The sequence below is a fragment of the Nyctibius grandis genome, chromosome Z (assembly GCF_013368605.1).
Source record: "Nyctibius grandis isolate bNycGra1 chromosome Z, bNycGra1.pri, whole genome shotgun sequence".
In the NCBI taxonomy this organism is placed as follows: Eukaryota; Metazoa; Chordata; class Aves; order Nyctibiiformes; family Nyctibiidae; genus Nyctibius; species Nyctibius grandis.
In genome coordinates, this window is record NC_090695.1 from 50758791 (window position 1) to 50902969 (window position 144179).

General features: G+C 39.9%; 2 protein-coding genes across 2 annotated transcripts; one reads left to right on the forward strand and one right to left on the reverse strand.

Moving 5' to 3' along the window:
• Window positions 1–5399: 5399 nt before the first annotated feature.
• Window positions 5400–104944, forward strand: SNX24 (sorting nexin 24). The gene is made up of 7 exons (XM_068422830.1): window positions 5400–5563; window positions 54164–54247; window positions 61825–61929; window positions 96953–97047; window positions 98195–98227; window positions 99158–99222; window positions 103900–104944. Exons 1-7 carry the CDS (start codon window positions 5504–5506, stop codon window positions 103968–103970), a joined length of 513 nt encoding a protein of 170 aa, XP_068278931.1. The 5' UTR covers window positions 5400–5503; the 3' UTR covers window positions 103971–104944.
• A 1659-nt stretch (window positions 104945–106603) lies between these two features.
• On the reverse strand, window positions 106604–115194 carry PPIC (peptidylprolyl isomerase C). The gene is given in 6 exon segments (XM_068422298.1): window positions 106604–107119; window positions 108544–108728; window positions 110382–110475; window positions 110958–111071; window positions 115034–115147; window positions 115150–115194. Coding segments are annotated over 6 exon segments (681 nt in total). The 3' UTR covers window positions 106604–106990.
• Between the last annotated feature and the right edge of the window lie 28985 nt (window positions 115195–144179).

The following is a 144179-nucleotide window of genomic DNA, read 5'->3' on the forward strand; positions in this document are numbered from 1 at the left end:
ACAGAAGACCCACATCAGCTGTCACTTTTGGCTAGCATAAAACTCTTGTTGTTTGAAGAATCTGTCAATTTATTTTGCATCTGTTCCCCTGCATTATGGAGATTGAAGGTTGGCTTATCATCCTTCTTAGTACAATTAACACCTGTATTAACAGATGTTTCTCAAGTGTTTCAAAAAAGTGAATGGAGGTGTGGCTGAACTATTTTCTCTGTGGAGCTCACTACAGGATCTTGTACTAAATTTAAGTGGTGTTTCCCTGAAACTCCAAGCCAGTGTACCACTGAAGAATCACTAGCATGAACAAAATGAATGCTTGCAAAATGGTGAACTACATTTGGAATGCTGTATAAAAGACAGGGTGCTACTAAAGTCTAGTTTACTTTTTAGGTTAAAATAAACTCTGTAGATGTTTACAACAATTTTAAATCACCCCGATTCTTGTATCCATCATGTCCGTGGTGCTTTTTGAATTAAAAATATATGATGTGATGTGGCTCAAAATGAAGACTGTATCTCTTTCTTAAACCGACGTTCAGTCTATAGTAAGTCTGATTCTTTAGTCACTGTCTGATTTAAAATTGAATATTCTGCTTCTCTATCAATTATTCCTTCTTATACCTCTCCTAAGTTCTTTCTGAAGGCCTCATATGGGAGTTTGTGTTTCAGCATGTCTGGAGTTCATGCCCCAAATATGTCAGTTTCTTTCAAATTCTGATGGAGATGACCTGCTGGCTAGTATATCCTGTGCATTTAAGTGAACAGCCAACATACTCTAAAATTATGTGTACAGTGAAATGATTGTCTTAAAGAAAAGCAAAAAGGAAAAAAAAAAAAAAAAAGAAAAGAAAACTTACTTATTTTTTTTTCTGTCCTTCCACTTCAGAGTAGAACAGGCTGTGTAATAATTTGAATCTGGTAAAATAGAATCCATTACAACCATGTGAGAAAAAAAAGTTCAATATTAAAACATGTAAGGAGCTGAAGTTTCAGGTTGTTCAAAATGTTACTTATCTGCTAAGGGGATTCTTCCTTTTTTTAGAATTCTTGTCTTCCATAGCTGAATGGGGGGGTGAGCTTGCTAATCAGTAAAATAACTTTAGACTTCACTGCTAAAACACTACTTTTTTTTTTCCAGATCAGTGAGGAAATTACTAACATAGGGAAGGGATATAAAATAATCCAAATCTGTTTTCTGTCATTAAGAAGATCTGTCATTAATAAAGAAGGTCTCAGAAGAGTATGCAAGGCAGCTTAGGCAGAATCCTTATAGCAGAATATTTGTATGAAAACTAAAGTAGAAGAAATATGCAATGAAAATGGAAGGGCAAGAAAAGAATTGAGATAAACCATGTATCTGTCGTTTAGAGAGATCAAGATAAGAAGAGCGCAAGGAAGGAAGATACCACAAATCATGAGAAAGGCAATGATTTATCTTAGCCTCACATCCGATGTGGAACTTCCAGGGGAGGTCTCAGCAGGGTATAGGAGCGCTGCACCAAATGAAAACCTACAGTTACCTTAGGTTGTACTAATACATTGAGTTTCCTCCCTTGCCCCACCCACCCATGTGCACACACACTCCAGCTGTTCAGAAAACTACCTACTTACCAGCTCCAAATATTGTGGCTGTTAGAAGTACTGAGGTTTTTATTTGATTCTGTGACCTCAGGTAGGAAACTGACCTTTCCAGAGTTACGATTCTGCCTGTCTTCTTTCCAAGTGGTCTTGTTTGTACTCACTGGCTGATGAAAGTGCTTTGTGATGTTTTAGAAACAACTACACCACTTCAAAAAAAAAAAAGCAGCTCAATCTTTAGAGGAGTGAGAAAGACGTGAACCCCTTAGAAAGCAAATGCTGTTTTACTCAAAATTTTATGAGGTATGTTGAATTTTGCTACTATTTACTTAGGAGACCAGTATCTGTAGGAGTATGGTGAGGTGCAAGTTTACTTAAAACCAGTCTTCCTGGTAGCAATTGAAAAATCAGCAAACTGAGGTTGTGATCTTAAGGACTATCTTTTTTTAAACTGGCCTCTTGTTTCGATATGTACTTTACTTATCACTTTGATTAGAAGTCATGTATGCATTTCCTTGCCTACTTCTGTTCTGGAAACCATTCAGAACGTCCTTGAATCGTGAGGATTAGTGGACACTGATCTTTCAGATGTGCCTGCATTCATTCCTTTTTCTCTCCTGTGAATCATTCTAGCATGATGAATCATGCTAGATCATGAATCTCCCTATGGGGGGAATCGCACAGTGACAGATTTGGAAAAAAGGAAAACAGAAGTGGCCAGCAAAGAGGAGTTTTGTCTTGTTTTCAAACATACATTTTATTTTTAGGTAGTCTGAAAGTTGGATTGTGAAAATGCCACCGTCCAGTTATTTAAGTGTGGCATACTTCACTGACTGGACCTGATTCTTAAGAGTGATGATTCATAGTTTCTGTAATCATCGAAGGTTAAGCTAGAGTCTAATGACAGGTAACAGTTAAAACTGGAGTATATTTATTAATATATTTTACATTCTGGATCAGGTTAACTTAAGAATATAACCCAAGATACTGATATCTGTAAGAAAAACTGACATTGAAGAGCAACACCTACAGTTCCTAGAGGACCTTTTGGGGCCTGCTCAACAGATGAATTTGATGGCAGCCTGTGTAACTGTTACCAGTAGAGCTCAACCCTTTTACAGTTTTAAGATTACTAACATGATTTTAATACATGTTACACCATTTCAAATCAAGTGACATTTAAAATGTATTATTCTTGCTTTGTTGTTTGTGGGAATCATTGTATCATTTGTGCAATTAGCTTTCAAAAACAAGAATCCTGGATGGTTTTCAGCGCACGTTGACAGGATTTTATGAATTGTTTCTTAAATTTTTGCTCCTTAATGTATGAGACGGAAAGACAATCCTTGGCCAGTCAGCCATGTGGAGAAATCCTATTTTTTCTTTAGATGTAACTTTAAAGATTAGCCAACTAATGATGATATATTGTGCAAATTAAGTATTTAACATTCCAAAACATATTGACGTATTTGAATTCAGCTCACCATGTAATCTTCCTTGTTCCTCTTGGCTGATGCACAGTCAGAAGTTCCATTATATGTACTATCGAATTTGAAACCAGATTAATGTCTCAAACTTTTCTTTGTTAATAAGTTATATGAAAGTAGCTTTTTGAAATAATTGGTTATTAGATTGCAAACAACCACAAATAGTGCCCCTATGAAATTCTTCTGCTGGCTTCTCATCAGCATAAATGCATTACGGCATAAATGGTGTCATTAGAATTGTCCATCCATTTTGTATTTGGGGAAGAACAGAAACTGAGCTTAAAGACTGGCATTTTAACCAGAAACTAACAATGATGATAGCATGATAATTATTCTCTAGCATGCCCACATTTACCAGACTGATTATTATTATATGGCTTGCCTTTCCTTGGGATGATTATAATGTATTTATCAGAGTATGCTTCACGGGAAAAGGGGATTCCTTATCCACTCCCTTCAGTCATCACTGTGTTCCAAGGACGTGGTCCCTACAGCGAGAACACATGGGGAATGGAAACCTCTTTGCTCTTGTCACCACTACTACAGAGCACTGCTGGGACTGTCCTGCCAGTCATTAGCCATTGAGAACACTGGCACAGGAGCAGCATTGTGCACAAGTGGATGCCTGAGGACTATCTTGCTTTGATTTCAGTTCATTTTCTATTATGTATGTTTGTTACTTTGCTTTAGTTGAGCAAAGTGAACTAGGGTTAGTTTCCTTTAGTTTCCCTTGGTTTTAGTCAAAAGCCTTCTATTTTGTATGGAATTCTTCAGGTCACAGTTCTTTGCTTAGAGCAAAAGATAATGAAATTTAGCTGGCAGTAAAATAAAGAGAAATGGAGGGAAAAAAAGCTTGTAGTGTTTTTCCCCCTGATGTTACTATTCTAGAAGAAAGCAAATTAGTTTTCAGAAGATATTTCAAAATGCTGATGTTAGAAGCACTGAGACAGTGTAACTACAGAAGTCAGATAGAAGTAATCATTTGTTTTCTGCCCATTTTTGAGGTATGTTTTTATACTTGACTCTGCTTATGCAAAATCAAACCCTGCATACGCATGAATTTATAACAGTAGCTATGCTTTAAAAGATCAGCGATAGAGGGTGAAGTTGCACATCTTAACTATTTAGCCTCTGAGACTCTCCAGCATTCGTAAAACCTTACAAGGTGAGTTTTAAGGTGCTGCCATCTAATACTGCTGTTGTTTGTTGTCATTTTGCAGTGCTTCCACGTGGTTTGAAGCTTAGGGTTAGAAAATTTGTGTGAGGTGGGAGTGTTACCCTGTGCAACGGCTAAATGCATCTAGTATTCCACCTTCTGTTTCTGCCTCCATTTATTTTAAGTCATCAACATAGCTGCCTATTTTGGGGAGTAAGAAGTTTTATTTAATTTCCCCAATGACTAGAAATCATCTGTGCTTTTCTGAAATGGTTTGGTTTGCTCTGCTACGTGACAAAGTAAGAGGCAGCTTCTCAGGAATAGCCACTATACGAGCAACTGTCTTCAGTGCAGATCTGTTTTTTCCTTAATTTCATGTGTCAGTTCACAACAGGCATTATGAAAGGTACTGTGTTTGTACAGCTATTGGGAGTTGACCAAGCTGGCACAGGAAGTGGTTTGAGCCATGGTGTGAATTCAGGACTGGATAAATTCATCCAGGGGAGGTTGAGGTTGGATATTAGAAAAATGTTCTTCACCCAGAGGGTGGTGGAGCACTGGAACTGGCTCCCCAGGGAAGCAGCCACGGCGCCAAGCCTGACAGCATTCAAGAAGCATTTGGACAATGCCCTCAGACACGTGGTGTGAATTCTGGGGTTGTCCTATGCTGGGACAGGAGTTGGACTTGATGATCCTTGTGGGTCCCTTCCAACTCGGAACGTTCTGTGATTCTATGACCCCTTTGGACGTTAGTTTATTTTCTCCCCGTTTTTCTGTGCTCCAAAGCAGCACTGCTGCCCTGGCATATTAAAGTAGGTGACCTCAAACTTTGTTTTTAAAAATACCGCATTTTCAGAGGAACTTGCGCTCTTCGTACCTCACACCCCCCCCCCCAACGCTGGGTACCGCGCGGTGCCACAGCAGCTCCGCCGGCCGGCGGGCAGCCCTCTACCTGCCCTGGGGAAAGGCCTCGCCCCTTCGCCCCGCCGGCACCGTTTCCTCGCACACCTTCACAGCGGGCTCCCCCCGCCGCCCCCGCAGCACGCCCTGCCCGCCGGTACCTGCCCGTTCCCGGCCGTGTGGGAGCCGAGCCCCCTCCGGAGCCGGGGGGTGAGGCCGCAGCGCCCGAGGCCCGACCGCCGGGCCGCGCGCCCCGCCCCGCGTCACGTGCGCGGCGTCACGTGCCGCGTGCAGATGGCGGCTGCGGCGGCGCCGCTCGGCGGGAGGCTGCGAGCCTGAGGGGGAGCCGGTGCCGCTGGCCTGGCCCGGCCCGGCCCGGCCCGCTATGGAGGTGTACATCCCCTCCTTCCGCTACGAGGAGAGCGAGCTGGAGCGGGGCTACACGGTGAGAGGCGGCGGGGCGGGAGACCCCCGCGCCTCGGGGGGGCGATGTGGCGGCGGCGAGCGGGGGCCACGCCGGGGCCCAGGCCGCCATGCAAGTGCCGGCCTGAGGGGCCCGCGGGGCGGGACCGCCCTGCCCTGCCCCGACCCGACCCCCTCGGTGCAGGAGCGGTGACCTCGGCACGCCGGGAACCTCCTGCCCCACGCGAGCTTCGTGCTGCGGAGCGGTGGCGGTGGCGACAGCGTCTAGGGCAACGTGGCCAGCGGGTGGGGAGGAGTAGTGCTTCCCTGCCGCTCGGCCCTGCTTAGAGGCCCGTCTGGGCACTGGGTCCGGGTCTGGGGCTCTCCAGCACAGAGGTGGGAGCGACTCTGGTGCAGGGCCAAACGTGATGAAAGGAGTGGGGCATCTCTTGCATGAGGAAAGGCTGAGAAAACTGAGACTGTTCAGGCTGGAGAAGAGAAGGCTCTGGGGATCTCATCACTGTGTACAAATAATCTGAAGGGATGGAATGAGGAAGAGGGAGCCACACTGTTCTCAGCAGTGCCCAGTGAGTGACAGGACAAGTGGCAATGGGCACACATCAAAATGCAGGGAATACCATTTAAACATAAGACAAAACTTTTGTTACCATGAGGGTGGTCAAGCACCAGTACAGGTTGCCCAGAGGACTGTGAAGTCTCCATCCTTTGAGGTTCTCAAAACCTGACTCGACGTGGTCTTGGGCAGCCTGCTCTAGCTGACCCTGCTTGAGCAGAGGAGTTAGCTAGCCTACACAATTTTCAGAGGTCCATTTCAACCGCCTTGGTTTTCTCATCCCATGGTGCTGTTGGGCTGTAACACTTTTCAGCATGTTGCTGGGTGGACACAGGGGATGGTCTGGACCAAAGCCCAGGGTGTTTGACTGAAGGTGGATATTCAAAGCTAGCTTCTCTTATTAAATGTATTTATTTGGTAGTTCTGAGCTGTTAAGAAATACCAGGAAAAAATTCTGATCCTGTAGAATTGCCAGAAGATTGATCCATGTAGGCATAGTTACATGACGCAAGTGCATTTCTCCCTTTCATCTTAGCTGATGCTAATGCTGTATATCCTTTGGTCCTCAGTACTGGCAAGTATTTACAAGCCTCGTAAACCACTTTAGATACATTCATGTGGAAGTGTAACTGCTTAATATTTCTGTCTCTTAGTTGAACTTAAAGGCAAGTGGTCCACTACAACATGTCTATGTGATTTTGGGGAATGAAACCAGCTTTAAAACATTCCGATTGCGTGTGGTTACAATAGCACAGACTGATCCCAGCATGTCCCAGTTGGTCAGGTTAGTTGAAGTGACAGACTGATTTCTAAGATGGACATATTACACAAATAAAATTTTTCATAACTATCTATTTTTAGTATTTGTTTTTAGTGTGTTTTTTATTTATTTAATAGTAATTCTGTAAGTGAATCCTGCTATCTAGAGGATTTGTTTTTTTAAATTTGTAACTGCTAAGCTGTGCAAGCTTCGAAGAAGTAGAAATGAAACTGTCTCTCTAGAAGTCTTTCAAGAAAATTATCTTGAAAGTGGAAATGTTTGATTATTATGGCACTGTTGATTGTTGCAGCACTGTTCCTCTCAGGACACTGGTGATGAGTCAAACTCATGCATCTGAAACTTGCTCTAGCTCAGTAGAGTTTGGTAGTTGTTCCTGTGTGATTACTTTGCCTCTTCAGTCAGATGAGGGGGGTTCTATACCACATCCAATACAAAATTTATCCTGCTTTACACTATCAGATGCATCAGTTCAAGGATTTCCCAGGCCATGAAACTGTACTAGAAGTCATAGCTAAAGTTCCTATGGGTCAGGCATGCTTGTGGGAGAAGATATGGAAGTCTCTTCTGATAATAACATGATGTATTTTCTGATGTTTTAAAGAGCTTGTGGACTATGCATGAGCAAGGCTTATGCTAATTTAATTTTCAGTTTGTTACATTGCTACATAATTTGCATAAGTATTGTTACAAGCATAGAAATTCATGACTAGTGCAAATGAGTAAACTATAAGCCCTCCCTCCAGCAAAACTGAGGTTAATGAGAGCTTACCATTGCTCTGCACTAGCTAGGAAGATACTGTGTAGGCAGAGATAGTTATGTAAGAAAAAACAGTAACATAAGAATTCTTTTGCATTGAGCAAAAAGGTGATTTCATTTGGACAGTTGGAACTTGTGAATGTTTCCGTGTCCAGACCACATCAGCTCTCATTCTTTTGGAGCTCATTATGTGGGGGTTAACAGTCAGAAACTGTGGGTTTGGTAGATACCGCTATAAAATACGAGGATTGCAGGATGTTGAAGACTTTTTGATTAAGTAGAAGTTTCACCAGTTCTGTGCTACCTGAATCTGATGAATTAGAAAAGTTGAGATAAGCTGAGGAAGTGACACTGAAGTATTAAATCTCTTTGAAATGCAACCTTCAAATTAAGGGGGATGGATGGAATCCTGGACTAGTGCAGTGTGTCTGAGTGAAGTATGTTTTTTTCTATGAAATTATATAGGTAATTCAATTTCAGTTGTTTTGCGTTATTGGGCTTATGTATAGGATTAACATTTAAAACAGTATGGTGATGAAGGACAAAGAAAGTGTATACCCCCCCTCAATGAACCTGACTGGCAAACTGGTAAAAACGGACAAGGAAAAGGGTGAGGTACTCAACAACTTTTTTGCCTCAGTCTTCACTGGCAGCCTCTCTTCCCACACCTCTCAAGTGGATGGACCTCAAGGCAGGGACTAGGGGTGCCTACTACTAGGGGTCTCTCCTACTGTAAGAGAAGATCATGTTCCTGACCACCTGAAGAACCTGAACATACGTAAGTCTATGGGATCTGACAAGATGCATCCCAGAGTCCTGAAGGAATTGGCTGATGTAGTTGTCAAGGCACTCTCCATGATATTTGAAAAGTCATGGCAGTCAGGTAAAGTCCCCAGTGACTGGAAAAAGGGAAACATTGCACCCATTTTTAAAAAGAGTAGAAAGGAGGACCCTGGGAACTACCGACCTGTCAACTTCACCTCTGTGCCTGGGAAGATCATGGAACAGATCCTCCTAGAAGCTGTGCTAAGGCACATGGAGGACAGGGAGGTGATTCGAGACAGCCACCATGGCTTCATGAAGGGCAGCTCTTGCCTGACCAATCCAGTGGTCCTTCTATAACGGAGTCACCACATCAGTGGACAAGGGAAAAGCTACGGATGTCATCTATTTGAACTTCTGCAAGGCCTTTGACATGGTCCCCCACAACATCCTTCTCTCTAAATTGGAGAGATACGGATTCGATGGATGGACTCTTCAGTGGATGAGGAATTGGTTGGATGGTCGCACCCGGAGACTAGTAGTTAATGGCTCAATGTCTGGATGGAGATGGGTGACAAGTGCTGTCCCTCAGGGGTCTGTACTGGGACCAGTACTGTTTAATATCTTTATCAGTTACATAGACAGAGGGATTGAGTGAACCCTCAGCGAATTTGCCGGTGTTGACACACTTGAGGGAAGGGATGCCATCCAGAGGGACCTGGACAGGCTTGAGGATTGGGTCCATGTGAACCTCATGAGGTTCAATAAGGCCAAGTGCAAGGTCCTGCACCTGTGTTGGGGCAACACCCAGTATCAATACAGGCTGGGGGATGAAAGCATTGAGAGCAGCCCTGTGGAGAAGGACTTGGGGGTACTGGTGGATCAAAGACTGGACATGAGCCAGCAATGTGCGCTCGCAGACCAGAAAGCCAACTGTATTCTGGGCTGCATCAAAAGCAGCGTGGCCAGCAACTTGAGGGACGGGATTCTGCCCCTCTGCTCTGCTCTGATTAGACCCCACCTGGAGTACTGCGTCCAGCTCTGGGGTCCACAGCACAAGAAGTACACGAACCCGTTGGAGTGGGTCCAGAGGAGGGCCACAAAAATGCTCAGAGGCATGGAACACCTCTGCTATGAAGAAAGGCTGAGAGACTTGTGTTTTTTCATCCTGGAGAAGAGAAAGCTCCAGGGAGACCTTATTGTGGCCTTTCAGTACTTAAAGGGGGATTGTAAGAAAGATGGGGACAGACTTTTTAGTAGGGCCTGTAGGGATAGGACGAGGGGTAACGGTTTTAAACTGAAAGAAGGTAGATTCAGACTAGATATGAGGAAGAAATTTTTTGCGATGAGGGTGATGAGACACTGGAACAGGTTGCCCAGAGACATGGTAGATGCCCTGTCCGTGGAAACATTCAAGGTCAGGTTGGATGGGGCTCTGAGCAACCTGATCTAGTTGAAGATGTCCCTGTTCACTCCAGGGAAGCTGGGCTAGATGAGCTTTAAAGGTCCCTTCCAGCCAAACTGTTCTATGATTGTATAATTCTATGATCACAGGAGTACTGCTTTACACAGTTTATCTTTTATTGTTCTCTTTTCCACAAGTGCTAACTTGCTCAGAATTAAAATGTTTTCTTGGAGTAGCTGAAACAAGAAACTATCCGAGTTGATGTGATTAAGAGCAGAAAAAGATGATGGAGCTTGGGGCAGACAGAAGCTTGCTCACGTGCTGGCTCCCCACCAGCCCAGTAACGTGCCAGGAAATTACAGAGGGTGTCTTCTGCACTGTGACTGTCAGGGGCCATTGCAGAGAAACAGCACTGTAGAACAGGTTTTTGAGAAGTGTGGTGATGGTCGTCCTAGTTTCTTTGCTAGTGACAGTGATGGTGGTGACCTCGTGCATGCAGTGAGAGACTGAGAGTCCTTCGTCTCTGTGGTGGCTCTACATGGCTACCAAAACACGCTTTCCTGACAACTCTGGGTGGCTGGTTCCTTATCTTTAGCAGAACCTTGGATTCAGCCTGCCACTGTGTATTCTCTCTGCGTGGAAAGGAAAAACACAAAAAGAGTGTTTGTCCTTTTCTTTAAGGAAGCTCATTACTAACTTACTGATTTGTTTTCAGCTTGCTTTCCCTGAAACCTGTTGTTTAAGATTATTTTCTTTTTCTCCTTAGTATGGCTAGGCAGCATTGGGAAAGTGGAATGGACAGAGACCGATCAAGCACCAGCTAGTTGTAGAAAGAGAGTGCCATTCTGGGAAGAGGGTGGAAGTGACTTGCCACAGAAACTGGAAACTTCTCTCTAGCTTCAAAGGGAAACTACAGAGAAATTAAGAAATAGAAAAGGTGGGGTGTTGACCAGTGAAAAGTCGGTTTGGGGAAAGAAAAGATTAGAAAGAAAAAAGAGGGAAAAGACTATAAAGCAACACTTGAGATGGGGCTCTGTCAACAAAGTAAATGGTAAATGGGAAACTCACTTCTTTCAGTCTTTGTCTCAGGAGCTCAGCTTTACTAAAACAATCTTCCTCTGATATAAAACCTTGAAAGCCTTTTTTCCACCACCATCCCCTGCCCCGCACCCCGCCCTCCACCGAAAAAAAATAGAGTAAACTTGCACTTGTTCCAGTTCTCTTTGGGGTATACATAAAATGGTGAAATACAGAATAAGGAAAATGTCTTTTCTCCTTGTGGACAATTAGATTTCATTGTCAGTTTAAATTGATGACACTAGCTTCCAAACTATTGAGCCTGTGCTAATAAATGCAACAGTTGTTCATAATTTGGCAGTGGATGACCTTTAAATGTAGACGCTTTCTAAGGATGTCCCTAGGGAACAATTCAACTTCGAAATGACACCCATGTGTTCTTGTCATCATTTAAATATGCTCCCTTTGTCAATAACAGAATAATAAATACTAGTTAGATTTCTAAAGTTGATTCAGATGCTAGGAAACTTACTGAATAAATTAGTGTACGTTTGATTTATATTGACCAAAAGAATTTTACAGTGGTATATTGCAGGTCAAGGTGACATACATTTAAATGTGTTGTAGAGCAGAGGGCATACTTGACTGACACATGTGCTTACTACGTTTTAATTAACACTTCCAATACTACTCCCCAAGTTGCTCCTGGAGTTGCAAATGTTGTCGAAGTAAGATATGATAGGTAAGATCCTAAAGTACTGTGGATTTTTTGAAAGTCCATAGACTTTACCTCTGTAGAAGAAGTGGTTTAATTACAAGGCTATGCTGTTGTTTATGGAAGCATAAAACTACAAGAATTAAAGTTTGGTATAGTTTATATATTTCAGCATTCTTTACTGTTAATGTGCATAGAGTCAAAAAGGGAAGTTGTTAGATGTTCTTCCATATGAAGCGTAAGAGGAAGCCACAATAGCAAGTCATAAATGTGAAAGATGAAGGGGGGATATTTATAAATATTGTAGTTATAAAGCATGGAAGGAGTAATTATGTGAATGAGTTTATGTAAAAATCGTTTGAAGTATTACTATTCTAACCCTTTAACTGAGTCTCTGGACTGTGTGAACTTGGGTAGTTTTAGAAAAGCTGAATGGGCTCTGTGTGCCTTGAGTGCTGGAGCGAGTCCAGAGAAGGGCAACAAAGCTGGTGAAGGGTCTGGAGGGTATGTCCTGTGAGGAGCGGCTGAGGGAACTGGCATTGTTTAACCTGGAGAAAAGGAGGTTCAGGGGAGACCTTATCGCTCTGTACAACTACCTGAAAGGAGGATTTAGCGGGGTGGGCGTCAGCCTCTTCTCCCAGACAACTACTGACAGGACTAGAGGACATAGCCTCAAGCTGTGCCAGGGAAGGTTCAGGTTAGACATTAGGAAAAATTTATTCACAGAAGGGGTTATTAGGCATTGGAATGGGCTACCCAGGGAGGTGGTGGGGTCACCATCCCTGGAGGTGTTTAAGAAGAGACTGGATGTGGCACTTAGTGCCATGGTCTAGTTAACAACAGTGGTGTTGGGTCAAAGGTTGGCGTCAGTGATCCCAGAGCTCTCTTCCAACCTGATTGATTCTGAGTATGAAATTTGCTGACATGAAGATATCTTGCTTACCAGTCTGGCTTGTACAAGCTCACCAAGTGTCACCTTGTGTCACAAGTCCTATTGAAATCATTGACAGACCAGTTACTCCAAGTTTAAGGAAGTTAAACAGAAATATTAGATCTGTTAGATCAATTAGACTTTTTTATTATCTTATGGTCTTCATAGAGAATTTTTAGATGTCCTGGTGTCTCCACAAGGAAGTCAGAGTAGGTCTGTACAGGTACTTTTCTCTCTTACATGGGAAGCTGAAGAGCATAAAGATAATTTGACAGATGCCAATTATTCTGTAATGTCAGAAAAATGCTATATGAGACCATTGTTTTTTTCAGTTCCAATGAAGGAGCATGTATTAGTGGAAGAAATAGACCCAATAATTTAGGCCAAAGATTGCTGTTATTGAAAATACTTCTTTCTTGTGCAGTGATGGTTAAATTTCTTTCCTCCAGTCAGTTTTCCTATTGACAGACTTAAAGTCAGTTATATGAAACTGACCACCTGGTATGCAACAGTAACTTGAAGAGTATAAAGTAAGACACAGAATTTTGCAGTTCACATGAAGGCAGCTAAGGCAGAGACTGGAAAAAGGTAAAACCAAAGTGAAAAACTGACTGAATGTATACATAACAACCAAAACTACCTTCAGCTCTAAAGATGTATAAATAGGAAATCAGATGCTTTTGGGTGTTGAAGCTGCCACCAGTACAGCTAGAGTAAGTAATTTATAGGAAATGACAGCCAAACCTCCACTGCATCTTCCATTTAGTATATTAGTTATTTGTATGTCACAGTGTTTGTGGGTCCCAGTTAAGACCAGGGCCGCTAGGTGACAGTTGTTGAATTGTTTACATGTTACACAGGGTTTCAAAAATCACTCTTGAAAGGGGTTGCCTACCCTTGGTAATACTTGTTTGCCTGATGAGATGCTGCGAAAAGTAATGTCTCTCCAAAATGGTGGTATTATTGTTTAACTACTTAGCTCTTTAATGTAGCAAAAATAGCGTAAAACTTCTGTGAAAGTCTTTTCTCCCACTAGCCTACCTTGAAAACTGTGAGGTAGAATTACTGATGTTCATTATTTTATTTTTTTATATTCCTTGTCTCCTCCTGTAATTGATTCACTTTTTTAAAATAGAATCCCTTTTTATACCAGAGCAGAGGTATTCATGTGCTGCAGTATCTTCAAATCGGAAAATAATGAAATATAAAGCTTTCCTATCATCTTTTACATAAGGACTAAGAAAGAATCTTGATTATGTGGTGAAACAATCAATTGTTCAGCAGCAAGTTTGTATTGATTACAGCAAACTGCTTTTGTGGAAAGTGACCATATGTACTTCAGCTAACTGCCTTTACTTCTGGTCTTGCACAGGGTTCTGTTTCTTTGCATATAGAAGATAACTTTGCATATAAAAAGACATATCTTCCATACTCTTTACTTAGTAATCAAGCTCTTTCCAGGAATAGGACTCCCTCGTCATGCATCTTGCAGTCAAGCTGTGATGATAATTACAATCTAACTTTCTTGTTCTTTTGAGATGTGGAAACATAAGGAATGGTCTTCATATTAATCGTAAATTAATGGACTAATAGATTTATAGTAATGTCAGGGAATGTTATGAAAATATTTACTTTGCTTGAAAGATGTGAAGAAATGGATATCCAGGAAAAAAACACAAAACAAATTTGAAGTTGAACGCTATGCCATTATAGAATCAAAAAATATATTAGTCTATTGCTTTTCTGATTTCTTTCAAATTCAAAGAAAAATTATGTCCCATGATGACATACACTACATGAAACTCCAAAACGCTCCATTCTTAAAAGCAAGTTAGAGACATTTAAAAGCTATTTAAAAGATATTTAATTAAATATCCGTTCTCCATCTAAAAGCCAAAGCCCTAGCTTCCGTTTTAATGTTGTAGTGAGGGAGCATAAAAAGTCAGTAAATACTGAAAACGTCTATTTTTGGTATTGAATAGAAAATGTCAGAGGCCTTTCCTTTTGCTGAGCGCTCAGAATGTGGATGTGATTGTTAGGAGTACGGTCTTAGCACTATTTCCTCTGCATGTTTTAGAAATTCCTGTTTGACACAGAGATTACAAAGCTCAAGTAGATTCTGAAATATGGCTGAATATGCTCTTTTAAATTTCCTTTCCATATTTCTCCTCTATATCAAAATCTTTCCCTTTGGTAGTTTTGGTTTTACCTTCCCTTGGCAGAAATGTTACCATGTCAGAGTTCCAGGTTTTGCCATAAATTCTTAGTGCCAGTTGGAAAGAGGGAAAGAATATTTTTAGGTGTGTTTTAAAACAACTTGGTAAGAACTTATTGGTAGTGTTATTGAGGATAGTAATTGTCTCCTCTCAAAGACAACCCTTATGTTGGACTGAATTAGAGACAAAGTAGGAGAATATACTCTAAGTTCAGCACTTTCAGCTAAGAAGTCCTTTAACATTTTCTCTTTACCTTTTGGTGCCTACTTCCTAGTATATATTTATCTGAAAAGTAAACGTAAGGAGAATACATTAATGGGAATCAGAAACAGGTTTAAGCTACTTGGTAGAATCAGTTTTTCTCTATGTGCATTTAGTCTTAATATTTGAATTTTTCCTTTACTACTAGATGGTTTGTGTCTAATTGTAGCTTCAGAAAACCTCTAAACATAATTTTAAGGGTGAAAAAAACTGGTACCATCTGGTTTGTAATACAGAACACCAAATTAAAAGCCTGATTTTTGCCTAGACTGTGGGAGAGGGAAGGAAATTTCTTCTGAAAGGCAAATGTTCTGTAAACTAAGAAAAGATGACTGGAAGTTAGTTCCTTAAACCATGAAAGGCACTGCTTTTTCTTTTGCCTTTTTTATTCTGTTTTTTAAGTGTGAGTGTTATGAATGTCATTACTCTCCTTAAATTCAGTGGAGAGGATAATACGAGTAACACAAAACTTTCCAACTGCCTATGTGTTTAAATAATATGTTTTGTGAACTGATACAGAAAATGCAGTTACTTTAGTTTTGAAGTGTGCTTGGTGTCTGGGAAAGAACTGGCAACATGCTGCACATTTTTCTACTTGCCAACTAAATTGTCAAAAATTGCTGATTTGAAAGGGGGTAAAAACCTGCTTAAAGTAATCACAGATATAATTGTTATCTGTTAAGGGCTAAGAACTTAATGCCCCATTTCTCAAATGAGTTTTTACAGTAATGAGATAGCTGTATCACACTCCTAAGTGAAAAGCTCATGAACTTGCCTGCATGGTTATTTCCAACCTCTACTCTTCTAACAAGCTCACGAAGTGTTGTTGCTTATAAAAGTGGAAAATGGACCTGATAAAAATGTTTAGTCTGCAGGGCTGTGTTTTATTTATCATATCACAAAAGAACAATGTTTTGTTGCATCATGGTCAAAATAGAAGCGACCTTGCTTGTTCATGAGTGCTCAAAGCCTAGAGATAAGAGGCAAAATAATAGAGTACACTAGAAAGAGTGTAGTGTAATTATTTGTGGCTTGTCAAGTGAAGCCCTCTAAGGCCCCAAGTGATTCAAATCTGGGAACTCTGCACAGTTCTGTACACTAACCGTAGCCAGCATCAGAGAAATCTCACCCAGCTTCTCCGACAGTACTGAAATTGCATCAGTTTGTCATGCACTGAGCATGCCAGCTTCACACAATATCATTTGCTTGCAAATGGGCCTGGCCCCAAGACCCTGAGACACATTCTTTGGTATCTGACTCTTGGCCTGTGATTTGTCATGTCTCTAGTGCTATCAGCGTAAAGTAATTTTAATAGATTCTGATGGTTTGCTTGTGGAAGGTAAAGAATGCACTACAGATTGTGTCAGGTAGCTTTCTATGGCATGTAGCATGGTAGAGGCCCTCATGATGGTGATAGCCAAACAAAGAGTGTGGAGAAATGAGAGCCCTATTTTGAGTGGTATTTAAGGCTCCCCTTCTCAACACCCTGCTGTGGACATCCTTGCTAAGTCAGCAGGTTCAAGAACTTAGCAGCTCAACAAAGCAGTGTTATTTGTGCTTAAGTGTTGTTTACAGATGGAACATATAGCCAAAAATTAGTTGCTTTGTTTCTCCCTGTTCAAAAGGAGAAGTTCATGAGATGTGTAAAAATGTTAACTAATTTCCAGGGACTAAACTATATATTTTTTTTTTCTTGATGTTTAACTCTGTATTAATTGTTTGAAGCTTTAGTACTCTCTAAATAAAATCACTGTATTTTTTAGCAAGTATGTTCTGTTAAAAAAAAAAAAAGCTTGTACAATTTATACTAAAATGTATCATGTATAAAATTAAATAAATATGATCTAGAATATAAATTCCTGAATAATTTCTTCATAGATTTTAATTGCAGTAGTTATTTGACAATTATTGGGTTTGGTGGTGTCAAAGGAAGAGTAAAAAAATGCCACTACACCACTGAGATGAGATTATTTTGCCATTGACAACTCTGATCTTTGCATCATTTTTTTCAGCTGACTTCCTTAATGATTACTACTTTGGTGTTGGAGCCTGCAGCATAGAGCTCCAGAATTCTGCTGACACCAATCAATTAATGTGAAGGTGTTAATGTTAGAGATTTCATCTAAGAAACATTCAAAACCGTATCAGTAATCTGTTCTTAAAAACTGTCAGATCATTGAATCTTGTTATTTTGAACATGTTAGTTTGGGTTAACAAAGATTTTTGTGGAGAGCCAAAAAAAAAAAAATTTAGTGAATCCTGTGGGAAGAGCAGATTTTTATTCAGTTATTGTACATTAGTATAGCATACATGCAAATGCCTTAATGTTTAACAAACTGTTTTAAAATATGTTCTCATTAATATTTATGGTATCTCTGAGGAATTTATAAAAATGCTTGAGCACAAACTATTTCTTTTTAGTTTTACCTAGGGAATTTCTGACAGCAATGTAACTCTGAGCACCCCGCTAGCAAGTTTGTGCAAGTCTGCCACTTTCTTTCCCACTGTACCTTCCACATTTGCTTAGCAGTTTTGCATAGCTAAGCAAAATTTTAAAGTGAGCCTGCATATTTTCCTTTTCTGTTCCAAATATATTCAGAAAAATACTGTTATGTTATACAGTTTCTTAGAGAAATTCTGGGTTATGATCAGAATTCACTGTTCAATATTGCACATAAAAAGAAGGAAAGTTTATTTTTAAGCTCAATGTAGACCAACTTTTGAAACTATATTTTGCTTTTATTTCTTGGTGTTTTTTGTAGGAAGACTTCTTAAAACAATGTAGATTTTTGTGATGTGCTAGCTTATGTGCTTACTAATGTTATTTGTGCATTAGTAAAACAGTTCTGCCTTATTTCTTAGTTACAAAATGTGGTTGATTGTGGGAAGTACAAGTCAGTTGAATCCAGTGAGCATGCTGTTAACACAAGTTTTGTTTGTACTGAAGGCAACCTAAGTCAGTTGCCACTAAGCAAATATCAAAACCACCAAAGTATTGTGGTCAGTGTAATCTCCTTATATTCAGATAGGGACAGAACATAGACATGCATGCACACGCGTGTGTTTATACGTAGGTGGGCACAGGTACACAGAAGCACATTCATATGTGAACAATTGAAGTTTGGTTTTATTGCAGAGGGGTCTATTTGAGGTCCAGTATGAGTTGATGTTTTAATGACCTGGATGATAAAATGTGTGTCTTTACTTAAAATTGCTATCAACACCAAGGTGGAAGTGACTGTGAACATGCTTGAGGACAAGAGTAGAATTAAAAATAATTTTGGTGAATTGGAAAGATTATTTAAGAAAGGAAATGGGGGTGCTAGTTCAAAAGGAACTGGTGCCAAGTGCTGTATTTATCAAAAATAATCAGTAGCATGGAGTAAGATCCAACAGATTAGGTAACAGATATTCCTGAAATATCTGGGGTTTATTGTGCATTGCAAGGTGGCCATGTCACTGATGTCATGCTGTTGCAGAAAAGGCATGTTGGGGTTTCAAAAGATGAATGTAAAAAAGAGGTCAATGATGAGGAGTGTATACTAAGCATGGAGTACTATGTCCAATTTTAGGTACTGCATTCTAAGAAACACGTGAGTGCATGGGAAAAAGTGTCCGCAGCAGAAGGCAGTGTAGGAGGAAATATGACATGTTACACTGATTTCTGCATCTCTGATCAGTGTGAAATATAGCAGGGGCTGCTTAGATTGAAAAGGAAACAGCAGGAACTTCGTAACAATCCTCAGTAACATTAAAGGCTGTTGAAAAAAATTGCTAGATGGGTAGCTTATTAAGAGGTGGCAAGATTGGTGGCTTAGCTGTGAAGCAGAAAGCAGCACAGGGACAGGAGTGACAGGAGTCCTGATCAGAGCTCTGAATCTCCAACCTCAGTCCACCCATTGGTCCTCATCTGTCTGTTGAAAAAGGAGATAGGCACATTTTTATAGGAGTGGAAAGCCACGCAGGAGCCGTTGCCAGAGTTAACACCTGAAGAGCACAGACCTCAATCCTGTCTTCTGAAGAGGCATGAAGGTAGAGCGTACAAGTTTGGAAAGTTAGAAAGCTCTTCAGGTTTACTAATGACAGAAATAACAAAAACCAAGCGGTTTATGCCGCTTATTCCCAAAATATTTTCTAACAGAATCACACAGAATCAATCAGGTTGGAAGAGACCTCTGGGATCGAGTCCAACCGTTGCCCTGACACCACCATGTCAACTAGACCATGGCACTAAGGGCCATGTCCAGTCTTTTCTTAAACATATCCAGAGATGGTGACTCCACCACCTCCCTGGGCAGCCCATTCCAATGTCTAATAACCCTTTCTGTAAAGAAATTCTTCCTAATGTCCAACCTGAACCTCCCCTGGTGAAGCTTGAGGCTGTGTCCTCTTGTCCTATCGCTAGTTGCCCGGGAGAAGAGGCCGACTCCCACTTCACTACAGCCTCCCTTCAGGTAGTTGTAGACTGCAATAAGGTCACCTCTGAGCCTCCTCTTCTCCAGGCTAAACAACCCCAGCTCCCTCAGCCGTTCCTCATAGGACAGACCCCCCAGACCCTTCACCAGCTTGGTCGCCCTCCTCTGCACTCGCTCCAACACCTCAACATCTTTCTTGAAGTGTGAGCCCACAACTGGACACAGGATTCAAGATGCGGCCTCACCAGTGCCGAGTAGAGAGGGACGATCACTTCCCTAGACCGGCTGGCTACACTATTCCTAATGGAGGCCAGGATGCCATTGGCCTTCTTGACCACCTGGGCACACTGCTGGCTCATGTTTAGCTGGCTGTTGATCAGCACCCCCAGGTCTCTCTCCACTGGGCCGCTCTCTAACCACTCTTCCCCCAGCCTGTAGCGCTGCATGGGGTTGTTGCGGCCGAAGTGTAAGACCCGGCACTTGTTCTTGTTGAACCTCATGCCGTTGGTCTCAGCCCATCTATCTAACCTGTCCAGATCCCTCTGTAGGGCCTTCCTACCCTCCAGCAGATTGACACTCCCACCCAGCTTGGTGTCATCTGCAAATTTACTGAGGGTGCACTCAGTTTTCAGGAGCTGATCAAAGACTTGTATTTTTTAAAAGAGTATTTCAAGGGGATTTGCAGGACAGCCATTGTTGCCAAGTTACATACCTTTATCTGCAGAACTTACTGTAGGTATCACCTAATCTTACATATGGCTAATGAATTAGTCAGGTACATACTTTTAAGTTCGTGGGATGAGCTGCTGTTTGTCAGTGTGTGCGTCGGTGCTCAAAGATTTATGTCATCTCCTTTTCCTGATGTTTCTCACACATTCACTGATAATGCAGATCTTGTCTCTGCCCTGATGCAGGAGGCATTATGTGATGACTCTCAGCAGAGTTCTTGTGTGCTTATTCCCATGTGCTTTCTGTTGGGCACTGACGTGCTCCATTGTGTTGCAGACCATGTACTTTGCCAGAAGTTGCAAACAGAGCAAGGCAATACAGTAGTGCTCTGCCACCTGCCACTGTAGTCCCTTCTTGCTCCTCTTAGCCAGAGACATCCACAGATAGTTTAGCATCACTTAATTCTTGATATACATAATTCATTTATTGCTCATGTTTAAATGTAGCTTTTTGCCCTTAACACCAAGGAAATGATCAAAGAATCTTCTGCAGCTCCTGCAAGAGTAATGCCTTAAAACAGAAGGCTTGGTGCAAAATACTGAGTGTATGGCAGTATGTGGTGATGTGCCTCTTTCCCAAACACTAAATATAAACCCCTTGTGTTTCACTGTTGTCCTTGGTGTTAGCAGGATGTTTGATGGTAACTGATTTAAAAATGCCTAGTATGCAAGAATCATGGTCACTAACAAGGAACATGATTACAGTGAAAAAATTCTATTCATCATGGTTCAGGCAGGCAATTTCTGTATTTCTTAAGGTAGCAGAGTGAGGTTATGGTGGGCAGTGTGGTAAGTAGGCAACAAGAGTCAACATTTACTGAGGCCCCAGTTACAAACCCATTTTTACCTCCTGCATTACAACCGTTCTTAATTTCTAGTTTGTAGATAGTAAAACATGATTCCATTTACAGATCGTGAGCAGACTTGCAGAAGAGCATTGGGGATTAGTTTATTATTCCCTAGGGAAAGGCAAGATAGTAGCCAGGTAACCTATCTGATGGCTGACATACATTGACTGTCAGCCTTTTGGAGGCCTCAGTGCTGGATCACCCAAACACTGGAAACAGAAGATTTAACTTTGATTACTGACTAACGTCTCGGCATTGTGGCTGGTTTTAACCTGAGAGCTCAGTGCGTGCACAGACTGCCCAGCCACTAGCACGGGGCAGAAGAGACAAGGTACCATGAGAGCATACTCTGAGAAGGAGCTGGGTGTGGAAATCCCCAAGTCAGCCAAATATGCCTGTACACCCATGCAGTCACAGCGTGGCTTTGTACTGCTATACAGAGGTCAGGGCTTTGAAATTAATACAGATAAAAAGCTGTAGTTTGATCAGAGCTGCCTACTGATGTAGTAGTACGTCTGGTACTGAAGCTGGTTTGGCAATAGCTTTGGCATTGTGTTACTTTCAACTACCACAGAGAGGGAATAGGACTTTCTAATAGACTCAAGGCCCTTCTCTTGGTCCAGACAGCTTGGAAATGTAAAAAGTCCCCTTTCACAGAATTGTAGAATGGTTTGGGTTGGAAGGGACCTTTAAAAATCATCTAGTCCAACCCTGTGCCGTGGGCAGGGACATCTTTCACTACATGGGGTTGCTGACTAGGTCCAACCTGATCTTTAGCACTTCCAGTGATAGGATATCCATGACGTCTCTGGGCAACCTGTTCCAGTGTCTCACCACCTTCATCGTAAAAAAAATTCTTCCTTATGTCTAATCCAACTCTCCCCTCTTTTAGTTTAAAACCGTTGGCCCTTGTCCTGTCACTACAGGCCTTGGTAGAAAGTCTGTCCTCATCTTTCTGATAGGCCCTCTTTATATATTGAAAGGCCACAATAAGGTCTCCCTAGAGACTTCTCCAGGATGAAAAAACAACTCTCTCAGCCTTTCTTCATAGCAGAGGTGTTCCATGCCTCTGAGCATTTTTGTGGCCCTCCTCTGGACCCACTCCAACGGGTTTGTGTACTTCTTGTGCTGTGGACCCCAGAGCTGGACGCAGTACTGCAGTTGGAGTCCCACAAAAGCAGAGTAGAGGGACAGATTCTCCTCCCTCGACCTGCTGGCCACGCTGCTTTTGATGCAGCCCAGAATACAGTTGGCTTTCTGGTCTGCGAGCGCACATTGCTGGCTCACGTCCAGCCTTTCATCCACCAGTACCCCCAAGTCCTTCTCCACAGGGCTGCTCTCAATGCCTTCATCCCCCAGCCTGTATTGATACTGGGTGTTGCCCCGACCCAGGTGCAGGACCTTGCACTTGGCCTTGTTGAACCTCATGAGGTTCATGTGGACCCAATCCTCAAGCCTGTCCAGGTCCCTCTGGATGGCGTCCCTTCCCTCAAGCAAATCAACTGCACCGCTCAGCCTGGTATTTGGTTCCGTTCTGTGTTTAGATGGCACTTACAAGGCCTGGAATCAAACATGAGCTAGACCGACCACAACAATGCTAGAATGCTTGCTCACTGAATAGTGCCAAGATCTTGAGAAATAAGTTATTAATTATCTCTTGAGGCATTAAGCCCAAAGGGATTGATTAAGTTGTACATGGACAGCATTATTTCTTGAATTCCTTGACTTTGGAGTGCTTGACTTTTAACCTCAGTGTTCTTTTGTTGTGTTTTTTTTGACGTAATAATGTCTAATTTTATACTTTTTACAGTGGATGTTCTAGTACTCTGTATTTCAGTGAAAACAATAGCAAAGTTCACTGTATAGTTTTGGAAAAAAAAGAAGCTGAGTTAACAGGCTTCTTAAATATTTTATAGCATGTCACTGGTTTTCTCTTTTATTCTCCTTTTTGTAACATTGTAAATATTTAAATATGGCTCCCAAAAATAAAATCTCTATAAAATGTTGAGCTCCTGTTGAACGCTCTAGGGATTTGGTGTGGTAAGTTAGAACTGGTTGAATGCATTTTAAAAGTAACTTTTGGTTGTAATTGTTTGCTTCAACAACTTTGACTAGTGGCCAGAAGAGGCAGGGCATACATCAGCCTGCTGGTGACCATGGGGAAGCTCTGAGGTCCATGTTCTGCCTCCGGGTTCCAGCTACTCCAGAGCAGCTGGGACAAGGGACATCTTTTGTAAGCTCCCAGTATCAGCACGTATTGAGCAACACTTGACTGACTTGATTTGGATACAGTGGGAATTTGCAGTCACTACACAATATTCCTTTTAATTTGCAGGGATTTCGAAGCAGAGAGAGAAGGCTGGATTTATACTTCTATTGCTTAAGCTTTCTAAGCAAAGGTTTCCTTCAGGAGTGGGAATTAGCACTGCTTTTTCCTACTAGATTCTTGGAATTAATCCTGGCTGAAATGAAGTCAGAGGCAAATGTTTGGTTAATCTCCTGCACACTTTATATTGTAATCATATATGTGTTATTAAAAAGCCCAATGGTTAAAGAAATGCACTTAGAATTCACACTTCGCATAAGCTTTGCTGTTTGCTAGTTGTTGATGATCCTAGCTGGGTACTGATTTCACGCTTAAGTGTGTATATGTGTGTCTAATATATATATTTATTAAAAATAAGAGGACATTCATCACTTCAAATGAACAGCCATACTCTTCTTTTATTAATCTGCAAGTGTACTCATATTAGTGTTAAGATCTGGAACTGATAATTAGATACTTCTGTGACCTTGCTTTTTATATATAAAATAAAAGAGTAGCAAGCACAGTCTGATTCATGGAGGCTTATTGTCATAATTGCTATTCATGTTTACTTGGGAAAGTAGGGCAAGTATGCTTTTTTTCTCATTTAAAACATCTAGTAGACTGAAGTTTGTTTCTCCTGGGTGTTTTTTAAGAAAATTTTTGGAAAAAATTGAAACTCTTCATAATAATGTGGCTTTCAGCTGTAGATACTGGTATATGGTAAACATTCTTCACAAGCCATTCACTTGATTATTTTGTTATTTATAATAACAAGAATGAATGATTAAAAGTCCATAGAAAGCACTGGAGTATTTTTACCTCTACTGAGTAATTAGTATTAGTCATTCTGTAACTTGAATAAGGTATGCATGCTCTTTATCTGAGGATTGTCTGTGTAAGTTAGCTCAGGTTCACTCCTTGGAGTGATGGTTTTTGTCGGTTTGTATCTTTGCTGGGGTGCCTAGCAGACCAGTAGGGGTCACTCTATGCATTGAATTTAGGAAATATGTAGGTAATTTTAATTACTTTTTTAATTGCATGTGCTAGCACACTTGAAAATAATAAATCCTAGAGAATAATTGTACTCATTATTTATTATATTATTCTATTGTCTTTGAGTTGGGAGTAACTGTACATATAATAGTTAACATTTTATAAGCTAACTGCAAAGCATGGATATGTCAGACACTGGATGTGTAATGTTACAGTTTCAGGAGAGTCTGACTTTGAGACAGTCTTCACAGTTTGCTGAAAAACTGAGTGTGCTGAAAATAAAGTGGTTCTGGTTGGAGCTGTCGTATTTCCATGACCTAACACAATAAAGAGTTTGGAAAGTCTGGTGAGGCAGGTCAATGGGCCACGTAAATGCTTCAGTAATGTTTTGTTCCATTTCACTCAAAAAACAAACTTTAAGGCCATTTTAACAGGTCGAGCGGAAAGATACCAAGCATGTTTTTCCTTCTAAAATGTGCATCTATTAAATGAAATAGATGGCTGATAATATCCGGCTTTTCTGAGTTGAGCAGTTAATCATGCAACTAGTTGATAATCAATGTGGTCACTTCGAACCAATATATAAGATCTATCTGTTTCCAGTTTTTCAGTAGTGGCAATGTTGTGGAGTATCTCTTTCCTTCCTGCCCTCCCCTAAAATCTCTATCTTAGGATTTGAAATGTTTTCTATATAAGGTTGAAGAAAGATGAAAGGACATAAGCATCTTAATCCTTTCTTAAATGGGGCATTTATCCAGTTTTAAATTAAAGATGAAGACTGAGATTTGCTGTGCATAATACTTTCATTACTGAGATTTCTTAATGAGGGATGCATTACCCATAATTAGGTGGAACTAGCTATGCTGTTTATTTTCATATCCTTCCCATGATCTCCTCTTCCACACTTATTGCAGTAGTTTCTGTACATGTGTTATTCTGTGCTGCGGTTGTGCCTTCATGAGCTCACATATGGATCTTGAGACTTATTTCAAAATATTTTGAAGCTGTTGAGAATCTTCAGCATAAGTGATCTGTGGAGAAAGCCCTGTTTTCCAGGAAAAACCACCTCAGTCTGGTGCCCTAGCTGAGATCCAGGACCTGAGAGTTCAGTTTCTGATTCAGGCAAGTCACAGTGGTCTACTTCAGAAAGGCATGGAGAACCACCTGGAGTCAGATGAAACTGAGACAGAGGGTAAGAGCATAGTTGTAATACACATAGTCTTTACTTCAGAGGCTGCCTGTAAGGATAAAGTGATTAATTTCTGCAATACTGGTACAACAGCAGATGGGAGCAGAAAGAGGTAATAGCAAGAGAGTAGGCAGTGGCATTGCTTGTTTTTCTGTTCCTGCTGAGATTTGCTTAATTTGATTGACGAGCAGTATCTGAAAACTTGCGCTGATCACTTTTGCACACATTCCACTCTGACAGGAGAACCAAAGGTCTGCACAAGTGTGTGTCTTTCTCCCTTTTTTCGATGAACTGATTGAAATTCTAGTTACATTGGTAATTTGTGCATTACAATAAAGAATATCTTTGTTTCTTCCTTTCCTTAACTGTTGTCTCTTTACTAAGAGTTGTATAGCATGGGAGAGAGTGGTAGAGAAATAAGTGGTGGAAAACACTATCAATCTTTTCCTTGTATTCTTATTTTATGAAATTGATATTTTGCTTGATTAAGTATTCTAAAGAGTGATATCTTACAAGCACAGAAATGTCTTCAAAAGACTGATATATTTTTGATTGGAATAGAGTAACAAATTTAGTAATACTGTAACAAAAAGCTATGAGCATCTTTTCAGCAAATGTTACTTGAATTAACAAAATTACTTCTACTTCAGTGTGAGAATTTTCTTGTGTAGTATATAAATAGTGTAGTGTGTTTTTTTTTTGTTTTTCCTTCTTCTAATGTTTGTTCTCTGCATCTTGAGTGAAGTCTTTGTAGCTTAAGTGACTCACAGCGTTTCTTGATTCCCTCTGCCCCCGGGTATGCTGGTTGTTCTGGCCATCTAAGCCTAAAATATTTTAGCAACTTTATGTGTAGCCTTTATTTCTTCCAAACTGATCTTTAAAACAAAAGCTTGCTGTCTTTTTCATCTCAAATACGTTATTATCTTCTGTTATGATTATCAAAACTTTAAAAGATTGAATATGTGAATATTTCCGCCTCTTCAGCTGATGAGTACGTAGTAAAATTCTTCAGTGGCTCAAGTTAATGGTATGTTGCTAACATGATAGCAACTGAGATGATTATTAATTTCAGTTGAGTAATACTAATGGTTACCATAGCACGTACTACTTAACATGACCTATGTATGATTTATTCTGATGGTTAATGATAAATGTGTAGTGATAACCGGGAGATTATAGTATGGTTTTTTAAAAGGGAATATTTGGTTAGAGCAAATGATTGTTGTATTACTTAGTGATTAATTGTATTACTTTTTACAATTTTTTCTTCAAAAAGCTATCCATTCCAAGGTTGACTGAAATAAGGCTTTGCAGGAGAGTTCAGGGGTTTGATACGAATTAGAAATATGACAAAATGTCAGCATACTGAACTATACTTCCAAACAGCAACTTGTTGAATGAGATACCAGAAAAAAAACCCTGAGATCCTTTTGCTTCTTCATCCATGGGGGAAACGTACACTCGTCTCTCTTCAAAATAAATCCAAAGAATGGTTTTTGAAGTATGTTGACAAGACCACCAAATTTGTATGTTCAGACCAGATAAAGGGAACATGTTCCAGGATGTGAGAAGATAAAAATATTTTATCACTTTATTGACTGAAACAATATTTCTGTGGTTTTAAATGAACATCTGATTCTTTTTTTCTTTATGTACTTTATTTCTGTACGTGCATTATAAATTTTGATTCTTTTTAGGCTTTTTTTCCTTAAATCACAGATTTACCAATTTACCTTTTTTAAACTCAATCTCATTTTCAGGTATACTTGTACTTAACTAAAAAAACATTAAAAAAGTAAAAATTAGTAAAAAAAAAATAAAAATTAAAAACAGTTCACAGACCCAAGCAGTTAGTAATATAACTGAGAGTTGATAACAGTCAAGCCACCTAGGCAAGGTGAAAAGACTTGTTACAATATACAGTAGTAAATATTGTACTGGTTTTGGAAGTTACTGCTTGTACACTGGACTTTATACAGAGCACAAATCAGTCATTTTGCCAAGAGCAGAGTAAGAAGACTGAAGCTGGAGGAGGGAGCAAAAAGTGACATGGAAGTGCACTGCAGGAGTTGACATAGATCCTCAGTGTGGGACCCTTTTGAATGATGTGCATTCAGTGCAAACATGAGCCCCTGCTCAAAGGAGCCCTCTTCAGTGATGTGTTTTCCAATGGAAAGGTCTGGTTATGTGATGCAGGTTGTAGTGTCTCATGCTTTGGGATTCAAGATAGCAGAGAGAGAACTGTAAATTGCTGCCAATTAGTAAGCATTGTAAGTGGTTGTGACTGTATGCATTTGTTTTTCAGGATTCCTTTTAAAACTGTTGGGTTTGTTGTAAACCTTTTATAAGCCAACAGCCTATGACACTAAAATCTATACTTCTCCACTAAAAAAGAAAGATGCCTCTGATGCATAATGAATCCAAATATTAGTTTTTCTTTTGTCTTTGACTTTAACTCCATTGAGTTTAACCAGGAAAACAGAAAAGTCATTGCTTCAGCTTAGTGTGCCTGTCTAGAAGAAGCAGCAATGATACTGCTAAAGGCATGCTTTGAGCAATGGCTTGGGCATTTACCCAGTTCATATATCCCTGTCATAAAGAGTCAGTTTCTGTTCTTTTGAAGTCAGATGCAGTGATGTAGGCTTTCTGTGAGTTATTCACAGGGAAGAAAAAGTGTTCTGTCTCTTCTGAAATGGAAAGAAATGCCCGTGATGTATGTTTTCCTGTAATGAAATAAAGGATTATTAAAATAATGCCCTAAATATGAGCAAGTAATTTAGATTATTGCATGCTGCAGTTAGGATCTGCTTTAGGAAATTAAAAGCTGAATCTAAAAGGAATTAAGTAGTAAGATTATCAGATGTTAAAGTCATTTTATGTTATTTAAGATTCAAAGAGCGAAGTGTGTTTATTATAATTCACTTTCAAATTCTGCACGTCCTCTATGTATCCATATGTCAGCAGCCTGTCATACAGTCTCTGTTTAGAGTCCTCTTAGCTCCTATTCTATTACAGTGGAAATGTATGTCTCCTTGCCTTTCCTAAGAGAACTCGCTCCAAGGCATGTCCAGCAAAATTTGGGAATAATTAATACTGAGTAGTGTATCCTTGATTTTCAGGGTGATTCAAAATAGATTAACTTCATTGAATGAAGAGAGATGTTTCTTGTGCATTGGATAGATACTTTGCACTTCAAATAATGCAGACAGTTCTTCATCCAGGGTTAATTTAAAAGTAGGTTCTCTTAGGTTTTGTGTTTTTTTCATAATTGGTTATGAATTGCTGCCATCATCAGTATCAGTGTCAAGGCTTTGAGCCCAGATATTTATGCATATCAGACAACTGAGATGAAGAGAATTTCCTGTTTTCTGTATAAGCACGAAGTACAAGAACCAGACTTGGAAAGGACAAAATGTAATTTGTCTGCAACTTCTTGTCTAAAGATATTCTTGATAATTTTGAGTTCTTACAAATAAAAGCTTATGTAGTAGAGGATTTTATGGGAGAAACACAGAAGTTTTCTTTGTCTTTGTCTTCTTTGCTTAAAAAAAAAAGTTAGTGCTAAAATAAGTTCCTTAAATATACATAAAATAGCATCCTATCTATACTGTCCATTGTCTGGAGTCCTTCCTCTTCCCTTCCCAATAACTTCAAGAAGATTACAGAGAGATTGCTTTTCAGACATTTGGCATCACATACATTGAATTTGTGACTGTTTTATTATCTTCCGTTTTCCCCTTAGATCTGTACGTATTAAATATGCATGGTTTTGTGTATGTGCAAACAAACACTGATAGCTAATCATAGTATCTGAGATGACACAGTTTCTGTTAGATATATACCAAGCTAGCTGTGGAAAAAATGTCGAAGATATATTTGAAAGACATTTGGTAAGATTAAGACCTTGTCTTCATTTTTCTGAATCATTGTAAATATTGGCTTCTGGGCTGAAATTTTCCATCACAAGTAATTAGTACACATTGAAATTCTTCTTAAGTTTCAGTGGGATCAATTCATCTGCTTCTGAAAAAAAAAACCATATGGAAAAAAGTGTTTTGCTAGGGTTAATAAAATAAATTCAGTCTTGTAACTGTTGTGCTGCTGCTTTTTTTTTTTTCCTTTGGAATAGAAATTGGGAGGTTTTATTAGAGTGGGATTTGATTCGAGTGGGAAAACTAATTGCTCTGTACCTGAAACTCGATCCAAACTTAGCCGGATGACCTCTGAAAATCTCAGTTTACCACAGGGTTTTTTTCAGACAAAGGAAAATTCTTCTAGATTTTTTGCAGCAAGTGCGTTACAAGAACACGAAGAAAAGAACAAGATACTTCTAACAGTTATTCTGTTTGAAAGAAGTTCCAGTAATATAACTGAAAATAGCAGGACTGCTGTCATCTTTTTCCTTTGTGAGTAAGTCGTATGTAGGTTAGTCCATGTTGTTTCTACTGAGAAACAGCAGAAGATGTACTCTTCTTGTTTAAGACATTATTCACTTGCATTTCGCTATTATTTTTGAAGCTTGGATTTCTCTACTTATGTAGGACTTCGATTTAGTCAACCTCTGGTCTCATGCTGCTTGTCTAAGTCAAGGGATAGGAAATGCCTTCTCTGAGAACTGAGTCTTTTATCTCTTTCCCCTTGAAATGGAAAGAATTTTCTGAGTGTCTGAGGTGGCCAATAGTTTTCTTTTGAATCTGAAAATTATTTTCAATTATAAGTAGTTAATCTGAATGTATGGCTTAACTTAGAAAGGCTGAGCAACACTTAACGACTGTGAAGAGCTGCTTTTGGGCTATTGGCATCTTTTCCCCCTCTGGATTTTTTTGTTTGAAACAAAGACCTATGTGCTCCTGTCTACAGTAAGATATGAAATGGAAAGACAGCTCTTCTGAGGTCTGTGCTGTGATCAAGTGTACCCCTAGAAGTTTCATGATTTCAAGTTATTCAGGTACTTGTAACATGCTGGCTTTTTTGAATCACTGCAGTTTACTTTGTACTAAAACTGCTTTGAGTTTTCCAGTTAGACTGTTAATGCAAACATAGATTCTGTAAGGAGTGGTTGTGTACTGTAATTATATCCTTACAGGTTACTCTGTGGAAAATGAGTTTACGTTGACATGGTTTTCTACTCAAGATAACAAAAAGAAAAAAGTAATAAAAATAAGAAAATGAATATTTTAGCTGCAGGACAGTTTGTATGGAGAGCCTCTGCCCAAGAACTCTTCAGCATTTAAATCAATACAGTTTGAAAGACTCTCGTGCAAGTTGATATAATAACCTCTGAAATACTAATGATCAGTTATCACTTCCATTGGGAAACTGTACCAGTCCCAAGCATAAAAATGGTCATTTAAAATGTCTTTACTAAGCAGCACAGAATTCTACAGAACTAAATCGCGAGTAGATCTGGCTCCCTAAATGGTAATTCCATCTTTTTTTAAAAGGTCAGCTCAATTAGATTTTGTCAAGATTGAGTCTTCAGTGTCTCTTAGTACATTCATCAGGACACATTGGCTGGTAGTTTGCAAGTGTTCATGAGCAAAACAGGTTAGTAATACATTGGTACCAGTACAAATAGATTGTCCTCCTCACTGCATAGACAAAACACTCATGAGATCTGTGCAATTCTTTAAGCACTAGTGGCATGATATAATGAAGTTGTATTCCATTAAGCACTTGTATACAAGGGAGCAAAATGTCATCACCTGAGTGTGACTGCATTTCTGTGATACAACCTCATCTGTTCCGTCAACTAGTTTTGCTCTGATCAATAAGCAGTTTTCTGTGGCCTTTCACTACTGTCAGATGTCATTGAATGATGTAAATACACGTCAGAAACTAGAAACTTGACAGCTCACCTAGACTAAAGAGAGAAGTGCTGGAGGGGGTGTACTGCTGGGATAGACAGAAATGACAGATGATGTCTGCTGTGTATAAATGATTTGATACTGCTACAGACAAGATATTTTATTTTCCGTAAGCATGCAACAAAATGACCGTGTCTTGTACAAGTCAAATCGTTCAAAAAGACTGAAGAGGAAAAAAAAGGCTTTTTATGTTACAGGACAGCACTGAACACAATGTTTTAAATGGCCCTCTTACAAGTTACCTCTTATTTTATTCTTGTATTTTAAGACTAAATCTTGGGTCCTACTTGCTGTTAAAATGAAGGAAGATTAAATAAATACTGAAAATGTTCACCTGGGCAAAGTACAACGGGTAAAATGTCTGCTCATGCTGGCATACTTTTTCAAAGCATCAGAGAATTTACTTCTTCAATATTTCACCACAGAATCCAAAAATGGAGGGGTTTTGGTTGTGTGTGTGTGTTTTTCAGTTGAAGCTTAAGAAGACCTTCAAAATTGACAACAGGGGAATAAAGAAGAAAATAGTTGCATTCCGTAGTGGGGAATTGTAGCTGAACTGTGCAATATTTTTCTCATCTTAATTTTTTTGGTTATACCTCATTATTCCAATGAGGATCAACTGCCATAGAAGTTAGTACAAAGAAGGGAGAGCTTAGTATGATCCAGTATTTCATTAATAGTTGCTTTATTACGAGTCTTACACCGTGGAATGGGCTCTTGCTCCAATTTTTCCATAAGGAGTGTACAACACAAGTTCCAGACTACAGTTTTCTAGGAGGAGAGGAAGTTTCTCTAATAGGTGGTTGGGGCTAAATAAACATGTAAGCTGTTTGAACAGGAGCATGGTATTTGGCTTTTCGTCTTGAGGGTTGGTTCAATCCTTCCTATGCAGCATAGACATCTTATCTTTACCATATTTGCTACTGCATAAGAAGGAAAATGTGGAAGTTGTGGTTTTGAAGAGAAAGTAAATATATTAGTAAAATGAAATCTGTGTCTAAAAAATCTGTGGTTTTAGTAATATAAAGTAACACCTGCTGATGTATTAACAGAGAGATCTGTATTCTAGCCTGCTTGTAATAGCAATCTCACTGATGCTGGGTTGGTTTCCACCCTGCTCTCCTGGCCACTGGCAAAACTGCTGGGAAGACAGGGGTGTTATCTTTGTGTGATGGTGTGTGCATGTGTATACAGGTGTGTAATGAAGCTACCTGTCTATCATAGCCGGTTGAGTCTTTGCTACCTTAGTAATGTTATCATGCTGTAGTGGTCTTATCCATTACATTGGAGTGTGATTTGTACGAAGAAAAGCTTCAGAGCCCTCAGATTCGGTACTGTCCATCCTCTGCAGCAGGCTTTGCGCGCGTGCCATGTGGCCAGTGCTTACGTACTGGAGATTGGGTCTTCACCAGTCACTCACTGTAGTGCCTGTGTGTACCAGCATGTCTCAGCTGAAAGGCCTGGTCTCAGAGCAGGAGTCACGATTCCAGTTGACTTCCAGAGTCCTCAGTTTGGGCTATCAGTTTACTGTCACCTCTGCATCTCTAAGGGGTTTTCTACAGGGCTTTCAAGCGATAGTTGTTCTCAGCTGGAAAACTTAAACCAGGTTTCTTGAGAGGGGGATGAATCTTGGTTAAGAATAGCTGCACAAAACCACTCTAAATTAACTGTATTCCCTATTTTCTCAGACATAAGTTCTTACCTCTACCTTTACTTTATATTGTTAATTATTTGGTGCAACTTACCTTTGTGTTGTATACAAGGAATGGCTAGATGCTCATGTGCTGTTATACATTTGTAATGAGTACAATGGAAAGTAAAGTAGGTGATGGTAAATCATTAATTGCTACTTTGCTTGCATACTTGAATTAATTTACTTCGTATGATGAACTATTGTGATGAAAGGGAGGCTGCTGGAAAGGTCTGTGTAGACTGATGTTTATTTTAAATCAGAAAATTATTTTGAGTTGATTTCTAATTTGGCTTATGAACTCACTCAAGAACCAGTATTGTTGCCTTGCAAATGAGAAATATTGTCACTCTTTCTGATGCATAAAATGACCGAAGTGATTTTACAACAACATTAGTGTGTGTAGAATAATTGTCGTAAAACCAGAGTGGTGTCAAGGTGTAGCTGTTAAGCGGGACTTTTGTTATTGACTTCATTGTGGCCAGGATATTACCCACTTTTTTGTGGGAGAGAAGGGGAAATTATTGACTTGTGGGGTGGAGGAAATCATTACATAGAAGGAAAATGTTCTAGCTGCAGTCTTATGTATCTGGACTCAAAATTTATCTTGAGAACAGTTACTGAAATTCTCTAGAAACTAGCAAGAGGGCTCTGCTGCAACTTAGTGTTTTCCTATTCTTTGCAATACTTTTTAGGTTTAAAACAATCTACTGCATATTTTCTACCTATTCTTTTTTTTTTTTTTTTTTTTTTTTTTTTTACAAAATCACCTTTATTTTACTTTGAATACTTGGTTCCTAGTACTGGCAAGTGAGATTAGGTATCTCATAGTCCAGTATAACCCCTCCAAATATTGTAACCTCCAGAACACATAGAAAATCCCCAAATGAAGAGAGTAAAATATGGCTTTCCCATTGTTCGCAATCCCACTTTTGATATGATATTTTAAAAATTCTCTCTAGAGCTATTTCTGCAACAGTTCTGAAATACACTTGCAATCCTAAATACACTGCACAGTGATGTAAAGATTAAAACTCATTTGTGATAACAGGGAGTTGTGTGGTCACCCCAAACATATACTGATCATAGCCATTTTCCATACCATTCTGGTTTTTCTCTCTGTGTATTGTGTATATTAAATTAAACACATAGCCAGTTTGGTTTTTTTTTTATTTACAGATTTTGCAGTGTTTCTGTCACTTCAACTTCTTGTTCCTTATTAAGACTTCAGAGATACAAACCAGTAGCTCAGTAATTGCTTTCTTGAATCTGCCTTTAATAATTACATTTAGTAAAGTTGTATCGAAAATTAGAAAGGCAGAGACTAATGGAAAACTAGATTTTTCACTGAATTAGAAAGCAAGACAATCCATATATTGACAACATTTCAAGTTGAAACAGATCAGGAAAACTGCTTTGGACTGTCTGTGCAAAGAGGCAAACACAGGCCTGATGTGCAGTGGCATCTGCATTTTATACAGGCAGGGAAACTATAAGAGATTTCATGTAAATAGGTGTCTTGAGAGGGGGCAGTACAAATCTGATTTGGAAGCAAGTCACTTGAGGTTTTTTTTTAGTCAGAGAACCTCTTTTTTCTTCGCATTAATGAAAAGTCTAGAAAGTACAACCTTTCATGATTAAAATACCTTGAAACAGGAGGTGGGGGAAAGAGGAAACATGTTTTAAGTTCTTGTTTTAGACTGGACCATATTCTGTGGAAGAATGTTTGTTGAGGTTGGTACACAGCACTGTAAGCCAGCCTGTGTGAAGGGGGTGGAAGAGGGAAGGTATTGGGTCATTGTTTACTCATTACTGGGACTTTTCACCAAAAATTTAAGGCATTTGAATTACCATTTTAAGAACAAGCAAAAACATGAAAACTATTTTCAGACTGCTATTCCTGATATGTTGAACATTTTAAATGCCTCTTATTACAAGCAGGCAATCTATTTATTTATTTATTTATTAAGTGCAATGTGTTCATTAATAAATGGATGGTGGTACCTAAAAAAGAAAAAAAACAACTTTAAAATGTCTACAGATCTTTAAGTGTGAACAGATCATCTCACCATTACGTATTGTTAGTTGGATAGAAACGCTTGTGCTTACAAGATTTGTATTTTAAACCAGGTTTATTTACTGTTCTGTCTCCACATGCTTTCCCTTTTCATGTAGTAACTCAGCTATTTTGTTGATAAAGATCATTCGGGTATGTTTGCATCTTCTGCAGTGTCTTGAGATTGGACCTTGCTTCAGTTTTCCTCTAAATAGACACTGCCTAGCAAAGGTTATTTTAGCATCTTCAGCATTTTTGGACACCCTTATGTTTACCCAACAGTACAGTCCCACTTACATGCTACACATTTAATAATAGTTTGCTTTGACAGCATAATGCTTTCTTCTTCTGCTTTTGAGAGCATAGTCACAGAATTGGGCACGTCTTGCCTGAGTATTTGTGAGATTTGTATCGGTGTGCACCAGTAGAGCACAGATCCTGTGATTTTATGACACCATGGACGAGTTTCAGTAAACATGGAAAAAGAGAGTTTTGCATATGTAAATATATACAGTTCATTTATTGGATATTAAATTCATTTTACTTTAAATTGCTGCTGAATTTTCAATTTTCAGTATGTTTCATTGAACATAGGTTGATGGTTTGAAGGCTTCTGAACACAGAAAAGCACTGAAATCTTACTAGAAACTTCACCTTAAATCCTAATCACACAAGACAGAATTTAAATAGTAACTTTCATTGTGTTATATACATGTAATAATCAGTATGTAGTCTTAAGTGCATGATCAATACGTATTGGTAATCTGATAAGCTTCTTCATTAATCCAGCAACTTTTATGACATATGGAGACTGCCACTTGTTGCTAGTTAGCTCGTGAACCTTCGTTGAGGCAGAGTGCTATACTGTTCAGTGATAACAATGAAGAAGACACTATTAGATCACCAACAATATGAGAAATTTCACTCTTGTTTGTAGAACCCATAAAAGCTAATATTATCCTTGTTTGGAATTAAAATAATAAATGTATAAGAAAGCACTGCCACAGTCACAGAGGAAATTGAGAGAACCACAAAAGTGAGGCATGTTTGGGATTCCCTCTTGGCTCTCTGGAATTGCCATTTGAGCAAAGCAGCATTATGTGTAATTTAGGAAGGATGTTGTCAATTGTGAATAAATTACTGTTTGAACAGTGACTTTTGGACCTGCCTTTTTTTTCTTCTGTACCTGGTAGGAAAGAAGAAGGGCTCTTAAGAAGAGAAACAGTGTGAAGCTAATCAGAGTATCTGTTGTCTCTTATCCCACCCAGCTTCTTCAAAATATTGCAACAGGATCTTCACAGAGACAGCAGGTTCAGCATATCGTTTGGTAAATCAGAATAAATGTAACTTTTCAAGGTAGTTACTCTGCAACGCTGAAGGGCAAATTGCTCCTCGATAACACAGAACTGTACAAACTTGTGACAGAGGAAGAGTCATGAATGTATAACTGGATCTTCTGTCTTCCAAAAAATGAGCACAGAAGAGGAAGCAATTTTTTTTTGTCTTTTTACTTTTCCTCCTGACTTGTAAGGAGCTTTCATAGGATCATAGAGTCATTTAGATTGGCAGGGGCCCATGGAGGTCCAGGCACACCCCCACCCCCCCACCCCTGCTCAAAGCAAGGCCAACAAAGATCCGATTGCGCGGGGTCTTGTCCTATCATGTTTCGACTTTCTCCACTACCTCTCTGGGCCCCTGCCTCAGTGTTTACCCAATGTAGGCTTTCTGATGAACCCTGTTGGAGAGCAGCATAGGGGAAAGGGACCTGGGGGTCCTAGTGGACAGCAGGATGACCATGAGCCAGCAGTGTGCCCTTGTGGCCAAGAAGGCCAATGGCATCCTGGGGTGTATTAGAAGGGGTGTGGTTAGCAGGTCAAGAGAGGTTCTCCTCCCCCTCTACTCTGCCCTGCTGAGGCCGCATCTGGAATACTGTGTCCAGTTCTGGGCCCCTCAGTTCAAGAAGGACAGGGAACTGCTAGAGAGAGTCCAGCGCAGAGCCACGAAGATGATTAAGGGGGTGGAACATCTCCCTTACGAGGAGAGGCTGAGGGAGCTGGGTCTCTTTAGCTTGGAGAAGAGGAGACTGAGGGGTGACCTCATTAATGTTTATAAATATGTAAAGGGCAAGTGTCATGAGGATGAAGCCAGGCTCTTCTCAGTGACATCCCTTGACAGGACAAGGGGCAATGGGTGCAAGCTGGAACACAGGAGGTTCCACTTAAATATGAGGAAAAACTTCTTTACGGTGAGGGTGACTGAACACTGGAACAGGCTGCCCAGAGAGGTTGTGGAGTCTCCTTCTCTGCAGACATTCAAAACGCGCCTGGACGCGTTCCTGTGTGACATGATCTAGGTAATCCTGCTCCGGCAGGGGGATTGGACTAGATGATCTTTCGAGGTCCCTTCCAATCCCTAACATTCTGTGATTCTGTGATTCTGTGATTAAATAGGCCAGATTTGTCATTAGATCTGGTGTTAGGCTTATTTTTCTAGAAAAATTGAGTGAGCTTTGCATGCAGTAATTTTCCATTGGTTCTATTAAAAGAATGGATAGAAGGAGATTTGATAGAAGATGTTGTTTTCAGTGCAAAGAAAGATCTGGGAATAGGATTGTACATTTTACAATATTTATTTCTATTTCTGATGGGTAGAATTTTACAAGCTATTTATTTTGCAGATTGATGTGGTGACACAACTTGGGGGAAGACTTTTTTGAAACCAGTGTGTTGGGTAACATGTACATAAAGCAACAACTGTCCAAAAACATTCAAGTCCTATTTTTTTTCTGAAATTATTTTATAACTGTTATCTTGTCACTGTAAACTACAGTAATACTTCGTATCTTCCTTTAAGACCATTACAAATCCTGTCAGTCTTTACTGTCAGAAATGTTATGTTCAGTTTTAGTAGGGCGTTGCAATTTCATGTAGAATTAATGGTCAAGAACTTACAAAGCTAACATGTAATATAGGAATAAAAAAGTAACACCCTTTTAACACTAGCAGTTTTCTACCTACACGTTTTAATGAATTGGTTTGCGCTGTTTTCTGTGGTCTTAAAGAATAATTAGAGGAGTTTGTTCTACTTAAAAATCCTCCACTGGTTTCATTCAGTATTTGTTAGTAATTACCGTGATTAAGAAATTTTGAGGAAAAATAACTTTTTTCCTTTTTATGTATTTCAAGAATACCTGAAGTATGACTACTGTTCGACAATTTTTCAGTTACATAGTGTCAACGTATGCCAAAAACACTGGCTAGAGCAAAATTCTGCAGCGGTTCACGGTCTTGCAGGTTAATGTCTTTTTTGAGACTTTTCTTCTCTCATGAGGTAGAGGAGCAAAGAGATATTTTTCACTGAGCGTCTCTTTCCTCGGGTGGAAAAGTCAATACTGCATTTTGTGGAATAGCTCTTCTATTTCCTCCTTCACCTCTTTACTATACCGTGGAAGAAGAGGTTGAGAAATGTTGGATCTACATGTAGAACAACAGTGGTCCCTGCAGCAATACAGCTTCTCGTGTTAGATCAGCTAGATGCCAGCACTCGCAGTGTGTGGAGGAGCGGACTTTAGGAGATATTTAGGCTTGTGTCTGCACTTGCCAGGTTTAGTGGTAGGGTTTTCTGTTTTTTTTGTTGTTTTTTTTTCCCCACATTTTACACGCAATCGTCATTAAAAAGCCTTCCTGACAAAATCAGGAAGAAGCGAGTCAGTGCCAAGATTAGCTTCTCATGTCCTGAAATGGGGACCTGTACAACAATATGCCAGGTGGGATGTGTTTGCTGTCTGGGTGGATGTAAGCATGTTGTACGTCTCTGCTCTGCATCTGCTGGGTCTCTGAGAACTTGGGCTTTTAAACTCAAGCCTCTGAATTGTGTCCAAGTGGGATGCTCTAAGTAGGTTTTCCTAGGAAAAAGCATAAAATGAGTTGTGTAGCGTTGCAGAAGCACTTGGATTTTAGATCTGAATTTTCCAAAGTGACCATGATGTTACCATTTTCCTTAATCTCAAGGCCGTGCTTTCTGTACATATGGTTTTCCTGCCTTTTAAAATGTTTTTTAGTTCTTACATGGAAAAAGCCCTTAAGGACATCATAGGCTCATTTGTTCCACAACACTGTCAGTCCCACATGCTGAGCTGAGCAGGACACTCCATGGGGAAAAGTAGCGTGTGACTGACCACTGCAAGTAACTATGTGCAGGGATGCTGGGTTGCATTGTGTCAAAAGCGTAAATGACACTACGAGTATTTAAATTCACAACCATTGTTTCTTAATGGTTTCCCCTTTTTCTACTTTTTACCCCTGAGCAGGTGACTGGGAAGAAGGGAAGGGAGTATATCATTTGGATAGGTACTGCCCCAGACATACAACCGGTGGACATGGAGCTTTTAGGTCTCTAGTGTAGACTTCTAGACTAAGAGGTACCTGAGTTTTTATCATTCATCTGCCCCACCCACGGTGGAGGGAGAGAGAGGGATATCATGTGTTACCAATGGGTTTTCACAGCAAGCAGATGCAGAGACATACGTTCTGATTCATACACGACAAAATCGTGCGTTCCCTTCAAGGTTACAGGAGCCAGAGTACTTCAGACTAAAAGCCCTTTCTCCTGCTCTTCCTTGGCCTGCTTTTTTTGATGGTAATGTAGATGGTCTTTTCAGCTGTTGTTCCCCTGTGCCATTGCACGGATTCCTGTCCAGCATCTCTTTCTTACAAAAACTTAAAAACATCCTTCAATCTTTTTTCTGCTCCTGAACCATAGACAAGTATTCTGTAGGCCTGAAGTTTGCCCTAACTTTGTGAAGATGCTCTAAACTTTCAGTCAGTATGGACGTGCTGTAAAAATAACAAGAGCACCAGCAGTGCTGATGCTGTTGGAAAACCTACATTATGCACATACTCTGTGTAGAGTTTTGTTAGGAGTTAGGCTTTTCTCCAGAAGTTTATGGATTGGCCAAATTTTCCTCCCCACTATCTTCCTGGTCTTCATGTCCACATCTTGGGGGAATTTGTGTAAAATGGTTTGAGTTTTGTTTTGGGTTGGGTTTGGGGTTTTTGATTGAGTTTTTTGGCATGGGTAAAGTAAAATATGTTTTTCTTTAAGTATCTGTTTGGACTGTCTCAGCTGTAACTTTCTAAAAATATTTTCTGTCTGAATCACGTACCTGGTATGGAAAATCTAAGCCCAAAAATTAAAGGTTGGCAAAACTATAAGTAACTGAGAACAGTCTTGTAATGGAAAATATTAGATTATTCTAATTACTCCTAGCACTGCCATTAACTCCTATAATATATTTTATTAAATTAACTCCATCTCAGGTCCTTTTGAAATGTTATTGAGATGTTAATTAAAAATAGCAGTAGTGTGTGTGAGCTGCAGCATGAAACAGGAAGGTGAGGAATCAACTGATGAAGGTGAATGTCCCTTCGTTACCCCTCCAGGTTTCTTACCTGTGAAAAACATACGCGGGTGAACGAAAAGGTTAAGTAGGCACAGTTGCTGAGGCAGCTGGAGATAAGACAGCACCTCATACACATATAGAATAAGTTAAGTTGCTTTTTCTCTGCCCTGTAAATAGAAAAGTGGCCCTTTCTGTAAATACATAGAAGAATCAACTTTTGCTGCAAATAAGAGCTTAAAGTAAACTAAGCAAAGTTTACATTCTTTCTGCGGGGAGGCATTGGAAACTCACAATAATAGTGCCTTAGTAACAAAAAAATATTTGAAGACGTTATTTATGGCAGTGTTTTGTGTGAATAGAAATGGCAAAGTTTTTCTATTCAGTACAAAAGGTGGGAACCAGGAAAATGCTAAGATTCGATGAAGTTTGCATAGTGGAGTGAAGTTTTCACTAAGTTCTTAACAAGGCAAAAAGAAAATCTGAAGCCTCAGAATGAGGGAAGGAGTGATATCTGTGACAGTATCAAATTGCACATGTAGTGACTTCTTATTGCTATCTGTCATTTTTTTCTTAATAGTAGTTTCAAATTTGTCCAACTGAATTTAGGGGTTTAAGTCTCTGTATTTAGGTAGGGGACTTGGTTGGTATCTGCAGGTGATGAACATCCAGAGTTTTCTCGTAGAGTAAATGAAGATTTCTTTTACACCCAAGAACCAGGACATGAAATGTGACTCTCAAATTTCAGCTAAAAATGAGTAGCTGGATATTGTTTCCTCACAGTGCTATGTTTAGGAATCTGTTAGCTTTTATTACTGAACTTCTCAAGGCAAGTTAGTTCTTTGGTAGTCTGAGCTTGGCTGTGTCTTCAATTTTTTTCTTCTTTGAGGAAAAGTCACAGATTTTTAGACCTGTGAATGATACTTTTTGACTCCGGTGCTTCTAGTTAACATTTGAAGAGATTGGCACGTTGTATTATCTTCAGTTCAAGCAACAGTCAGCAATTAAACATTTAGCACAATTTTCAGTCATCCTTTGCCTGTCGCTTTGTTTGCAGTATGCATGCTTTTATTTCCATGTTTCCGGCATCAGACTCAATTTATAACTTATTTGAAATCTTTGTGGAATGTATTGGATACATAATACTTTATCTGGCTGAATACATGTGAAGGCATGTAATTACTCAATGTTTGCCTCACTATCTTCCAAGTGATTGAGAGGCCAGTTGCAAATTAACATAATTCTCACTGAATCAATGTTCATTGTCTTTGAAATGATAAATATTTAATTGCGCAACCAGTGTTCTCTGATAGGTTATTCAATCTTGTATTGCAAAATTGCTAATAGGATACTTTAATTATATATATTATCTTGGATATTCGTTTGTATTAGTATTTCTACTGCCTTTGAACCTATACGATATGTTGACGTAATTGCACTGGATGTAGTCTCCGTAAGCGGTTTAGATGTTGCCTTTTCTCAGACCTGGGTGTTTGAGTCGAATTCTGTGCTGCCTTACCTCTTCTGCTAATGCCAATACAGTTCTGCCTGAAGTGTCTGCGTTTCAGCTACTTGCTGTGTTTTGTACTGTATCTCTAAGGGTAGGAAATTAGAAAATATTTTTCTCACTTCCCTGAGTTCTTCCCTTGTGTTGAAGTCAAACCCGAACCCTGCATCCCTCTGAGCTTCACGCTCACAGAATCACACAGAATCACAGAGTGTTAGGGATTGGAAGGGACCTCGAAAGATCATCTAGTCCAATCCCCCTGCCGGGGCAGGATTGCCTAGACTATATCACACAGGAACGCGTCCAGGCGGGTTTTGAATGTCTGCAGAGAAGGAGACTCCACAACCTCTCTGGGCAGCCTGTTCCAGTGTTCAGTCACCCTCACCGTAAAGAAGTTTTTCCTCAAATTTAAGTGGAACCTCCTGTGTTCCAGCTTGCACCCATTGCCCCTTGTCCTGTCAAGGGATGTCACTGAGAAGAGCCTGGCTCCCTCCTCATGACACTTGCCCTTTACATATTTATAAACATTAATGAGGTCACCCCTCAGTCTCCTCTAAGCTAAAGAGACCCAGCTCCCTCAGCCTCTCCTCATAAGGGAGATGTTCCACCCCCTTAATCATCTTCGTGGCTCTGCGCTGGACTCTCTCTAGCAGTTCCCTGTCCTTCTTGAACTGAGGGGCCCAGAACTGGACACAATATTCCAGGTGCAGCCTCAGCAGGGCAGAGTAGAGGGGGAGGAGAACCTCTCTTGACCTGCTAACCACACCCCTTCTAATACACCCCAGGATGCCATTGGCCTTCTTGGCCACAAGGGCACACTGCTGGCTCATGGTCATCCTGCTGTCCACTAGGACCCCCAGGTCCCTTTCCCCTATGCTGCTCTCCAACAGGTCTGCCCCCAACTTGTACTGGTACATGGGGTTGTTCAACCACCCTGCTCCCTTTTGTGGGACGCCTGCATCTCGCTGACGGCAGCTCCGCAGGTGTACCCGGGATAGAGCCAGGCTGGCCTCCTGGGCACTGAGCTTTGTCCAGACTTTGCCACGAGTTTTGCAGCTTGTGCTGCACACACTGCTGCTACTGCTATGCTGCCAGCAGTACATGAACTAGTCTAAATCTGGCTCAGGAATATCTGCATTCTCTGTGGCCACCAAGCCAAGTACAACATAAATGCTCTGTTAGTCACAGCATCTACATTCAGAAGCTTAAAAACTTAAATCTTAATTTGGGCACAATATTTTATTATTTTGGGGAACTGTTTGTTATAGCTGGTCATGCATTTTCTTCAGTAGTTGTGCTGAGTTTGTCGCTTCCATTCTCTCCACCTTCCTTACACGTGAAGAACCATCTGGTTTTCTGCAGTTGGATATATTAATAACCGCATCCTGGTAGCCTGTTTCAGGTCTTCTCTCAGTCACAGTGGGCTTAGTCCACTAAGAAATGAAACTGCCTTACAGCTATTTGAGCTTCTTTCTTCATCCCACTTTGAATTACCATTCAAAAGAGATTAACCTGGCAAGGGAAACCTTTGGTGAGCAAGATGGCATTCTTTGATAAATTGATAGGATGATTCTTCTTTTCAGAAATGAGTGCTAATGTTTGAAATAGTGCTGTCAGTTGCATGTAAGAATAATGCAGATGGCAGGCAATAGCAGAGGTAATTAGGTTGCCATTTTGGAAGGCAGACCAGTGCTAATTTAGTGCAAGTTTGGATGAATTAACTCTTTGAAAGGAAGTGCCTGAAAATGTTACATGCATCCTGCTTGCTCATCTTCATTATTAACAGAATAGCATTTGAATCCTCTATTTTGGGGCTGAAGACAGGCTAATCCCAATATTTAAATACATGAAAGATCTTTGCTAAGCTGCACATTAGAAAAGCAACCTCTTTTGACTACTTTGACTACTGCACTTGAAAAATGATTCGGATGAACTACTTATGTTGACAGGTAAAGAGAAGCAGAGACTTCTCAGATGGATTACTGCAGAGACCCTACTAAGAAAAGATGCAAGGTGGATATACAGTATTTCTTTCTGCTGGTATTTATTCACCATGAAGAATGTGGAGCTGATTTTTAATAGCTTGTGTATACTGTAACTTGACTAAATACTGTTGTGTTTCGTGTTCATATGTGTTTAGTTAGTCACCAGCAGACAAAAAGGCTAAATTCACATACCATGGTAGACATACCATGGAATATGAGACAGTACAAAGCCGGCTCCTTTGAAGTGTAATGCTCATCACCCTACTGCATGTATACTTTTTTAATGTGTTCTTTGACACCATTTGACATTTTTGTTTGTAAACAAAACATCTGTGCTTTGGAGGTCTTAGGTGGCCTAGATGTTCTCCAGACAGCAAATACAGGTGCAAGCAAAGTAACACAGACTTAACATTTCTAGAAAAACCTTAGTCTTGTGTGTAGCTTCTTGCAAAAGGGATTTTCTTGCAGCTACTTGGCTGCAATGTGGGGGCACTTTCATTGTGGTTAGGAGTTGTGTTCTGCCTTGAGAAGTGAGAGGACTCTTTATAGACTTTCCAGATAAAATAGAAAATGATTTTGTGACAAAATAGAAGAGTCCTTATATTTCATCAAACTTAGAATTCATCTGTTTCATGTAAATATATTCTTGCCATCAGTTATTTTTTGCAATATTTAATTTTATTCCAATGTACTATTTCTATTGGAAAGCTGATCTTTTCCATAAAAAGGCTCATAGTTGTTCTATTAGTAGAGTACCTCTGATAAGAGACATTGAGATGATCCAGATGGACAGATAGAGCAGAGCAGGCTTATTTTTTTGTCTGTGTAACTGTAGGCATTAAGATGTGTTAGGAACTTTTTCCTTTTTCAGTAAAAGATCAACACATTTTTCCTTAAGTTTGATTCTAAGGAAGTTAGCCAAATAGGTGACCACAGTGACAGTGAGATTTTGAACGGGTGCCATCTGTGTAACAGTTGTGCTCTGCAGGGCTAATAAAGAAAAAATATCAAAAGCAAGTCAGATCTCATAGCTTCTTGGTTTAGTTACAAATTAAATTTCCATAGTCAGTGTTAAGCTGGCAAGGGAAAGGCTTTTTAGCTTGGAAAGGCAAGTAAGTTATTTTTCAGGAAATGACAGAGAAGTTCCTATGGGATTTTATGAACCATGTGTTTGGAAAAGATTGGTTTAAAGAGAGTTGAAAAAATCAGAAAACTACTTACTCTTACATGTCAGCTACTCTTTCATTCAACAGTGACAGCTCCATGGAAGCCTCCCTTGAGCTTCCCATGTTGTACAAATTACAAAACTTTCTGACTGGATAGCAATATAAATTGTTTTACTACCTCTTCATCTAAACCCTAAGAAATATGACATACACTTCTCAAAGGCTGTCTTCAGAAAGAATACCCCCAAGTCCCATGCAAGCCTTTTGTACGTAATTCCTACCAACACTGTGCCATTTTATGAGTGGAGGAGACCCATACTGCAAAAGAGCATAGGAGAGGGAATATCCTTAATTATTTTGTTTTATTGGTGGGAGAGACAAACCGCATGCTGAAAGGTTCTCAGAGAGACTGTAGTCTGGTTTAGGTAGGTACTGGTACCAGTAACACTGGTGTTAGTGAAGAGAAAGCTTTTTCAGTAAATAAATGGCTGAAGGTTACATAAAATTAGTAAGGAGACATTTGAAGTAGGAGCCATTCATGCTAGAACATGATGTCCAGGCCCAAAGAGTTGTGGTGAATGGAGTTAAATCCAGTTGGCGACCAGTCACAAGTGATGTTCCCCAGGGCTCAGTATTGGGGCCAGTCCTCTTTAATGTCTTTATCAGTGATGAGGACGAGGGTATCGAGTGCACCCTCAGTAAGTTCGCGGACGACACCAAGTTGGGCGGGAGTGTTGAGCTGCTGGAGGGTAGGAAGGCTCTGCAGAGGGATATGGACAGGTTGGATCGATGGGCTGAGGCCAATTGTGTGAGATTCAACAAGGCCAAGTGTCAGGTCCTGCACTTGGGTCACAACAACCCCATGCACCGCTACAGGCTGGGGGAAGAGTGGCTGGAAAGCTGCCTGGTGGAAAAGGATCTGGGGGTGTTAGTTGATGGCCGGCTGACTGTGAGCCAGCAGTGTGCCCAGGTGGCCAAGAAGGCCAACAGCATCCTGGCTTGTATCAGAAATAGTGTGGCCAGCAGGACTAGGGAAGTGATCATCCCCCTGTACTTGGCACTGGTGAGGCCACACCTCAAATAGTGTGTTCAGTTTTGGGTCCCTCACTACAAGAAAGACATTGAGGTGCTGGAGCGAGTCCAAAGAAAGGCAACAAAGCTGGTGAAGGGTCTGGAGAACAAGTCTTATGAGGAGCGGCTGAGGGAACTGGGGTTGTTAAGTCTGGAGAAAAGGAGGCTGAGGGGAGACCTTATCTCTCTCTACAACTACCTGAAAGGAGGTTGTAGCGAGGGGGGTGTCAGTTTCTTCTCCCAGGTGACAAGTGATAGGACGAGAGGAAACGACCCCAAGTTGTGCCAGGGGAGGTTTAGATTGGATATCAGGAAAATTTTCTTCACCAAAAGGGCTGTCAAGGATTGGAACAGGCTGCCCAGGGAAGTGGTAGAATCCCCATCCCTGGAGGTGTTTAAAAGACATGTAGATGTGGTGCTTAGGGACATGGTTTAGTGGTGGACTTGGCAGTGCTGGGGTAACAGTTGGACTCAATGATCTTAAAGGTCCTTTCCAACCAAAACGATTCTATGATTATATGATTCTGTGTGCTTGTGATTGTTCTTAGGTACACGTCTTTATTTTCAATAATGAAGGTCCAAGTTAGATTGCAGTAACATGAGATTTAACAGAAGGAGTCAGTGAAACAACATACTTGTCCTCTCAATGGGTTTATGTCACAGTAGAAAATCTATGTATTGTATTATAAAAACAGTAAGGCTGCTTTTCCAGGCCAGGAGGGGTCAGGTAACTGCTTCACACAGGCTGGAGCTGTTGGGAATATTGCCTGGAAATCCTGCCATGAATGTTTCACTTCTCTGACATGGTCTTTCTTCTTCACAGACTCTGGCCAAAGCAACTTCATAATTGCATAATGTCCAGCCTTGATTTCCATAGTTAATAAAGCTATGTGCTTTTTTTCTTGTGCTGTAACTTAATATTGTACATTGTATTTGGGACTAAGTGAAACAGTCTGATTTCATATTACAGACATGACAGTGCTTGGGGTGGGGGAAAAGGCCTGTTTGTGCGTCCACCCCAACTTTTGAGCTTACTTTAGGTAAGATAAGCACATCTTATAATGGATAATGTAATGGTTCTGAATCTCTTTGGAGCCCTTGAGTAAAAGTGAACGCTTGTGTTGAGTAGAGCTGTACTGCTGGAGGTCGAAGCACAGGCACAACAAGCAGGTGCCAGGCTCAGCAGGGCGGCAGAGGTAGCTGTGGGCCCATTGCCTGTCTGTGAGGACCAGTGCTCCTAACATCTGCACTAGCTGAGCTGCCTGTCTGCAGCTCCTGCTTTCTGCCTGCTCTCGTGGCCACCAGGAAGAAGGGTTCAGCGCATGTGGGGACTGCTACTAGGAAGGATGGATGACTCTCAGCTCTGTCCCTGTTCGTCCTCCCCCTCAACACTGATTACTCTCTGTTTCTAATACCTGATATTTTGCTTCTTTTCCTTTACTGCCTCTTACAGCCACTTTCATCCCTTCTTAGGGCCCCAGAAAGACCAAAATGATCAAACTGAGCTCTTCAGGGCTGTTCTGCTTCTTTCTTTACTGTGCCCCAACTTGTTTTCCAGTTGTGCAGCAGGAGGGGGCCCCTTTCCTTATGGGAAGACTGTGCAGGAGCTTGTATAGGGGCTGCTTGTGTAGAGTGGGGAGAGCAATTGCTACAGGGAGGAGGCAAAGATGTGACTATAAGCAATCTACCTAAGGCACAAGAGGTCTTAAGTCTCACCAAGTGGACATGATGGGGATAACCCAAAGTAAACAGCGGGTGCAGGACAGGGGAGAACTAGAACTGAGGGGATGTGGTTGGAGAGGAGAGAAAAGGGGAGATTTCCCTCACCTCATGCCTCTGTGACCCATGTCAGCCTCTCTCTGCGCCCTTGAGCTACCCTGTGCCCACTGCAGAACTGAGTTTTGCTGCCCCCCCTTCCAAAGCATGAAGTCAGAATAAGTTAATTTGTTTTCATTTGGAGGATAGTGAGGTCCAGTTTTATCAAGGCTCCTATGAAGTTTGAGTTGGCTCTGAATACCATCCTTGTCTCCGCCTCTGCTGTGGAGGGCATTCGGAAGTATGGAGCATTGACATGAGGCACTTACACCCCTGAGATACCAAATTGCTGCTGCAGCTACATGCAGCTCTGGTTACCGCCACCACCCAGTTGCTCTTACTGATTCTCTGGACTATCGTTTCCCCCAGATGAGCTGGATGGGAATAGGTTCAAAGTCATCTTTTGATCTTTACTATATGCCGTGGTCTTGTTCTAGTCATAGCACAACTGAGACAGAAAATGTGCCATTGTCTGAACAATAATGAAACACTAAACACGTGGAAATCCTATTAGTGTTTCATGGACCGTAGGTGTCATTTCATTGGCTCTGGAATTCCTTCCATATGGCCATGACAAAGGTTTAAGGTTGAGTTTCATGACACTTTGAATGCATTAGCTGTTCCTCAGACAAAAGTCTGTCAAGCATACTGAAGCATCTAAAGGGATGGATTTATTTCTGTAAGTAATGTATTAAATAGAATTAGTGTTGGTAAGCTTGGTCTTGAGAGAGAAAAGCACAGTACCAGAATTTTGTGGGGTTTTCTTTCCTGGTGAATGTTAGGCAAATGTGTCTGGTTTTCTGCTTCTGGTTTTTGTATCTTCTCATTCTAAACAAGGCTGCCCCAAATCTCTTTCTCAACTGTAATTTTTCAGAAGTTTATGTACTTTGCAATTCTTTTTTTCATGTACAAATGTACACAATATGATAGTATTAATTTACCATAATTATAAACTGTGTGGTTAATGTAATTTCCATGAGTGAATATTTTGGACAGGTTAGATAGATGGGCCGAGACCAACGGCGTGAGGTTCAACAAGAACAAGTGCCGGGTCTTACACTTTGGCCGCAACAACCCCATGCAGCTCTACAGGCTGGGGGAAGAGTGGTTAGAAAGCGGCCCAGCGGAAAGAGACCTGGGGGTGCTGATCGACAGCCGGCTCAACATGAGCCAGCAGTGTGCCCAGGTGGCCAAGAAGGCCAATGGCATCCTGGCCTCCATTAGGAATAGTGTAGCCAGCCGGTCTAGGGAAGTGATCGTCCCTCTGTACTCGGCACTGGTGAGGCTGCACCTTGAATCCTGTGTCCAGTTGTGGGCCCTCACTTCAAGAAAGATGTTGAGTGTTGGAGCTAGTCTAGAGGAGGGCGACCAAGCTGGTGAAGGGTCTGGGGGGTCTGTCCTATGAGGAACGGCTGAGGGAGCTGGGGTTGTTTAGCCTGGAGAAGAGGAGGCTCCGAGGTGACCTTATTGCAGTCTACAACTACCTGAAGGGAGGCTGTAGTGAAGTGGGAGTCGGCCTCTTCTCCCGGGCAACTAGCGATAGGACAAGAGGACATAGCCTCAAGCTTCGCCAGGGGAGGTTCAGGTTGGACATTAGGAAGAATTTCTTTTCAGAAAGGGTTATTAGACATTGGAATGGGCTGCCCAGGGAGGTTGTGGAGTCACCATCTCTGGATGTGTTTAAGAAAAGACTGGACATGGCACTTAGTGCCATGGTCTAGTTGACATGGTGGTGTCAGGGCAATGGTTGGACTCAGTGATCCCAGAGGTCTCGTCCAACCTGATTGGTTCTGTGATTCTGTGATATAAAAGTGCCATCTGTGTATTTCTCATGTAATAGAAAACCAAGCTGAGAAGTTAACTATTCTTGTTAGTTTTCCTCCCTCCTCCTGATCATGTTTGTCATTCTTGTCTGTGTTTTTTGTTTCATTCTTGTCTGTGTTTTTTGTTAAACTGATAATTCTGTGAAGCTGCATATTTTCAGTAAATTATCAGATAAAAGATATACTTTTGTATCCAGTGTAAGCACTTGACACAGGTAAGAGCTGATGGAGGGCAGTATCAGTGTTATTTACCACACAGTTCTTGATGTGCACTTACACCGGTGGGCTTACAAGAAGGCATGGGTGGTTCTTGTATGTCTTACTGGTTCCTATTTTCTTCCATTTGTGCATTCTGTCTTGGAAATTCACAGTGACAGTGTACCAATTGTTTGCCTACATATAATCCAGTTGTTACGTAGTACTGTCCGGTTTCTGCAGCAAGAAGAGAAATGTAAGTATTGTTCTTGAAAACAGCGAAAAAGGATCATTCAGTTAAAGGTTTGCTAATGAACAGAAATGGATACATTCAGGAAAATGGCATGATTAGGCATACTTGCTAACAATAAGAAATGAAGAAAATGGTTTCCAAGATCTGAATATAATCCATATCTTTGGAACAAAGTGGAGGCAAAGAGGAAAGGCAAAAAAGGCTTTTCCTTCTTTTAAAAAATCCTACGTAAATCTGTTTTGTAGTCAGATCTGAAAGTTTTTACTGTCTTATTAATGAAAACCCTAGGAGTTCTTCTTGAAGAGTTTCCTTCACAGGTTTGATGGTTATGAATTGCATATGAATTGATGGATCTGCAATTCTGCTAGGCAAAAGATCAACATTGTTCATACTGATACCTAATCCAAAGGTGTTTGTCCCATAGATCCATTTATGTGGGTTAAATTCTGTTAGAAGAGTGCTTTTAATTGATAATGATCTTCTGGCTTTGTGCAAACATCCTTGATAACTGTTGTGGTAGTAACCAAGAAAGGTGAGTCATTTCTAGTTTCAGAGTACTTGTGAAGAGTTTTCTGATTGGTGTCTTCATATCTATGGGTCCTTGTGTCCTAGTCAGGATCAACTGCAAATCTTTTAGTGCAGTGTAATTTCTGGTATTTCAATGACTATGGGAAAAGCATTTTGCTTGTCTTATCCAGTGATTAATTGTTGCATTTTTCATTTAACTAACTGTCACTTATAAAAAGTCATATGTCTTTTCAGGTTATCTGTTCATAGAACATGAACATTTTTACAAGAAAAGTAATTTCCTTGCAGTGTTGCAGTTTTTCCCCCATAGTTCTTCCCTCTTTATTTTGGCACTTTCATCTATGTTCAGCAGTTTCCTTACATTGTTTGGCTGTCAGGGCCTGCAATTGCTCAGTTAAATTTGTGTGAGTTTGTCTATAGCTATTTTGAATCCATGAAGAGATTGTCTCTCTCTCATAAGCTAATATATCTTTCTGTCTTTCACACAAAGCCATGTCGTTATATGAAATAGTGGCACAGAAACTCACTTCTGCGCTTTTAGTTTGCTCTTGTGAATTGTGATCTGGTAAACAGTGAGGAGGAAAACCTGGAATCTATGCTGTCTAAATAAAATCATTTAATAATATGAAGTTCATAAGCACAATATATGTTACTTCACTGACTTGCGTTTCTGCTTTATAAGTTACTTTGTAAATCAATTTAATATTTAGATTTGCATTAAACAGAAATGTTTACAGATTTTCTACTTTATCACAAATTGCTTTACATTTCTGAAATATAGGTGACACAGTGAGTAGATTAGAAATGCCATTTGCAGGGTTTTGTTTTCAAACAGTAATTTTCAACTCCGTGCACAGCAGATCTGTTGTCCAGCTATGTAAATTTTAGATGGCTGCTAAAGCTGGATCCAAGGGCTCTGGATGGTAGGAGGGAAACTTAAAGCCTCTGTACTGGTACAAACAGTTGAGGGTGTAAAGGTAGCAGATCTGTGGTTTTGGAAATGGCAGCACCGTGTACGGGAAGCTGTGGTTCTCTCTTCTCACTTCTGCAAAAGTGACCAGCAAATATATTCTTTACTGATCTTGTTAGCAAAAATTATGCAAACAGTAATTAAAACTTTGCTAAGATTAAAAAGAAGGCTGAATAAATGCTGCATACTTTCTGGTGTTCTGAAGCCATTTCTGTAATTCCTTAAGCAGTGATGAAGCACAGAACAAAATAGTTACATGCTTTGAAAAGAAGGTCCACAGAGGGATTTATATTTCCTTTCTTCCCCATATTCCACCTATTCTCCTTTGTGAAATGACAGATTTATAGACTTCAGAGGGAAAGACGTTTCTCTGAAGTTGCACATATATGACTAAAACCAAAATGGGACTGCACAAGCCAAGCCATGATTCACAAGAAAGTTACCTGTCAAGGGAGTGCTTATAGGTGAGGTGGGAGCCCCTTAGATGTCTCCAAATAGCTTGGAAAACCCTGTAGCCAACAAAAGTGCTAAACTAACAGTGGTGCAGAGGCTCTTAGCTGACTGAGGTGTAAATGGGTGTTCTGAGTTGTTCATAATGCTGGAGATTTAATATCAAGTTAACTCAAAACAGTTGCAACACCTTAACTAGTGACTTATGGTCACTTCTGACTTAACTAGTTTCATGTTCTCTTATCTGTTCTTCCCACCAAAGTATCCTTGAAACTCCTTCAATGCAGTGGCTTTCCTGTACAATCCAAAGCATTTTGTTCTTGCAGAACTATTTCTTTCATACAGTGTGTAGAATGTAAGATGTAAATAATGCTTTCCTCTCATACAATTAGAATGTTAAGTCTCAACTAAAGAAAAAAGCCTACATTGATTTTTGTTTGCATGTGATTCTCTTTACAACTCTGGACTTACAACATATTCCTAATGGTGCCTTGGAGTTTTTTCACAAGTAGAGGAAAATTGTTTAATAGCCAATAGCTGTTTTCCCAAAATAGTCTAAATAGATAGGGAGGGGAAAAAAATCAGTGCACCCAAATAAGGTCATCTGCTTGCAGTGCTTAGGACACAGAAGTAGTCCTTTTCAAAGAGGTAGAATGTAGCGCAAGTTATTTTGATGGATTACATCGATCTGAACTAATTTTGGTAATGTAAACATTGGGGTGAAATGACTGCAGTCCCATCCGTACTGCATTCAAACAAAGGTAGACTCATTTCAGTCTGGATTAAATAAAATGCTGTCTGTTCTAATGTGGTTTGGCTAGCCGGTGAAAACCATAGCATTTTGACCTGTTTGAAAGGCAGGTTCTAGTGGACAATGGATAAGTGTTTATCCAGCATGATTTCTGTATGTTTGCTCTGATCAATGCCAGCTGGGCATGTTGTGACAGAAACCCCTTTTTTCTACGTTCAGGCATAAACACTGTTTGCAAATTTATTTCAAATAACTTTTTATTTGGCCTAAATCTTGGGTCTTGATGTAATCATCTGTCCTGAACATCATCTCTTATTGTCCTGGAAATAATTGTTTCCAGCATTTTCTGAGAAAAACAGAAAACAAAGAACTCCTCCATAGAGCAGGCACCTTTCCTGTATTGCTTTTCTGCATTGCTTTTCTGCTGATCTTGTTTTCATTTAATAGACCATGTTTTCTTGAGTACTTCAAAATATTTCTCATCACTTGCCCTCAGAACTGACCCAGTGACCTGCAAATCAAGAAAATGTCATGTTAGTGACTACTAATTAGTGGATCCAGAGAGCTGCTTCTCCTGGCCTATCAACCTTCCAGAGGCAGCAACAAAAGCTGTCACATGTATCATACAAAGAAAACAAGCATTTGCCATGTTTGGGTTTTTTTTTTTTTTCCTAGGGTGTGGATAGTAGCACAAGCTCAGTTGAGCCTACAGATGGAATTTGTAGGTTAGGAGGCAATTGACCTACTATATAGCGTTTGCATTTATTTCTCCTTTTCCATGTATAACATACTGAATCTGTTATCCGGTTCTTACTGAGCACGTGTGAGTGTGTTAGTGTGCCATATTGTAAGAGGGAAAAAGAATGAGTATTTCTTTTCTCTCTTTTTTTTTTTGTTCTTGCCATCCTTTGTTTTAATCTTTTTTTTAACTACTTTAAAATATTTCTGAAAGGGAATATTTTAATGCTTAGTTTTTAATGTGCAGTATACAGTCCAAGCTTAACTTGTCTTTTTGTATGTTTGTTGAACAAACTGGCTAACAGAAGATTCATCCATACTTCCCATTAATCATTGTTGTGCTTCTGCACCTCGTGAGTCATCATGGGTTTTTGGGGACCACCTACTGGAATGACCGTGGTAAAATATACAGTCACAGCCATGTCACAGAACTGTTTGTGCAAGTGCACTAATCTCCTTTTTGTTATTTGTAATTTTCAGGTCTTTAAAATAGAGGTGCTAATGAGTGGAAGGAAACACTTTGTGGAGAAGAGATATAGTGAATTCCATGCACTTCATAAAAAGGTAGTGAACTCTTTCTTTTTAAGATGTAACTGTGTTTTGCCTTAGTTGTGATGTTTTCTTCTCGAAATTGTTACTATACCTGGTTTATCTTAAATACATCTTGTGATTTGTGCCTCTGGAAATAAGTTCCCAACTAACTCAGTTTCTTCTCTGTTTTGTGGAAAGGGATGATGACTTCTCAGATTTTTCTAACTCTCCTTTTCTTTTTGATTATTGTTTACATGCTGCATTGCTAAAATGCTGTCTGTAGTATGTTTTTTTCTTCCTTGTAAAATCACAAAATAAGACACATTCCTATAGCAAATGAATACATTTTTGGGTTTTATCCAATTAGGCCAATAATTTGTTAGTTCCATAAATTGTGTTGCTAACCTGCTATATGTAAAGCTGAGGAAACAACTTGTATACACCAGGAAACTAGATATGAAAAAGACTGAGTAGACCATCTCAGTCTGCTGCTCTTCATACAATGAATGTGATACAAAATATCTGCTAAGCGTGTATACTGAATCATCTTACTAATATATAGAAGGGAACTCAGTACTGTCAGGATTGGTTATCCACTGATTTTTCTTTAAATTGTTTTGAGCACTATTAGAGGAAAAGTATGATTTCTCCTCTCCGGGCTGAACTGGATGCTGCTATACAGTTGTGCAGCTGAAAGGCAAGTTTTACATTTTTTTCTGCCTTATGGAGGCCAAGACTGTGAAGGAAAATTCTGGAAAAGCATTACAGCCCTTTGCCAGCGGTGGGGCTGCAATGAAGAGCTTTGATCCTTCATTCATGAAGTTCAACAAGGCCAAGTGCAAGGTCCTGCACATGGGTCGGGGCAATCCCAATCACAGATACAGGCTGGGCAGACAATGAATTGAGAGCAGGCCTGAGGAGAAGGACTTGGGGGTGATGGTTGATGAGAAGCTCAACATGAGCCAGCAGTGTGTGCTTGCAGCCCAGAAGGCCAACTGTATCCTGGGCTGCATCAAAAGCAGCATGGCCAGCAGGTCGAGGGAGGTGATTCTGCCCATTTCTCGTGGGACCCCACCTGGAGTACTGTGTCCAGCTCTGGGAACCCCAATATAAGAAGGACATGGAGCTGTTGGAACGAGTGCAGAGGAGGGCCACGAAGATGATCAGAGGGCTGGAGCACCTCTCCTGTGAGAGGAGACATGGAGCTGTTGGAACGAGTCCAGAGGAGGGCCACGAAGATGATCAGAGGGCTGGAGCACCTCTCTTCTCAGCCTATGAAGAGAGACTGAGAGAGTTGGGGCTGTTCAGCCTGGAGAAGAGAAGGCTCTGGGGAGACCTTTTAGCAGCCTTCCAGTATCTGAAGGGGGCCTACAGGAAAGCTGGAGAGGGGCTTTTTACAAGGGCATGTAGTGATAGGACGACGGGTAACGGTTTTAAACTAAAAGAGGGTAGGTTTAGATTAGATATTAGGATGAAATTCTTTCCTGTGAGGATGGTGAGTGGAACAGGTTGCCCAGAGAAGTTGTAGATGTCCCCTCCTGGCAGTGTTCAAGGCCAGGTTGGATGGGGCTTTGAGCAACGTAGTCTAGTGGAAGGTGTCCCTGGCCGTGGCAGAGGGGTTGGAACTAGATGACCTTTAAGGTCCCTTCCAACCCAAACTATTCTATGATTCTATGAAATGGCAGAGAGGAGCACAGGCCTTTACAGCTTCTGCCACTGCAGTGTCAGAGGAGTGTACCCACACCAGCATGATTGCTGGTGGCCCTGAATCAGCTCAGGAATCATCTCATTCAGGGAAGAAGCATTATCCTGGTGGCAGAGAGGATGGATTTTGCCAGCTTTGTATGGTGTATGGACATAAGCAAACTTGGGTCAACAAAAGGCAACTATTGACCCATCTGTGTGTTGGCCCTTGAAAGTCCAAAGAACAAGAATATATTTTGCTTTACTGAACCATAATTAAGATGTGCTATTATTTCTTGCCTTTTTGCTTCTTGCCCCAGTTGTGGTATAAGCTGCCACTTTTTAATACTAATTTCCTTGTTTATTGTTTTAATTCAGATGTGTCTCAGTATTTTCCCCCATGTGTTCACATTGAATATGATACCACATGAAAAACAGTATCAGAAACAGTAGTACAACTCACTCACCCACCACCAAGCCTTGAAATACATGTGTGCTTTTTTTTACATATGAGAATAATCCTACAACTGAAAGTAAAGCAAGTGAGTAGAGATTATACACTAAACAAGTTAGGAAACATTAAGAGGGGAAAATCAAGATTTATGTGCTTAAAATGCACCCTACCCAAGTAGACCATCTCCTCTAGTTAGAATAGAGTAGAGTAGAGTAGAATAGAATAGAATAGAATAGAATAGAATAGAATAGAATAGAATAGAATAGAATAGAATAGAATAGAATAGAATACTTCATTTGGAAGGGACCTACAACAATCATCTAGTCCAACTGCCTGACCAAAAGTTAAAAGCATGGCACTTAAGGGCATTGTCCAAGTGCGTCTTAAATACTGAAAAGCTTGGGGCATTGGCCACCTGTCTAGGAAGCCTGTTCCGGTGTTTGAGCACCCTCTCGGTAAAGAAATGCTTCCTAATGTCCAGTCTGAACCTTCCCTGACACAGCTTTGAACCACTCCTATGCGTCCTGTCACTGGGTACCAGGGAGAAGAGATCAGCATCTCCCTCTCCACTTCACCTCCTCAGGAAGCTGTAGAGTGCAATGAGGTCGCCCCTCAGCCTCCTTTTCTCCAAACTAGACAAGCCCAAGGTCCTCAGCCACTCCTCACAGGACATGCCTGCCAGCCCTGCCACCAGCTTTGTTGCCCTTCTCTGGACGCATTCAAGGACATTAACATTCTTCTTAAATTGCGGGGCCCAGAACTGCACAAGGTGAGGCTGCACCAATGCTGAACACAGCGGGATAGTCACCTCTTTTGACCGGCTGGTTATGCTGTGTTTGATGCACCCCAGGATGCAGTTTGCTCCCTTGGCTGCCAGAGCACACTGCTGGCTTGCACTGAGCCTGCTGTCAACCAGCACCCCCAGATCCCTTTCTGCAGGGCTGCTCTCCAGCCACTCCTCTCCAAATTTATAATTGTGCTCAGCGTTACTCCATCCTTGGTGTGGATCTGGCATTTGGACGAGTTAAATTTCATGTCATTGCTGATTGCCCAATGCTCCAGTCTATCCAGATCCCTCTGCAAGGCCTCTTGCCCCTCAAGAAAGTCAGCAGCACCTCCCAGTTTGGGATCACCAACAAACTTGCTAGTGGTGCATGCAACTCCTGCATCCAGATCATTGATAAATACATGGAACAGGACTGGCCCTAGAGTTGAGCCCTGAGGAACAATGCTGATGCCTGGTCGCCAGCCAGATGTAGCCCCGTTCACTACAATCCTTTGAGCTCTGCCCTTCAGCCAGTTCTTCACCCAGCGTTCTGTGAACCCGGTCATCCCACAGCTGGACGGCTAGTCCAGAAGGATGTTGTGAGGGAAAGTATTAAAAGCCTTACTAAAATCCAGAAAAACTACATCCACCGCCTCCGCTTCATCCACTTGGTGGGCGACCTGGTCATAGAAGGACATCAAATTAAACAGGACTTTCCCTTTGTGAACCCACGTTGACTGTGCCTGATGATTGCATTGTTCTTTAAATGCCTTTCAATAGCACCCAGTATGATCTTCTCCATAATTTTTCCAGGAACTGAGGTTAGACCAATAGGTCTGTAGTTCCCTGGATCTTCCCTCACACCCTTCTTGTAAACTGGAATAACACTAGCTAGCTTCCAGTCCACAGGGACCTCCCCAGACTCCCAAGACCTTTGGTAGATGATCGAGAGGGGTCTGGCCATAACATCCACTAGCTCCTTCAGTGTGCTCAGATCAATCCCAGCATGCCCCATGGACTTCTGAACATGCACCTGATACAGCGATCCCTTAACAATTTCAGTGTCCACAAATGGAAAGTCACTGTTCCCCCACTCGTGGTCCTTCAACTCAGGGAACCGGGCAGCCCAAGGTGTATCTGTATTATTAAAGACTGAGGCAAAAAAAACATTTAATGCCACTGCTTTTTCTTCTTCCCTTTGTTGTTGTCTAATTTCACTGTAATTTCTGGAGTTGCACAATTACTCCACACAAAAGTCACGAATTACTGCAGTCTCGCTCTCAGGTTTGTCTCCTTGCACACTGGTTCCTCTGTGGTAACTCCCATTGCAGAGATTTCTCCTTAGAACACCAGAAAAACCATAAATGATGGTGCCATTCTCTCTTTCCAGAAATAGCAGCAAAATAAACAAACCCAAAAAACAGGTATTTTAACCAGACACTTTGCACCACTCGTCAATTTTGTTTCATCTCACTCCTTATCTGCTTGCTGTCTGTTTATATTACTCTGCAAACTTGATAGTGACTTTTCTTATTTGTTCCCTGTACAGATGCAAAGCACCCAGTGTATTTTGGCAACAATATACCTCTTTCTGAAGTCTTACTTTCTGAAGTTGTAGTGAAATTTCAGTAAACATGGTTGAACAGCTCGTGCTCTAAACCTTTCTTAGTGCTTTCAGTGTTACAGAAATCCTGGAGAAAGCATCCTCTGGTAATACAGTATGCGGTTTCACCCTTTCTTCTCCGCTCTGTTTTGTGTTAGAGCAGAAGCTCTAAATGGTCTTAAAAAAATAGGGTGTGTATTTTAACAGTTTCTACAGGAGAAGAATATTTTGAACTTTTATCTCAATTGTTCTTTGTGAACAATTTGTTCACTTCTCATGACGCTATTTATACTCAGGTCCAGATACCAGTTTGCTTTCAGCATGCCAATAGGATATTTATTTTTTGTTCCTGTCTCCCCCTTTAATTTAAAATGTAAGTTTCACTCTAAATTGCTGTGAGTACATGGCAATTGGAAAGGTATCTTTAGACTTACTGCATATTCAAGGTGCCCTTAGTGCTGGAGATGTCTGTAGTGTGCAGGAGAAACAAAGCTTCTGTAGAGAACAGCCGTGGTAGAAAATGGGAATAAAGGCTGAAGGGGAGATGGTGTCTTTTTCCGGAGAAGGACATTCTCCACTGGCGTCGTATGGAGGAAGGAGGACTCCATTGCTCATATAGGACATCATTCATTCATCAGAATGCCAGTTAATGTTTTGATTAATTTTGATTTTTTTTTTTAAAACCAAAGCCGTTTCCAAGAACGTGGCTGGATTTTTCTCCTTCCTGGGTTCAACCTTTCTTACATTCCAGTTGTGTAAAAAAGTAAAGCCCCACTTCCTGTGCAATCTGTCTGTTGTGGAAAAGGTTTAAAATCTTCTCAAGACTGCTGTGCTACACCAGGATTACAAATCATTCCCTTGACAGAAAACATGCACTGCTGTTGGCTTTTTTGAAGTAGTTTGCATAGGCCATTATAGTTTGACCTGGTTATGAACAACAAACCAGGCCTTTCAGACTATGCACCATTCAAATTACAGTATTGTATTCAAGTCTGAACAGAAATTTTATTATTTTCATGTGGAGAGTTTTTTAGAAAGAATTAAATCCTTTCTATGTGCACAACATAGTTAAAAATACAACCATTTATTTGTATTTACTCCCTAATTCCTTTTTATACTTTTTTCCCTTTACAGTTTTGAATATTTGTAGTTCTTTTTAAGCACCAGAATGCCAGAAGGTGATAGTGTTACAACTACTGCAGTGAAATCTACAAAAATCTTAAGTTCTATACGTCTTGTTTTGCAAGTTATTTATAATTTTATAATGATTAGTGTACACTCTAAATCATATTGATTTCCACACTTGAACAAATAATTCTTTACTTCGTAATTTGAGCCATCTTTTAGTCTTGCAGGAAATAGAGACTACAGTAAGTCAAATAGGCGTTAGGTCAGTGTTATGGACAAGAAGGGATTACAGACAATAAGTGTCCTCAGATAAATATTTCTTGTGTAGGGGCAGGTCTGAAGCAATATAGCTAACACATACGTAGATTTGCTTAATGTTCTTTGACATTGTAATAATTATTTGTTGCAATATAATATTGGATTTTTGTAAGCATAAGAAAGTAGGCTTATCATTTATTCTTTGTACATCTGTATAGCACATGCTTTCTACCTACACACAGCACTTGTGCTTGCACATTTAAGCAATTGTTTATTGGATGCTTTACATAACAGGGACATAGAGCACAAAAGGATTGTTAAGCATCAGCTGAGGCACCAGCCACAGAGTATTTATCTTGTGAGCAGCTAGGCCTTGGTGGATGCTTGTGTTTTCTCAGATTTGTCTCCCCTCATCTGGAGCATTTATTTGTTACCCATTTGCAGGTGCTGTCATAGTTTGCAACAGCTGTGACTGTAGCTTCTTCAACATTCTCGACCAATTTAGAGGAAAAAAATGGGCGTTTATATTCTGGCTTTAAGATCAGTCAGTAAAAGTACATGGGTTTAGGGTTTTGTTTTGGTGGGTTGTTTTTCTCACTTCACATTTAATTGTAATTTAGCACTGTTAAGAAATAAGGAAGTTGCAAAATGTTTCCAGAGCAGCTGAGGTTTCCTTGCTGCAGCTTTGTTACTTGTGATTGCAGAGACATTGATACGTTGGCACTGCTTTTTCCTATAGTGATATCTCAGCAAGCTCAAAGATGAAATGTAAATTCTCAGTCTCCCACGGGTGTGCACATCAAAGTCAATTTTGAGTTTCTTTGCTTGCATTCCTTGCCTCGGATTTACTCACAGGCAATATCCAATGGAAAAAGTGTCTAGTGTCACCTTCTATTAAAATGCAATGGAGTCTATTCCAGTTGTTATTTTTGCTCTGTAGTTTTGAGGAAAACGTTAATATTTTTTAGTTTTGAAAAAATATGTTGCTCCAGCAAGGGGATTCTTAGTGTTGTTCAGAATGTATGTTTGTGTCTATCTATATGCACTTATAGGTATGCATATACACATTTCCGTATATGTCTATGAAAGCTTTCCTGTGGGAATCTTTAAAGGAATAGTTATGGAGCTCTCTTGGAAATACATTCAGTGGCAATCGTGCTATTTCTCTGTATAAGATATTAAACACAACTGTCCCTCTGTTGGTGCAATTTGAAAGCACAGATACTCCTCTCCCCTGATTGCCAGCTCTCCAGAGAAATGGTTAGATCTCCTCTCCATACTTTTCCCACCTGTTCATAGTTGCCTAGATCTAGAGTTAGACATTTTCGTGGTGTTTTGTCACCGCACTTAGCAAGGTAATGTCTGGGCACGTCGTGATGACGTTGTGAAGTATCATCCCAGGCTGACCAGCGGGGAACTCATTTCAAGTATGCTCATGTAGTTGTTGCCATTTTGTTTTAAGGCTGTTAGACACAAGAAATTGTTAGTAGGGTTCCCCATCACTGTCCAGGGCAGCTAGATGTGGAGATTTTTAACTGCAACCTGTAGGTATAAAGTCTGCTGTTATTTCAGTGAGCTGATGGTAACTTCATTGCCATACTGTTGTCCTTTATGCGTGGTTATTTTACCTGTACTGCCTCATCTCTAACATAGACCTGTTTACTTTAAAGGGATGCTATTATACTTTGTTTCTGTCTGCGTTTCCTTTTCATTTGCAGCTCAAGAAGTCCATAAGAACTCCAGAGATCCCTTCAAAGCACGTGAGAAACTGGGTCCCCAAGGTTCTGGAGCAGCGACGGCAAGGCTTGGAGTTGTACTTGCAGGTGAGTCTTTTCTCAGCACTATGAAAGAAAAAGTGGCATCCATTTTTAATCTAGTAGTGTCCAAAGATTTGAAGATGCAGCAGGTATGAAGTGGAGTGTTTTACTGATAGGCAATTTTAGAGGTGAGAAACGAGCTAGATACCTACCAGCAGTGATGATTTCTGTTCACTTAGCAAGACTACCAGCTAGAAATACGTACTGGTTTGCATTTTTTTTCCTGATTCTGGCAAAAGCTGCTGTCTAACTTTGGCAAACCTACTAGTACCTCATTTTTCTGTGCCTAAAATAGGGAAAATAATGTTATTCTTTCCAAAGTTGTTCTGACTGTACCAATTAAAAGTGTTGCAGAAGAGATACAAGGAGCCTTTATTTAACTCATCTCCAATTAGACAAACTAGGGAAGAATCAGCTCATCAAATTAATATCGCTCTACTGTACATGCCTGTATCTGAATTGTTAATCTAGCTGAAATAGGCACCTGTCATCCCATATTCAGCTCCGTTGAAAACTTGCATTTAAAGTCCCAGATTCTACCTTTTTGGGTTCTGATTTTGCTAAAGACTGTAAAAGGAGCCTTCAGGAATGACTCGGACATATAGACATCTAAATATACCAGTGATAAATCTCAGCCTTTGTTAATAAAGGGAATTTCTACTCTCACCATGATTGGTTTAAAAATGCCCTGTGGTGTAGTTTCACAGCTGTTTCTCTGGTAACAAAGCCAGATTAAGGTGTTCCTCTAAACATGTTCCCAATTCACTGCACCTTCAGCTGTACTGATGCAAGTGCTGTTCTATTGAAGGGGATCATAGAAATGATCTGGGTCAAAAGATAATTGTTTTGGGAGGAAGGTAAGAGTGAAAATATTCTATTTTCACTCAGATCAGAGTAGTAAAAATTTCAGAGATCTGATTTATGTCATCATCCACAGCTGCAGTGGCACAACTGGAAGAATGGTGAACTGCAACATAATGAACAGGGAGCTTCATTCATAGAAAATAGATGGTAACCTGCACCACTCAGGAACCTCCCTGATTCTCTTCGTAAAAGAAAACTGCTTAAGGAGGAGAATAGAATTATAGTTTGACACAAGACAGTATTACTGCTTACATTAAACTCTTAAAAATAAATTTGGAAATAAGGAGAAAAACACAGGTCAGATTTTGTTCTGAGATATAGGGAGCGTTTCAGGCAACATAGTTATTTTTACTTTTTATTTTTAAATATTTAGTTAGTATTGTTAAATTGAAAAATTTGATCTTTTTTTCCTTTTTGCCCTGTGATATTTATAGCATCTTTGGCATCTAAAAATTACATTTATTGTGCAGGTGAAAAAACATTGCTGTTGGAGAGACTTTTTTTTTGAAAAGGAATAGGGCCTTTTTGGGCTTGATGGCTGTCAGCACAGATTGCGCCATCATCAGTATGTTTTTTCTTACAGCCATTTGCTTTGAATTTTGTCTTATTTTCTGATTTTCATACAACTGGATAATATCGCTACTAAGGCATATGTACCAGTTTCTCTTACGAGGTTGACTTTGTTAAGAAGATAAAGGGGTAAACTGGTTAGCGATTTTTAATTGCTGATGAACTTTAAAATAACATCTCCCCCTACTGGAAGAGTTAGTCAGCTCTTGTTCTTGTATGTTTAATTAACTTTTCCCCTCTTCTATCACCATTGGCTATCATAGGAGCATGCAGTGGTTTAGGTTGGAAGGGACTGCTGGCTGTCATCTGATTAAAACATGATAGGCCTCTAAGTTATAACCATACTAATGTGCATACTAAATTAAAACAAGAAAAATCATTAATATTCTTGTCAAAGTCATTAATTTCTGTTTCTGCTAACAGAAAGCAGAACTAATCATCAGTGAAATTCTAACTTTTAAAATAATGAAAGCCTGATTTTAGACAAATAAAAGTTCATATTAAGGCACTTCAGTTATCAGAAGGTTTTTAATAGTGCCAAGCATTTTCCAAGACACGGTGTAGGAATGTGCTACAGTTTCAGACAACACGATCATTTTTTAATTTAACACCACGTATATAAAATATTGCAAACATTTTCAGGTGATACTAACAAGAGTTAATCTGTAAGAGCAGTTTGGCTACTACCATCACTAGTCAGTGGTGGTACTAGTAGCCAGCCATTTGTGCAGCTGGTAAACTGTTACGGAGTCATGGTAGTCATTAACTGTTTTTTCAAAACCAGCCAGAATCTCATGCAGAGATTGAGCATTTACATAGACGTTACATTCAAATAATTTGTTTTATGCAATACATATTCATTTCTTATTATTGCACTTTTGCACCTTGAAAACATGTACAGGCAAGAAGTAATACACCATGCAGATAGCAGTCAAATACAGACCTGTATCTGATATGGTCTAATCATACTGGCTTCTTAATATATTTTAATTAAGTAGTCTTCTATAGTTAAATGCAGATAAAAATAATTATATGATATTAGAATAATAGAATTGGTCTGTATCAAGTAGTAAAGAAAGCAAGAAATTCCCCTGTCTGAGCCAGAAGGTGCTGCAGTTGCCAGTACCTTGTTACTTCTTTGTGACCTTTTCGTGATGAAACCACCCTCTTAGATCCTTTCAGCACAGGTTGTTTGTTTCTTGGAGTGGATGGACAGGAGCTCAGCAACATTTCATTATATCTTCCTGAAGAATAGCAAAATTATGAATAAACCAAATATTATTAAATTGTAAGATACAAATAGTGATTTTCTTAAATTTATCAGTATCTACTGCCAGCTAATATTCATCAGGTGGCTTATTTTTCTCTTGTTTTTGAAAGGCTGAGTGGGGATTTTTTCATTTTTCACAAAATAGACCAATTTTCATGGAATTGTGAAAGAATGATTTATCTGTATTATTTTTAAGTGACTTTCATATTTTATGAGTTTGGCCAGAATTTACAACTTTCATTTTTAATACTGTGGAACACTTGACTAATAAGCAGTAGTATGTGTAGTAATTCAACTGCATGTATAATAATAATACAGAGCCCTTGTGAATACTGAGAACAATCAAGTGACTGACAAGAGGAAGGAAAGATTATGTTTAATTTATTAATGAGGAAACAGATGCAAAGATAAGTGAATGACGGACTGTGGCCCCAAACGTTCATGCAAATTTGTATGAAGCAGTAAGGTATTGCTCCTCTGCTGATCTGTAGTAAGTGTCTCTGTGCATGATCTTAACCTACAGCACACAGAACTTAAGTTGAGCTGCTTTAGTCTTTGTTAAATAGGAAAATGCCTGTTACTGACAGTGGAAGAGGACTAAACGAGCTCTAATTACCTTGTGATGGCTATCAGCTAAGAGTTCCCATAAATCAATTAGCGTGTGACATAAATCCTGACTTAATAGTTACTTATTTATATATGTGAGCTTGAGCTTGTAGCTTGTAATACAGCAGAGAGGAGAATCCAGGTGCTTTTGATTTAAAATTTGTAAAATAAATCATTGGATTACATTATTGCTCACAAAAATCTCTCTGATGATAGCAGTATTAGATTGCACCAAGATTTGAACTTTGCTATGATTTGTTTACGGTTACGAAATGTCTTCTCTTGATATGTTTCCTGAAGAGTATGGTGTTGAGAAAAGGTAGAAGATACAGATATGAGGTAGCTGCTTGTGTAGGGAGCCTCTCATTTGAGAAGGACTGCCAATTGGACCTTCATTAGAAGTCAGTGACTCCTGATAGTATGCTTGTGAGCCTGGAGAAATATGTTTGCTTGAAAGTACCAGAAAGTAAAGGTAAGTGTGAAACATGATAGGGCAGACTGGTTTTTTCAGTCCACTGTATAATCTTGGACTGACCATTTATCACAAAGTAGTACAGAAATATGGTCTGCTTTGGAAGTGTATTTAAAGGAGATACAGATCACTTGAAATGCTCCCTTTTGCACCATTATTGTTGTGTATGAGTTCAGTAAGTCATCTTGTGGATGGATGGACCAACTGAACAGGTAGTTGGGGTTTTATTTTGGACATTGAAGACATTGTTGGGATTCCTAACGGCAGCACGGAGGGATGTTATCTAATTGGTTATCGAAGCAGCTGCAGCTGCGTTGTCAATCTATCTGATCAGTGTTTGTTACAAATAGATTTTATATGATGTGCTCTTGGAGAAGTAGTTTTTATGGAGCTTATTTCCAGTGAATTGGTAATGGGGAAGAATTTGATCTATCCACCTTCTCTCTACTTATTTGGAGTTAGGTCATATCCTTGTCCCAGTAAGCTGACACTGGATGTTATTGCTATCCAGTCTCTGCCCCAGGGACTTGCCCTTTGACAGGTATGCCTTTTAAAGTTCAATGGAATAGATATTTTCTAACCCTCTTGGCCAGAAGAAATCTCATCATTTGCTGATATGATCAATCCAACAAGATAACAGGCATCGTTAGCAGAATTCATTGTGTAGTGGCACCCATACCTCAGCATGAAACTGTGTAGCTGCTGCTAGTCTTCACTGAAGTGACTTGGATATGGAGAGAGATTTTGGAGGAGGCCCGTATTTTTGAACAGCTTCAGGATACTAACTCATTTCTTGTGGTCTGGGTGACCTGAAGAAATTCTTCTTCTGAGTGGCAAGACTCTAATATAAAACAGAGGGCTGTAAACCTTCTGAACTGCTTTGTAGGTATGTAGGGTCTGTATGTACATATGTCTCTAACCAGAGTTAATATGTAGAGCTAATATTTCTCTCTTGACTGAGGTCAAGAAAACATACTTGCCTTTTATTTACTCTTGAACTTTTTACAAAGAGAACAGTCCTGATTCCTGGAGATAAGATTGGTTAAAGTGCTGCTTGGCTGTGAGACTTGAAGACTTGATGAACTTCAACATTCCAGCAGTTTTAGGAATCCAAATCTTCAAAATGAATTATGGAGTTTATGAAACTGGACTAGAGATTTGTTTACCATTTAAGGAAATAATCTGGGGATCTGAGAAGTACTTTGACCTATATTTCAGTATTCTTCAAAATGCAGTTCTCTTTAGAAATATTTTAACTACCAATTCTTCCTGAAAAAGATAAATAAAACCATATCTGTTATGATTTTGCTCTTAAGAAAGTAGAATCCAGTCCTATATTCCTTATCTGTCTTAGCTTCCAGCAGGGTGGAGTTAGGAAAACAGTGGATGGAGTGGTGAATAATGTATAGTTGCTTTATGAGTAAGTTAATCAGAAATAAAAGGGAGAATATTGCCCATTATTATATTGCACTTTTTTACTCTTTTTTGGGGAACAGCTCAACAGTATGTGCAAAAAAATGAAGACAAATGAGTTATTTCTGCAGCTAGTGACTGTAGAAGGAAAACTATCTTACAGAAAATTTGGCCCAAGGTGTTGTTTCTTCATGGGTCATGATGATTTTCTTTAATTACTTCAGTAAGTGTTGGTACTGAATTCCTTGTGGTAAAGTTTAAATAAATAAATAAATAGCCTTTTCTCACTGGACAATGGGTATGAACAAATCAATAAATCTGAATGGGAGGATTAAATAGCTTTCCCTAGCCCCAGAAAAAAAACCTTCTGTTTTTAGTCATCAATCCAAATTGTATTCTAAAGCTTTTGAACTATCTTCTTTTAAGTTGATCTAGTTGTGTGCTTCATAAAAGTTTTAGATTCAATTAAAAAAATTAAAATACTGAAAGGATATTTTTGTTGATTTGGAAACTGTTGCAGAGCATTTCAGAGCTAATACAGCATTTCATATTGCAACTGAGGATAAGAATCTTCTGCCTTCGTTGAGTGTCAGTCATTGCCCCTTTTCGCTGCCGTTCTGGGGAGTGAGATAATTCGATTTTTCAGAATTTTTTATCTAATTGTGAAGAAAAAGAGTTTTCCATCACCTAGTGGGAAGTTTCATTAGTTCTTCACTGCTTAACTGATTCAATTTCTGTTGGCCTCTTGCTGTTCTAACGAGGAAGGATGTGAACACAGTCATTTATAACCTTGTCCATCCTCAAGAAGATTGGAAAGATCTCTGCTCTAAGAAGAGCCGTCTAGACTCCTGATGCCAGTCTGCAAGTACTCCACATTGTGCATTGGCTAGAGCTTTGCCTTTCAATAGCTGAATACTACTCCTCTGTAACTCTATCTGAAATACTGCTTCAGAGCTGTCTTGGCTGGAGTAGGATCAGAAAGTGGGGAAAACAAATCCTTGGTGATGCACAGGATTTTTCACTGTTTTCTCTTCCTTTCGTGAAGTGGAGGAAACAATGTCCCACGATAGTACATGAAAGTCAGCCTGAGTTCTGCTAGGCAGAATGAAAGCTAAGATTTCATATAAAGACAGGGAGATCTTGGTTTATGGGTTGGTTGAAGCTGACATAGTTCTCCAGGATCAGAAGCAATCTGTAAGTGCTTTCTAAATGGAACAGTTCTTGACATTCCGTTATCAATATTAAAGAAGAAAAAAAATGTACCATCTGTACAGGTAGATGCTTTTGAACCAGTGCTGTTGGAGCTGTTCAGAAATTTTGAGATTTCTGTGTGTGATGTATGCACTTCTATGAGACATCTGTTTGCTTTTGCCCAGTAAAAATAAATCAAGTTGGTCACTGTTTAATTCTGGAAATGTAATGGCAAAATTATCTTGGAACTATTGAATGATCGTTCAGCTGTTCAAATTTTATTTCTGTGCAGTTCACATTCATCACATTTATCCACTCTGTCAATGTTAATATTCATTATAATTGTTCTTCCTTTATATTCTCAGAAATGCATTCTGTATCAAGCATTTAGTTAATTCCTGTATACCTGTGTGCCTTTGCCAAAGGGTGTTGTGAATGCAAAATTTTAAATTGGTTCAAGGGAAGACTGGAAAGGCTCATGGAAAAGCAGTTTATATCAAGCATAGAAGGTCCTCAAACTGGAAATAACTTTCAAGGCTGCTAGAGTATTAGAGGAAAATGTCTCATACGTTAGTGTTGCTCATTTATACTCTTCCTTGGTATACATTTATAGCCATTTTTGGAGATAGGATACAGTGCTAAATGGACCTTTGGTCTGAACCATTATGACATTTCTTATGTAGTCCTTAAAGTAATTAAACACATACTTGTGTTTCAGCTTGTTGTTAGATTTGATTAATGTATTTTCATGCACTGAGCCCTGAACATATCACAAACACTATTCTTAAAAGAAAAAAGATTGAATCATACGGTTGAGAAGACATGGTTGTATCGTGTTGATATAATGAAGAGGTATGCAGGTCAGATGCCACTGTGCAAAGCCTCTTGTAAAGGCTAACGCCTTTTAAGACCAAATGCTTTACACATGGGAGGTAATTGAATGTATATTTAAAAGCTGAACTCGGAGGAAGAAATTTTAAGCTATAAAACTTTTGTGCAAAATGTGTGCCTATTTTTGCTCTTCTCCACCTTATTCTGTGCATGCCTGACCTGTGTTTTTTTTCCCACTAGGCTTCTGTTTAACCGTTCCCCATATGTGAGAGCAGCAGCTGGATAGAATTCATTTTGACTTCCTTGTGTCATTCATTAACCACCACAAAGATTTCTGCAGAGGCAATCCTTACCTTTGTCCTACATACACATTTGCTGTTGGGATCTATTTCTAACTAATTTAAGACTAAATTGGTCTTATTTGCAGAAAAAAAGAATTCCCATCAAGTCCAGAACAGATGCTTATCTTCCTGATTGCTGTTTCTGGAAACCAGTTTTGTTTTAAATGCAGATGAATACATTGGGAAGAATGAGTCTAGCGTTAGAAAATTGCAAGTAAAAGTTGGATTCAGTGAAATAAGATTTAACTGATGTTTTTCTGGAAAGTTTGTTGAATCACCCACATCTATTAATCACATATTGAAAATTCTCTCCATTATCCAAAATTAATCAGTGTCTTCCTTCTCTAACTCCATTTAGTCTGCAGTAATCAAGGTTGAACTGTACCTGTAAGGAGCTCTAAAAGCAATGGTATGATAAGTATAAAAAGGCAAAATGTTCTTTGTCCTCATTAAAGATTGTGAGCAGAGTGTTAAATAATATTAATGGCTGGGATTGTCAGTACTTAACAGTACTTTCCTAGTACAAGTGATTTTATTGATCAATACAGTCTCAATGTAACAGGGCAGATTATTCTACTGATTTTATCGAAACCTTAACTAAGTTTGTTAGTGTACCACATATCTTTAAATAGATCTAGATGATGATGTAGATTAAGAAAAGCAGACCACCATCCATCTTTTTTTCATCGGTTAATAACTTAAATCCATCATTGCTGCAACCAGCTCTTTTAAGATTCTGTTGTGCATACATGTTTCTTTGGTGGTACAGATACATAGCTGGGTTTAGATGGCTGTGGATTTTAAAGCAGCATTCCTGACACATGCAGATTGCATATTTGTTAAGAGGAGGTGGAAAGCAAGAGAAAACGGGAAAGCAAAATAATTCTGTAGATAATTTAAAGGAGAGCCATTTATTAAGAGTGTCTGTTTGCAGAGGTGTTTCCTGCAGAAATATTCCAAGCATTTTTCAAGCATGCTTAGGAAAATTAGCTGGTTTATGTTTTTAAGAATTAAATTTTTTGCTTTTCAAGTGGTGCTACATTGTGGTTTATGATTCGTATTTTTTCTTTCATCATCAATAATCTGTTTGGTTTTGCTGTATAGAATTGTGCTGCACAAACTTCTCTCTCATTTCACTCTTACATGTTAGAGCCGTGCAAAATAAATTTTACCCAGTTAAAAGCAGAATTTACATTAGAAGTCATGACAGGTTTAGAAACCATGTCTAAGTGCTCATTCTCTTTTCATTATACTGTATATCATAATGCTATTGTATCACATACTTTAACCCAAGTTAAGATGAACATCAAACTGTATTAATTGTGCATTTATATACAACGAGAAACAGTCTGTGTCGTGACCTGCATGTGCTCAGAGTAACTGTAAGATATTTCAGGAGTAGGGAGAAAGAAATTAAGTTCTTTTCCTAAGATGTCACAGCCTGTTAAAGCAGAACTAGGGATATTAAAACTGGAGTGGTGCCGCACTGCTATAGTCACTATAGTCTGCTGATGGCCAATTGTTCTAAAAGCCATGATACCTTCTAGAGCAATACAAAGTGTGAGTTACTTATTTCATTTAGCCATGTGAAAGAAAAAATGGTCACTTTCCTTATCCTGAAGTCAACTCCTTATTTGACAGGTAGGCATTAAATTTTCTTTTTCTGTAATAAATACTTATTTTGCTTGAGCTTCTTCAGGAGGAAAAAAAAAGTCAAACCATTTTTGTCCATCATAGTAAAGGAAAGAAGGAAGGAGCTGTAATTCTTTCAAAAAGTCTTTATTATCACCACCTGAAGTATGTAGAAAGATGCAGTTTCCTCCATCTTTTTAATCAATCTACAGCATTTTAAACACATGTTCATTTCCTACTCTGTGTTGTTTTACATAAGCTAATTCTTTTTTTTTGATGTACAAATGACTTGCTTTTTTAAATTGAACTTTCAATGCAAGTTAAGTCTTAAGGGCTTTTTCTTCAAAATTAATCTGTAAAGTTACTTAATTAATTGCCAATGAAGGGAGAAACTTATTTTCTAGTGAAAGAGTATTTTAGTATTGCATGTGTAGTGCAACACACTATGTTCTGTTACGGTTGTTCAGTAGTGTACAGCACTAAATTAGCATGTAGTTTAGACCTAGGTCTGCCAGATCATTGCCTTTATGCAATCTGGTAGTATTCTTTTGCTTACACTCTTTGTGTGACTGAAGACCAATCATTAATATTCTTTACACATTTATAAACTGCACATAAAGGCTGGGGAAAAAAGTTCCTGAAGAAGTGAATAATTCTGTCTTTATAGCACAATTTGAATTTGCACCTAAGACACAGGCCACATTTGGAGGTGAGAGGAAGAAAATGAAATATTGAATATATGCTGAATAACTGAATACCATCCATTCTGTCCTTTCGATGAAGAACTGATTCTGATGGGGAAAAGTAGTATGGGATCATGCAAGCAACGTTAAATAAATCCTTACACATAAGGAAGCTGAATTAAAGTTTGATTGATGAACTTAACCTGACAATTCTTCACTTTGAAGTGTACCATAACTTTAATGTTTTTATCTAATGTTGTTTGTATCATTTAGCGTAGACCATTCTGAACCAAAAAAACAACAACAACAACAACAACAACAACAAAAACTGTGGAACTAATCACAGGGTTTTACCAGAAAGATACTGAATTAAATAAGCAGAAATTCTTGAGCTTCTGCTTTAGAGATGTTGCAAGGAAAGAGCACAGGAACAAAAAAATTCTTTGCAAGAAGGGCTGCTTAAGCAAGAAGTAAGAGCTAGCCCATCAGTAGCTAAGAGAGGTGAGCAGAGGAGGAGACGACTAGTCTCCCTCAGATAGGTTGTGGGAAGGTGGTCAGTGAGCCTTCTTTGGTCCTCCTGCATTACATATAGTTCCCTTGTGTGTGTTCCCTTTTCTTGGCTTTTATGCAATCTTGCATGTCGCGTTTCTGAAGGATATGTTGAAGGATTTCAGAGTGAACTAAGGGGAGAAGGTCCGTGTTCATGGGTAGCCTGGGAGAATAACAAATGCTTGTTATCTTCTGCTAACGTCTGTCTCCACACACATCAGCATTGCTTGCCTTTATTTTTCATTTCACCTGCTTATTGTCTCTGTAATCCAAATGTAATATGGATTTAGTTACGTGTAAAAAGCTCATTTTACTGAAACTGTTGATTGTAGAATGTCTTGACCAAGACAGACTTGAATTTAAGTGCATGTACATTTACAAACAAATATGCATTACTGAATGATGCCTCAATTTATAAATCTGATATGAATTTTTCCTGTTGACTTTAAAAACATGGACATTAAAATAAGAAACTTTGATAGAGTTTATTGTTGTGGTAAATACTATGAATTATGAATAAGAAAATCTTCAGGAAGTATTGATATAAAAATTGAGTTTTGTGATGCATTTTCTTTTTAATTTCTCATAGCTATCATTGTCTTTATCTAATACACTTTTTCTTCTGTAGATGAAAAAAGTTTGCAGAAACAAAGCATGAAGTAGAAGTAGAACCTTTAATTTCATTAGGCACATTGTAACTGGTGAAGATTAATGTATATATCTCTTGCTAATTCTTTTCAATTACTCAGTTCATATAAATTCCCAAACCTTGTTAATTATGCTGAAGTCAAGTGGTAATTTTTAACAGTATTTCCACAGCAAGGGAATTTTCCTGGTCTAACCTTGCCCTCCTGTAGAAACTCTCAGCAGATTAGGCATTCTGACTCTAGTCCATTCATTTTCAGCACAAGCCTAATTGCTGCCGACGGCCTGCCACAGGTACCCTGGTTATCGTACATTTAAGGGATGTAGGTTCTTCTGAGAATAAATAAGGAAAGATTAATTGTTTGATTTGTTTCGTCCCAAGAGAAATGTGGGAGCTTAATCAAGAAAAATAATTTCTTCTGTTGATTTGGCTTATTTGTGGAAAGGGATAATTGTATAGAGGCAGGCACAGAGCTATGCATTTTGAAAGAAATTTTGCCATTTACCTACTTGGGAAGCAAAGGTACAGCAAAATGAATGTAACAGCATTGGAATTGATGGGGATGGTTCACATTTCTCATAGTAAGTAATTTGGCTTCTGGGCTTTTATTTGAACCAATATTGCTAGGTGGTATTGTCATTTGTTTTGTCTGCTTCTTTGGAAATCTAATCAAGGAGACAATAGTAGGGGGAAAAATGCTTTTCCAAATTGTCCTTAATTGCTAGAGCACAAAGTGAGCTAAACACTCTGGTATTTCCAATTAAAGAACTTGTTTCCAGCAAGCACCATTGAATCTATCTTTCCCAATCTGATAAATAAGCTATCAAAGAGTGGAACAGATTAATTGAGAGCAATTAGTTCAAAGCTCAGTATAACTGTCAAGAGTAAACCAACATTATCAATGAATGCAAATTTTACGTAAAGCAGTAAGAAGCACTGATGCAACAAAATAGAGATGAGAGTAACCACTAAGCACAAAGGAAAATTTTATCTGTGATAGAGAAATTAGTCTTGTTTGTTTCTCTTCACAACAAAAGCACTAAAAGACATTTCTTTTCAAGACCTCTGTTACGGGAATGTCAAATTGTATTTGACACCTTTGCTACGTACATTTCTCCTTCAACATGCTGCAGGAAATAACTGACATGGGAAAATCACAGATCCTACAATTCAGAGCCTGTCACAAGATTTACTCCAATTGCATCTAAAGCTCAAAAAGCCCAGTTTATACTACAACATTTGTGTTTGTTACTTTCTGGTAGACATGGTAATCTCTTAAGTGTGGTTTCCTTATGTCAATAATCAGTAACCCCTGTGTTTGGTAGAGACTTAAGCCTAGCACATTGGATTCTGATTCCTCTTTAATACAGGTGGGTGTCCTTAATGATATGTATCTAGACATTTTTGATGGGTGTTCCTTTGTTCCAGCTGTCTGTGCATGCCAAATGGTATTGACCCACATGGTGTAAGCATCATTCTGCACAGGGGTCCTCTGGATATTTCCATTAATGACAAACCATAGGAAAACCACCTGGATGCTCGCCTTAAGTGTTAGCCTTTCACCTTTTGAGAATGAGTGCAGCAGCATGAGGAGAAAGCCTCTCTGTCATCTTAGATATTGAAATAAATTTATAGACTTTGAATAGTATTATGTTCAAAGAAAGTACTGCATGTTGGTTCAGTTGTTATTTGCTGTGTATACGAAGCTTTGGAGTAATGTGCTCCATCAAGAAGAAGGCAGAGGAGGATACACATAGTCTGTTACACACTAAACAGACTGATTTCTAAGTTTTTACTGAACTACCTTGGCTAGGTAAGTTGTATCACTACTCTGTGTGTTGACATCACTCATGTAAACTGACAGCACAAATATACCAGCTGACAGAGCTTTTAAAACTGCTCTCTTAGAACAGAAGTTTGTGTGGTACATCCATGGCCCTTACAGCAGCGATGTGGCTGGAGTCTGCTTTTGTAGAATTACAGTTTTAAAATGATTGGATAAAAATCTTATTTCTTATGCTGTTACAACCCACTGGGTATGTCTATTCTACGAAAATGAAAAGGTCAGTGATAACTTTCCCAATAAAACCTTCTGAGAAAATGTCATTCCGTTATGTGTATCTGACTGGGGTAGTTCATCTTCCATTTTTCAAGTGTCTTATTTTTTATTTCCAGAATATCATCGTCAGTAAGGAAATACAGTATTCATAATTGTGATAGTATGGTGTCATATCAGCTCATGAACTCATGGTAACAGACAAGCTGCAACAGACATAGCACTTTGAACACAGTTCATTTACAGTATTTTACTTTATATCCTTGCTTGCAAGTCACTGGGAGATCACAGTTGTATTCTGAGTAATTGTTTTTTTTCTGAGAAGCTTCCCTGTAATGTTGGCTTCTGGAAAATGTTCAGAATGCCCCCAAGAAATTACGAGGAAGTTAGACAAGTGAAACCTCTCCTAGTTTCTGCAGATGTCAGGGCATCCAGATTTTCAAAGGCACTTTTCAGCATGGGATCCAGTTCTCGCACCTGATTCACAGAATCACAGAATCACAGAATATTAGGGATTGGAAGGGACCTCGAAAGATCATCTAGTCCAATCCCCCTGCCGGGGCAGGATTACCTAGACCATATCACACAGGAACGCGTCCAGGCGGGTTTTGAATGTCTGCAGAGAAGGAGACTCCACAACCTCTCTGGGCAGCCTGTTCCAGTGTTCGGTCACCCTCACCGTAAAGAAGTTTTTCCTCATATTTATGTGGAACCTCCTGTGTTCCAGCTTGCACCCATTGCCCCTTGTCCTGTCAAGGGATGTCACTGAGAAGAGCCTGGCTCCATCCTCATGACACTTGCCCTTTACATATTTATAAACATTAATGAGGTCACCCCTCAGTCTCCTCTTCTCTAAGCTAAAGAGACCCAGCTCCCTCAGCCTCTCCTCATAAGGGAGATGTTCCACCCCCTTAATCATCTTCATGGCTCTGCGCTGGACTCTCTCTAGCAGTTCCCTGTCCTTCTTGAACTGAGGGGCCCAGAACTGGACACAATATTCCAGATGCGGCCTCAGCAGGGCAGAGTAGAGGGGGAGGAGAACCTCTCTTGACCTGCTAACCACACCCCTTCTAATACACCCCAGGATGCCATTGGCCTTCTTGGCCACAAGGGCACACTGCTGGCTCATGGTCATCCTGCTGTCCACTAGGACCCCCAGGTCCCTTTCCCTTACGCTGGTCTCCAACATGTCTGTCCCCAACTTGTACTCATACATGGGGTTGTTCTTGCCCAGGTGCAGGACTCTACACTTGCCCGTGTTATATTTCATTAAGTTTCTCCCCGCCCAACTCTCCAGCCTGTCTAGGTCCCTCTGAATGGCTGCGCAGCCTTCCGGTGCGTCAGCCACTCCTCCCAGTTTTGTGTCATCAGCAAACTTGCTGACAGTGCACTCTATTTCCTCATCCAAGTCATTAATGAATATATTGAATAGAACTGGTCCCAGTACCGACCCTTGAGGGACTCCGCTAGACACAGGCCTCCAACTGGACTCTGTCCCATTGACCACCACTCTCTGGCTTCTTTCCTTCAGCCAGTTCACAATCCACCTCACTACCCGATCATCCAGACCACACTTCCTCAGTTTAGCTGCGAGGATGCTGTGGGAGACCGTGTCAAACGCTTTATTGAAATTGAGATAGACCACATCCACAGCTTTACCATCATCTATCCACCGGGTTATGTCCTCATAAAAGGCTATGAAGTTGGTTAAGCATGACTTCCCCTTGGTGAAACCATGCTGAGTGCCCCTAATGATCCCCCTATCCCTGATGTGTCTAGAGACAGCACCAAGGACAAGTTGTTCCATCACCTTTCCGGGGATGGAGGTGAGGCTGACTGGTCTATAGTTACCCGGGTCCTCCTTCTTGCCCTTTTTGAAGACTGGAGTGACATTCGCTTTCCTCCAGTCCTCACGCACCTCTCCCGTTGCCCACGACTTAGCAAAGATGATGGAGAGTGGCCTAGCAATGACTTCCGCCAGCTCCCTCAGCACCCGCGGGTGCATCCCATCAGGGCCCATGGATTTATGGACGTCCAGCTTGCTTAATTGGTCCCTGACCCAGCCCTCATCAACCAAGACAGATTCCTCCTCTATCCTGAATTCTTCTGGGGCCGCAGGGGTCCGGGACTCCTCAGGACAGCCTCCAGCAGTGTAGACAGAGGCAAAGAAGGCATTCAGTAACTCTGTCTTCTTTTTATCCTCTGTCTCCAGGGCTCCCACCTCATTCATCAGTGGGCCTACATTGCCTCTAGTGTTGGTTTTACCTGCAATGTATTTGAAGAAGCCCTTTCTGTTGTCCTTGACCTCTCTTGCAAGGTTTAATTCCAAGGAGGCCTTAGCTTTCCTAGTTGCCTCCCTACATCCTCTGACAACAGACTTATATTCCTCCCAAGTGGCCAGACCCTCCTTCCATGATCTGTACACCCTCTTCTTCCACTTGAGTTTGCCCAGCAGTTCCCTGTTTAACCATGCAGGTCTCCTGGTACCCTTCCTTGACTTCCTACCTGTTGGGATGCTCTGATCTTGAGCTCGGAAGAAGCAGTCCTTGAATGCTAACCAACTATCTTGAGCCCCCTTACCTTCTAGTACCCTGTCCCATGGGATTTCCCCTAGCAATTGCTTGAAAAGGCCAAAGTTGGCCCTCCTGAAGTCCAGGGTTGTGATTCTGCTAGATGTTCTGTTCCTGCCCCATGAGAACCTGAACTCTACCATCTCATGGTCACTACAACCAAGGCTGCCCTGAACCTTCACCGCTTCAGCCAGACCCTCCTTGTTAGTAAGGATAAGATCCAGCAGCGCTCCTCTCCTAGTTGGCTCATCCACCATTTGCATCAGAAAGTTATCATCAATGCACTGGAGGAACCTCCTGGACTGGGGATGGCTGGCTGAGTAGGCCTCCCAGCAAATATGAGGGTAGTTGAAATCCCCCATGACAACCAGGCCCTGTAATTGAGAGACTGCTCTCAGCTGCCTGTAGAAGGCCTCATCACCCTCCTCATCCTGATCTGGTGGCCTGTAATAGACACCCACAACAGTATCACCCCTGCCAGCCTGCCCCTTAATTCGCACCCACAAACTCTCAATTCGCTCCTGATCCGCCCCTGGACAGAACTCAATACATTCTAGCTGCTCTCTCACATAAAGAGCAACTCCACCACCTCTCCTTAGCGGCCTGTCTTTCCTGAACAGGACATAGCCACCATGACCACATTCCAGTCATGCGAGGCGTCCCACCAAGTCTCTGTAATTGCCACTAGATCATAGCCCCCCGACCGAACACGGATTTCCAACTCCTCCTGTTTGTTCCCCATGCTGCGTGCATTGGTGTACAGGCATTTCAGGGAGCGAGCTGAGCACACCGATTTCACCCCAGGGGGATGGGAGGCCTCCTGGTCTACCTCAACACTAGAGCGTTGCCCAGTGGTGCAAGCCCAGCTACTACCCCATCCCCCTTCGAATCTAGTTTAAAGCTCTCCGAATGAGCCCTGCTAATTCCTGTCCCAGAACCCTTTTGCCCTTACGACATAAACCTTTCCCATGTATTACCGTCACGCCTGGTGTCTTATAAAACCAGCTATTATCAAAGAACCCAAAGCCCTGCCTGTAGCACCAGTCTCGTAGCCAGGCATTTATAGAGAGAATCCTACTGTTCCATCCCACGTCATCACCTGAAAATGGAAGGAGAGAGGAGAAAACAACTTGTGCCCCAGACTCTTTCACCAACCGTCCTAGGGCCTTGTAGTCTTTCTTCATCCCCCTCAGACTACGGGATGCAGCTTCTTCCCCACCTGTCTGGAAGATCAGCAGTGGGTAGTAGTCTGAGGCCTTCACCAGGTTGGGGAGTTTCCTGGTGATATCCCTGATTCGGGCTCCAGGCAGACTGCAGACTTCCCTGTGATGGGGGTCAGCTCTGCATATTGGGCCCTCAGTTCCCTTTATGAAGGAGTCTCCAACCACTAAAACTCTTCTCTTCTTCCTTGTGGAGGAGGTAGCTATACGCCTGTCAGGTTTTTCTGACTGTGGTGGGACCTCTGATATAGGTTGCCTCTCCACCACATCCCCATTGGACTGGCTGTATTCCGCTAGGGCTTCATATCTATTTCTCAGAGGCACCTGTGGAGGCAAGGTAGGCAAGGAGGGCACTCGCCTTTTGCCACGGCCATAGACTTGTCTCCACTCACTCCTTTCCTCTAGGTTATTGTTTTCCAGCTGAGAGGGGCAGAGTACAGTTGTCCCTCGATCCTGGGAGCTCTCCGACAGGTGCTCCCATTTTTGTTGCAGGGAGGGCAGAGCCTGGCTCCACCAGTCTATCTCCATTTCAGCCTCCCTAATGCTCCTAAGCCTTTCTACTTCAGCTTGAAGCCTTTCAACCTGGCTTTGCAGCTGTGCCGCTCAGCCAAGCAGATCATCTACCTGCTCACAGCGCACACAGCCCCCTGTAACCACAGAGACGCTGTAGCATTCCCTGCAGCCTGCGACCTGCAGCATCACCTCCTTCCGTGGGAGCTCTGTCTGGGTTCCCACATCCATTTTGATCTTCTTCCGCCGGGTGGAGACCATTGTTCTTTCACTGAGTTGGGAAATACCTGTTGGTGACACCCCTGGTTCACAGCTCCTTGGCGCCTTCACAGCTTGGCTGGTTCACAGCTCCTTGGCGTCTTCCTCGCCTTGTGCACTGGGAGGGAGTCAGCGCCCTCCCCAACGAGCTGCAAACGGCTGTGGCCTCCCCGGCCCTGGGACACACCCAGTCACTGCTGACTCTCCCTCTCCCCTCTGGGCAGGGGAAGAATTCAGTGGGGAAGATTCAGTGGGGAAGATTCCTAATGTAACATTTCAAAAGCACTCGTAAAGCAACGAGATTATGGAGGAGCAAAGACCATGCACAGGATTCACAATCAACAGTCTTGCAGCCACCAGGATTTAAGCAGCTGTCTCTACATTATCCCATCAGATGTTTCTCTGTGTTTTTGGACTCATTCAAGGTCATGCAGTGACAGATGCTAATAATTTTCAACAGCAGTAGTTATTCAGCTTTAAATGCTGGAATGATGAGGACATGTACTGCAAGAGTAAGTTACTGTAGGATATTGGGGTCTTTTTGTAGTAGTGGAAGTAAAAGTTAGTGGGCTTTGTGATGAATTTGTGCTGTAATGATGCAGGAGGTTGTTGATAACTGTGGTCCAATGCAGATACTCAGGAACAGCATTAATGTAAAAGTACAGACAGCATTTCAGTGAAGAGGTCTAGCAGTCAGGCTTGTCATCTCACAAAAAACTGAATGTGGCAAAAAAAAAAAAAAAAAATCCCAATTGCTCTAGTTTGGTCCATTAGTTTTGCCCAATTTTACAAAGTGGTGATGTAGGGAAGTCTACCATGGGACCACTGATTGACACTGAAATACAGGACCGGTGGAAAAGCTGGGCTTGTTAATGTGTGGATAGAAACATCTAAATTATTTTCCCTGTAGTATATTTACCAGCTATAACCAGCATGTTATAATTTTTGTATCTATATGTTATCTCAACCACCGTGTTATCATTGTTATATCTATAGCAGATTCTTTCAACTTCATATGTCACTACCCATCTTCCCACCTTTTCTCAATTTGTTTTTTTTTCCCCTGAAATTTCATTTTGTCCCCTTGACTGGTTTATTCAACCTACATATCAATCGTAGTGTTGTCTTCTGATGATCATGTATTGAAGGTCACCTCTGTGTCCACTCAACAGAGAATGCAAGGATTTTTGTAGACTTCAGTTCTACTATACATTCTGAACCCTTATACTATATCCACATCTGCTTTGATTTCGGGGCACCACTTCTCCAGATGTACTTGCACTGATGGCAGACTGTCTTTTATTTGCTTATCATGGAGTTTAGAGTCTGATTAAGCTCTCTGTACCACAGTATTATAGTACTGTTCTATCCTTTAATTGAGGCAGCAATAAATGTGACTTAATATAACAATTTAACTTTGACTTCAGGTGCCAAGGCTTACTTGTAGGGTAAACCAGAGCCTTCAGGGACAGAATAACCACTGGGAAGGACAGGTGCAACACAGCCTTTTTGGAAATTCTTCTTGCATGGGAAACCTAGAGACCGAATATCTGTGCCAAAAATGAATAATAGAAGTAAAGAAGATTGGTATCTAAAAATGCCAGAATATATGATTCATGAATTCATGATTCCCAGTTTCAACCTCATTTGTGGACTTTACTGGCCAAAATTAAGTAGTTTTCTGGTTGCTGATAAGGAACATCAAGCAATTGCAAAGTGTGAAGATAACATCAAAAACATGAGATTTATAGAGAGCAGCTTGGCATTCTTGCAGTATTTCAATGTTATGATAATTTTTAACAGAAATCCAGGTAGCTACGTTACTTCTGTTAGGGGGCTGACTTGCAATCTTGTTTCTTCTTTCTCAGAAGTGATAATAAGAATGTGGAGAGTTTTAGCCAAATCAGAACTCTATCTGCAGAACTGCTATGCTGTGATAAATGCAGCCCTCCAACTGATGCTGCTTGTCTGCCATCAGCACAGGAGAAGTAAATAAGCATTCACTGACGAAGTTAGGATGGTCTCTTTTCACAAGTAATTGCATTATTCCTCACCTTTATCAAGGACTCCCTTGCTAGTGAGTTTTGGGAGGGACAAGTGTCAAGGAACAGAACCATAATGAAGTACCTGCAATTGAGCAAGGATTACATTGCTCCGTTAATTCTGTAAAAACTTGTCAGTTTGCCACCCAAATAAATGCCTAGAGTGTGTAAAAAACATGGAGCAGAGTGACCTCTAGAAGAAAAATCAATGGCAATTCATATTTCATATGTCTATAATTGCTTGTGAGAGCATGGCAGCAGTTTGTTTATAGAGCAGCTCATTCTAGCACAGATTGTTTCCTGACTTTTTCTTCTTTTCAGTGGTGATGCCTCTCATGGACTGTGAATCACAGCCAGATGCAGCAATAGACAGGTTTTATTTGTGGTGATTTTTTATTATTGTTTTCACGTTAACTGTCTTCAGAACTGCTGCACTGTGCTCTGTTTGAACCAGTGCACTAATCTGTATTCACAAGTAAATCGTGTTCACAACTGTTTCCTTGGAAGACTCCTGAAGCTGTTCTTTACCTTCGTTTTAGTAGGCAAGGCTTTATTCTCTGTGAAGTTATCAATTTGCTAGTATTTTAAGCATCAAACTGAATCCATTGTATGGCCTTCATATTTAAGCAATTTGTCAGAGAGGCAAGGAATTCTCACAGTCTCCTAATTTAAAGACAGAATTTTGGAAATATCTTCTTTCCTCACGCTTTGCTTTGCTTTGTTTTTTCATTTTTTTTTAAGAAGCTGTTGTAAGATTTGTATCCCCACTGAGAACTGAGATGTCATAGGGATAGAGAAAATGCCTCTCACTTTATGGATTACTGTTAGGTCAACAAAACTTTGGCAGCATTGATTAACTTGACAGTGAGTACAGCAGTACATTTATCACTTATGGCTGTGCTGTAGAAAATCTAATAAGAGGCAAACAATTCCCTTTAGAGCAGTAACAGGTTCACTGTGGCTAACAGTGCATGCACTGGAAATTTCTGACTTTAAATTATACCCTTGCTGCTAGTTGGGTCATTGACTCAAAGCTACTGCACTTTCATTGCTATGTTCTGTATTATTAATTTGATCAAAATTGTTTTGGTTTCTATAAATGTGATCAAACTGTATATTGGAGTTCATATAAACTCAAGCATTTTTGAAGAAGGCATGCAGAAGGAGCTTGATCCAAGCTTCGTTATGTAGAAGGGGCAGCTGCCTGTTATAACTACAAATGTTTGGGGTCTTAAAAGGTTATAAAAGAAAAATTTTGAACTGTTGCTTACAAATCTGCCTCTAATTCACAGATTTAAATAAACCCCAAACCCAAACCTATCTTACATTTAATAAGTTTTATTCATTGGTCAGAAGGACTTTTTTCATATGTGCAAATGTGTGCTTTATTCATTACCAGTAATTACCTTAAAAATTCTATACAAGTTGATTTATAGATATGTTCTTCCAGTTGTCTCGTTTTTGTAAGAATTATGAGAACTGAACAATGAACAAGAGATTTTCTGTCTCTCCTGTGTATAAGTGCTGTTGCTTGACTGCAAATTAGTGTTTGGTTCTAATCTGATGGTGAAATTATTTTTTATTCAGTGTTGCTTAGTTTCACTGTAACAAATCTTTTCTGTAAGTCCATGACCAGTACATTGGGAAGTGACTTTGCATTGCAAATATAGAGAAAATAAGTAATTTATTATTTTTTTAAGTCTTGTACTTGGTAGTTCTCTTAAGTGGAAGCCCTGCATAAGGTATTCTTTTACAGAAGTGTACCAAGATTTTTTTTCAGTTCAAATAACCAAAAGTTAGTAAAGGCTGCATAACTGAGTAATTGTGTTTCTAGGTACAAGCAGGAAAGAACAATGAAGAAAATGAAGTATTAAGTGCAGATCAGAACATACAGTGTGCACTATATTTGTGGCTTTATCTTTATGATATAATCTGCAAAAGTGCTGTTCAAATAAGAAAATAGTGAATTTTTTTTAATATTAGGATATATGACTCACTAGAGTAGACAGCCTTTGTGAGTAGCAACTGTTATTTCACGTACTTTGTGTTATTTTAGGAAACTGTTTAAATTGGAGGTTTTGTTCTGCAATATCTGTAAAGATGATGTCGTTTTCTTTGTTGGTAGAGAAGTATTCTACTTGAATCAATTGTCAGGAGGCTTAATGTAATAAGGCAGTTTGTGGTCTGACTAAAAGAAGCACTGTGCAAAAGAAATTCCCATAGCAGTTTGTTTTTAACAGAAAAACTGAGTTCACCTGAAACACAAATACATAGAAAACCAAGACTTAGTAAGTTAGAGCAGCTTAAGAAGGAAATAGAGTGGGTTGCTGTCCAAAGTATGTTTTGTAACGACTATGATTTAACCAAATATCTGTGTTAATGATAGTATAGCTCTATCAACAGCATAACAGCAGATGCTTTGCAACAAATGATCAGGCAAGCTGACGTAAGTACCCTTTGCATAGTGAGGGGAAAACAATACAATTAAAGTAGTGCTTCCTGTTTCATTCTCCTTTTTTTTAATTCACAGGATAAAAGTTGTGTTTCTCACTCTCTTAATGCATTTTAGAGGCAACAAGACACATTTCCACACTTTTTTTCCTGGATTCATACAATAAAGGAGTTACCCTACTGCCTGCCTTACTGAACAGAGACCTGATATTGATTAACTATCACACTGGCATCAGAACTACTCTTAGGATTCAATTTTTTTGTTGTTTTGCATATTTTATTGATCAAAAGTGGTAAATGAGCATCAGGCGTGCAAGAAGACGATGAATTGTTTACTTGCATAAAATAACCTTTCAATAAGGGAAGATGCATTGCTCACACTTTTGGTGCTGTTCTGCTGCCCGAAGCAGATGGCATTCAGCTGCTATTGATTTGCTCCCTATAGTTACAGAGCAGCATGTAACAAGGCATGCTCATTTCTCTGAAAGAGAGGTGAGGTTTTTTGCCAGGGTGGCGGGAGTGAAAAAGGAAGGACAGGGGTTTTGAGATCGTTTTGGGGTTGGTTTTTTTTCTCAAGAAAAAGCAGGGAAAACGTTGCAACTTCTGCTACCAGCTCTATGCAGACAAAAATCAGGGTTTGTATGCTTGCAGAGCAGGGGATTTATTTTGTCTAGTTCTAGCACTTCTGGTGATATTAATTTGCACTGCAGATTGAATCCATGAGCAAGCAAGTACTTAAGATTGTAAAGAGCGTCCAGAATTTAGCATCGCAAGCTCTACGCTACACTTCTTAGCTACTATATTTGTTATTTATACATGTTTTTTCCTACTTGTGTAAAAACTGTCGACTCCTTAGCAAGACAAAATCATGCCACAATATGCTGGGCTTGATTCTGCAAACAGTTCATTTCACTGATGACTAAAGAATTTAACAATTTGCTGTTGGATCTCTCCCATAATGGGGGGGGGGGGGGGGGGGGGGGGGGGTGGAACAACAAAGAGACCTTTCTCTGAAAATTAATTTGAAAGGATATTTACTGCAGAATTTTGGCATGAACAAGATCTTTAATTGTGTGACAGAATTTAATGAAATGCAGATAGAAGAGGGTTTCAGTAAACAGAGCATAGGAATGGTTGTTCTAAGACAGAACTTGTTAGATAATTTAAAGTCTTATTTCTGGAAGAGTAGTATGGTGGGTGGTACTGAGAAGTGGGGTGCAGTCCTCGATCAATCTGTTTTAACATAGAAATAACCCATCTGTCAAGATCCACATGTGTGGCAGTATGAGGGTTAACAAACTCAGCTTCTTGACAAAACTGGGCCAGTTAAATATTTTGATGACAATTGTCACATATTAAAGTCTTCCTTGCCCACCTGACTGTTCTCCAGTGACCCTTACTGCGGGAAGTGCTTACTGTTCACTTTTGAACAGTCTTGAGCATCTTCCTGCTTTGATGTTTGGGAAAATAAAATAATTTACTCAGTTAGGCCTGCCCTGCTATCCTCCATGTAATTCATATTGTCTTCCTTTTTAATGAAAATAATCCATGAATTATGACCCCCAACAAAATATTCTCACAGCATAGTTAGTAGCTAGTTAATTTATCAAGAATTTAATTTAAACGTGCATATTAGTGTCTGCTAAAAAATGTCTTACTTCATCTGTTCAAACTTCTGTTCTCTGACATTGATTCCAACTTGCTTGTGTAATTTATGAAATGCTGTCTAAGGCTTCTGTAGCATAAGCAGGCAAGAAGAGATTGTCTGAATCTTTGACTTTAACCTGTTGGTTTCAATTGGTTGGTAGAAATTTCTTATGTTTTCCAAAGAGAGCAAACCTTGGTGAGTTTTTCAGAAAACAGATGCTTTTGAATCAACGGCTAATGCTGTCAGCACAGCATTTACCACCTTGTTCTAAGTTGCCTGGGTCTTGCTCTCCTGTGAGGCTAGGGCAATGTTTTAAACATAAGAATTATTACAAACAGAAGTTAATGTAATGGGACCTGGAAAAGTGCATGTTTTTAAACAGGGTTTTCTCTGTTATAGTGGTTCTACAACCCAGTTGCTTTCACAAATTAAAACAAATACATTTATATTATTATTATACTCCTGTGGTATCTATTTATACTGTTGGGACTGACTTCGGTTTTCCTCAGCCCTCATCTCTGTCATTTCTGAGTTTGTTAGTGGTCAAAACTTACTTTGTGCTTCTTTGCCCTTGTGTAAGCAACCACCTCATTAACTACAGAATTAGGATATCCAAGTAAATTGTTAGTCTATTAATAATTCAGAAAAAAAAAACCAAACCAGAGTTTTACCTTGCTTTTGCTGCTAAAAATAAGTAAATATCTTGCAGATGCAACATGTATTTTCTTGTTCAGCTGAGTAAAATAAATATAATGTAAGCTTCAGAGCTTCTAAAATTAAGCTTACCAGTTTTCTTTCAGTTACTCTTTCAACATTGCACAATAGGGTAGAGTCCTTATTCAACACCACATTTTGTGCTAAAAGGGCTACCAACACTCAAAGCTAAAAAACAAAACCCCAAAAAAACTCTGCCATATAAATCTAAATATATTTGGTCAGCTACGCTTGCCCCTTCTTTACCTCTGCAAAAATGACACAATGAGTTAATTAACACCGGATAGAGTGAATTCCCTGTGCTTTCTACATTCTCTTGTTTAGACTTTGGAGTGGGTACCTGCTGCTTAGTCTAATTAGTTTCAAAGGGAATGTCGAGTCTTTTCTCAAGAGTTTACTCTGACCCAAAACCTCTGACAAGAAAGTATCAGGGAGACAAAATAAGAAGTTATTAGAGAGCTGAATAGCATTTTTATTACAGTACCTTGTGGAAACAATGCAGATGAGGAAACCATCCTCAGATGATTTCTAGATTTTTGATATGACATTTGCATGAAATTGTCATTCCTGTGGACAGCGAGACTTGTTCTCATAGCTAACTTCCTCAGTCTTCATCAACCACCTGACTCTTTCCTTGTTCCCAGCAAAACCAGCAAAATGAGTTAGAGCTGTGGGACGTTTCTTACGAAGCAAAAAAGAATTGAAAATGCTATATCAAGGCTGTTCCTAAATGCTTCAGTATTTTTCTGGGCTTTTTCAGTTCTTTCAAAGCTGTGTTATTTGACCAAAATCACATTATCTGACCAAAAAATCCAACATCCAATCCAACATCTGAATCTTACCAGAATAGTCTCTGATATTATCCAGAGAGCAGGGTATTTTGGGGATCAAGAGAAAGTTGGTCATGCTGCAGAGCTACTCCTCTGTTTCTTTGCCTGCTGAGGTAATATTCTGTTGCATTTAGCTCTGAACAATGGAGTGCAGCTTAGTTCTTTAATCGCTGCCTTTTCTTCAGGTTTGCTCATAGCTTTCCTCCTTATAAATGACTACTTACAAGTATAGTAAACATAGTAGATAGATAGAAAATATGGCTGGCAGTGTAGAAAAAAATAGTAAACATATTCTGTGCAGAAATAGGTGACAATTTTTTTAAAACTCTTCGAAATGAAACATAATAACAGGAGAAAAAATATTTTTTACATATTTTAGTATGTCTGGAAAGTAAACATGAAAATACAAACACTGCAACCATTCTGCAGCTAAAACTGTATTCTTTGTCAAGCAGCATTTTTAATGAAATGTGAATTACTTTAATATATCTCACAGCCTGTCTACATAAAATTTCTGGTGAATTGAAGTAACAGTCATTTAACTTATATTTTACATTCAGAAATTTATTTTCTTTCAGAAAATTTTTATGCAATACAGGTAAAACAAGGCAAACAATATTTGGTTCCAATTGATGGTTTTTGTTGTGTTCCATTAACTCTTTTCTGTTTTATCTTTGTTTTGTCCTGATCTTATTTGGCTTTGCAAATCTTTAAGTAATGTGCGTGTTTCTAAAATAAAACTTCTCCGAGTTGACAGCAAGAAAGAAGTGTTGGATTATCATCCCTGCATCACCCCTTCATCTTCACTGCCTGCAAATGGGGATGCTGGCTGCCCACCAGGTCAGCCTCCAGCTCGGTCCTCTGTCCCTGGCAGTCCTTCATATAGGATCCACAAAGCAGAACAGAGCTCCCGTGTCCCCTCAGCGAATCTCCACCCTCGCTAATGGTGGGAGAGGAAGGAGCTAGAAGGGCTGTGGGTGCACAAAAGCCAACGATTACCTTTCACTGTGCAGTTTTGCTGGTGAGGACCAGCAGGTGGGAGCAGCCTCTTCCAGCAACCTGAATGGCACAAAGGATGAGTGAAATGGAGGGAGGAGAGACTGAATTGGACATCTCCCAGCCATGCTCCATCTTCCTTCTCTGGGAGAGCCATCTGCTACTGCAGACTAGTACAATTAACCCTGTAACTCAGCTGGCATAGCATGAAATAATAGTTGGAGTGGATTAGACCACGGTTCCTCTGGGGCAATAGCCTGCCTCTGATAGTGCTCAAAAGCAGGTACATGAGGGAGAACAGAGAGAACATGCTTTGATAAGTCCTCCTTAATACACTCTCCATGTCCATGCATTTTCAGTTCAATGAATTCCTCTTCCATCAATCTCTTCAGTCTCTCCTTAAACACATGTAAATTTTCAGCCTCTGCAACATCCTGTGACCTGTGGTTCAACTACCTGTTCCATGAAGAAGTCCCTCCTTCTGTCTAAAGCCCCTCTTTTTCTAGAAAAATAATATATAATAATAATTTCTAATGATTTCTTGATTGCTTTTCTAATAGTTTCTAATATACTTTTGATTTGTTTTTTTTAATTGCTGCTAGATAGCAAGCTTATCTTTTGAGGGATATATCGTATCCCCCAGCAACTCACTCCTCTGATCACTAATGGTCAGTCTAAAGCCCATCATTGTTTGTTATTTTTTTCCAATATATGTTGCTCTGGGCTTTGTTCTCATAACCTCTCTTTCAGTAGTTTGTAACTACTTATTTATCTTTGCAATAATTGCGGCTGCTGGATTTGCCTTAAAGCCTTTAGTGAGGGTCTTTGTCAAAAGCCTTTTGGAAATGAAAGTAGGGTCTATCAACAGGGCCACATTTATCTGTGCTTGTTGATCCTTTCAGGGGTTGCAGTAAGTTTTGAAACAGGGTCTCCCTTAACAGCAGCCCTGGGATTCTTTTTCATCCCAACATATTTATCCATGTGCCCACTAATTCTACTTCTTATTGTAGTTATTACTGACTTCCCTGGTACAGGCATACCAGTTTATAAATCCCCAGTTCTCTCATGGTACTCTTCTTTTTTTAAATTATTTTTGTCATTTTTTTAGTTCTCCAGTTCTAAAGCACCCATGAACAATATGGTATTCACCAATATGAATTCAGAAAATTCATCAGTGAGTTCCCTTAGGCCCTTTGGAGGAATACTGTGTGATCCTGCTGACTTCTTACTGTAACAAGCAAATACTTTTCTGTGTATTTTATGACCTCAAATAGAGAGATCCTAAAAAGGAAAACCAAAAGTATACGCTTGACGTTCTGAGGGTTCAGCGTTTAAATCACAGAATCACAGAATCGACTAGGTTGGAAGAGACCTCTGGGATCATCGAGTCCAACCTTTGACCTAACACCACTGTGTCAACTAGACCATGGCACTAAGTGCCACATCCAGCCAGCAGTGTGTGCAGGTGGCCAAGAAGGCCAACAGCATCCTGGTTTGTATCAGAAATAGTGTGGCCAGCAGGACAAGGGAAGTGATTGTCCCCCTATACTCGGTACTGGTGAGGCCACACCTCAAATCCTGTGTTCAGTTTTGGGTCCCTCACTACAAGAAAGACATCGAGCTGCTGGAGCGAGTCCAAAGAAGGGCAACGAAGCTGGTGAAGGGTCTGGAGAACAAGTCTTATGAGGAGCGGCTGAGGGAACTGGGGTTGTTTACTCTGGAGAAAAGGAAGCTGAGGGGAGACCTTATCACTCTCTACAACTACCTGAAAGGAGGTTGTGGCGAGGTGGGTGTCGGTCTCTTCTCCCAGGTAGCAAATTATAAGATGAGAGGAAACAGCCTCAAGTTGCGCCAGGAGGGGTTTAGACTGGATATCAGGAAAAATTTCTTTACCAAAAGGGCTGTCAAGCATTGGAACAGGCTGCCCAGGGAAGTGGTGGAGTCACCATCCCTGGAGGTATTTAAAAGACATGTAGATGTGGTGCTTAAGGACGTGGTTTAGTGGTGGACTTGGCAGTGTTAGGTTAACGGTTGGACTCGATGATCTTAAAGGTCTTTTCCAACCTAAATGATTATATGATTCTAAGGAACAGTTATTGCATACTAAGAAGACAGGAACATACACTAAACACCGATATTTAGAGGTGAAGTCTTAGGACTGAAGAAACATTTGCAAATTTGGAAAACCTAGAACTGAAATTTTCAGTACCAGATTTATTCGTCTTAGAGTATGTATTTATGATAGTCTTTAATTACCTGATCAGATACTGTTGTGGGTTTTTGCTTCTTTTTCCCATCCAACATCCTCCTCAGTGCACAAGGATCAGCATAGAAGGAGGGCAGCATCTGACTGTGCAAGAAACCAAAAAAACTACAGGTTTCCAAACTTTCAAGGTGTTGCAGTTTGCAACCTGAATGTTGGGAGTTTTTTTCATTGCAGTGTATTTGTATTTAGTTCCTTTAAGCTTTCAGAAAACAGTACTGCAAGATTAAACCTCTTCACCTTTACCTATTGTTGTATTGTGAATTGTAAATGTGGTTGATTTTTTCCAAACCTTCTTTGCCTGTACTCTTGAGAAGACTTTTCCAGGCATAACTACTTAATTTCTTTACTGTCCTAGATGTGTATTTTCTGGATCTACTGATTGATATATATATTATTGTCTAAGATATTCCTGAACCTGTTTGTTATCAGCAGTATCATTGACATGGTCTTAATTACTTGTTAATTGTCTGTTGTCTTAGTGGTCCATTGACTTTTAAAAAACACTTCAATTCAGCCATTTTAAAATCAACATTTATTTTGGTGTCTTTCTTTGTCATTAATAGATCTGCCTACTCTTTGTACTACTTTTTCCTCTTACTCATTTTTAAAAGCCTTTCTTGTTCCTACTAAGTTTTTTTAATATCATTAACTCGTCCTGCCCTTCTGCTTCTTTTCCTTTTGCTCTGTTGATTTCTTCATTTCTCATCCAGCTTTGTCTTAACCTCCAATCGTTTGAGCGGTGTCTCAGGACATGATATTGACTGCTTCCTTTCCATTTTTATTTTTCAAAGGAACTGTAGTCTGCTGCACTTTGTTTCTAACCTTGCAAGGGCTAGTCTTCTATTTTGCTGCAGAGGGATTTACTGTTTGCTCCTACTACAGTATGTACCCAGTTTTCCGAAAAAAAATCAGTATTGTATTTTTCACATCAAATAGGTTATATTTGTACACTTAGCCTCAAGTCAAACTGCTCTGCACTTAGTAGTTAAATATTAGTTGGAACTGTAAATGTGTAATTAACTAGCTTTCTAACTAAAGTACTCACTACCATAAAACTTACTTGGTAGTATTTTTAATCAAAATTAGTAAAGTGCTTCAAAATTAGGTTAGGTAAGGCTTAAGTAAAAACATTAATAGTTTATAGACACTGTCGTGAATTTCTGCATACATATTTTCATTGATGATCCAGCAGTCGTTTAAGCTATTAGGCTTCCTTTCCATCTAGTTCATTTATCCTCTGTGTAGCTTAAGAATGCTGTGATAAATGTATTTGTCACTCAGGAGATACCTGGTGAATTGTAAGCTCACTGGAAGTATAACAAATTGATCTGAAGTTGGTGCAGGAATTTTTCTACTATTCTTCAGTCTTGAAGTTCAGAGGTGCAATTCCCCTCTGTGCTTTTTTTGTTTTTGTTTTGTGACTTTACATTGACTTTTCAGATAGTTACTTATAGATCTTTGTTGGAAGTATTTTGGCATATGATACCTACAGGCAATATCTTGTTCCCTTTCAAGCTCCACTGTGTAGATGGCACTCTTACTGTTCACGTCCCTTTGATACGCAGCCTGGGAATGTTAGCTAGCTCATACTCCATATAGAGCATCACTTCTGTGTTGTCATATGTGTGTTTGCATGCTGCTTTTATCTTTTAGAGTTTTAAGCATGTTTGATAACCTCCTCCTGTTCTCACAAAACTGCCCACCAGTGAATGTTTCTGGTAGTCATGAAAAGTGGAGAGTCCTTACTATGACAATTTAAGTGACAGCTTATTTAGGAATAATTCTTGTTGATAACCTGTAACAACATCCTCACTGAAGAAGGGAGTGAGTTTCTTCATAGTTCTTCACAATGGGTAATATAAAGTGTTATTTTATCTGCTATTGCTTTTAAAAAAAGGAAAGCTTGCTCTTAGAAGTCTGTTTCCTTCGTCTACTTGGTTTTTAGTTAATGTGTTCTTTTGGTAACCTTTTTATCATTTCATGGTACTGTGTAAAGCAGTTCAGGAAAAGCAGATTAATAGAAGAATATAGACTCTAAAGTGTTCTAAAAGATGTGGGTTTTGGTCCCAGTGGAGACTGACACTCCAGCCTACTTACTGTAGCTGGAATGTATTGATTTTCTTCTCCCTGCATTTTAGCTGCACCACTGAATTAGGTATTGTGAAGCATCTTTCCCTGTGAAGAGAGGAAAAACTGTCATGAACTTTTTCACCCTAACAGTACAGCATTTCAAACTAAACCCTATTGAATGGAAAAGTCTGTAAGGACTCATAAAAACCTTGTAACTCAGCTCCCCACTCTCATTTCTCCCCCTCCAGCAGCTGTTCCATCAACCTTAAGAAAGTATGATAGACGATTGTAAGAAATTAATTTTTAAATCTTTTGTCATTAAAAACAACAACAATAACAACAATAATAAAAATCTGTGAAAATGATGCATTCCTGTGGCATGATCTCCTAAGGTTAGCAAAGTAGTCTTGTTCAGGTTTTCAGCTAGATGTTCAGTTACTGTTATAATTGGCTGATGAGTAGGTTTGGACCTAACTAGAATGCCAGTGTTCGATTTCGCAGTGTCCTCTGTGAAGATATGTCACCATTTACCCTGGCTTTAGTGACAATTTTCTAAAAAGGAAACTCATGGGAAATCATTATGCTGTTTATATATCTCCTTTGTTGGAGAGCATTATCCTGTGATATTTTAGCACTGTTTTCCACTGCATGATGGCATCTAGCTAAGGTTAAGGCAGAACAAGTCCCTTTGCAATTTTGTGACTATATTTTACTTGCTGAATGAGAAAAGATAACCGACAATTAAGTATTTCAGATGTCACTGAAAGAACATGTGCAACTAATCAATGACATCCGTTGGGAACACAATTTTATGAAACTGATAAGGTAGAAAAATTGGGATTTTTGTGATTTGTGTTACATAATAATAATTGCACCCTTTTGTTGAAAAAGACGTTTCTGCTGATGTAAACATCAGGCTTTCCCTTGTGTCTTTTTTTTCCTGAAGCACGTAGTAGTTCATTAAAGTGTGACAGTAACAGATAAACACCCTTTACGATTTTCTAAGAAAATATGGTGCTTATACTCTTAGTTCAGCTGAAATCAATGAGTTTGAAAAATGTATTTCTGGAGTCACTTCCCAAATCACTTGCCAGAGGTTGTGTTAGGTGTTTTAGTTTGGGTTTTTTTAAATTTATTTTAGGAAGGAAATACACATGCTGATTTTTTTCTTAAATTAGTCTACTTAGCACTCTGCAGCCCATATTTGAAACTCATTGCTATGGTCTTGGTAGAATTCAGATGTATTAGAAATTCACATTACTAAGAAACTAATTGTGAGGGTTTTTTTTTTTCCTTGAAAATGTGTATCTGTAAGTTTCTGATTGCAGAGCAAGCAAGGTAGTAGTCATGTTTGCAAGCCAATGTTGTATATTCACTTGAACAAAGGCTACAGTTGAGCACGTTACATCACAAATTATAGACAGTGGTTTAGAGACTTTACTTGCTAGTTCCGTTTCTGCTCAACTATTATTTAAAGATCATCAATTCTGCAAAATATTTATTTCTTACACGTTTTCAGTCAAAAGTAAAAAATCTGTCATGTTATTAGTTGTTCCAGGTAAATTAAGCCAATCACAATAACATTTATTTCTGATTTAAACGTATTTTTTTTTGAACAACTTAAATAGGAATTTGAGAATGCTCACATTTTTCTCTGGACATCCACTTTGGGACACCACCAGAGGCAGGAAATGCAGCTAGACAAAAACACCTAATCCAGTGTGGCTGGGGGTTTTTTGTTTGGTTGGGGTTTTTTGGGGTTTTTTTCCCCGTTTTTTTTTTGTCTTTTCCTTTGGTTTCTACCATGTATACTAAACGGCTGGGTGATGTGCTAGCCCTTTTTTGTATCAAAGCCAATGAAGTCAAGCCAGAAGATAATTTGCCCCCTTATTAGTATAATTTACTTGTACCTTCATTTATTTTTTGATGCCTTAAAATGCATATCACATTACATTACATCAGTTGAAAAATCCTCCTTTGTTCAATGCAGTCATTCCTCCCTTCATAAAATTCTGGAAGTGACAAAATTCCCAGTCAACAGAGGTGGCATCCAAAATACAGTGCAGTGCAAAATTGACTTTGCTTCTCTGCAAATTCTGCATTTTCAAGTTTACTGATCACCAGAACAGAAGTTACTGACAGTTAACAAACTACATGGATTAACACACTAAACCAAATGCTATTTGCTTACATCTTTTTGTGAAATATGTTTGGTTGGGGCAGGGTTAGCAGAGTTGATGTGCTACACATCGTGAAAAAAAAAACCAAAAGAGATGATAGAATGAGATATTAATCTGGAGTGAGTGGAAGTAGAAACAGTTAGGTTTGTAAGAGCTGTCAGGAGTTTCCCTTGTATGCAGTGATGTATCCCTCTCTTCTTCCCTGCCAATCACTGGTCTGTTCAGCAGCCTCAGCAGGCAGCTCAACTTTTGGAAAAACCTGTCAGGAGGTGTAAGTATGAAGTTGCATGTAAGTGTTGGATGCCCTTAAACATTATGGAACTTTTTGCAGTTCTTCATTGCATATAGTTAGTAAGATGATTTTATTTGAGCAAATCATATGCATTGTTATGCAATTCACACACCCTCTGAATATACATCCACCTCCACCCCTCCTTCTGTGTATAACCTGAATGCAGAACAGGATAAATTTTGCAACAGCAGGGTGCTGATTTTGCAGAATGCAAATGAAGTGGCATTTTTTAATGCAGCATCTTCATACAGAGGTGAACTGAAAGGCTTAATACTTGCCAACATTTCAGACCTCCCTGTTTGTTACATCTGTTAAAATCTAGAACAGAAAAGTTCAAAAGCTGCATTTTCCCTGTTCTTTTTTCCAGACTTGTTAGTGGTGGCCTCAGCTGTTGAGGAAAAGTAGTCTCTGAATTCAGATTTGCAGATGTAACATAAAAAAAGAACCAGTTCTCAAATATCTCTGTTTTCAGATGTGTTTCTCTCTTAAGTCTATGCACATCTTATGTAATTTTTACACTACCTGGGTTTTCATTACACAAATAACCAAACCATTTGCTATAAAACCTGCTGTAAAATCTATATGACCTCTAGATGTCTCTTCCAACCTATTTTTTTTTTTGTGATCATGTCATCTGCTACATACCGTTGCGTCTCCCTAGAGAATCTGTAATGTAAAAGAATATACATGCAGGACTAAGTTATCTCCTGAATGTAAGCAGAGTAATGTTTCTTCCCATCACCAGTCTTGTTTCTTCTCTAGGTTTGTTTCTTCTAACACAGGGTGTGAAAATGAACAGGATGAACGTGGATAGCTTTACTTGTACAACACTTGTTTTATCTATAAATCTAGGGACATTTCTTCCATGCATACATTCAGTCCAGATCAGGCCTCTATGAAGGAAACCTCTTTAGGGAAGACCTTGTGGCTTTCATTTGCATGTGAAGTACGTGTGTTATCAGAATGTATGACAGTATGAACAGTAAATAAACAGGGCTTAATCTTTCAGGTGAGACATTGATTGAATTTATGAACTGTTTTGTTTGCCTTGTGAAAATTGAAGATGGACGATTATTCTTGGTCTGCTTCTATGAAACTGTCAGAGATCTGTTGTTTCCTTTAAAAGTCATTCTTTCAAGATGAACATGCACTTAAGCATCTCATTTATTTGCTACATATTTTTAAGTGTACTTGTAATAAATTTGCTGAAAATAGTAAATCACCTCATCAATGGAAAAACGAAGGAGGATGGAGTCTGGCCATTATGTCATTGCTGTGGAAGCATGTGGCAGGTCTAGCCAGCAGCTCTTTGGTCAGAGCTTTATCACGACAAGTCATAGCGTGGATACAAGGAGTACGTTGTAAGCTGATCTGTCAAGCCAAGAAAAGAGTTCCTCTTATTAGCATTTACCAAGGCAGGCATTAATAAAATTGCACCAAGTGGAGACTTCCTTTTTCCACTGATGTGCCAGATAGGAATCTTCTGTGAGGTTAAAGTGAAAGCACTGAGCTGTAGCTGCTTTATTTTATGTTTTAAATAAACAGAATTTTATTCACAAATAAGAGTGCCAATAACTTAGTTCCAGAATCAGACACCTTTGCTTGAGAGGCATCTAGCTTGGCACAGTGACGGCAGGTGAAAAAGAATGTAGTAGCATAAGCTGAATGTATTTATATGTGATTCATTAAGAACTGTGGTTTTCTTATTGAAATGAAGCACTCCAAAATAGGTGTAAAAAAATGGAGAACTGAAAACTGTTGCAAGTGGGAAATGTTTTGGTAGCTTGAATAAAAGTGTGCGATAGCTAAAATATTAAAAAATCTTAGATTTCTGTTGTGCCTTTTTTTTTTTTTACAGACAGTCATTTTAGAAAATGAAGAGCTCCCTAAAATATTTCTTGATTTCCTGAACGTTCGCCATGTACCTACCTTGCCAAAAGCAGAAAGCTGTGGGTAAGCTCTCATTTACTGAAAAATACATGGAGGCCAAAAGGCCCACGTCCACTCAGTGCTGATGCAATTCCATTGACTTAAAATGGTCTTGCTGCCAACTCTAACGCTGTAAAATGAATGGGCCTTAGGTTCATGTTAAGTATGTTTACATATCCCGAAAAGGCGGTAAAATAAATCCAGCCTGTTCAAAGACAGAAGTGAGGTTTAATGTAATATTCTTGGAAAGCAAAGGAGAGTTTAGATGAGAAAAATACGATTTTCTCATAGATCTTGAAGTATCTACTGAAGTGAAATTTTGTAAGATACTCATAAACACTCACTGAAGTTGCATAGAAAGCCTTTGCGTGTGTTTTATGGTCATAGTGTCTGGACAAAGTAGAAGTTCATTCTGCGATCATTTTATGATCTCTGTGTGTTTGAAAATGGGGTCTCTCACCTTTCTGATGACATCCACCTCAACGGTCCAATAGCCCTTCCCCTGGGAAGGGTTCTTGATCAGGGAGAAAGGAATCTTAGTATGATTATGATGAGTGTAATGACTTCAGAAATACCCAAAACAGTGTAACCGAAATTCTGTTACCATCTGCAGCTGTAAGGTTTGTAGAGAGAATAATTTCTTTCACTGTGCAAGCTGACAAAGTTGGGAAGTCCAGCAGTGTCAGCAGAACTTGCTCCTCAGAAAGCTCTGCGGCTCTTTTCCACTTTGGGTGAGGCTGTATGAATCTGCAGTGGAGAGAAAGCGAGCTGAAAAAAGTGGAAATAATTTGAGGCCCTCTTACACTCGTAGGTGTCTACGGCCCAGGGCAGTCCCCAGAGTGATTTGGAAGCTGACAGACTTGTAGTTTTCACTTGTAGTTAATGACATCAGCCAATACCCTCATCACTTCATTCATAGATAGATAGATAGATAGATAGACAGATAGATAGGCTTGTGAATCTGTTACAGTAAAATGGATACTGTCATTTCCAAGTAGTGGTGGTTGTAAAATAACATGATCCTCCACGTTCATTTCATCGCACCGCATTATGCAGCTACTGACCAGAAGAAGGTTGCTCCCTTTGCTGGTTCTTAAAGGATTTGGTTTTTTTTTTTTAATTGTAGAGTTAATTTTGTTGTAACCAAAGTTTCCTCTCACTTTACTCACAGCTCTTTTGATGAAACAGAATCTGAAGAATCAAGGTGAGCTTGATTCCTCCTCTTTCTAGGACACCAGATGAATAAACTACTTGAAATTATTGGCATTTCCTGTATTTGTTCCTTGCACTTGACAAAAGAGCAGTAGTTTAGTATTAAAATTAGATGTGTTTGTTAAATATTATGGCTAGTTTCATCAGCTCTGCTAGATCCATCCATTTGTAGCATAAACTGAGCATTGTTATGCTCAGTTATTGAGAAATTCCTTACAAAACCCTAATAGAATACTGCTAGCTCTGAAGTATTTCTAGGCATGTTTTTTACCCATTGAAGTGTATTTTCCGTAGCAAGAAGATTTAGCAGAAGGAATTGGAGGTTTGGGTTCTCCCCTATGCGTTTGACAGCACATTGTATGTACCTGGCTGCACTATTTGGCACGTGTATGTACAGCGAAGAGCGGAGAGGGCTGGTGCTGGCTGGGGGAGGATGTCTGTACTGTTATCAGGGTGGGAAACAGCCCTGTGAGAGGCTTCCAAGGACTTTCTCTCCATGGGTGAGGTGTACAGCAACCACTTTGGGGGCTTGAAGAATGCGGTGAAATTTACAGTCTGTTTGGTGGCCTGAAGAGTCTGTAGACCATGGAGCCTGGTTGTAAGTGATTTTGTAGCCTGCATTACACCAAGTACCAGGGAGCAGAGCAGGATCAGGAGGTCTCAAAGCCAGCTGCAAGCCACACCTCCTGGATGCAGCCCCTTCACCTCCAATTTCACGTTGATTGGTTTCACTGTGTGGCTGAGGAGCGGCGAGCTTTGCTGCCAGGAGATGGAGCCTGCCCTTTTTGGGCAGCGCTAGTGTGCAGAAACGCACCAGCATGGCTCCTGCGCTGCTTGACCACCTCACTTTATCAAAGCTAGTTTGTAGAATAGTCTGTTTGCTGTTCCTTGATACTGACATCCCTGTTCTTGACCTTTCCAGCAAACTGTCCCACCAGCCTGTGCTGCTGTTCCTAAGGGATCCATATGTCTTGCCTAAAGCCAACGGTAATCAAACCTGTCATCTGTTAACAGCGCTTTACTGATCTGACCCTGCACCGCATAAACCACATTATTATTAATACCGGCCTAGTCAAATGACACTGGTCCAGAATCTAATAACCTGCCAATAAAACGATAGTTCTTGTGTAAGAAACCATTAAAACACTAAGTGGGGTGGGTGATTTATAAAAGGGTGGAATTTTCTCCCCGAGTTGTTCTCAGACAAACCTACTGAGAATTCAAATCAAAAGACAAAGAACATCATTGCTTTTCTTTTCTTGTTGGCCCTTCGGGCTGTTTTGCGTGAAGGATTTGAACTTAAGAGGCCCAGTCCTTCGTAAGTGCTTTTTCCCTAAACACCAGTCGATTTGCTGCAAGCATGTTTGTATTTCCATTTGGATTATTACTATTTCTTATCGTTTATAACCTCTAGAGCTCTTTATGGGCGAAAAAAAAAGAACGTATACTTTAAGTATAATTGATGTGTTTCACAGGACATTTACGTTAGCCTTCATCTCAATACAAGGTTCAAGAGAGTGTTTGAAATAGCTTGTTATATACCATTTTTCTTTTTTTTTTAATAAAAAGTTCCTTGCATTATTAATTCAGGGATCTTACCCTCTGTCTTAAATTAAATGTGAGCAGGAAAAAAAATACCATTTTTAGTAGTGTGTTCCTCTGAGTTTTGTGTTTTTACTTGTTCGAACTGTTATTTCTACTAAATTTTGTATTAAAAATGTAATACACTTCCAAGGGAGAATTTTCTCCCAGAGCTGCAAATTAAGTTTTTTTAATGTGGCATTTTGTTTGATTTTACAAAAATACTGTGTTGAAATCAAGAGTCAGGTTCTTGAGCTGCCTTGAAAATCATGACATTTTTAAGAGCAAATTTAGGAAACGCTTGTTCGCTTGGAGTTTCTTAGCCAATGAAGCGTACTTCCTTGAGATTTTTCTCAAGATATATATAAATTCCTGAAGGGAGGGTCTAAAGAAGACAAAGCCAGGCTCTTTTCAGTGGTGCCGAGTGGCAGGACAAGAACATCACGAAATACTTTGTCTCTCTGAGGGTGACTGAACACTGGCACACGTTGCCCAGAATGGTGGTGGAGTTTCCATCCTTGGGGATACTCAGAAGCCGCCTGGAAATGGTCCCGGGCAACTGGCTCTAGGTGTCCCTGCTTGACCAGGGGGTTGGACCAGATGACCACCAGTCGTCTCTTCCAGCTGCAACCATCCTGTGATTCTGTTGTTTTTTCAAGCTGTTTTTCAAAACCATAGGGACTAGGCTCATATATTTCGAGAGGGTGAAATAGTCTCTCTTGCAGGCAGTGTCTACTCTAGCTAGCAGTGTGGCCCAACATGACCCTATGGAGTCTTAGTGAACCTAAAGTTGTAGATGTAGTGTGAAACAGCGAGTGCAGAGGTCCTGTGTGACCAAGGTCCACACTGGAAGACACATTACAGGGTCGTTCAGTTTTCACTTTGACTTCGCACTCGTCTGGTCACGTGGACTGAATGCCCATTTGAGGCTAGAGTGCAGATCACAAAATTGACGCACAGTAAGGGCAGATGGTCACTTCACGAGGTCACTCCTGACCCAAGTGACAACAGTAATACAGAGGCACCCACAGAGCTACCTCTGTCTAAAAGTTGGTCCACATGCTGCCTATACTAATACTTAGAGTAAGCTACACTGCATGTCTTAATCTTAACTGTTTAATGCTCCTCTTAATTGCAAACTTGGATTCCTCGAGAGCAGAGTGTAAATTATGAACATCATTTAATTCCATACCATTCCTGAGAGAGAAAATGGATGTCATATACGTTACCCTGAAAAATGAAGACAGTGCTGAATGTTTCCAGGCCACATGTAAGGTTTTGCTGTAAGACTCCTATTCAAGATTTTGCAGTTCTGTTATGGTATTTATCTTCCTTCCCTTATGTGTACCCTGAGTAAGGCTAAGCTTCCTTTTCTTGAAATCATTAGGAACTTTATAATGAATTTTGTAGCTACTTTTTTAAGTAGTGCTTTACTTGGATTAAGATAAAAGCCTCTTCTCATGCGTGACATGTTTAAATATTAAGTGGGCCTTATTAATGACATGTGAAACAAAGGACTTTTCAGGCTTTTGCCAGGCATTTTTTGGCTTTGACACACAATATTTAGAATTTAATACGGCAGGTGAATATTCTTTGTATTTGAAGATCCTAAAACATCAAATTCATTCGCAAGTTAATCTTTAACTTAATGCATTGAAACACAAATTAGAATGTGAGTTGTAGTTTAAAAAAGGAAGAAGAAAACCAAGTTGTAAGTCTAGAGGCTCTACTAGTTATAAAGAAACAAAATTTTTGCATAACTACTATTGCCTTTCATTCTTCTTTGTTTTTAGTTGGCAGCACAGAGAAAATATAGATGACCATTCTAAAATTTTCTCTCTCAGATCAGTTCTTACTTTGACAGACTCTGAAAGCAGCCAAGGTTGTTCAAACTATGACCAGAAGTGTCCATTAGCAAGTAACTATTCATTGTATGTGCACTTTGAAGAAAGTGAACTGTGACAGTTGTTTGGATCAGAAGTGGCATTAGTCTTTCCAGCATACAGGGATGCCTCTGTTCATCTTCCCATAAAATAGGAAATTGTGGATCTGTGGGTTTTCAATGAAATAAATAGTTGTTTCTGGAACATAATACTCAAAGAACAATTTTTTTCCCCCTCACGGCACTGTTACTTGTCTTTTTAAAATACAGTCTTGTCATTATTCTAATGACTGGACTTTAAGCATTGTTGAGCTGCAAGGCAACTTTCCAAAAATAAGATTCACAGTTACAAACCTCATTGATTTTCAGACTCACATTTTAATGATGTATCTAAGACAGTCTGAGTGCATGAGCACGTCACTTTTTGTGTCAGGTGGCCACTTCTTTTTGAAAGGGTGGGAAAAAAATATTAGATACTATTTTGAAGAAAAATTAAGGTAAAATCTAAAATGCTGCAAATTGAAAATGATACCTCAGAAGCTAAAAAATGGAATCTCAGATTTACTGCCACTTGTTTGAAAATTGTTCTGACAATTCCTTAAGCCATGTAAGTATCACAGATCTGCAAGACTGTGCTTCGGTGCATTTATACATTTAACTTAAATTAATATGCTTGATTTTTTTAAGCAACAAAGCCTCACAGTAAATCTGATGCTGTAAAGTTGTATCATTTTTTTAATCAATAGTTATTTTCCTATATATACTGTATGTTATAGAAGAACCAGTAAAAACTGGTTTCTGGAACTGCAGGATTTAATTTAGAAGGAAAGCATCAGATTGCGTTTAAAAGTGTATTTTTAATAACATTAATGACAACAGCATAGGGTTATTCTAACAGGGTGATTTGGGATAGCTGAGCTTGCAGGACCTGAGGAATCATTATTGGATTCAAAATATTAACAACTAATTTATAATGATGACATACTACGAGAAGTTGGGGAGAATTATGCATGCATTGTCTATGGTGGAGGTTGCAGTTCATTAAAACATCCTAAAATATCTCTGTCTGTAACATCTTTAATACACTAGAATCACCTTATTAATACCTATGAGATAACAACTTTACGCTAATAAGGATTATTTTTTTTCTTACCGGGTCCAAATCTACTTTTTGCTCAATGTTTTTACCTCCAAAATGATTTTACCAAGAGAATTAGGAGCAAAACCTAATTCCCATACACATTAGGTGATTTAATTTGTCAAGTATCTAATGATTTTTATATAAGTTGCCTCTCCCCTTCCGAATATCCTGTAGGCTGATAGGTGAAGGAAAGATTTGATTAGCATGGAAAGTTCTGTACCACAGTCTGTTTCTCTAGGCTAACCCATTTCCTAGTGTACTAGCAATTTTAAGATCGTCAGATGTGATCAGAAATTCTTACTCTTAATGCCCAGTGATTTAAGTAAACCCCTCATCAAAAGTGCAGGAGCATTTGAAAAATGTTTTCACTTCAGTAATGTACATCCTGCCATTCCTCTGTTTGGATCTATTACTGTGTTTTATCAGGTAATTCTTTCATGCTAAATTTAAGATGAAAATTAAGTCCCAGTTTCCTCTGTTCTGTGGTAAGAACATAGTGGGGTTTTTTTCCTTCAGATATTATAGGGTGACTTTTTGTAACATGTGACATTTTATGTTGATTAGACAGCCTGAAATCTTCCTGCCTCAAATAATAATCTCTGATTGTATAGGCATCCTCAAGTCTTTTCAGTCTAAACATTGCTGTAAACCACAATGGAAAAACAGCTTTGAAGTATTCCCAGTAGCAGTCTTGGAATTCCTTCAAGTATATTGAGATTTTGTTAGAAATTGAATTGCCAGTGTAATCCATCTTCCTTGTGAGAAAAGATTCAGATAAAGAGCTGGAGCCTAGCAGCATTAAGTATTAGAACATCCCTTTAAATCAATAAGCTACAAATCTGGCAGCGCATGCATGCAATGCCCAGCACTACACTGAAGTGGCTTTAGTGCTGAAACAGCATTACTAATAGCACATCCCCTACATGGGTAAATAGTTGAGTGATGCAGTAACCCAAATCATACAAGGCCTTACCTAGTTAAGTTTCACAAAAACATTTATATTGTACTGACATAGATACAAAAGCAAGGTATTTTCTTTTTTTTTTTTCTTTTTTTTCAGATGACTTTCCAAACGTAGTTATAGAAGGCATTCTACATGGAATATTTTATCCTCATTTACTGCCCAGGTAGAAGTGACGTGGGGCTAGAAGAAGCTGAATCAAGTCTCCGAGTCATGTTTAATGGAATTAACAGGAATAAAATTCTGTGATGTGAAAATTACGCTCAGACTCAAGAGGCACAGCGTCAGTTTAAGTTCAAGCATTTTATCTTTTTAAATAAAATCAATGTCACTACAATTGCTGCTTTTTTAAAAAAAAGATAAGGAAACAACAGGCCTGAAGTTATTTATACTTTCTATATATTGACGTGCTCTAACTATTTAACACTAAAAGCTGAAAGTCATGCACTGAATTACACTAACCTTTGAAAAGAACTGAAAGCTTTACTAATTAGTTCTATAATTTCTATCATGAATTACACTAAACCTTTTTGCACCAGGATTTTTCCCAGCACATTACCCATTGCTGGCAGTGGATGGATTAGAAGTGCTGGCACTGAAGAGAGTGTGTGAGAAATTGCCATTAAAAAAAATGTAAAGCGAGAAGAAACTGAAAGGAACTTAAACTATTTTGTTAATTTTTCTTAAATTATTTTGAATCTGCTCCTTACTATCAGGTTGGAAAAGAGCCAGTGGAAGTGTATGGAGGGTTCCTATTGGAAAACATGCTTCCTCATTCTGAAATACCATAGCGCTCTCTCAGGAAATTTTCTAGATTTCAGCTGAAATTATTTTATCTCCAGAAGATTTTACATGGTATTTATGCATCTCCATTCAGTTATGGCATCTAATCTGTGTGTATGTTTACTCTTCCCATCAACTGGCAGACTGTATTCCATATCTTAACATTTTATAAGTCACAGCATACAACTCTGTGGTGATTTAAAGCAAGAATATGATTAAGTAGTAAAATGATAAAGCTAAAACTGATACACATATATATATAGACTTATATATGTATTTGTTCAGATTTAACTGGAAATTTGTATGTGTGCTTTACAAAAAATGTATGTGTACATTACAAAATAAATTACTAGAACATGAATGTACTGCCTCAGTGTACTTTTTGTAGGTTTCTATTTAAACAAGATATTTCTCTGGGCTTGTGTCATCAGAGATGGGTCTCACAGGTATCTCCACATGAAGCATGAGAAAATACCGAGGTGTCTGCTCATCTAAAACTCTCAGCACCATGCTAACTGAACATGCTGGGCTTATAAAAGTTTATGTATTGGAAGAAAAAATTCAGTGTAATTGAACAGCCAGTAAGTCATTAGGCTCACCAGAAGAAGGGCATGTTGCACAAAAGCAATAATGGCAAAGCTAGACACAAACAGAAGTCTGATCCTGCAAACGCATGGATTGCCTCCTGCTGGCTACTAAATCTGTTTTAAAGGTGCTTGGGGATGGTGAAAAGCTGGGACTTGTATAAAAGGTAAGCTGGTGACTGCAGCACTTGTTTAGGTAGCAGAACTCTCCACACTCTCTGCAGGATGAACCTCCAGGAAAGCTTTCAGCTACTAGCAGGAAGCTATTTGGGTGAGGGAGTCTGAGGCATTCTCACTCTTACTGCCTAACACTGCTTGCCAGTGCTCCTTTTCAGAGAATTTTAAAGTCAGTAAAAAGAAAAATGAACAGGGGTAAAATGGAAGTCTGATTGCCTAGTACTAGGCAAATTTAGAGGCCCTTGACAAGTTCTCCTCTACCTCCGTTTTAAAAAGGACAGTAATCCTTTCACACGTCTCTGGAAAAAAGTGTCAGTACTTACCCTCAGGAGAGGCCCCAGGACTGTGGATGGTGAACCAGCAGAAGCACCCCTGTAACTACAAATGACAGGACAAATCCCTGCCCACAGCGTTTTCCTCCTTCCTTGGCAGGGGGGTGCCAGTAGGTACCTACAAGCTCTGTGCTGAAGTACTCACGCTTCCCCTGCACCACTCGTGAGTCTGGATACCTCATGTGGACTCCAGGACACCCTTCAGGAAACTAGTCACTACAAAGATAAGCGGTGTGCTGCCTACTGTGCAGGTGGATGAATCCTTCATCAGGTCTTGGCATCGGCTCTTCCGGCTTGAGTTCTAAAACACTGGAAACTCAAGACAAAAAAATCCACATCTCTTTCCTGTGGTGTACTATGTAGCTCATTAAAGAGCCTAACAAAAACAGCTGTCTCTAAGTGGTACCTTATACTGACCCTGTTTAAAAGCTACCACTTGACTTAGCTTAAGAGTTATTTAAGAAGCATTACAAAAATAATGAATAGAAGTTGCATCTCTGACATACAGCAAAACTGCAAGAAAAAGCATTTAAGCTTTATCATAAGTAACATTAGCTAGGTGTTATAAAGTTCACTGTGTTGTGTAACAAGGACCCTTCTGTTTTAATGAGTTTCTAACTGATGATGTTATTTAACAGTAGACAGAGCTGCTCTTTCTTTATTACAGGATTGTATCTGAATACTGTGGCTTTTTTGAAAGACAGCAGAGACTTTATCTGACACATTCAGATTAGAGAAATTTACCATCCCTGCTCTAACCTTACAACCTCATTTCCTGGAAAGCAGCATCCTCTGCATATTTTGCAGAATCAACTGAGGTAAGAAAAAAGGCCTTGGCGGGGGCAAAATAAAAAAGCTCTTCATTAAGTATTTATTTGGAACCAAAGTTTATTTATTCAAAACACTTCTGTATTTTACTTTTTTTTTTTTCATTTTTAAAAATGCTGATACTGTTACAGAAAATAATATTTTCAGTTGAAAAGGCAGAAACAAATATTGTAAAAATTTCCGAAGAGAACAAAATGACTGTATTTCAAACCTTGAAAAAAAACAGAAGTACTGCTAAAATTTTTCATGTAAGACTTTTTCTGCAAGATCTAGGATTTGGTGGAATATGTCTTGAATTTCAAGAAGAGACAGCTCCACCAAGTTATAGAAATGGTCACATCTTTTATATATTTGGCAAATTATAAGTATTGTCTAAATATAGCCTCATATATTTTGAGGAGAAAACTCAATGGATAGTTGAGATTGGTCAAAAACAGGCCTTAAAGAAAGGTGATTAAATTTTACTCTCCATTCTGACTGTTGGTCTCACCAGTCGCCTACTTCAACTACAAATGGTTCTTTTACAGCTATTTTGCCACTGTTCACAATCACACAGTCTTGAAGGGGCCGGTCATGTTCATCTGTCTGCTGGAGTTCTATCAAGTGCACCACAGACTGTTAAAAGGAAAAATGAAAAAAAAAAAAAAAAGAGTTACATTTAGCCAAGGAAAACTCCAGTGGCTCAAGGCTGGTACCAGGTAAACTACTAAGTGCTCCTAGCATTACTATTTATTAAGCAACTTCTGAACTAAGACCTTTACCCTGTTGAGTTCCCACAGGACTTTTTTTTCCACATTAACAGTTGTGCCAGTCTGCAACCCATACACAGTTTACAGAACCACAGGGAAGGCTGTTTGCCCTTCTATAAAAACTTTCAGCCAACAAAAATATTATGAAGGGGCAACTGAAATATCCTTTCAGCTGATCGACCTAGCACATACAGTGTCTATCTGTAGCCTATGAGCAGAAAGTGAATCCAGATATCATAAAGGATGAGCAGTAATTATTTTTATAATTGTACAGCATAACTGCGCTTCAAGAAATCTGATGACTGCTTTTACCTTTAGTATAACACACACACACACACAGATTTTGTGTGGTACCATGCCTTCCAGTCAGACAGGTACAGGTAAACTAACAGCCCCACTAATTAAAGTATTTTTAAAGGACAGAATTAAGTTAGGAATATTGACTACCTGGCTTTGGATATTTGTCCATTAATCTAACTAAACTAAAACTTAGCCTAAGTCTCTCCTTGGCTACTAATTTCAGCTACTACTGTAGCTCATGAGAATTGAATTCAATATGAATATGGGAGTAGGGGGCAAGTGTTCTGATGAGATTTTCAAATTCCTCAAAGAACTGGTCGGTGCAGCAGTTCACATTTCCCCCATTCATTTCAAAATACAGATTAAATGGAATAATTTAAAAGGAAAACCACTAAAAGTAAAATCAGTTGGAACAATCACTTTTAAACTTAAATTCTGGTTGGCCTTTGATCAGTTGTGCAGCTGTGTATAGTTTAAGGGAATTAACTAGTTTTTTTTTTCTTTTTAAAGAGATCTGAATATATGTGTTTGTATACTTTACATTCACATGCTTCTAAAAACCCTAACAGTGAAACATTCACATGCTTCTAAAAACCCTAACAGTGAAAGTGTTATCTGTAACTAGCAAACGCTATACAAAACTAGATTTTAGCTTGTAGAAACACAATTATTTCATAGCTAACAGCGTTACTGAAAGGGGAACCTGAACTTATTCCATTTGTAATCTGCAAAGGTGTCAGTGTTGATTTCAGTGGTTAGAGGTCTGAAACAAGAACTGTGAAAGCCAAAGGCATGATTTAAGTTTCCAATTCTGCAGTCACCATTTGCTATTTCAGTTCTACATCGTCCAGCTCCAGGCTCTTCACAATCATTTTCTATCATGTACAATTGTTTTGAACCACAATGGTGTAAGTTACGCTAACACAGATATAACGCAGCAGAATTTGTCCAGATTTTCTCAGATTAATCTTGCCACTACTTTTAGCTTACCATTCCATCGAGGACTTTGCCAAATACTACATGTTTTCCATCTAACCAGGAAGGCTTTGTCACACTGATGAAGAACTGGGATCCGTTGGTGTCTGGGCCAGAATTAGCCATGCTAACCCATCCAATTCCATAGTGTTTGAGCTTGAAGTTCTCATCTGGAAACTTTTCTCCATAGATGCTTCTTCCTATGACACAAAATAAGAAAGCAAACTTTAAAAAAAAATCAAACAAAAAACCCACCCCTTTCTGTTAAAAAGTGGGAAAAACAAAGTATAAATTCAGGACTTGAAGATACATTGTTTGAATAAGCTCTGCAACATCACTGTTCCATCATCAGTGATTCCATCACTAAAAGCATTTTGTATGTAAAGAAAAAGATAAGCTAAAACACCACATATAAGGAGAGAATATTTAAAGCTGATGATGCTTTATGCTTTGTATTTAACAAGCAAGCTGAGTACCTTCAAAGGTTCTGCTTGCATACAGCACTGAACAACAATATACTTCACCCTGTTCAACAAATTTAAATTATGTAACTATGGCCACTAAAAATAAGGTTGCCATGTTTTGTGACAATTTTAGTCTTTCCTTTTACAACTTTTCCTCCTAATAAGAAATTGCTTTAGACACATGTAGAAATATATGAAGACCAAATGGAAGTTCGCCTAAAAGACTTGGTGTGGATTTGTTCGATGATTACATAAGGATTTTGGTGTTTCTAAAATAGTTCAGAAGATAAAACTTTTGAGCCATGTTTAAACCACCATCACTTTGAAAAGAGAAGGCTCTCTGTCTCATTCTTTATTTGTACAGTGCCTAGCACAATGGGGACACTGCTCCCAACACCGACAGATACTATCCCAATAAACAGTATTAGCAGGCAAACAAACACTGCCTACCTTTAATGCTAAAACTGTGTCTTTGGTATTTTAGCCTTCCCCAGTGTTGGCTGCAAGAAAAGGAATGTCTGTTTTCCATTCTGTCCCAGCAGGGAAATCACTAACATTGTATGCAGACAGTTCAAATCATAGCATGTGAAGAACATGTGTGTAAAGGAAGAGATCAGAAGCCAGAATGCATGCAATGCAGGAGATGCTGCACTGGGATGGCCCTCCTTAGTGGACTGGTCTTCTGGAGGCTGAGGAGGGAGAAGTGATACACACAGCCAGAACTCACACCACCAATAAGTTTATGGTTTTAAATTTAGTAAGAGAAAAAAGAGGAGAGGGCATAATCCTCATTTTCTAATTTCTCTACTCCTGTTTTGAAATTCCCTCCCATTGCACATTTCAGAAAGTTCCACAGAACCACTGAGCTGAGGGCAGACAGGACAGCCTACTCCTTCCCTACCTGCCTTCCCTCTACACGCATTCACTGTTTCATCACGGATTAGTTTTCTGCTGGATGACTTGAATTGGTTCACGTATACATGCAATCAGTGACTGCCTCAGGGAAGGAGCACTGTCGCAAAGCCAGAGCAGGGGAAGGGCAGAGACATCCATCTTTTGGAGACAGTATGTTGTAGGAGCAGCTCAGCTGGTCACATGCCTCCAGCCCACCACGCAAAGCCATGCTTCTTGAACGGGGACAAGTCACAGACAGAAAAGAGCTATCTGCAAAAATCGAGGACAAAGGGAGCTCTACACATACTTAAAATCAGGTAATTCAAATAATTGCAGCTTATGTTCCAAGATGCTTGGAAAAGTACTAGATGTTCTAAAACATTTTTTTTTTCATTTATGTAAGCTGAAAGAATGAGCGTATATGCTATTTTGCCCATCTTTTCAGCAGACTTTCGAAGAAAGGAAAGGCAACCTGGAAGATACTAAGCATGTTACCTCCTGATCCATCTCCAGCTGTAAAGTCTCCTCCTTGAATCATGAAGTCTTTGATCACACGATGAAATTTACTGCCTTTGTATCCATATCCTCTCTTAAGAAAATGAAATAATTCTTTAAGTGAATAAAACATCCAGTTCTATACAGTCATATGGAAATACGCATGTGGCGAATGGCCAGAATATACCACCACCAGAGACAAATACTGAAAAGAAACAAATTCAACTGACATGCAAGTGAATGCATCTGGGCTGGACTGGTACAAAGCAGGTACTATTCAGGTGATCAAAGCCATTGTCTTTATTTGACTGGTATCTGACCACAGTACCTCTACATGCTAGATCTGCATGGCAGGGACAGATTGAGGTGGTGATATCCAACATCTCATAATTACATCTTGTGAACCAAGCCCCAAGGACCTGAGAAGACACACACCAGTGCACAGCGTTGGGGATGGCACTCTTGCACTGGCTCCACTGAATTCAGATCAACAGCTCACAACTGAAACAGCATTAAACAAATATTTACTTCCCAATCTGAACTTGAGTACACAGTGGAAGAAAACCGCAAACGTACTTCTCCAGTTGCCAATGCAATGAAGTTCTCCACAGTCTTTGGGACAACTTTTCCAAACAATCCAATTACAATTCTGCCAACATCTGTGTCTCCAATCTTCACATCAAAGAACACCTGAATATTTTTGCGAAGAGAACAAAAGGATACAAACATGAGCACAACAAAAAGGCCATGCTTTTGAAAGCATAAAGTGGTAAGACACTGCTTCTGGCTGGTCTATATTAATAGTATCCTTCAATTCTTGAGGGTGCTGTTTAAGAAAAATCCTTTCAGAGCTACCAAAATCAGATTATGCAGAAAACTGCTTAAGAACTGGTGACTGTATGTTTTGATTCTTATTGCTTTTAAGGGCTCAGTGACACTACTGTATCACAAGTTTTAAGGCAGTGTTCAGAAAGATTTTTCCCAGACGTGCATGCCTTTAAAGCTGTACAGAAAAGATGAAATATGAAAGGAAGAACAATGATACTATTCCAGTGTGGTGAACAGTAACAAGGAACTATAATACTGACACTCCCCACAAACCATAGTTTGCTATCCACTCATGATCTTCACTGTTCTAGGTATTAGTATGTATGTGATTAAGTATAGGTGAAAGCCTAAATTTCATTAAATTGACAAACAGTGGGAAGAAAATCCTATGGCTGAAGCAAGGAGTCAGTTTCCTAAACAGGAACTCAAACCCCATAGAGAAATAACCAGGACAGATTATTCAGCTGATTGCCTAAAAGCTTCAACATGGATGTTGCTAAAAAGCAACTTCAAAAAGGCAAATGAGTTATAAAGCATTTTAATATAGTTCAGAATATATGAATGCATATTTGAATGTGCAAAAATGTTCCAACAATTACTGAAAATAGGAACAGCTGTCAGGAAATGAGGCATTTTGAAGTTCTGAAAAGTTACATAAAGACTATTACAACTTCTAGGAAACAGCAATGTGTATTCCTATGATGTGGTATTTGCTGTTCCTTGTGGCGCTCGACCAAATATTACTTGTCTGCAACGCTAAGAAATTAGTCCAATGATGATAATAAATGACCACAGTCTCTCCAATGTGAATGCTTCTTTCACGCTCTCCTACTAAACATTTCTACTGTTTCTTGATCTTCCACGTGGCTTTGACTGTTGAACTTTTGGCTAACGCTATAAAAGCTCTATGAAGAAAATAAAATTCCTTTTGATACACCTCATTCATTTCCTTGGCACTTGGCACTGAATAACATACTTCTTAGATGTGTGGCTCCCAAAGCATTAACAGCATACTTTCACTAACTTCACAGCACTTTTCTAAACATACCTCTCTGAATTTTGCCGCCAGGGCTATGCAGGCAAGGGGTATTGCCTACCTACATTTTCTAAATGCACCTTCTTTTGCCTGGAAGTGTTGTCCTAGTAGAAGGACTGCCTGAAATATATAAGCATATACAAGTAACACAACCGAGGCTATCAAACAGTGACCCTAGATTGTAGTAACATCAAACACTTTCACAGAGCACATGAAGACAAGTCCATCATATATTGTAAACCTAACCCAACCAGAAGGCTTCATTCGTGGCAGAGCTGCTCGCGTAAGCAGCAAACCCAGCACTTCCAAAAAGTGTTGCTTCGGCTTACTCTGCATTTGTGAACAAACAATAAATTCCTGTCTTCCTGTTAGCTCTCCCCATAGTTGTGCTACACGCTTGGTGATTTTTGGAAAGCTCTGCGCTTCCTACTTATGCACCACATAACGTGTCTGTGCATATTTCTGGCCAGAAAATCAAATACGGAAATATTTGGTAGCCCTAGATGCCATTTTTTCATAGAGAAGTCATGTTCTCTTAAGCATATTTCCTCAAGTTCTCTGGAAAGTCATAGGCATGTAGACACTAGTGAGCTGGCCAACACAGCAGTCTCAAATATCAGAAAATATCTGGCCAGATTCTTCACCAAAAACATTTAAAGAAAAAAAATATTATAAATTTTCAGTCTTATTAATATTTATATAAATATTTAATCTTATTTGCAATTTGCAAGAAGTATTTCAAGACTGAAATGAAAGAGTGCACCAGTGAGAGTGTCTGGTTCTCATTAACATATTCATATATAATTTACACAAGATGGTGTATATCAAAATGAAAAAACGGCCAAGAGTATTCAATTATTCAGGGGAAAAAAAAAAAGCTGACTGTGAAAGAAAGATCTCATGATTCCTAGAGACCAGGTAATATAATGACAAATGAACTCCTGATAAATGCAAAATATTGCATGTGGAAGAGGACTATACAGCCACAACAAGGGGTCCTAAATCGGCTACCACTCAGAAAAGACATCTAGAGTCACCCTGAGCAGTTTGATGAAAAGTTTGGCTCTGGGCTTGTGAAGGTCAGAGAAAGAAAAGGAATGTCAGAAATAATGAAAAATGGATAAGGACAACAGATGGGCATAATTATGCCATGGTATACACCTGTACCGTGTGTTCACATCCTGAGTGCTGCATGTAATTCTGGCTTCTCTACCGCAGAATGGTAAAACCAACCCAAAAAAGGTAGCAAAAAGGGAAGCAAAGATGCTCAAATGTGGAATACATTTTATATGAAGAAAGATTAAATAAAACTATGCAAGCTGTAAGAGAGAAAACAGGTGTGATTTGATAAGCTCTATAAAGTTATGACTGGCTTGGACAAGGAAAACTGGCAACTGCAATTCTGTGTACCCCACAAGGTAAGAATCCGAAAAGGGCATGAACTGGAATCCCAGGCAGAAGGTCTGAAGAAGCAAAGTACTTTATGCATAATTAAACTGGAATATATTGCCAGAAGATGATTTGGAGGTCAAAGCATGTGAGAGTTACCCCCAAAAAAAAAGAAATCCATGAAGTCCATGGCAATGAAACTGTAGACAGTTGTGGACAATGCTGGTAATGAAGTTCAGACACAAAGGCACAGCCTGCGGCTTAGGATGCTGAGGCCATGTGAGAGGAAGCAGCTCTGCCCTTGCTCAGCGCTGCCCTGTCTTGCTTTCACTAGTGCAGGCATCTTGCACTAGAACACGGCACTCACTCTTGAGTGTAGGTGGAAAGGTACTTGAGGGCAGAAACATCTAATTCCTACTTTATCCAAAGCTGGACTAGACACCCCACCTCCTGCACCAGCAAAAACCTTTTGGAAAGAGATGCCAGTGTGTTGCGATAACTAGGTGCATCCCCATCCTGCTGCCAGGTGGCACGGCCCACAAGTCCATGTCTTGGGCAGTGCCATCTGTAATTACCCCAAGTGCCTCTGGCTCAAACCCCGTCCTGCCCAGCAAGGAGACCTGCAATGCCGAGTCACGCTGACTCCTGGTCCGCAGCTTCACTGGCAGCACACTCTGAAGCGTGACGTGGTTCAGGTTAGGCTTTAGCCCACAGCAGGTGCCCGAGCCTGTCGCGGGCAGGAACAACGAGGGAGTGGGAAACAAGGAGGCAATAAAATGACAGCTCACAACACCAAGAGTTTCACCAAAGGGGTGGGGGGGTAAAAAATAAATACAGCACAAATGAGCCCTAGAGTGGTTAAAACCCCACAGCTCAGCGCAGCGTGGGCACTGCCACGCTGCCCCAAACTGCCCACAGCTCCAGCAGAGACCACAGGAGCACAGATGTAATTACGAACTGTGGAGTTACCATTGCTGTGAGCCAGAGGCAGGCTTAGCTCACTGAACGTGTGAGGTGTGCCAGCGCCTACAGAAAGGGAGCATGCCGAAAAGGACTGAAAAAGAAAACCCAAAACACTTATAAAACGGGAAAATTAGGCCATTTGTCCAAGGCCTCCTCAAACCCGACCGCCGCAGGGGCCTCCCTCCCGCCCGGAATCCGGCCCGGCAAGGGGCCAGCTGTACGCTACCAACCGGGGTAAAAATCGGCGAGGCGGCCCCGACCCTCTCAGTGACCGCCGACACAGGACGCGGAGCTGGCAGGAAAAGCACTCCCTTCGGGGGCCCGCTGAGGAGGCGCCGCGGCCCCCTCACGACCGACCGATCCCGAGTCACCTCAGGCTGGCGGCCGGGGAGGCTGCCCCGTCGGCGGAGCCGCCCCGGCCGCGGGCGAGAGTCACCTTGGCGGTCACGCTGGGTCCCCTGTTCTTGAAGCCCTCAGCCGCCGGGGCCAGGAGGCAAAGGCAAGCGACAGCGCCGAGAAAAGCCGCCAGCCCCCCGCGGGCCATGGCGCTGAGGCGAGCGCTGCGGCGCCTGCGCCCGCCGCCTCCTTCCGCGCCATGTGGCGGGGGAGGGGGGTTTGGGGGGAGCGGCGAGGCCGTCACCCATCCCAGTTGGCGGCCGGCGCTGGCCCTGCTTAGCTTGGGGGGTTGAAGGGAGGTGCGAGGCCGGCGGCCCGCGGAGCCTGTCAGGAGCGCGGTGGGTGCGGTCGCTCGCCCGCCTGAGGGAGGCGCTGGGGCCGGCCGCCTGCCTTCAGAGTTGTGCCGAGCGGCTTTTCTTACTCTTGGGGACGGGGGGGGGGGCTGCCAGGCTGAGCCCCGGCCCCCTGGCTGGGTTTGTGGGGGTTACAGTTGCCGGGGCGGTCATGGCGCCCGTTCCTTGGGGGGGGGCGCGGGAAGCCGTGTGGCCTCCTCGGGGGCTCAGCCCCGCCAAGCAGGAGCTGGAGTTACCTGTAAGGGACTCAGTAGTCCCTTAGAAGTCTCAGTAGCTTGTGACTCCAGCCGGTGCGTGGGCGCGGGGGTATCTGTGGGGATCCCACAAGTGAGGGAAGTAGCCAAAATAGTAGGTGTTCATGGGGTTTTGAAAGTGGATCGTTGTTCATCTTTGGCATATTTAACGTGCTGAGTAGAAACACGAGCCTGCAAGGCGCTTGTAATACTTCTTGTTTCCTTTGTGCTAGCAGTAGAGGTGCACTGCTTGGCACCCATGCCGGCGTCCCTGGCCTTGAACAATAAGGAGCTCCACCAAATGAATTAACCAAACGCAAATGTCTTTCCGAAGCCATTGCCTACCGAGACAGCGAAGAGGGATCCCAGTCTAGCAAATTACTTTGCCTTTGACACTGACCTGTTACCTTCTCTGCTCAAAAATCGTTTGCATTCAGGACCTGTCCCAAATGGTGTTGCTGCTACAGGCCCTAGGAAACTTCCAAATGGTAACACGCGGTGAAATTTGTCGCCTCCTAAGTGACAACATATGGAAGAAATATAATTAGTAGGTACTGATATACTGCAAGCAGGAGGCTGACAGCGGCTTATGTGAACACACAAACTCAACAGCACTGTGTTCCTGGGTATATGGCATAGCGCCTACACCGAGAGTTTGGTGCCGGTTGCAAAGCCAGCCCAAAGCTTGGGTGGAGTGCCTGAGGGAGAATAAGCTCTGCACTGCCACATCTACACTGTCATTGCCACTGAGCCTCCCAGTTTGAGACTGTGCCCCAGTTAGCAAGTAGTAGACACAATATTTGGGGTGCTGAGAAGTTTATATCTGCGCTTTTCAGGTGGTCTGTCCAGCTGACCAAATGCCCACTAGCAGTTGAAGAGTGCTGGTCATGCTCCTGGCTGGTTAGTTTCATCTGACAGGAATCTTGTTTGTGCACAGCAAGACCTCTCTGCATTGAGAACCAAAGCACGGTATGTGGGGGTGTTGGAAAGATCCACTTCAAAAGTGCACTCATGATCCAAACTGAAACATACCATAGACATACCCTAATGCACACCTTTGACTACGGATTGGTCATAGACTTTTTCACAGGTGATGTCATTTTTCTGCTGTTTTCCATTCTGCCCACATGCTGCCTACACTAGTGCATCTGACTGCAATGAGATTTCTCATTAGGCGACTGTAGTAAAAACTCATTTCCGAGGCATGACAGAGAGTGGTGGTTGCTGATTCCACATTGCATAGCACATGAGCAGAAACACCAAATGATCATCTTGCTTAATTAATGACTGACACAAATAGATCCCCTTTCCTGAAGAAGTGTAAAATATCTGAGGTTGTAGCTCCTCAGTCAACCAACCACCTGGCCTTATCTAGGGCTTAACTTTGGCCTATGTGCTGGCATATGTAATTTGACATACCTATGTGCTGGCATTTTGTAAAATTGAGGGCTGCCCTGCCCATGGGGACTTGCTATCAGCACTGGGGGCTATGGGGCTTCAGGGCATGGTTCAAGACACTTACCCAGTTTTGCTGTAGCTAATTAGATCTGTTCATCTTAGTGCTGAAACGAAACTAGTTCATGGTTAGTACTAGGTGGTTAAAGTACTTCTTTGATTCTGTTGTCAGTGGTTGCTATATTTCACATTCTCATTCTTCTTTGAATATCACAGGAGGCACAAAACTTTACTGTTTCTTATGCTAGATTCTTCGATATGTGAGTGCTCTTCTAGCAAGTATGAGAGTTTACTCAGAAAACTGTTTATTTTCTCTGCCAGTTTGATAAGATACTGATAATTTAAAATTATGATTCATCTGCCTTCCTTGCATTGCATCACCACATAATAATGGTGTTTGACTAGCTCTGGAGTTAAGATTTACTGCAGAAATATAACAAAATGCAAAGATATACCCATGTGTTGCAATAGTTGCGTATAAACTTTTAAAGGACTGTATTATTGTACAAACTTGTTAGAAAATAGTTAGAAATTTTAACTAAATACTCACAGAAACCTTTTGCAGCCCACATATGCACCTAGTCGCATAACTCTCAATAGTTAAAATCCAAAAGGTGAAAATTTACCGCTTCCATCTCTCTTTATCACTGCAATCTACCTTTATTACAGCTACCTATTCAGTATTTCTCTGCTCTGAAGTTGTAGTCATTACACTTACAATAAACAAGAAATGTTACAGACTGTGGGATGTTCAGAGGAATATGAAGAAAATGGAAAAAGGTTCCTCTTGGAGCATATATGAGAGCATGTTAAAATTCCTCAGCGCTCTGAGGGTAATATTTTTAGGTTTGGGGTAAGTGGGAAGAGACCTGTGTAGGACAGAAGGGCCTGTTCAGCGTAGGTGTGCTGAACAATACTATCCACCGTACTCCCCAGAGTTCCCTTTCACTCTCAGTAAAAATATTGGTGTTTGCAAAGATGTCTTCCCTGTTTATTGAAGTGTAAGTATGTTTCGTCCATGTACATCATACTGCCGTATGAGGCAGGAAGAATGAAATAAGTAATTAATAGCACTGAAGAGATTTAAAAACAGCAAGATGGGACAGGACCTGGTTTACATTATCTTGTAAAGTTTATGCACATTGGTGATATTGCTAAATAATTTTTGAAGAAGATAAAACAATGTTTAAAGAGGAAATCTCAAAAAGAGGGAGAAACTTCATATGTTCAATGAAAACTCAGTTTTACATGGAAAATCTCTTCCTGATGCTGAAAGAAATACATGTTCTTTTTGTAGGAATTTGATGTCATGACTATCAAACTGAAAGTACACAAAAGTCAGACTAACAGTAGACTTTGTACTAACTGTGAAAAGAAAGAAATCCTTATAATAAAACTAGAGAATAATAAGTAAAAATCTATTGTGACCTCTTGATTTTTCTGCTTTAATTATTCATAATAATCTTGAAGATTTTGGAGGTGTCTGCAAACTCTTTACACAGACAAACTGAGTACAGTCTGCTGAGAACTACACTGAATTCACTGTGGCATTGCACAGGGACAGTTTCTCTATTTTAAAAAAAAGTGCAAAATCAGGAGAAGGTCTATAACAGAAAACTGTTCTTTCCTGTTCTATCCTCCCTAGCCATGAACAATTTGTTCACCTCTTCGGTGCATCTGATTTGAAGACTGTTATCATTTCTCCCCCCAGTTTTCTTTTCTGTAGACTAAACAACCCCAATTCCTTCAATCTTTCCACATGGGTCAAATATTAGAGCAGGCGTCATCTGGCTCTGTAGTTTTTAGTTGAAATATTACCTTTATCCTTAAATGTGAGTGTAAGTTACAGATAAGCACATTTTGCCATTTCTTACCTTTTTTTTCTTTTTTAAGTCGATCAAGTGACATGAGGCTGTTGTGACAAAAATTACATAGCCCATTAAAAGAATATGTTCTTCAAACTATCTTGTGTTTGTAATATGGTGCACAGGACATTTTGCATTTTAGAGCTAGCAGATATGCGTTATTTTGGTGCTTGTTGTCTTCTGAAGTAATCAAGCCTTTAAAAGAATAATTTGCTGCTGTTTGACAGTCTTCAATTTAAGTAATAGTATCTGTAATGAGCTGTTTCATTGCTTCTTATGGGCTCTTTACAATTTAAAATGGGTACAGAAGAGAGATATATTAAGTGTATAGCATCTGACAGATTTTGATTTCTAGTAGTACCAGCATTGGCAGTAATTCTAGCACTTCCTTTCAGCACTATGGCATTTTAGTGAGCTATGATTTATTGTAGTGATATAGAAGTATTTCATATCCAAACTGCTCTAGTATATCATGTTATACAGGTAAAAAGAATTCTGGGCATGACATATGTAATAATAATGCTTTATGGTTCTATAGGCACTTTCATCAATGTTAACAGCTTGACAGCTGCCAGAATAAAACTTGGGACAAGCACAGTGTTCTGTAAGGCTGCTGTAACTGAGCTTTTATTTTTATTTCCTCAGTTTGAAAGGGGTTTTTGATTCTCAAACCTGAATCACTGAAAGTTTGTCATCTTTCCCAGGCTTGACCTTTGTCCATATTGTTTCACAATGCCATTGTATTACTTGTCTTGGGTTTTAATATATCACTGACAGAATAAAGTTATATGTTTAAAGCCAAAATTCAATCCCATAAAGACTAAGAAATACACCACTTCTTCTTATACATTGTCTGAATTATAAAATGGTTAAAAGCTATAAACTATCAAGGCCATTGAGATTGGTTGTAATTCTAAGAGACCTTAGTTAAAAAAAACTTAAGGTCCACAAATTGTAAGTCACTATATATGGCCTTCATGAATAATGAAGAAAGAGGTTTATGGGGAGTTTTGTTTGTGTTTTCTGTCTTTTCCTTTGTGTGACTTCAGAAAGATGGAGTAAATCATATGTGCTCTCTCTTCTATTAAATCACTTGTAAAATGGCTTAGACTTCTCCTGTCATCTGGTGCACTTATGCAAAATAAATGTGTCCTATGCTCCGGGTAAGTGTCTTCCTTTTGGTGAATAGTTTTTAAGCTTTTTAAATTTTGTATCCAAACACAATTTGAAGTGTCACCCTTTCCACTCTAATGGTCAAAGCATTTATTTAGGTGATACCAGCAACGTGTTTTCAAAATAGTACAGCTGGAGCCAGAGCCATTCTGCTTTGAGCACATTTGTTTACAGGATATCAGAGCTATCTGTAATTGCACATCTCACTGCAGTGAGCATTTAGCACATAGTCATTCATTTGAATTCTGTTCTTCATAACATCTGCAGTTGCATAAGATTTCTTAGGGGAAAAGAAAAAAACTAGCAGTAAAGCCTAACTATAAGGAAGCATCCAGGCAGATTTCTTTGTTTTCAAGGCAAAAAAGCTAGAACTCCATAGCATCTTAAAATTATGTGTTTTTTTCTTTCTCTGATTGTTACTTACAATAAAGATTCTAGTTCTCCAAACACTTTTGCACATCCCTTTACTGTGGCTGTAGTCTCTCTTCCATGGAACTACACACACCTAAAGGTAAGTACATAGGTGTTTGAAAAGTATGCCTTTGTCAATGACTTTAAGTTCCAGTAATCGATACTTCTAGCCTGATAATTCCCAGAGGTGCAAGTCAGAATATGCAGCCTTTGGCTCTGGAGTCTTAGGAGAAAAGAGGAGAGAATTCCTTCCTTAAAAATGCAAATGGGCAGTTGAAAAACTTGTGAAGCAACATCCCATCACATGTCTATGGTGAAGAACTGAGCCAGCTTTGCTCTTTTCATGTGAGATTTTTAATTATTATTGATAGAGTTGTTGGGGGTTTTTTTTTGAGCAAGGGGAAAGTAGGGGAAGAAGGGAATAGGAAGAGTGACACAGAGAAAGCTCATTAAATGTTTAGGAGGTAAATAGCAAGACAGAAGTAACACTCAGAAGATGACTAACATACTCAGCGTTGAGAAGGCATGTAAATGGGATTGGTCCCCACCTTCCGAATACCAGAGATGATTGTAGTAGTCAAGAGGAAAAGTGGGTCTTCCAGCTGTTCAAGAAGAAAGTGACAATGACAAGTGCAACAGTTTTTCATTTACGAGTCATAAAGAAAGCAGTTAGATGCTTAGAGAGCTTTTTTTTGTGAAAAGTGATAATTTTAGAGAAGTCCTGAGTAAGTAGAACCCGGGAGAAGGCTGCTTCAAGGATGGTCTTAAATGAACAAAAATATGTTGGTGGTTCGTTTCAAGAAGAGTGAAAGGTGAGGATAAATGATATTTCTCTCTTCAACTCACTCTGGAGCCTGCAGTACTGACGTAAGTGCAAAGTTAGCTTCATTAGTACAGGAAATACAGCTTAGAAGATACAGATATGTATAATTTCAGTGTCCCTGAAGTTCAGCATTGTTATTACCATGTCTGATCAAGGACCCCATCTATCTAGTAGGTTTATAATCAGTAAGATGCAGTGTTACTGAAAAGTTAATTAATTTTCTGTCTTACAGAGTACACTACATAAGAAAGATATCTTAAGCTACCTACAAAGATTTGGAGCCAGTTCTTCACCTGCATATTTCCTTTTGACTTTGACAGAGATTTCATACTTACGCATATGCAGTTGCCTGCGTACATTTGAGTTAGACACCACTCTATTTGTTACATGTTTCAGGTCATTATGAAAATATACATTAGAGTAAAGAAAATATTTTATTAGACCTCTAATATTCTTCTTGGAGTTGTTTCCAATCAGAGATCAAATTTCTGAGAAGTACATACCATGATCCTTTGTCTATATGAAATCATTTTGTAGAAATTTTTGGTTTTAATGTGTGCAGTAGATAAAGGAACTCTGCCAGGGTTGCACAACGAACTAGGAAAGGCCGCTAGTGCTGCTTACAAGATGAGCAGTTAAGTGCTCAGCTGTAGGGAAGTATATACAGGTGGTGTTTTTTCCTTAGTATCTTTTGTTTGAACAGTGTTAGTCATATGTAAACTCTTGTACAGTGATCTTGTTAAGAATTTCTTGTCACAGCTATCTAGGAAAGTATGATAGTTTCTTGCACTTGAAAAAAAAAAGGAGTACCCTGACTAGCATGATACAATAACTCTACATATATTGACATTTTAGTGGTGTTTGCAGGGGTTTTGCAACATTCAAATGAATGCCATTGAAGCTATTCTTCTTTCCCTCTTTGTTAGCTATTCTAACTTGATTCTCCCTATTCTAAGTGACTTATTTTATAAAAATCCTACTCTGGAGTGCTTTGTAAATTCTACATTTTGTGCCCAGTAACTTGTTACAGCAGTCACCCTTATATTTCATCACAGGGTTTTTTGTAGTGCTGGTAATGAATGGTAATGTGTGTTGATTTTTGAGAAAGAAGTTCTAGATAATTTGGAAATAATTCTGATTCTCAGTTTTGGAGAGCTGCACTGATGGCAGTGGGACCCTTTTGTGGTGGGTTGGCCTTGGCTGGCCCCCAGGTGCCCACCACGCTACTCTATCACTCCCCTCCTCCGCAGAACAGGGGGCCGGAGAAAATAAGATTGAGAAAAAACTCGTGGGTCAAGATAAAGGCAGTTTAATAAAGCAAAAGCAAAGGCTGCGCACAGAAGCAAAGGAAAAGATTTATTCTCTACTTTCCATCAGCAGGCAATGTCCAGATACTTCCTGGGAAGTAGCGCTTCTAGACGCGTAGTGGTTTCTCTGGAAGATAAACGTTGTAATAATGAGTGCCCCCCTGCTCCCGGCTCCTTCTCCTTTCTCTTAGCTTTATTGCTGTGTAGACATCATACGGTATGGAATATCCCTTTGGTCAGTTTGGGTCAGCTGTCCCGGCTAGGTACTCTACCAACCTCTTGCCCACCCCCAGCCTACTGGCCTTTGGGGATGAGGGGGGATGTTGGAAAGACCGTCCTGATGCTGTAGGAGCGCTGCTCAGCAGCAGCCAAAACACTGGTGTCTTATCAACACCTTTCTAGGTACGAATACAAAGCACAGCACTATGAGAAATGCTATGGGGAAAATTAACTCCATCCCAGCCAGACCCAGTACACCTTTATGTTTACAAGTCATATGTTAAGAGGTGCCAGAAGGATCTCAGCATTGAATTCCCATTATCAGAAGATGAACCAAGAGGCCTGACATGAAAAGCTGGGGGTTTTAAACACCTTGTTCACTTTTGAGAAAGGAGCTTTCAGCCATTGGGGAACTTTTCAGTATTGTTTTTAGACTTCACAGGGTTAAGTTAGTGGAAAAGAGTAGTGTTTTAAACACTGTTTAAAAGTGTCAGCCACCCCCCCTAAGCTCTGAAGACTACACAAAGCATTTTAGAAGAAGTTCTTACAAAATACATAAAATATACATAATGCATGGAAATGCAATTGTCTGGGATGACAATTTGCACATACTACTGTCACTTCTCAATATTTAATTAATCAGAAACTGATGCTGATGACATGTTTTCCACTTGCCATTTGTGTTCTCTGTATTTCCCGTGAAGCAAGACTGCTAAGCCTTAGCTGAAAGTATTTGTTCGTAGTACATTGCCATTAAATGTTTTACTGGTTTTTGGTTTTATCACCCATTTCTATGAACCACTGTAACAAGTCAGAAAAAGTGGAAACAGTCTGGGAAATTTAAATTGGTCTGAATAAACGGAGCAGACCTCTGAGCAACTGATCTAGTTGAAGATGTTCTCTGCTCATGGGAAGAGATTGGGCTAAATGACCTTTAAAAGTCCCTTCCAACCCAACCCATTCTATGATTCTGTGAAAAGGAATCAAATTTGTGACTGTGAGCAAAGGAACCTGAGATAAATAGCTCGAGGATCAGATATGTTAATATTTTACTGGGAAATGCTTTCAGAAATATGACTTCATATTGTGTTTTACATGCTGAAACACTTAGTGTAATTGTTAACACCATTGAAACTTTTGTTATTTCTTCAGTCTTTAGATTGCGTATACTTTGCTGGATGCAAAGTATACCTTAATTACCTTAATTACATAATGTTTTGGATGGCACATCTCACAGAGTTTTGGTTGACAAAGTAATGATTTGGATGGTGAAAGAGATTGCAGAATCCCATTTATATTATTTAATTCATGAAATTCTAGATAATCCTCATTAGAGGCCAAAAAGCCTTACATTGATTATTGTTTTTCAGTTCAAAATAGACTTTGGTGGATTTAAATCATACCCCACAAATGCTACCTGGAAGCGGATTTATTTTTGTGTCAGTTTTTACATATCTTAAAATATGGCTCTGTTTCTGGCAGAAGCAGCGGCAGAGTAGAAACAGAGCAAATGTTTCTCTGATTGTATCTAGGGATATGTCAATGGTATTCTTAGAAACAGAGAAATTTTGGCTTGGCAAAATACTGGTGGCATTTTTCTCCTCATTAAAACATCAGATTGATGAAGTCCATGTAATGCTCTGTTCCAAGATGTTCAGGCTTCTTTAAACACTAGCATTCTTATGATTTCATTGGCACTGCAGGCTTCTAGGGAACTCACGTTTTACAGATCTCTTCCTTCACATCTTTCCGTCCATCAACCTGACAAGTAAGAAAAAAGTCACCCCTAAGATTGCCAGTTGTGGCTGCTGCTGAAGGCAAGGGATTACAGTGAATACTTAAAATTCAGTTCCAGGAAAGCTTTTTCCTTTTTTGGGACTATGCCCTGTCTCTCTCCCAGTTGACAGAAAAGCCATCACTTTCTTAGATTTAGCAATGTTCTGTGTCAAAATTCTCTGACTCAGACAGCATAGCCAGGGAAGTGACAGCTTTATATGTATCCCTTTGTAGAAGACCTCAGTAGTGTTGTAAATCCAGAGTTCATTCACAACTGTTGTGCACATATGTTACTATAAAAGGAGACTGATATATCATGTGATGTGCAAACTACTATTTTCACACTTAGGACACCAATCTGTAAATTTGAACCAGTAAATCTTCTTGAACATGAAGAAAAAATTGGTACTCATTTCATAAACACATTGGCTATTTATATTATGTCTAATGCAGCAAGTGTTCCCTAAGAGGATAAACAATGTCATCCGTAGCTAAAGTGTAAATTATAATGTCATTTGGAAATTAGATTCAAACCATTTAGAAAAGCAAAATGAGTGTTTGAAATATAAATTAGAACTTGGATCTTTTTTTCTGCCTCTTTAGCATCAGTGTAAACTCAGTTCTTACAAAGTGGTGTTTGCCTCTGTCGAAGCAGGATACTCAAAAGCACATGAACGGCGTGTTGGTGAAGCCTTCCAGCAGGGGTGTCCATCTTGGCTGACCTTCTCTTCTTTCTGTCTTCTGTCTGTGATGCTTCCCCATTAATTGCATTTTATGTCTGAGTAGGATTTTTGCATTTGGTAGTATAGGATTTGTACATTTGGCATCCTGTAAGGATTAGCTTGGCTAAGGATGTTTTTCTAGTGAGACTAAGAGCGTCCACATGTGGTCTTTTCTGCCAGAAGGTATGAGTGGTAGAAGAGACATTTCACAGCTATGATCTGATTAAATGAAGCTTATCCATAGTTGTGTCTGAACCTCTTAACAATTCAAAGATAGAAGCGTGGTTCATGCTGCTGCTTTCAGACCTAGAAGAGGTCTACATGACTACAGATATTATCACAAGTCATGTTTCAGCCATGACCTGAATGAGGAGGATTGTCAGGTGTCCCAGTCCTGATTTCTAGAGGAAAATAAGATGACCATCTCTTTCAGATCAATTCATTAGAAAGAACTCCTTCTGTGAAAACTGGGACAGGAGCAGGTCATCTGTGAGAGTCAGTAAGACAGGCACAAGTGCATACTGTGGCAAGCTGTGATAAACGTGAAGCTAAGGCTTCAGGCTTCCTTTCCTTCCCTTCTCTTCCCTTCCCACTGACTTTTTCAGAGATTTACAACAAGTTTTAGCTCATCTGCCTGCACAGTGACGTATGTCACTGCTTCATTGCTACACAGAGATCAGTGGCTCAGTTGCAGGCCCCGTCTGTATTTTTCAAAAGTTACTGTTGGGAGAGTAAGTTATGAGTCCTCACTGGAGCAGCTTCCAGCAGTACGACAGCTGTGTCTCTATCTTCCTGTGGATGCTATTGCCTCTGCTATTAAGACAACAGGATGCTGACAAGAAATCAAGTGAAACTAGCTCAACCTGAATCACAGCAAGGTCAAAATTGTGCTGTGAGATGATGCTTTGACTGCCTGTCTGAGGTACTGTTTCCAGCAGTATACAGACCTCTGTATCACTCTGTGAAGCCTTGGTATCCTGTCTGAAATTGGATAACCAGGTAGCGTCAGTATCTACAAATGCCTTATTTAACACTTAAACTGGAAACTTTGTCTTTCCTTGCTGGGCAAGGACCTTATAAAGCAGTGAATTTTCTTGAGATCTTGAACAAAGATCAGTTGAAGCATCAGTTGAAGCTGTCTGGCTGAGGGTGTTAGGACCCCATCAGTCACTGAGCTCCTGTCCAGCTTTGCATCTACTTTTCCAGTAGGGTCATCTTCAAAGTCATGAATTGTCTGAGTGAGTTGAATGAGGTAGAAAGCATTTGTCTTTCACTAAACCTGTCCTTTTGTCAGCTACTAATGTTGCCTTTCTGTATCTACCTAGCCGTAATGTCAGCAAAACAAGCAAACTTAATAGAAAGTATATTTTCAAAGGATCTTTCCAGGCACTCAAAGCTACAGAAGCTAAAGTGATGCCTTGGGTTGGGGCGGAGCGGGGGAAACAAGCTTCTGACATGAGTAATCCCAGCTGCTGTCAGTAATATGCAGGTAATGGCTATAAGACTGAGCACATGCTCAGGATTCTGGATAAATAGTTGAAATTAGTTAAATTACTTGCTTGATTCTAAAATTGTAGTCCACTAACCAGTTGCAAATTATCTGTATTTTGTTTTCTGAATATCAGATGTGTTTGGAGGGCATCATATTTCAGAATAATAGAATTGTTTTTTAAAAGATCTCTGGGCTTCACAAGGAAGTGTTTTTCAGAATTGGCTTGAGGAGAGAAGAAGGGATTTTTTAGATACTCCAGTGTCTTTCCAAAGAATGCAACTACAGCTCCCTTCTCAGGGAACTGAGAAATTATCATATATGATTATAGATAGCTATAGATCATGAGCTGCTTGCTGGTTTATTAGGAACATTATCCCTACAAACTTTAAATGGTAGCAGATCGTAGTTGTTGGCAGCTGCCAGTCCTGGAGCAGGAGGAATGAGTATAATACATGTAAGAGGACTCTCTGTGACTGAGGAGCAGGAAAAAGGCTTCTCACACTGTCACAGTCACCTCTGGCCCAGACCCAGCTACTTAGAAAAGCTCAGAAGCTGCAGTGGCAGTTCCATTTCTCTCATAAAAATATTGGCAGTTGAAAAGAGGGTTTGGTATTTTGAGGATATGGCTTTCAAAACATCCTCAGAATTTTATGTACCAGCCTGGGAAGTGCTGCAAGAAACTCAGAAAGAAATTGTCTTTAAAAAGTAGCCAGAAAATGCACATGAGAGTAGAGTGAGTGGGCTAACAAAAGTGGTGAATGCCTGGCCTGACTTCAGGTGACATCAAAGCTGCCATTGACTTCAGGAGGTCTTAAATCAGGAGTAAAAGTCTGATGTCTAGAGCTGCGTGGTGACCTAGCTCAGACTAGTATCACCACAACACCAGGAAAGACTATATTCAACTGCATCAAATCTCGTGTACTTACAGATTACACATCACTTTTAGCCCCATCTCATGATCAGTGTGGTAAATCCAGTAAGACTTGGAGAACAGACTAGTCTAGTTTATCCTGGGAATAAGGTTATAATTATGAAGAGAAGAATCAGTGAAAAGGCAAGCAGTTCATGTTTATTTTGTATGCCTTTTTCCCCCAAGAAATCCCAACAGGGCAAAAAGAAAAAGATAGATTGAAGAAAGGAATAAGAACAAGGCCAAATTACACTCAGAAATATATAGTTTTAGTTCTGTCTTCTGTTTCCTTTTTCACTCAAAGGCAAACGAATAGTGTTATTAAAGTTTCCCAGTGACAACACATAGCCCTAGTGGCTACCACCATTGACTCTGAAAGGAGTAAGGTTCAGAAGGGGTGACATAAAATGCAGTCTTTACTCAAATTCTAGTTGATGGGATACAGCTGAGGTACTTTGTTTTAGGAAGAAACACGCTAAAAAAGTTTCAAGGATGAATATGCTTTTTACTTTCAAGAATTATTGGTATGAATCATGTAGGCATAACCTTTTTTGTGAATGTAGTTATAGATTGCTTATTTCCATTATTTTAATTTTTATTTAATTCCATTTTCCTGCCTTGGTTCAACCACATAGGAAACAGGAGGAGCAATATTGGACTTTGAAAAAAATGTAGAGAAATAGGGAGAAATAACTTTGATTAGACTTGAATACTCTTTGCAGACCAAAGGATTTTTTTCTGCAGAAAGACTGCCAGTCAAGAGACACCTAAAAACTAATAACAGATCTCTCTTGCTCTTCTCTCAGCATAGCAGAACAGTAGCCTGAGAGATGAGTACTGTATGTAGGGAGCTGGTTTTGGAGTTCAGCTGCTTTTACTGACCCCTTTGTCTCTTCCCGAATGTAATGTCTAGGGACCAAGAACCATTATTATTCGGCAAGATCAGAGTTCCCAAAAGTTTTCATGGTTTCATCATCCCAACATGTAACTTTAACATACCTGCAGTTATGAGGCTGTCATTTTATCTTACATCCAAAGGTCATCAAAGGAGCATTTCCTATTGAATGTCAGGGGAAGGGACATTGGATCAAGACCTTTTGTGTTTACTCATAATTACTCAGAAAACTTTTCAACAGAAGATCTCTGCAATAGATAGAATTGGAGAGGAAAAGGTAACAAGTCTGAGTACTCACTCACCAATGATAATACTAGCCCCCCCATTTTACATTAGGCCACTGCATGTTATTGTATGTTATTGAGGATTAGGCAATGAATAACACTGATGAGAAGATTATCATCTTTCTCTGTAACTGGTCTTTCTCTGTAACTGGAGCTACACATTATTTTTCATTGTTTCATAGTCTACACTCCTTAATCTGCTTTTCTTCAAGGCCTTTTCCCCAGTCAATGAAAAGGGGAACTGATACATCTGTAAGAACCAGACATGGTACAGGGCCTAGCACACAGCCCAAGAGATGCTACTACCGGCGAGAAGTCTGAGTGTGGGCAGGCAGGGTCTGTGACGTGGTATAAAAAACTCAAACTGATGGGAGTCCTTATGGGTGCAACAGGATGAGCCAGATTCAGAAACTTTATTTATTGCACTGTGAGGATGCCCATTTGTGTTGGACTTAATCTGACTCAATTGTGACCTGTTGCCAAAAAGAGGTGATCCCGTTCTTACTTCCCTCTTCCTGTGCGTCACAAGTGGGAAGCTCTATCTGGTCCTTTATGTCATATGAAATAATCATACAGCTATGCAGTGAGTCAGATAAACCTGATGATCTGATAGAGAATGTACCCTTTGTTTTTGCAGATTAGTTACCTGTTGGATCACTGAACCAGAACAGCTCACTCTAAAGCCTCATAATTAATAGATCCAGTTTTACATTGGTGAAGGAAAGACAGAGAGTAGAAAAGTGGGATAGTGAGAGATGCCTGCTGTTATGTAAAATTAAACAGAACATGTAGGTGCACCCTAAAATATAGCAGGTAGCTATCTAGGACAGACTCAATTCTAGGATCTCATAGTCTATTGGACCTTTCTGTACCTCTTTCCTTTCCACTCAACAGATATGTGAGTGCTATGATATTTTGTTTCTTTCTTTCCAAAACATTGCAAAGACAATTGACTAATTCAACACCACAGTTCCTCTCAGGATTTGTTGTAGATTCTGGTGATGTTGCCCACGTTGCACTCTGGTGCCTTGTTTGTTTTTGTACCAATTCTGGTGTCTTGTTAGGCCTACAGAATGGGGCTGACCACAGCGGCCTTTTTGAATGGAATAGGAGTGAATTCCTCTTCTTCACACAACTGAGGACTGAGACAAAAATGTTAAGAGTTATCTAGGCGGTAAATGATGCTGTTGGGTTTGTTTTGATCAAAACATTCAGGTGGTTGAGCTAAGCATGCAGCTGTGCTCACACATGCGCAGTTCTTGCTGACAGCTTTCTTGCTGCTCTGCTTTTTTCCTCAGAACTCTTCCCTGTAGCATCACTGAAAGTTACATTATTAATTTCTATTGTTAATTAACATACCAAATCAGGAAAACCAGCAACTCTTTGGCATAATTTTAATTTTAAACGTTTTTATTTAATGCAGTTTTAATGCTGGAGTGGATGATTGGACCCTAGTTCAGGACTCTCCATTACAAGAGACATGGACATACTAGAGAGAGTCCAGCAAAGGGCCACAAAGATGATGAAGGGACTGGAACATCTCTGCTAGGAGGAAAGGCTGAGGGAGCTGGGACTATTCATCCTGCAGAAGAGAAGGCTCAGGGGGATCTCATCAACATATATAAATACCTGAAGAGAGAGAGCAAAGAGGACAGAGCCAAGCTCTTTTCAGTGGTGCCCAGTGACAGGATCAGAGGCCATGGGCACACCCTGAAACACAGGAAGTTCCCTCTGAACATCAGGAAACACTTTGTCACTGTGAGGGTGACCGAGCACTGGCACAGGTTGCTCAGAGAGGTGGTGGAGTCTCCCTCCTATGAGATATTCAAAAGCCACCTGGCCACAGTCCTGGGCAGCTGGCTGTAGGTGCCCCTACTTGAGCAAGGGGTTGGACCGATGACCTCCAGCTGTCTCTTCCAATCTCAAATGTTCCATGATTCTGTTAACCTCCTGTTTGTACTGAGAGTTTGAACTTCTATCACTTACTGCTTATGACCCTTTCTGGTGATAAAACACACAGTAATATGATTCTCCAATGTGTCCAACTGTTCTGTATGATTCACCCACAAGAAGAAATACCAGAATTCCTTCCATATGCACTCTGTCTTTAATCTTACAAAAATAAACACTGAAGCCATTGAGGGTGAAGCAAATTGCTCAGTTTCCTAAAGTAGAACAAACAGCAACATGTTATCCTCTTCTTCATCATGCAGAAGTAACTGAAGAATTCTTTGCTAGTAATTAATATGGAAAAAGCATAAGAGAAATAAGGCAAAACCTATATGAATGTGGAGGCAATGCAGGAATGATTTTGCAATATGTAGTTAAAGCCCCAAATCTTAAATGTCCCATTCTCAGAGTTAGCTCCAAGAACAACATCGTAGTCCATGATCTAGCTGCCACAAATAGGACTTTCAGTAGCTTTACCAAAGGCTCTATTCATCAGATTTAAGGGCACAGGCAAAGGAAATTGATTCACTTCTGGACCACTTTCCACCGAATGACTTTACACTGTGAAATTCGTAAAATAAACAGTCTGAATGCTGCAGTACTGTGGCTACTACCAGCTGCAATTGGATAAGACCACTGCACAGTTTTTCTCAGGCTTTTAGATGAAGCTGTGGTCTTTGTGCTCCATCCTCTCTAGATAAATGTCACTAGTTCATTCTGAGTTATTATTGCATCTACACACCACCTACTTCGTACAACAAGCAGGGATAGCTGAAGAAAATCTAGGACTCTTGGATCTTGTCTCCCAGACTCGTGCCCCTTGTGATAGAGAAGCACTGTTACTGCATTGTAACAATTTTTGATATGCCTTGTGATGGTGTATGGATTGCTGTTTGAATTTGTTTTCCAGGTTTAAGCTTTCTAGTTATTTCAATACCATAATAGAAATAGGGCTATAGCTGAAGCACAGAATCAAAATCACTGCAAAAGTTACAGGTTGTACAGTATCCTCTGACAGCAAAGAATTCCTCTACAGAACATGCCTCCAAGGCTTTCTGTAGCCTACATCAAATCATCTGTCTTTGTGGGATTTCCTGAAATATCAGTGGAGATCACAAGCTGTTTGGGACAGACACATCACAGAAGATGCAGCCATGGAATAAAGTAAATCCATTTTCCTGTGTTGTCAGTCTGCCTCAGTCCTACACTATCAGCAAAGGTATCATTTTAAGGCATTGCACTAACATTTTTCCTGCTCATGTTTCTTGTCCAGGCACTAGCCTGCTTCCTTTATGGTGGAGAAACCTTCTCTCCATGTCTTCTGTAGGGCAAGTTAACTTTTTTGTTATTCTCGCAACACACGCCTTATTCTTGAGCTCACTTCAGATACTCTTAGAGCGTGTCTGATTTTTCCCTTGTACTTCATAATTCTCATCCCTTTTATCTTTAAAGTTTAACACTCTGCTAACAACAGTTAAGCAACTTTCGAGACAGCCCACTTGAAGGAAAACAATATAAATAAAGCCGTTCTGACATAGGTTGTCGCCTCAGAAGTGCCAGAGGTGTAGTCAGTGCTTTGTAAAGTCATCTGTTCTTCAGCTGCTGGGAATCAAATGTGACAGTGCAATCTCTGTTTGCGGTTGGCTGTAAAAGGCAGAGGCAGTGGGAATGGGAATGGGAGATTCCAGTGTCCTAATTCTGTTTCATAATGACTATGTTTGTGTCCTGGGACAAATAACAAAAGCCACCCAAATACTGCACATAAGTTTAAATGTTCACATGACATTTGTTCTACTGATTTCAAAGAATATATTTTTATGTATGAAGTTTAAACTCGTACTTACTCCATGTAGGATCAAGGCCTAGTTTTTTCACTGACTTGGTTTCTTCATCTGGAGGATAGCCATCTGCTATGTTAGTGATATTGATAAGAGGCTTTGTAGATAAAAATTGTGAAGGAGGTGCTAATTGCCACTATTTCTTTTTACTTGTTCCTACCATTTATTCTTTGCCAAATTAAAAAAAAAACCTTAATGGAATAAAGTCTGAGTAAAACTTAAATAAGGTCTGTGATAGCTTACCTTTCTATTAAATTTTAACGGAACATAATTGTCTGCCAGACAAAAGCAGCTTCCTGTTGTACTACTGATTGTTTCAGGAAGTTCCAGATTTTATCCTACATGTATAATAGCTGAACCACCCTCATAACATCCAAAAGGGTATACCACTTCTGCAGACTTCTTTCTGGCAGATGTACTCAAAAGTGAATGTTCTGGGCTGCAAGTTAAATGCTGTTTGAGGACTTCTTGACTGCGTGTACACTTACAAGTTTGGACCATATAAATGTGTACAGACATGTTTTGAAACAAGCCAGATCTGCTTATTATTCCAACTTAACTGCTGAACGGGCAGACTGCCCTACTCTCTTGTAACTTTTTATTGCAGCGAAGCTGTCTAATCTGGCTCTTCCTCCATCAACAGAACTTTGTGAACTGTTCACATCCCACTTTGAGAACAAAATGAAGATCATTGTGAGTCAGCTGCCCTCTAACGAAGATGCCAACACTAACAATTCTGTAATTCCAGATCTTGAGCCTGTCACAATTCTCCAGCTACAAATACTTTTGGCATTTTATGCTCCAACACCTCAGGGCACTATTATGTTTTGCCAAATCTTTGGTCTAAACAGTTACAGTTTTTCTTGATTCTCTAATCCCTCTGGGTTGTCACATTGTTAATCTTTCTTTGATGGTGGAGAACTTCTTAATAATGCCAGAAAGTAAAACAATTATCAGTCCAGTTTTTAAGAAAAAAATCCGTTACCAGTAGAAGATCCAGCATGTTGCCATCTAATATTCAATCATCATTCTTTTTTTTATTATTTTAGTGATTGTAACACATTGCAAATGTGGCAGTATCTTTCAAAGAAGGTCCCTTGGCTTCTCAGGCTGGACTCTGTCCTCTGCAATGTGAAACAATATTCTTAAGAGTTTATTTTTGATCTTCATACTCTGACTGATGATGAATTTTTTGCTGCTGCTGCTTGACCTCTCTGTTTCCTTTGGCATTATTTTGATCATAATAGACTATTAGGTCTCTTGGCAACCCAGATTGATTTAGCTTTTGTTTTCATTGATATCTATTATGCGCATAGCCATTCTGCCTTCGTCTTTCTGTCCATCTCTGTCACGCATATATTCACAGGCACACAAACTCAGGAGTATCTTCTACATACTATAGCACAAAACAGGCAAGCAGAAGTGCTCTGACAGTTCATAAACAATTCTGCTGGCCAATGTATGGGCTTATTCACTGTAATTCAATTAATAGATGTAATACCTAGCATGTACACCATTTTTCATCAGAAGGCATGAAAGCTCTTTACAAAGACGCGTAGGAACCGGTATCTCTGTAGAGACACTGATGCAGGCAGGGAACTTTGCCTATTACATTATTGGTGAGAGCAGCTAGTCTGGGAACAGAAACCAAGCTGTCAGCATATAGTATCATGAAGAAAGGGGTATCATTACCGAAGTCTCATGGCTTGTCAACCATCCATTCTCAACCTATTTATATGACATAGTTTTGTGCAAACTATTCAGGATATAAGCAGGTTTGGGTTCTATTTCTTTTAGTCTCTATCTGTCTCAGTGCAAATCTTGTATCTTGTTGGCAAAATGTTTGTTTCCAGGCTATTTTACGTATACAGAGCTATCAGTTGGGTATTCATTTGCCCAGATGTAGTTTATTGCTATACAGTCTGGCAGGTCTGCTTAGGTATCAGGTGTTAGATCACTCCGTTTCGCAGCACAGTGTCTGTTAGCACTGGTCTTTCGCTCATCTTTTCTTGAAATGTAAAACTAAGACATGTAAAGCTAAATCACTAGTGATTGGTTCCAGAAAGGAATTGCACTTAGTTTCCTTGTTTGCATTGTTTATCAATGCTGAAGGTATTCCTGCCTCGTAAATCAAATGCCCTTTTTTACCACTCTTATCTTATAGACAACTAATAGGTATTATTCTCAGCCTTTTTTTGGTTGCATTTGGTATTTGTTGTGTTTCTTGAAAAGACTGCCAAAATACTGGTTCATTCCTCTTTGTAGATTGTATTATTTTAAATGTTTTATACAGTCAAGTCCTCTTAATGTCAACATCTATTCTCCAGAATGTTTTGAAATTATCTGGGATATTTCAGTAAGTGATCTGACTTTCCTCAAGTAGAAGCTGAAATCTTAAAAGGTTAGAAAAATGAAATCTTAATTCCATTCTTCTTGGGTCATTGTTTCCAAGATTTGTAAGAATATATGAAATATTACGGGTGTATTTAATCAAAAAGATATTTTAGATGAGTCCAGTAATAAAACACTCAAGGTATCAAATACTAGTGATTTTTTTCCAACAGACTTTACATGGGAAAATACTTCAAATATGACTTTTAAGTGGCTGTAACTATAGCATAATGAAGGTTGTGTTTTTCATTGTCTCTTAGATTTTCTATATTGCATTTGTTCTTTTGAGGGGCTTCAGTGCAGCCAGTCCTGAAAATCGAACCCGTGTTCTGAAAGTAAAGCTGCTTTTTTTCTTATCACACCATATTACAGACAATGAAGATTAAAGAATCAGAAGTTAGGTAATAAATCTGCTTATCTTATATAAAGAGAAAAGTATCTAGCTCATTCCCCCACAGCTGTGTTGATTCTACACAACTACCAGGAATTAAAAGTGGTAAAAAATACTTTTTAATAACAGAAAAACAGAAGAAGGAAAAACAGCTATGACTCAATGCAGACCAGGAGTAAGGCTCTTGGAAGGTGACATTTTTATATAGCCACTTTGCTGACCACGGTCACACTTTCATTTTAAACTGACACAATTGTACCAATCTTGGTGTAAAAGGCTTAGGAACTGTTTTCAGTACAGTATAAAATTTCTATTGAATAAACTGAAATTAAGTATGCTTAACAATAATTAATTTATTTGAAATGGTAACTTCCACATGCTTATTCAAGCTAGTAGGTGACTACATTTAACTAACTAGTCTTTTTCTCAGGTATATACACCATGGTCATTTGTCAAGTGAAAATATGTTCCAAAATTCTAGTGAATACTAAACCAGATCTAATAAATACAGTAGCATACTCTGTTTTATGCAAGGCTCATTTCTTCTGACTGAACCCCTAATGATTTGCAATCTAGTTCTTAGGATACAAAGGTAACATATTAAATAGCCCTCAGATCAATTTCCAGAATTCTGTATCTGTCCGTATGTGCAGATTTTAACAGAAATGAATGGAAATAAGTGCTTTGTGACTCAAGTTCAAATTGTATTCAGGGAACACTATATTGCCTACACACATATCAGCATACCATTTCCCTTTCAGGAAAAGTCTCTTTTATAAAAAAATATTACAGAAAATAGCCATTGAGTGCACTCCATGGAACATACACTCTGAAAATTGTGTCTTTGAATGTTGTCTTGTTCAAAGCCTAAAAAGGCTTTGTGGAAAAACTGAATTCTCCTACTGAACCTGAAAGAGGTTCTCAGGTTTTTCTGAATTCAGTCTGTGAATGTTATCACCCTTTGTACATCATTAGGCAAAGTTAAAAAGAAGTAATAATGATTCTGTCATTTCTTCATGTCATGTGTTTTTTTAGCTGAGGAATCATTTTCCCTCCAAATCACTATTCAAGAGAACTACTATAGTCTTTATCCATGGCATAAATCTATATTAAAATGACTCTCATTTCTTATGTCTAAAGTACGTGATCAAAGCATGCAAATCTTCAGTATTTTCCAGAAATGGTAAGATTGACAATAAATGCTCGATTTAAAAACGGAAGCTTTGTACTCTGAGTGCCTGATAGTGTTCATTATAGCACTTCTCCTGTTGAAATCAGTGGGATTTGGGATGTGCTGATGGCATCAAAATTTGCCCATTCTCATTATTTTTTACTCTTGCTCGCCAAAAACTTAAATAAAAAAGAAAGAATTGTATAGTAAGAAAGCTTCTCAAAGTGCATGTTTTGGCTTTGCTTAACATCCTTCCTTCCAGCCTTATTATTTTTGCTTTGGAACTGTTTATGTAATCATAAAAGAAATGCTTTAATATAACATTTCTTTATTGTCTTTACTACTTACATAGTTCTGCATGCACTGAAGGGAGTCTAATGTTGCCATTCTATGTTAAAATTGTAAAGACTTTGTTTTGAGGCTTTACAGCCTGAAAGAGCTAAGAGGTGCTCAGAAAAACATCATCTGTACTTTTTTTTTTGCTTTTTTTTTTACACTACTTCTGTACCTTTACATGTCCTGATGCTTATTCCTGAAAGAAGTGTCTCTGGGCTCTCTTGGTAGCTCCTCAGCTCTTCTGCCTGTGCTCTTCTGTGATTTTTTCGCAAATCTGACGAACTCTCAGAAAGTTCCTCAAAGAGCAAGACTGCATGGTGGACAACAAAATTAACAGTCAAAACGGCAGGAAGAATACATTTCGGAAGGTACATGCCAGGGTTACTCAGGGAAAGGGAAGTTTAACAGAGAAGAAGAGTAAGATCAGGAGTGTATCCACCTCACCTCCTTGAGATGTAACTAGAATCTGCTGTTCAGTTACACAAAGGACAGCAACCTGGCAACAGAGAAAGTAAACTTAATTTCTTGCTAGAATCAGTCTGAACTTTAAAAATATTGCAGGTTTAATTTAGATGGCTAGAACAGGTCATGGTTTAGATTAGATTGGATTTGTGTGATGAGTCCATTTGTTTCATCTCTATAATGAAGCTCATTTGTAGTACTCTAAACAATTAAATAGTATAAGCTAAGTCAATGTTTTTATGTTATCAGTGGGTTTTAGGGCATTTTATCTTAAGTAGTGCCATTGTATTGAAGTGTGTGGTGTGTTTTAATAATCCATGTAGATGCAGAATGGACAGGAAATTATTCTGAAATGTAGAAGATTTTGAATGTCAGAGGACACTGGGTTAACTGAGTTGCATGGCGTGCATTAAAGTATGTTCTAACAGAGAAATGGGTGGTTTCATATCAAAAGTAGTGATGATAACATTCAGGAACGTTGTTAATCCATTTCAGATAAATAGCACAGTAATCCATCCATATTTAAGAAGTGTAATTTGTGTTTGTATGTCTGAAAAGAAGCAACACAAGTAATGATTAATTTGACTTTTGCAAAAACTCTATTGAACTGCATATACTGCTCATTATTTAAATTCCTAATCATGCATTATATTGGCAACATGACTTTGACTTTTTTGATATTCTCTGGAAACACAACTGTAATACATTGAAAATACTAACTTTTGGAAAATTCAAAATCATAAAGGCTCTAGTTGAAACAATAGTCCTTACCAGGAGCTTTACCATGAAAGAATAGATGCATTATATGACTAATTAGCCTAAAATAGGGTAGCAATAAACTAATTTTCAAGTTTGCATTAAGCACATTCTGTTTAGTACACCTTTTGTTAGAGAAAGAAATCTTAAAGTTATCCCAAATACCTTTCTGGTAGACTGGTAGAGGTCATTTTGCAAGTTCCTCCTGGACTTATCTTCTTTAAGTGACACCGGCTGTGTATATCACAACCTTCAGTGTCACACAAAGAGCATACACAGAGAATGTCTTCTCAGTGCAGCTGTATATATGAAAAAATTACCAACTGCATTTTATTTTTATCACCTGACAGCTAAAAATTACAGCATGTTCAGCCCACACATCAAGTAGTGTGGGAGGTCCCTTCCATTCAGCACAAGACTTAAATTAACCTTCCTCTGAGGGTATTTTGCATTAGTCTGATATGGACTGAATAAGGATGTGAGTCCTATTCCTACTCCTGTCTGAAGACTGTAAGCTTCAGAAGAGTTGTGATAAATTATTTTAGGACAGTAGCATCTTCTGCTCTAAGAACAAATTCCAAAGTGAAAGTATAATATTGTGGTTAGGTTACCAAAATATGAAACACCTGTACCTTACTATTTACATGTTGTCCTATAAGTGTCCCATATAAACTGTAGAACCTGTTTTAAAGTGCACTTTCTCATACTATAAATTAAATAGCCAACATAAAAGAACATCAGAAAATCAAATTCTGTAGTTTGCAAACTCGGAGACCTTCAGTCTGTGCTGTTGTGAAGGTCTGAACAATGTGTCTTAAGATCTCTGTAGTGAGCTTCTCTCACTGGAACAAAAGCAGCAATGGTAATCTTTTGGGGATTAAGTGGAAGGAGATACCCGATACATGTCGCTAGAGGAACTGTTTCTGTACCAGCAGTGGAGTGTGGGAGGAACAGCATTCCAATATTTGCTCTCGCCTTTGGGGAGGAAGCGAAGTCTTGTGATCACAGCAGTGGCTGCGAGGGATGAATCATGTGTACAGATTTGAGCCTCTTGCAACAAACATGGTTTAGCCAGAGGCTCTGGTATGTATTAAAGATGTGAGATTTGTTAACAGTGGTTGTCAGGCAGAAGCTCAAACTTTTGTTCATGCCATTTCACCCAGTCATCTACATGGAGCAGCAGTGAATGCCATGTGAGTCCTCACATTCTCATCAACTTCCTTCTACCACTGGTAGCCACTAGCTGTTCTGCAGGCAGTTTGCACAGCAGGGGCGCAGACAGCCAGTGCCTAAGTCTCTGCTGCTTTCCTGCATAGTTTGTTGTCAAGAAGTTAGATGGAGTTCTATAGCTTGATGTTTGATTCTCAGCCCTACATTTTCTTCAATGGTTATTCCAAACTGCCAGCTCAGGCATTACCTGATCCCAGCTGCTATAGGCTGGCTCCACTTCCTTTGTCCTTCCATTGTATCTATATATATACCATAATGGGATGGTTGGCCTCATTTTTTTCAACTTTTTCTTGATGCCAAATGGTGTTCTGATAAATTATCTGTGTTTGTCTTTCTTTCAAGCATCAGGAATTGCTACGAGCATGCTGATGTGCTTAATATCTTGGAGGGTTCTCAATTTTATCTGGTCAAAATTTTCTTATGTTTATGAGATAAAACTGACCATTACATTTTGGTCTAGTGGAACCTTTCCCTGTGGTTATCAGTGACTGCTGGAGACATTTTGATTTCCTCTGTTCTGTGGGGGGTATTCACTTTCTAAGACCCCCTGGGCATTTTCACTTGACCAATTCCTTTCCCAGTGCAGAGGCCCATAGCATCCCTTGTCTTTCCATTTTGTTACCTATGGTACATTGTATTCTGGAGATTTTCTTTTGGTCTTTTCTACTAAAAGTTTCAGGTTTGTTATAGGGTACTTTGGGGGGAAGCAGGAGAGGGTAGGGCTCTTACAGCATACAGTAGAATGAAGGGATTTATTTTTTAACTTTTTTGGACTTAACAGTTATTCCACAGTTGCCTGCAATTGCAGTGTACTGAACTCAGTGATCAAAGTGTTTCTTTCCAGTCTACACCCTCTTCTTTCTAAATCCAAGAATCAGTACTTGCATTGCCAGTGTACTGGAACATCTAACCTGTTCCAGCCAATATGTGGAATATGGCACAAAATAATGTATCTGTTAAGACTGTTGGGTATTAGGGTTGTCCTTTTTTAATGTCTGTTCAGTTGGATGGAGGCTAAGTACCTGTGGCAGGATGCAGAGAGCCTACTTGTTTTCTCCAAACAAGGGAGTTAGCTCCCGGTATAGATATAGCGTGGATGCACAAGGTGAAATAATAAGGCCAGTCTGGTTGTCAGAAGGCAAAACGGGAAACTAGAAAAACTGCTTCTTGTTAGTCGGAAGGGAAGAGTGCAGGATTTCACAATGGGGTGCTTAGGCAGGTTTCTAGCCTAAGGTGTGTAGACATTCCATATATTTCCATGCATCAGCTGTTTTGGTTTTGGCTCCCTTGCCATGAATAATTCACACTGGAGGATGTCAGAAAGTGAGCCTTGCTGAAGAAAATTGCCAGCTGTAGTATGATTGCTCTCTGTTGAAAAGCCAGTTGTTTTATCTATGTCATTTATTCTTTGAGCAGCTGTATTTCTGGATTCGGTTCTGGACTTGCCATGAACCCATAGTTCTAGATAACATTGTGGGAAGTACTGAACCATGTGAAGAACTGAAACAAACATTTGTCTGGTAAAGCACCAGAAATGGAACTAAAGCGACTCTTGTGGAGTGGCAAGAACTCAACTGTAGTTACTTAATGATTTCAATTGTTGATTTAGATATTCCTCCTTGAGAGTTCATCTTCATATGCTGTTCAGTTTTATTCATTTACCTAGTAAACTCCATTGCTTATGAGGTGCTATTTATTAATACTGCTGCAGCAGCCCAAAGCTTTCTACTTGGCGCTAAAGCTATGATCAGACATTTTTCGCAGTATGCACAGTACACACCACACACCTCTTCCAAAAGAGCCATTACCCTCTCCCCAAGTCCTTCTCTACACATGAAAGTTTACCAAAACAGCTATTCCTGAATAGTGATATAGAATGAACACTAGTATTCCAGAATTTGACTTACTGAAGTAAGTCCCATATATGGGCTTGTATTAAGCAAAAAATCATCTACCAGACACAGTCCAGCAAAAAACGAGGAACATCAGCAGGGCAGGTATTTCAGACATGTTCTTGCAGCCTTTCACCACATGGTACACAAGGCGAAGGAAGACACAGTCCCTCCTTTGAACTTTTGTTCCCTGGGGCTGTCAGTCTTTTCCTTTCCCCATCAATAGATTTACTGGTGATTTATGAAAAAAAAAGGGGAAAAAAAAGAAGAAAAACTACCAGAGCGCAGGCCTAGAAAAATCTGTTAGAAAAGTGTATGTTGTGAAAAAGCACTCAAGTGGGAAACATAAAGTGTGAGGTTTTTCTGTTAAAAAACATTGACTCACGATTACGACGCTAAGCCAAAATTGAAAAAGAACCCCATAATTTCAATTTTTTTCTGCAAACATTATGGTAAAGCCCCGCATTCTCATGACAATACTAACGATTGAAATGCTACTATTCTTGAGTTTTGTCGAGACCTTATCATTCTCATGTCACATGCAAACAACCATATGTAATAGATGCCATATTTATGAGAGCTATTTTTAGATAAAGTACAGGAAAACTCTCTAGACTATGTTTTGCTGTTTGAAGTAGCCACCCAGTATTGCTTAAACATTCAAAATATTGAGTCGCTTCATTTTGGAAAGCTTGACATCAGGGATTGTAAAGGAGGTCTGCCTTTCAGAGTGGTCCCTTACACCATTTCTGAAACTATGGTGAATGAAATACATATAAGAGTGTGCACTCAGCCATGCAGGAATCAAAAAAATCACAAAAGCTGTGCTTAAAGATGTCAGATGTGCTTAAAGTATTCTGCCTGTTAATCTTGTTATCACACAGAGAATGGATTTCAAATTGCATAATCCTGTCTGGAAAAAAACTTCTTAATATACTGCATTATAGATTAAACTGTGTCTTTGTTTGTTTTGTTTTGTTGTGGGTTTTTTTTTGAAAAAAAAAAGCAGCCCAAAGATAAAACCTATATTTGAATAGTTAATATAATTCTCATATAATTGAGAATACTTTCAGATGGGCTGTGTGTGAAAGTAGAAATTAAATTAACCCGGATTTGTAATGTCTGAGTTCAACTTTATTTGTACCCTGACTTGATTTATTTTCACTTGGTCTTCACAACTGAGTAATTCCTTTTCTCATCCCATCTGCAGTGTACCTTGCTTGGCGCAGAGTTTGTTTTGTTGATGGACATAAGTATTTGAATCTGTCTGTGAAGGGGATTTGGTGGCTTGGGGAATTGGTAATAGACTGTAGAGCATTTCACCTCAGGGGTCAGTAGTTCACATCCGTATCAGGTCAATAGTGGCAGAAAGTCGTTATGCATCTGGTTGGCATCTGCTTGGTGGCCATTGCCAAATCATTTAATAATCTCGGTCCGATTCCACGTGGCCAGGGGCTTCCTGTTCTGCCCAAAGCAGTGGCCTGGAGCAGACCTCCTCGGCCAAACTCTTGCTACCTGCTCCCAAGGAAGGATCCCGATCCCCCCTTTTGGGGGACCCCTTCATCCCCCAGGCACCCCAGAGCGGGCTCACCCAGGGACTGCCTCACATCAACAGCCCCAGAGAGAGGGCAACAGGGGTGCCCGCTGCCTCCCCTGAACGCCTCTGACCACCACCCCACGGGGGTGTGCCTCCCTGCGGCGGCGCCGGGAGCGACCGCCGGCCCCGCGGCGCCCCCCTCCCGGCTGCGCCCCGCCGGCGGGGGCGCGGGCGCCCTCTGGGGCCCCTCCCGGCCGCTGCAGGGCCGGCACAGGCCCGGCGGCCGCGGCTCCTCCCGCGGGGGTCTCACCCTCCTGCCCCCGGTCCTTTCCCACGGGAGAGACCGGCCCGAGCGCCAGCCGCCCTGGGGCCGTCTCCGCGGGCGCGCTCCCTCAGCGGACAGCGCCGGCCGCAGGGCTGACCCACCCGCGCCGGGAGCGCGCCGGCTGCCGGGGACGCGGAGGAGCTCAGCGCAGTGCTGTGCGAGCCCCTGCTTTCTAGAGGAGGATCTGCTCCCCCGGCCCTGTCCCGGCCCACCGTGTTTGCCACCGCCGGTCCGACGCAGCCCTCTCTGCTCCACAGCCCTTGCCTGACCCTGAGGGCGCCCTGTCAGCGAGGGGTGGGCGTGGGGGAAACAGCTTTTTTGGCCAGTTTTACCCACTCTTGCCACGCTTTGGATGCTTTCTAATTTCGGGGAAGGCGAAGGGGGAGGGAAGTGCCTGGCTTCAGTTCAGGAAACGCTCTGGAGGTGGCGAGTGCCGCAGGCCGCCCCTTCGCCAGCCGCTCGCCCGGGGAGGCCCGGGGCGCGGCCCCGCTCTGCGGGGGCAGCAGCGCCGGGGCCGGCAGCAGCGCTGGGGCCGCCCGGCCCTGCCGGGCTCTGGCGGGTAGGCTGACCTGCCCCAGGCGAGTTCTCGCCGGGGATACCACGTTTTAACCACCGGTGTAGAAATAGGTGCGTGCATTGTGTAGAGCATTCCTCCATCCCTTCTCCTCCCCCCTCTTCTTCTCTTCGAGGAGAAACTAAATCCAAACGGTGAGATGTAGGAGAGCGCGAATCCCCGTGAATCCCATCTGAATAAATGTCTATATTAATGAATTATTAACTCAGCCGCTCATGACCTTAAAAGTGGAATGAGGAGACGCCTAGGGCAAGAAGGAAAGCTGCTGAATCCTTTATCGGACTCCTGTCAGAGGTAACCGACCATTCGTCTTCCCCAGATCAGGAGAATTAATTAATATGAAAGGCAAACTTTTTAATTGTGTGTCAAACGAAATCAGATAGGGTGTCCCCGATTCAATCCCTTGCTAAAAGGG

Coding starts and splice junctions, on each gene's coding strand:
- SNX24 (XM_068422830.1), top strand. CDS start 5,504: ATGGAGGTGTACATCCCCTCCTTCCGCTACGAGGAGAGCGAGCTGGAG. Junction 5,564..54,163: donor AGCTGGAGCGGGGCTACACG/GTGAGAGGCGGC, acceptor TGTAATTTTCAG/GTCTTTAAAATAGAGGTGCT. Junction 54,248..61,824: donor TCCATGCACTTCATAAAAAG/GTAGTGAACTCT, acceptor TTTCATTTGCAG/CTCAAGAAGTCCATAAGAAC.